Here is a 120,867-nt window from a genome sequence, read left to right as displayed (position 1 = left end):
TCAGGTTTACATCTCAACCTTTGGCTCTCCAATCATATCCCAAGACTTACTGTCTAAAGCTTTTACTCCAGTAAAGGTGAAATGGATGAAGAGCAACCTGATTCTCTTCTCTGTTATTTTGCTTTACCTGAAATATCCAAAATACTTTTGGAGGTTTTTTGCTTAAGTTCTATATGAATTATTCTCATCTTTTCACTACAAGGTCCTACTGAAAGACTTATGATGCATACTAAACTTTGTCAAGATGCTGTATAAAAACATTTTAAGTGTCTCTTAAAGAGTCAAACTGTTCTTATTTAGAGCAAGAGTTAAGAAAAGTAATAGTAAATATGTATTTTTTTCCTCTTCTTTTAAGTCAGGCTCCTCCAAAGCCCCGATGACCTTATGGCACTTGATCAGCAAAACTGCAGCCTGTGTCCAAAGCATGTGGGAATACTATGCTACAAAGGACACAAATAACCACACGATAAAACACGTTTCAGCAGTTCTTGACTGTTCAAAACAAACAACCCCTTAAAGTACTAAAAATCTTTTGATTTCATTTTGCACGGGGTGGATTTGTCTTGCGGGACTCTACTCTTTGGGAGATGCTTTTGAAGTTCACGCACAGTCCACACCGTTTGTTCGGGACAAACGGGCGAACGTTGCCACCGACTTATCAGCCCTGGCCCTTCCTCCAGCGGCCGGTGCCGCCACACAGGCCACAGCTGCCGGCAGGGCCGGCCTGGGCCGCGACGCTCCCCGGGGCTGCCGGGCGCAGGAGTCGGTGTTTCTGAGAGGAAGACCGGGCACCTCGGCCGCCGCCGAGCGCGCTTACACGGTGACGGGCGAGGAAGAGCCGCCGACGGGGCAGGGCAAGCAGCCGGCACCTCACGCTGAGGAGCGCCCGCAGCGCTCACCACAACGCCGGGGAGCGGCGACCCAGCGGCAGCTCCAGCCGCGGGGCCCACAGGAAGGCCCCTGGGGAGGGCAGGCCCAAACCGGCTGCCTCAGCCCGGCGGCGGAGGGGCCTACCCGCCGCTAGCGACGCCGCTCCCCCGGCCCCTTCCCCACGCAGGGGAGCCGCTAGCGGGGGCCCGTAACCCACGGCCGAGCCCCCGGATGGCGGGCGGACCCGCCGCACAGCACCCGCCCCGCTGCCTCCCCTCCCGCCCGCAGGCAACTCCTCTCCAGTGACGCCGGGGGACGGGCCCCTCGGCGCCACCGGGCCGCCCGCGAGGCAGGGACTCGGCAAGGGGGGGGCCCCGCACGGCCGCCGGCGGGCGGAAGCTGCCCGCAGCCGCCGCGAGGGCCGGCCGCCTCCCCGCCCCCGAGATGGCGGAGGCCGCGGCAAGCTGCGCGGGCCCCGCGCCCTATCGGGAGCAGGGGGAGGGCGAGGCTCCTCCCCGGTCCCGCCGCTTCGCGCCAGACCCCGCCGGCCTTTACCTCCCGCCGCTCGGCCCGCTCGCTTCTGCCGGCGGCGGACGCAGGGACTGGGGGCTGCTCGGCGGCGGCCGGGGAGAGGCTCCGGCGGAGCGTGCGCCGCGGGGACACAGTGCCGCTCTCCGTCCGGCCGGGGAAGAACAGCCCGGGAGGAGGCTCCGCGCCGCGCCGCCCCCCTCCCCCTGCCCGCCTGGGCCGGCAGCGCCGCCCCGGCCGGCTCCCGCCTCGCCCGGCTCCCGCCCCGGAGCGCCTCGCCCGGCCGCACCCGCCGTCGCGTCGCGCGGGGCCGCCTCACAGGCCGGGCTCGTGGTGGGCGGGGGCAGCGGCCGCTCCCGGCCTCGGGGCCCCGGGCGGCTGGGGCGGGCGGGCAGCGCCTGCCGGCGGGGCCCTGCGTCGGGTGTCCTCCGGGGGCTCGGCAGCACCTGCCCCCCTGCGAAGGGGTCATTTCAGAAGGAAAAGGAAAAGAAACTTGGGACCGGGGCGGGGGGGGGGGGGGGGGGTGTGCCGCCTCCTGCCAGCTAAGGGCCGATCCGGCCCGGCTGAGCGCAGCTCTCCTTCCCCGGAGGCGGCCTTCGCCACCTTTTTCAGGGGTTACTGATAAAACTTGACTGCTGATACGGCTTCACGTGTTCACCTTTGAAAAGGCCTACCGGTGCTCTACCGGTATGGGAAAACCGGTGTGAACAGACCGACCTTGCCTGTAGAGGGCATATTGCTGGCCACGGCACGTAGGTGAGTTCAGCAAACAACTGGAGATTACAGAAGTCGGGAAGGGTATGGTTAAATATACTAGCCATGTAGTGACAGGTTTCGAATTTGTAACAAAAAGGGTGAATGTTTTAACTTGTGGTGCCGCTGCCCTGTTCTACAAAGCAATTTCTAACGTCGCAGCGGAAGAGAAAGCTCCTACAGTCCAGAATGATGCAGTGGATCTGCGGGCTGATGCAAGAGGAGAAATGGTTTGTAAGCAGCAGACAAGAGATAAGGAGTTTTTAAGGAAGCCGAGGAGAGTCTGGTGGGATCTGGCATCAGTGATTGCAGTGGAGGTTATGAGCTGCAACAGAACAGAGGAGCAACTGATCAGGACTGGGCTTCATTATCTGCAACAAGCAACAGACATTTGATGGAGATGGGACAATGGAAGATTATGGAAAGATGAAAGGGAAGAGAGATGTGCTTCTGACAGACTGAGATGATGGTAAGCAGCTCTTAAATCAGAACTGCTGTGGAGTCACCATGAAGGGAACTAGGCATCTGAACAAGAGTTTTGCATTTATCAACACAAGAAAAGGGGCAAGGCTCTTAAAATAAAAAAAACCCCACGACACTCAAGATGAGGAGGTTCTACTGGGAAACTTTTCTGCAGTTTTATAGAAGTTCGTTGATCTGAGAAATTTCACGGTCAAGAAACAGGCATTAAAATATAATTGGAAAATTACTGATGTTTACCCATTACTGAGTTCTAAGACTAGGACTTCATTACATAGCCATAGGCAGCCTTGTCAGCTCTGTCTCCCTGCCTGCCCGAGCAAGATAATAGGCAGGGTCTCCACTTCTTACTGCTTGTTCATCTGATGGCCAGAGGGAGATGGGTGCCTTCCCGCGCCCCATTGTCCTGAGATACCTCCCCGCCATCGGTATTCAACCGCCTCCCATCAGGGCACAATGCCTCAGGAGGACGTTGGCTGGAGGTGCCCCACTGTGATCTTCCTCGGGAACAAAAGCAACGAGGGCCCTGTGAAAGGAAAGAAGCATTTCCCCCCGAGGGGAGTAAGGTTTTCTCCCAGCCCAAAGGTCCTTCACATTGTGATTCATCCCATTCAAGGACGAGGTGGCACCCCCGAGCCTCTTTTGTCCTTCCTTTTCCTTCAAAGAGGGAAACGAGGAGCGTCCTTTACCTGACTACTAAAGCGCTGCTTATTTAGCACTTGATCTTGCATCCTTCACAAGAAAGACCAAGAAGTCACGGACAGCTTTGTGTCTCAGTCACTCGTACTCCCACTGCTGCTCCCTTCTGCGGCCTGGAGACTTTCCCTCTGCCACCAGGACTGACCCGTTTGCATGACAGATGTAACTTTCCTTTTAATGCCAATAAAGAATACGCAAGTGCAAAAATAATAGCTAGTTTTAAGGTGAACAGATTATGCATGGGTAGCTCACTATAGTTGTCTTGTAAGAACTGCAGAAGGGTGCTCAGAATAATTTCTCTAGAGCTTGTGGAGATCACAGTCCCGAAGTGCTGCCTATTTGGTAGCTCAGCAACTGAAAAGCAAATAGTTTTTATATGTAGGATTGTATGTATTTTGCAATAAAAGCAACGTTAGAAATTTTGAAATTAGTATTCAAAGCATTTAATGGTTTAGGAATTACATTGGTTTAGACATTGCTAATTTGCCTGTCACTTTGCGATTTCAGTCCTTATCTTGTAGTTATATGGTGTGCAATATTTAAATAAATAAGGAGAAACGTTTACATTTCTAATACCATACATGAAGCATATACAGTCATCCACAGGACATGCTGCTAAGTTTCAAAAAAGCTGTCTCTTGCCATGACTCACAAAAGGAAAATTCAATACACTGACGTTGTACATGTCCCAAAATCTGAAGGAAAAGCCGCCATCAGAATTTGTGTATGCATGTGGTATCAAGTGATGGTTTCATGCATGTACCAAAACTGTTTCCTTACTTCATGTGTTCAGTGTCTGGACAAGTATCAGAAACAAAATCGTTTTTCTTTAAGGGTGTGATGCTGGTAATGTGTTAATCATACGTTTGGAAAAATAGGTCATGTAAATTCCACTCTAATGACTGTGTCTTTATATTTTTAAGGTTGCCAAAAAAGAGGAAGAGACAGGTTTTCAGTACGCTCGAGCCTGATAGCCTCCACTGAACTGCATTGCTAGTGGGGTGTTGCTGCTGGCACTTCATGCATGAAACTATGTTGTTCTTTGCCAGTGGTACATATTACAGTATTTGACACCATGAAAATGCCAGACTAATTTGGGTACTGGCAGATTTCTCGCTACCCCAGTTAACATTTTAAATAGGAGGGATTTTGGTATCTAGATAATTATAATCACTGTAACAGAGGTTCTTTTAAGTCTGTCTGTCCTTTTTCTTGAGTTTTCACACAACTTTTTCAAACATAACACAATAATCACCTATTATCTGCCATTGTTTTGGGGTTTTTTTTCATTCCTTTGTCTCTCCTTATGTCTACAGTTTGTTTGTTTTTACTTGGAGTAGCTTGAACATACAGCATGTAATCTGTGCTGTTTGGCTCAAGTGTTTAGTCTGGTCTTTACTGAATGCTTTAACAACAGATTTTCCATTTCAGTTTCTACAATGCTGCCTTCTCAAACTAAAAATGCTTCACTATGTTCTTGCTTGTGTTGTAACTCACATTAAAATAGTATTATTACCAGAGATGGGCCATAAAAATAAGGAAAAGTAAGTCCCTTTTAATGTTTCTGATTATATACAGCCTAAGTCTACTCAGCAAATTGCGATTTCCTTTCTTCTATGCTCAAATTGTCTTTGAGGGTCTATAGTTAAAAAAAATTAGATTAGATTTTGATTTGCAAGAACAATTTGCAGCTAAACTTTTGGTTTGAAGAACATTCTGCTGTGGCAAGAAAGACATCTTTGTCAGTTTTAAAGACTTATTTTTACTTACAGTAACATGTTGCATATACAATAATAAATACTGTAGGAAAATGCCTGAGAAATTAGGGTGCATTAAAAATTCACGCCTGCCTGCAGTAAATCTGAAATAAGTTACCTTTCCAGGAACTTAAGGTATAGTTTTTATCATTATTCAGAATTTTACTTTGGACCATTAATATATACAATCAAAACTCCAAATTATCGTGGGGTTTTCCATCCTTCAGAATGGAGAGATGAAGAGAGCCCTCATCTAGTTCCTGCAGAAAACATCTTCATAAAAGTTGATTCAGTCCCTCCATGCTATAACCCTTCCTCTTCCTAAGGAGCCTTTCACATTCTGTTGACAGCTTTAGGTTTCATTTACCATTGGGGGAAATAAAAAGTGTTAGCTCCCCCCCCACCTTTTTTTCCCCCCCTCCTAATGGATTTACTTTTATGCTGATTTAAGATGTTTAACTTGGCTTCTTGCAATGTCTGTGTCTCCAGTTAATATTATTTCATCCATGATCTTGGAGTTTGTTTTCCTACAAAAGATAAGTCTTCCCTCAGCCAGAATTTAATTTCCAACGTAGAAATTTAATTCTTTAATTAAAAAAAAAAGGGGGGGGGGAAGGATAGAAGCTTTATAAAAACAAATGTTTTCAGAATAAGTCCCATAACTGTCTCTCCTCCTCCATCCCTCTCCAGATTTAAGTCAAATGCATAGTGAACTGTGGTGTTTTATCTCCATAAAGGAACTCCACATCTGGCTTCTATACTTGAAGTATATTGATCCATGTAGCTATTGATTCTGTAATTAACTGTAGAAATTGTCAGGTTGGTATCATTGCAGTAATGTTAGTTAATTCACATATACATTTTTTCATTCCAGATAGTACACTTCTACTACACCTTTATTAAAATAATGCCTTCTATATTAAAATGCCTTGTTTCCCTTTACAGGGTTATCTTTCAGCATTATTTTAAATGGGGAAAAAATAGTATTTAGAAGCAGCAAAAATCTAGATCATGGGGCAATTTTTGCCTCACTGAAGACAATAGCAAAAATTCTGCTGATTTCAATAGGATCACGTTTTTTAGGTGAGCAGGTCACACTAATTCCAGCGTTACTACTAATGAATTGACAAGTTACTTAACAAATCGGTACTTTGATTCACCTACACATCAGTAAACTATCAAAGGAGTTTATAAGGTTACTGCTGAAATGCTTGTTTAAAGGCATTCTAAAGCAGTGTATTACTAGTCTCCATTTAAAGTACTTGTACTTCAATGATATACTCCAGATATAAGCAAATTTTATTTCTGTTTTGCAGTATTATACCTGATATACTAAACATTGCCAGAATAGATGAAATACAAAGATGCTTGGGTTTTTGGAAAGGAGGTGCAGAGAAATGATGACAGCAAAAGCTGTAATCCAAGAAGTAAAGAGTTATACTTCATTGTATCTTCTCTGCAGGCAAAGAATAAGGTCATGCTTATACAGCTGACAGAAGCCTCACTGCTACAAGGACCTTCTGAATTTGGAATAAGCTCACACTTCAGTTTTGATTTGTGGTGAATATGATTCCTGTATTGGATGTTCTCTGCTATGCTGTTTTTATCACTCTAGTATGTCAAATTTCACAGGTATCAAAAATCCATCCTGATCTGTTTAAACTGCAGAAAGGAAAAACAAACGATGCTTAATATGCCTCCTTGGCACATGATAAACAGTAATAAGCTGACTTGCATTGTAACCATCATGTTCTTACCTGTTGAATATCACTGCCTTTATTTTTAAGAACTGCATTGAACCTATCCCATAGCAAATTTAATGAGATCTAAGAGGGTCAGTGTATTTAAGACATGGTCTAAGAACAAGGCTAGGGGTAAAACTGCGTATCTGTATTATTTTTTAAAAATCAGATTTAATTTATATCACTGCAGTAATTAGACCAATCTTAAGAGGAAAAAAAATTAATAATGTTTGACACTTCTGTAACTTTTACCATCCCCAAAATGTCTTGTTAAAAAAAAAAAAAAGCAACCATGGGGGATCCACTTTATACATCAGTTATCTGAGACCACCTCTCAAACAAAACGCAACAGCTGTTTAACTACACCATACAATACCAGAGAGTAGGTGAACAGACATCAATATACTATCCAGTTGAAACTGTAGGAACCCTGTAAGCAGGGTGCTTTTATCTAAACTAGAATTTGACCAGGATGTAAAAGTTTACTTACTGGTTTTTACAAAACAATTGTTGTATGGTGATCAAGAAAGAGGATGTTTCCAAGGAACAGTATCATTAATGGCCTCCATTCATTGGTAGAGCCAGAGCTGTAAGAATAGAACTGCCCCAGGACAGAAAATCTCCAGGTTTCCAATCTGCAAGGTAACTGCCTTCAGGCAGTTCTTAAGAAGACAGCCACAGCTGCAGAACAAACTGCACTGATTCTGAACTGGCCTAAATTTTCTAGGTTAAGACAGAACTAACATAATTCATGAATTTGCAGTGAGACTTCACCGTTTTATTTTCCTGGGCAGCTGAGCTTCTCCTGGGATATCTTATCCGGAGTCAAGTCCCTAACATAAGTGATAGCTATAGAATCCAAATAATCCTATGTTGGACTTTGTCTTCACTAAGGACAAAATGGGGCAGAGGCAGAAAGAGAAAGAAGTTTGTTTCTTTTAGTTGGAACAATATCATATGTATTAGAGTGTTAAAATAATCTTATGTTGCTACCTGTTTACCTTCACCACAATAGCATGCAAAAAAATACAAACTACCTTGCTCATATTAGGATTTTATCACATCAAGGTATTCCATATGACTTAAAGTAACTGTTTTCCTTAGACCAAAACAGATGCATTTCCTCAAATACATTAATTTCCAAGTTTACTTAACGTGACCAAGTCATGCTGAGATGCAGAATTAAACACTTGAAAACAAACCATTTATTGAAAATGTCAATTTGACATTTTAAAGAGAAGCAAAAAAAGCTATCAGTTATTGTTTTCTTTTGACTATGTAATATTATTTCAAGTACAATTTTGGCTTCTTTTAGTTTATATATTTTCATATTTTATGGGTTTTGTGATGTTAAAGGTTATCAGTCCATTTCACCTTACTACAATACTGAAAAAAAAAATTATTAAAACTTTTCAGTGATTCTAAATAAAAGCCAGTATTTTCATTCTACTGGAAGTTTGGGGATGCCTGTTGTTCGCTCCAGTTCAGATATTTTTAAATGTTAAAACATTGGACCTTGCTGCAGAATGGAATTTCTAAGTAGATCTAATGTTAAGTATAAGCCTGAATTCCAGGCAAGTTTAAATCATCTATTAATGTCACTCGAATGAACAAATGCTTTTACCTGTCAAGACAGAGTCTACTCCATTGTCTGTACAGTTCATTTACCAGAAGTTAATTGCTTGCCAATCATAAGTGATTTTTGAATCCGCTTACCTCACACTGACTGACCTTAAATTCATAGAAGATGAAAAAAATATAAAAATCTATTTTATTTCTTTCTTGAAAGAGTTTCATAGAGGCCTTATTTCGAAGTACAGATCCTATCCAGACCTGTATATTTTACAAAATTTTCTGATCCTGCAATTCAATGGCTTCAAAATTCTACAATATATAAGTATCTTGCAGGTATCCTGCTTAGTGTCAATTTTCCTCACTCACCATGTTACACAAAAACTAGCTAGCTACAGCAACCCTTGCACTTGACGTCTGTCGCAAACGTCTGCAAGTTACTCCAACTGCTTATAAAAATAAATTAGAGAACTTGTTATGGTCTAAACCCACTAGCACTCATTTATGAATTACATTTCACTAACTAGTTTCTAAACTTGAATAACTTGTATGCTGCATGTCTTATGCTGAAACAAGAAGCCAAGGAGATGGGAGAAGGGACCAGGGAGTGATGTGCATTTAAAAACAGCTGTATAGACAGACTACTTTTTTTTTTTAAAAAAAAGGAAATTCTTTGTTCAGTATGTGATTCTTTGTCACTGTTACATGATAGAACCTAATTATTTAAATAGGAAATTGACTCCGTGGCTATTTGGTCCCTGCTGAATGGGGAACGGGGCCTTCTTTTTGCTTTCCTGCAAATTCTGACCTCTTTTTTTTTTTTGGTCTCTTTAAAATCCACCTATCACTTCTACTTTTTAACATTTCACACCCTCCATCACTGGAAATGGGGCCACATTCTTTCCCAGTGAATAAGATCAGCAACAAAGGAAACTCAAATTTAGAAAGACGCAGGCAGCTAAGGACCACTTCAGGGTTTCAGAGACATAAAGACAGTCACTCCTTGTAACGGGACAGTCTACATTTTCCGATTTATTTGAGGACTAGGTAGAAATTAGTTAGCTCGAACCTGCCAAATTCATGCCAATTGCAAGTCCAGAGAACGAGGGAGTCAGATCTTAAGACAAGTTCCACTCCACCCTGCCCTAGCTCATGATACTCAGATTGGTATCTGTAACCAAGTTTAACTCACACACACAATTCAGGATGGAGGAGAGGTGCTGTAATTTGGATCTGGCCCCATCTGTAATAGACAACTTATTAAAAAAAACAACAGTTGATACAACCAGCATGAAAATGTTTAAGCTTTCTTCAAATAGATGATCAAACATTAAACTCTTTCAATTACTTTACTCCTCTGTTTACATACCCCAAAACCTAGAAGAAAGAACACACTAACTTAAAAGAACATTGAAACGTGAATAGTTAATATTTTCTATGTAGTTCTTCAGTTTCTGAGCTATGATTTCTTCTTCTGTGCAGTGGTGAGGGTTAGGAAAGAACAATGCATACCTCAAAACCAAGTAAGAATTTTATCTTCACATCAGTGTTTGTTACGAACTTGCCTATTTTCCACATACAAAAAATAAACTATATATACACTACACAGTACTGAAGAGTAGAAAGGGAAAAGGTTAAATGCTCAGCAGAAGAATTGCCAATTTTCCCCTCATCCATACACATGTTGGTAATTATTTTCCTCAGCAGCATTATGCAATTTGTGACTTTGATGACTCTTAAAGGCAAATGTTTCAGGATTCTCCTAATTGTTGCTGGTTATACATCTACTTTTCAAATTCAGGAGTGAGCAAAGGCATATACAAGTAAATCTCTATCTGGATTATATTTAAACCTATTATTGGGATTGAAATAATAGAAAACAAACAACTTTCATAATTTAAGCTTCTTTCATTTACCTGTCAACACTCTACACTGTCAGGTTCACTTTGTGGATGGCAAGTTGTGTCACTCCCAAGTACTACTTGCAGCCACTGTCACATATGTCACATATATGTTTTTCCCTGGGCTCAGCAAGAAGACATTTACTAACCATGGCAGCATCAAAACAGCAGGCAAGACATACGCACGAAGAAACAAAAGCTCCCAATATATTTTGATGTAGCTCTCCAGTTGACCTGGAAATCCCCTTCATATGTAACGGGGCAAAAGAAATCCTCAACAATCTCCTTTTTGAGTTTTAATAGTATGCTCTGTTTTTTAGAAATCTTTTTGCAAGTTTCTTCAGCTAGTTTTAGAACAGATTATTTTTGTAGCTTCCAGGTATGCAAAGCCAAAATCAAAAGGAGCCTTTATATTAAGTAAATATGAACTGTAGGTATAGCTAGTTTTAAGATACATAACAGAACATTTAATCATATTGTTCTCAGAATTTGGCTTCTCCAGCTCAGCTTGAATTTGGCAAAATTGTACCTACTGATCACAAATAATGATATTTAAAATATTCTTGCAATTCACTCAGGGCTGTTTATTTCACCTTCTATTGCTGCATTTTCTGTTTGCCTATGTGAAACTCCCTAATGCTCAGGCAGCTGCAGATTCTCTACCACGTGTTCATCTTTGCTCCTTACCATTTCTCCTGTTCATTCATACCTTTTATTGTGTTCCCATTTCTCATATCCAGCAACGGGCCAATTCTTGTAGAAAAGAACAGAGGCAAACACCAAAATATGAGTTTGGCAAGACAGACTAAATATTACTGCAGATTTGCTTAAATTCAGGAAACTATAAAGCCCTTGGGTTTTTTTATTCATAGATTCTGTCAGCATTTGTGTACTTGCTTTAGCGTTTTTATTTGCTGTATGAAGCTGCTTCCTTAGGGGGTTTAAGGACCTATTGCTAGATAAAGTTTTTCTCCCCTAGAAGGAACATTTTTCTGTTCTCTCTTACTATATTCAGAATCTGGTAGACTTGTCAACATCTTTTTTAATTTAAATCTTTTTTAGTATGAAGGTATGTGAGAGAACATATTGTTACAGTTTTTGAAGCAAGGATACAAGCCTAACAGAGTACATCCAGGCAGTGTCAAGCTAAATGATACTGAAAATGGATGAAAAAACTGGTTCGCTCAGGTTTTCTTCTCCATGTGCTGGATTAGAGGTGGCTGCTGAGCAGATCTTGAAGGAAGTTTAAGAAATACTGATTAAATATGGATCAGTAGCACTCCATAAGCAAAAACTGAGTACATCTAAAGTAGTGATTTAAATGTTCACATGCTGGCTAGAAGTCTTTGTCTGCGTATTTAATGGTCTCAGATAAAGGAATTTTATAATTTTAGCATGTGGTTCCCTGAAAACATAAATTATTAGGTATAAATATGCAGTGTCTGGAAGATAAAAATAACAGTACAGAGATCTACTTAAGAAAGCAAGTGTTTATGTGCTTGATACAGGGTAGTTATAGTATATTACAACAGAGTACACGAGCTGCCTTGCCAAATTCAGACAGGATATAAATAGTGGTATTAGATGTTGGTGAAATTGTAAGTGGATACGTATCGGTCTACTTCACAAGCAGCAATCCCTCTGCTGGCGTTTAATATCATCACCTTCAGCAATCACTCTACCATCATGGACTTCTTTATATTCCATCATGGAGAATTTTTGGTTAAAAATCTGACTATTGTGAACACAGCTGTTGTATTACTAAGCGTCCATGTTTGTCAAGACTATGCTTTTCTAATTTCTGTATTTGCTCCTGCCTTGTCTAGCCTACTTCTGGCTTTGTCTATTCAATACCTGATATTCTTTCCTCTCTTCACACACCAATGAATTGTCCACTTTGTTAAATACCCATTTAAGTACTGGCCCAAATAACCTCAGTTGCTTTCTCTGCTGCCACATATGCTGAATTTAGGAAAATCTTCTTCCACTGATACTCAGTATTCCCTGCTGCTTGATCACTATGTTGTCAGGGTGCTCCTCTGTTGTGCTGGCTGATGACCTGGGTGGATGCAAACATCTAGTGCATTTACTGAACTAGATTCGTAAGGATGAAGTGACTGGAGCTGCACAATCCAAAGAAGTAATTTTGGTTTGCAAATTCAACTGCGAATTGTTCTTTGCAAGGGTTTGAAATGCTAAGTTTCATATTCAAGTTCCCAAATGACATAGTGGTGTAACGTTTTAATGATTATCCCCTCAAGGCGTTCACAAAACACATTGATTGAATTGATTAGTTGCTTTCCTAGCAGCATAAACCTATATGATCAGTATTTCCTGACTTTGTTCAAAGGCAAATTGTAATGATTCTATTGCTCACAGAGTCATACCCAAACACTTTGATGCTTCCTCAAGTTTGATAAATGCAACCCCTTTTTAAGCCTTTGAATAGTACACCACATACCTATCCATCATCGTGAAATGACCCGATCATTACAGCACAGCTCCGAGATTGCACATCCATTCATCAAGCATCTTTCTTTAAGCATAATGGTAAATTCCAAGTTCACATTCATTTGTAAAGTTTCATATCATTCTTTTCTTTACTGCAAGCAGCAGACATTATAACTGTGAAAGAATTAGGAACAGCAGCCTCACAAATACAATCGATACTTTTCACGAAGGAGCCTCTTAATCAGAATTTGTTAGTACCACACATGTTCTCTCATTTTTTAATAGATCATAGGACAGTTCTCATCTAATGGGGCAGAGGTAGAGACTCTGGTCATACTGTCTTCCCTCCAGTAGGCAGCTGCTGTGGGCTAAATATATTACCAAACTTTCCCAGTTTCCTCAGTAGTATTTCCTCTAAGCAGTCCCATGCACTCAGAAATTCCCCAAATCTGCCTTGCTATTTGAAAAAATACCAAGCAAACATAAAGAGCCATATACTACAACTGCAAGTAACTGCAGATTTCCTTGCAGCCAGGCTGGGGGGGTGTGTGTGTGTGTGTGTGTGTAATCTGGGAAGGACTCTAAAGAATGGAAAAGTTGAATTTGAAATGGACTCCTTTTAAGTCACCTTCGGCTGATGACATTAACGCTCTTTGTAACAACCGCTTCTGCTGTGCAGCAAGTATTAGAGAGCCAAAGGCTAATGAAAAATACAGGCTATTTTTGAGTGTGCCATAAATAAATAACTTAATTAATAAAAATGGAATGTAAGTTAACATCATGCTTAATGGTCTAGCTACAGAGACTGTTAATAAATTAAGTTACCTGGGATCAAATTTATCCAATCAGAACCTGTCCAAGGGAAACGGGAAAAATTTGAAGAATAGTTGATCCATCCATGGTTTCCCTTATAAAAGCCTGAAAAAAAAACCATTTCACCTCAAAAAGTAGAAAGATTTGACTGGTGAAATGCTTAATTTTTTGCTGTAGCAACTTATGAACGTGACTTCTGAGAAATTACTGATAGTGACAGAAAGAAAATTGAAGCTTTTGAGATGTGGACTCTTGCATATCTCCTGAACAGAAAAGATGATAAATGCTCATATTAAATATATTATTGGAGAAAAGTAGACTTGGTTGTCAGAAATGGATAGGTATAAATGTATGTGCTTTGGACACATCAGGAGTAGAGATGGAAATAACCTTGAGAATGTAATTATAGAGTGAATGGTGACAAGTCATCATAATAGAGAGCAACTAGTAAGGAGGTGGATAGATGACACACAGTAGGCTGCTGTGACTTCAGTTTCTGAATGCTCAAAACTAGCAACGGATCAAAGAGGCTTCTAAAAATTCTCCTATGAAATCACCAATATGCAGGTGCCAATAAATTGATTTGACTTCGCTAGCAAGCAGAGGAAACAAGTGCAATTGTTCTGTCAATACAGTATTTTGTAAATTACAAGAGTATTCGCAAGTACACACTTTTTCACAATGGCTTAAATATATTGACAATGACAATCCTTGTCATTTCTGAACATGCCTGGTACCACAAAAGTCTGGTGGCAAGTATAACTGCCCTATCTCCAAGTATGACTCAGAGTAAGGACATTTTCAGACAGCACAGGAGAAAGCCCTCCTTACCAAAACCAGAACAAAATAACACTTAGACAGATTATGGCTAGGGATCAGTTTCAAAGGAGTATATCATCCATACAGTATTTGGTCCTTCCCTTTATTCAGAACTGGTGGTACTCCATGAAAAGTCAGCGAGCCGTGGGACTCCTCTTTTCCAAGGAAGCCCTTTGTCTCCAGCTGATTGTCTTCATGAAATAATACACGTAAGTCTTCCTCCACCCTGTTATGGATTTTGCTTTGTCAGTGTAGATCATGGGAGATACACGTAAGTCCCTGTTTCCAGGACAAAACAAGCTTCCTGGTCTATTCTTAGATGAGAGTAATTTCACTGCAAATACCCTCTGGAATGGGACACCTTTCGGAGCTCTTTCATTATGGCAATGCGCATTGTAAAGAAACCCACCTTTCACTCCGGTGAGAGTAACCACTGTTCTCAATTTACAGCAGATGTAAAAAACACCAATTCTTTTATAAAAATAGGTAGTTAAAACAATTAGGTGCTGTTATCAAATACATGTTGCACTGCAAAGTTTAATTAGAAACCTCAGGGATACCTCTGAAGATCCAGTGCAGCAAACTTAGAGGCTATGATTTTAACTGGAGGAGCTATGTGCAACCGCATGTGTGAGAACACCAACAAAAGGACGAAGAAGACAGACGACAGGAAACAAGGACTAATACCAAAGTCAAAAAGCTAAGAGAGAAAACTTCTGTGCAAAACTGAGGACAAAAAAACTATTTTCCAGGGTTTGATTTTTACTGAGTTCCTCTGAACTGGTGTATTGCAGGAAAAAATGTGTATCATTGGAAAAATAAATATGCCCCACATTCATGATTAGGAAGCAACCTGCAACCTGCCAGAAAGCAACCTGCTAGATATAAAAAAACTGGCTAAATGCTAGAGTCAAAAACAAATAATTAAGCTTTTTTTTCCTCCTCCCCTTTTGACCTATTTGACTGTGATATAAAAAATTTAATAGTTAAGGACCACACTCCACCACCTGGTTCTGCAAAGCAGGAGCTTTCAAGAGCATAGCTATTATTAGGAAGACAAGTGCTTTAGTGCTTTCCTAACCTACCAGATAGGATTTCTTACTTGTTTGCCCAGTTGACTGACAGATATGACTTATTCTGCAGTTCATGACACACTGTTGTGTCTTGATACAACCAGTTCTTGATCATTATTGATATCCATGCTTACTGTACTAACAAAGACCTGAGGACAACCATTAAGCTGTTCCTGGAAACATGTGTGCATAGCTTAATTTAATCAACATGAATTAAGGGATTTTCTGTGCATAAAGTAATCACTCCGTACTCTCTTCGGTTTCACCTGAAAGCCATTTTGTTCTGAAAATCTTGTGCTACATTATTTCCCCTACCAGTAAAAACACCACATTCTTCTTTTCTTGATACTTTCCTCTAACCTCTCCTGGCAGGATACAGAGAAAGATGCACCCCACAAGACTGCCCCACAAGAGTGTTCAGTACCCTTTATTTCAGTCTGCTTATAAATTACACTTGCGGCATAGTCTAAAATATATTAATAAACAAACAAATGGATTGGAGTAAATACATTCTAATAAAAATAATGGGAGTAAAAGTAAATAAATTCCAACACAAATTTGTCCAGGTAGGGACTCAATAAAATCTGGGTAAATACTAAAGGACTGGGTCTTACTGTTAGACAGAGCCATCCATTAAAACCCAAGGGATCATGTGAACCTGGCTACAGCTGTACAAGAAGCAGAGTCCAAGTCAGATCTCAGCTGCTTGCTGAAATTAGAAGGGTGAAGGTCAAACAAGCAAAGGCAACAAACCAGACACTAGCAGCTGTAATCATATCTGCGAGCAGATTTCAGTACTATTCAGATTAAGAGTATCACAGGTCAGATTATCTGAAGCTTTTATGTTTGCACATTCTGAAAATGCCATGCATATATTCAAGCTAATTGGCAGTTAAGTGTTCATTCATACCTCCCTTAATTGGGTGCGATATCAGAACCACACGCTTTGTTTTAGCCCTTTAGAATTTCAAATGGTGCAGAAGTACAAATCCCATTGCTTCTCTTCTGAGAAAAGGTGGACCATTGCCTAATCAACCCATGATTATAGAATTGCACCTACTCCTCTCTCAACCACTTTGCTGATCATGATTTGCCTAAGGCACATTCAAAACACTATATATCCGACTAACAGCATCTACATTAATGGCTATCCTAAGAGGGCTCTGACAGTTTTACACTAGAATGCTGGCAAAATAGTCCCCCTGTGGACCTAGGGTATGTCAGCAAGGTTGTGTGAACCTACAGTCAGACAGTAAATTATACCAGGAATGAAAGTCTACCAGTAGAAACCGTACAATGGTTAAGGACTCCGACAACATTGATGCTGACAGGTGGTCAAAATTTTCATACTGCTGACTAATCATTACTTGTGAAAGCAGAAATCTAGTGTGAACCTCTCCTAGATACTCAGCTTTCCACTGACGTATTTCAGGACTTTTTCTATGTTACATTACAGATATGAAATCCTGAGAATTAAAAATCTTCAAACATTATGCCACAGTAATCGTTGACTTCTGAAGTCTGCAAGAAGATAGAGAGATCTTGGTCCACAACCAAGAGTACTCCAGTGTAGGGCTTCACAACCAACTTGCTCAAGATGAAATAGAATTTCAATTAAATGAGCAAACTTTGCCTGGCACTTTCAAGTGAAATCTTTGAACTGCCACATCTAACTACACGTTAGTTACCGTGTACATATGCCTTAGAATGCAAGAGTTTACCTTATTCTTCAGTGGAAAGTAAAAGTGACTACAAGTGCATACTAGAGGCTCTGCACTGTGTTTGTCCTTAACTTCGACTAAAAACAAGTTGTGGGAGTATAGCCCTCTATCTTTTCATTCCTATTCCTACTTCACGACCTGTTGTGTAAAAATTTCAAGGTAAAGATGGTGTCACTTTGTGAAAAACTCGTAACCACAAGATTACAAGAAAACATTATGACATTACAGGCCACATCAATGATATACATAAAAGACCGCTTTTCAATAACAAGAAAATAATACTTCAAAATAAACATTAAAAACCAGAAAGTTTAGAGATTTAGGTAAAATTTCTAGAATATGACACCCGTAATACTTCAATACCCAAGGAGAAGCCTGCCTAATATCTTCCTAGCTTTATGCTTGGGTCATAAAAAAACCTCAGCGAAGTTCACTTCAAATTTATTTCTTGCATCATTTTTACTAAGTTACATTCTCTCTTTTCCTGTTTAAATTGAAGACAGCTCTTACAGGTTTTTGATACATATTTTCTTTTTTTCAGTTACAGAATAATCTTCTAGGATTTGTTTCTGATTTATTGTGTTAATACAAGTGTATTAAAAATAAGGAATCTACACCAAATTAATTGCTTATATTAGTAATTTGATTTAGGAAGCAAAGTACCTAATGTAACAAATGTAAGGATAAAAAAAACAAATTTGTTAACAGTATAATAGTTCTGACAGTACCTACTAGTTTATTGACAACAAATAAGAGTTGATAGCTAGCCTAAGTACTTCAGCTCTAAGGCAAATCTAAATGGCCTCTGAAGTTTGGTTTAGGAAAAAGATTAAATGCTTGGTGTTGGCTTTATTTGTTTATTAAATCAGTACAACCTTGTTAAAACTGAATTGTGTATCCCACTCTTACGGTCACCTGTCCATTGCGAATGCCCCAATCCATTGATCCTGAAGCCTAGAGAGAATCATTTTATCTAAGCCTGGACTCGCAGCCAGATTTAAACGCCTTGTCTGGCGGCACCCATCTAGATTTCCAAATCAGTGTCTGAGATCTCTAGGACAACACTGCAGGGAGACAAGGAATACAGGTGTAGGTGAGAAATTTCCTACCCACATGCTATTACACCAGAAGTACTTGAGAGCATCTCAGTCTTTGTACGTTTTCCTCCCACACCTTGTAAATCTGAAATTTGGCATACTTCACCATAATCTTACTTACCCCTTTCCCATCGCCTCACCCTCCTGCATCTTCCCTGTGTGACTGGCAGGCCGTGCCAGCCCCTCTGCTGTGCCCAGCAAAGCCCCTGTCACACACACGCAGTCCCTGTGGAGAAACCTGTCCCTCCACACAGACTGGTCCCAGCCGCCCACCTTTAATTTGCTCGATAGAAAATGCATTAGAGATTTTCAAAACCGAGAAGAATCATACTTCTAGACAGTTCGAGTAACCAAGAAAAGTCAGTTGAAGACCCTAAATTAGTCTTGATCAGTTAAAAGTCAACTTTCAGTTGTCACGCACCTTCTCTGAGCAGGGCGGGCATCTGGAAAACACTTTTCTACTTCAGACATGCAGGGCACATAATGCAGATTCAAAACAGACAGATATATCCCACTTTGCTACTTACTTTCCAGACATACCCCATCTCTTGGAAATATGAAAGAATATTAAATTACAGACATTTTGCATGGAAGGATTTCCTGAGTTGGCTGGCGAGGGCTCCTTTGGTCTGCATATTCAAGTTTCTCCTGAAGCTTTATAACTAAATTAACGTTTGAGAAACTCATCTCTCAATAACGAAGAAAGAAAAAAAATGGACCTTGATGCGTGGATGCTGCTCTTCGCCCCCACCTGTCTGAAGAAGGGCTATTTACTCCTACCTGCCACCGCACTCTCCGTGCCACCACACACACCGCTTCCCCCCATTTTCTTATTTATCACGCCGACCAGGCCTCACCAGCGGCACCAGCTGCCTGAGGGACCGGCCAGACGAGACCGCGCAGCCATGAGCAGCCCGGATCCGTGAGGAAGCACAAACATGTCTCTCCCTCTCCCGCACACGGCGCTGCCGCCCTGCAGCCGGGAACTCGCCGGCCCCCGCCCCGGCAATCCCGGCAGCCGGCCCCACGCTGCCCAGGCCTCGCCCTCGGAGCCGCCCGTTGCCCCCCGCCGCCCAGGAGAAGTGCCCCGTAAGGTCGGGGCCCGGCCTGAGGGCGGCCCTGAGGCGGCGGCCCGCCTGGCCCGGCCGCTCCAGGGGTTTTGGCGCCAAGCGGCAGGCAGCGCTGCGGCGGCCGCGCCCGGTACTGGCCGCCGCCGCCACCGCCCTGCGCGGGGCTCGGCGGCGTACGAGACTTACTGGCCGGCCTCGCCCCTGCCCCGGGGCTGGGGGATCCTGGCTGGGCGGCGCTGCGGGCCCGGGCCCGGCCCCAGGCCCGAGGGCGGGCGGGCGGGCAGGGGGAGGGGGGCGGCGCGGAGCCTCCTCCCGGGCTGTTCTTCCCCGGCCGGACGGAGAGCGGCACTGTGTCCCCGCGGCGCACGCTCCGCCGGAGCCTCCCCCTCTCCCCAGCCGCCGCCGCCGCTGCCGCCACCGAGCAGCCTCCCCCTCCCCCCACCCTTCCCCGAGCAGGAGCCGCCGCCGCACCGCGGAGCAGGGAGGCGGCGGGAGCAGCCAGGGCAGCGGCCGGCGGGGGTGGCGGCGGAGCGGCGAGGACCACCCGGCACGGAGGCTACTCAATGCTGCACCTTCCGGAGCTGCATGAGGTAAAGGCGGCTCCGGGTCCCGCTTCCCCCCGTCCCCGCTCCCCTCCTCCCCGTCGCCCGTGGCCGGCGGGGGTGTGTGCGCGGGGGTGGGGGGGCTCTTTGTGGGCCCGGCCGGGTGCGGGGCGGTGGGGCGAGGAGGGGCGGCGGGGCGAGGGGCTGAGGGGACCTGAAGTTGCGGGAACAAATGGAAAGTGGAGAGTGGCCAGGCCCCCTCCCCGGGGGGGCTCCCGCCGCCGCAGGGGGGGCGGGCGGGGGGCTCGTTGCCGGGCGGGGGGGCCGGCGGGGGTGTTTTGTTTGTGCTCGCCGCCGCCTCTCTCCCTCCCTCCCCCTCTCCTGTTGGTTTCTCTGCCTCCTGATAGTTTTGAGGCCTAACTGTTTAGGCCTCGTCTCCCGGCTCCGGGGCCGGTGTGCCGGCTCCGAAGCCCCCCCCGGGGCCGGGAATTGCACCCCCCGGCCCCTCCCGCGGGCCGTAACGAGCGCTCGGCCCCGGGGCATCCTTCGATCGAGCCCGAAATTTCATTGTAAAATCGTCGGCTCCGAACTAACAGTGTTGGGCTGGAGCAGCCCCGCAATGAAAGGAGGCGCCGGAGAGGAATGGAGGGCCCAGAGTTGTGGGGGGCGGCGGCGGGCCGGGCCTCGCTCCAGCGTCGCCCGGGGCGGGGGGATGCGGCGGGGGCAGCGGCGGGGGGCGCAGCCGGCGAGGTGATAACCGGGGCCTTCTGCGAATTGAGGGTGAGAAATGGAAAAAGAGGGTTAGAAAGTCGTTTCCATTCTGCTGAACTTTTGTTTTCTGACCGATAGAGGCCGGTAGAGGACTGTGGAGAAGGAAAGTTTATAACCAGCAGCACCAGGATGGACTTCCCTGCTACCCAACCAAAACCTGCTGCCGATGGTAAAATCATCTACTATCCTCCTGGAGTGAAGGAGATTACGGACAAAATTACCAACGATGAGGTGGTTAAACGGTTAAAGGTGAGCAATCTTGACCACCATCCCCTTCCCTGCAATTTTTGCTTCTTAAGGTAAACATTTCATCACGGGAAAGGAGAACTGCCAGAGAACTGTTTCCTTGTCATAGTTGAAACGTCTCCTTTTTGCCTGCAGGCCTTTATGGGAATACCACTTCCTTGCTTTTCCTTAAAAGAGGCGGAGTTATTTTTGTAATTCGTGACTGTACTCTTGTAAGTTCTCTCAAAGCCAGAGGTGATACATTAAGCTGCTAATTTGTATGTGAAATACATCCACAGTTTTGGAGAGAGGTCTGAAGTGGAATCATAAGTAACAATTGCAGGATATGTTACCGAAGATTTTTGTTGGTAAGCTAGAAGGTTTTTGTGGGTTCCAGCACTTTCAGCAAGCATAAATGCGCAGGGGAAACAAGTAGATCTAGTTAAGGGTATTCTTGACTGGAAAGATAGCGCTGTTCACAAACAGCAAAGATGAATTTCTGGAGTTTGTAGATGGAATTTTGAAATTGTTTCATATGTAAAACCTGCCTCAGATTTTGCAATTTCATATAATGCATATTGTTTCTTTCCTATTGAGTATAACTGGTGCTTGGCAAAGTTGCTAAATTTTCATAAGCAAAAGGGACTGTTAGAAAAGCATCTTCTCTGCTTTCTTGACAGCATCCTGGGTGACTGTGAGGCTTATCTCTGTTTTTTATTTTTTTAATCCCTTTTTCCCCTGGAAACATGAAATACTACTGTGATACAGTAGTATTATTTCTTAACTCTGTGCTGAAAATAGAGAATAAAGTTGAGTATTTGTCAAATATTGGCACAGCTCATTTGTTAACGCCATGGTCTTTGGACCAGAAAGTTGTCGTAACCTGGGGTTTGGTCCTGTGCCCAGGGTGGAGTTGTAGTAATAATTTTTTAGAGATTGGGAATATTCTCTTATCTGATCTGTTTCCCATCACAACAGTGACCCCACAAAGATTGAAAAACAGAAATCATGGTCTCGGCTAGTCAATACATCAAAAAATGTCTTACCTATAAATGTGAAGAGAATGTAGGCTTTGTGCTTTGCTTTCAAAGCAGCAAGGCACATATCAGTCGTTTCTTTGAAAACAAGCCTTATCCAATTACAGTTTTGAAAATTATTGAATGGACAAGTCCAGCCTAGTATTTTCAAAACTCCAGTGGAATATTGCCGGTTACAGGAGAAGATCCTAGAGGAAGATTTTTCTTATCTTATTGGTACTGCTTAATCTGAGTTTGAGGAAAATTTTTGTTCAGATATGGGCTTTACTGAAGCATCAGGAAAATTGGAAGTACTGCACAGTTTAGAACTAAACCAAAAAGTATTTTTTACCTTATGTTTTTGTACAGACATGTATAGAATCTTTATTTATGAAATCCAAATCTTTACAACAACTTGATTTATAAAAAAAATTCACTTTGGCATGTGGAATATTACGATGATGCAGTGCTTGGGATGGAAATGCTTGAAAAAGTTTTGTTCAATTAAAAGATAACTTTCTACAACTTTGAATATGATTTAATGTTAAAAGCCAGCTTTAGCAGAATGTACAAATTCAGGCATTAATCAGTCCTTGAAACTGTAGGGTTTTTGCCGCCTTCTTGGCCATGGATGAGCTAAAGATGCTCTGTGTCTCTTACAGAAGATGCGAGTGTAACTTGTTGTTTTGGCCACCAGGCTTTGGGTCAGCTTCTGCAAATTTTTGTTCTTTCAGCTTATTGAAGTCATGGTCAACTTCATTGGTTACAAATTTGTGTCCTTATTAGCAACTCTTGTGATATCACATCTGTATTTTTGTGTCCAGACCTCTTCTCGTAATGAAGGCTTTTCTTATTGGAACTTGAGACGTTCTGGGCACCTGTCCCATAGTGCCTGAGCAGCAGCTTTTGTGCCAAGGACTTTTAAAAAGAATGTTTTTCTATCCTTTCCTTCCTTCTGCTTGGGGTTGTGGGTAATAAAATGTAGGCCAGATTCGTTTACAGTGTTTTGATAGATCTGTATGATAACATTAGTGCTGTCCTGAAAATGGAAGTATTGAAAATTCTGAGAGATGTAGAAAGGAAAAGCCTCTGCATTGCATATGTATGATGAATAAAACACCAGTTCAGGTGCTTAATGGAGTCAAAGGTGGTTTCTGGTGGGTTAGATTACGTTGATGGGTTGGTGCCTTCTTGGAATGGGACAGTATGTGATGTATAATTCCAGTTATTGAAGAAGTGTTTTTAACTGTGGTGTGCTGTGGCTGGGGACAAGTGTCCATTTAACAAAACTAGGCAGCTAGCATGTAGCGCAGAGAGTTAAGGCTTCCTGTACTTTGACTACAGAATGATTTTTTTTTTTTTTTTTTTTTGGCTAATGTTCCTCTTTACAGTGCAACTGTTCAAGTTACATAGTGATTGGTTTCAGGGCTGTAAGTCAAATGCTTGTCAATTTTATATGGCTTGTGGCGAGAGGTGATAACTTTTATCTGTTGAAGCGATAGAAGTAGGAAACAGTGAACAATTCTAAGGCACCCAAGTAGTCCTTCTTCAGTTCCAAAATCGAGCCAGCTACTAAATACAAGTTGAGAACAGTTGTACTAGCAATATTATATTTCTTCCCGTAAGATAGTTGAAGGTTGAAAGAAGTCTTAGAAACTCAGCATCTGCTTTACTGCAAAGCTTCTCTATGACTACGTAAATTTTTTTCAAAATTAACTGTATTTTACTGCCTTGTCGAACTCCAGACTTGTATGTTGTTGTCAGTAAACTATTAAATCTCAGATACAACTGTCTGTGGTCACAAGAGAATATTTTGATGTCATTTATATATTTATATATAACCTTGTCATCATTATAAATAAGATTAATAGCAGTGTACTTAATTGTCAGATATACTAAAAATAACCCCATCAATCCAAAATGCATAGAGTTTCTCAGAGACTGACTTAAACAGCCTTTCTAGGCAAAGCCAGAACTGCCACTGAAAGAAGTGGGGATCTGCTGCTTGTCCCAACCTCTGCTCTGTACCCTCTCTACAAGCATTTTGTTTTGCAGTATGCCAAAATGGATGGGTGAACAGATATGGGTTAAAACTTCGGAGGGGGAAAAAAAAAGCAAACCTGTGTTAATTTTAGCTTGGATCATTTCCTTGCCTGATTTATCATGAGAGCTCACAAATGCTTGTGCTGGTATAGGGGAAAAAGCAACTTTTTTCTGTGGCAGTCCTGCCTTAAGAGTGTTGAAGGAACTTCAGAATCGATTTGAACGTGAAAGTTTGCAAATGTTATCTTTTGAGATGGAGATGGGGACTTTTGCATTGTTTCTGCAAAACTGTCTCACTTGCTAGATTTTTTAAGTTTGGTAAAAGTGCAGTACCAGTCTGTAGAAAAAAGGGAGACATTTATAGTGCAGTGTTTTATTTTACCTATAGATATCAGTGTAAGCAACGCTAATTCATAAAATCTGTAAAAAGCACATTTAATCAGACACTAAAGATACAAAAGTACAAAAAAAAAAAAAAGGAAGTTTCTGAAACCTTCCAAAGGAAAAGGAGTGATGAATTACTTTCAGCGTAGAGATTTTTAACAAAGGTTTAAGGCAGTGTAAAAACGTGTCTTTGTGAAATTAAGAGTTTTATAGGTTAGAATTTATTGAGGGTGATATAGTTCTTCTTTATCATAGCTGGGGTTAGTATTCTATTTTCTGGGTTTTTTTCTTTTTTTGGGGGGGAGTGTTTTTCCTTTTGTTTTTTCAATTAGTCTGGTAGTCTTGTTGCTTTTCCCATGGTGACAGTCTGGCAAGACATTTTCTGTGAAAGTTTCTTTTGATTTGCACACACTCACACACACATACTCCCTTCCACCCTCTCCCCAATTCTCCCCCAGCCACCCCACCCCAAGGCCTAGCTTGTGATTGTTTGGAGAAGTTAGCACTCCTAGTGTGCCTTGAAGTCTTTCTTATGTTGTCCCATGGCATTTCTTAGTTATCTGATATGTATTTGTGCCCGAGTGAAACAAACACTCCCTCTCCTTCTTCCCATTGTCTTTCTGCGTGTTCCTCTGATTATTAGATGTTGGCCTCTTTGTGGTTGGGCCTGTTGTGTCTTTATCTGGGGAAGATTATCCTCATATCACTACAAATAGTTAATGCTAATAATTTATCGTATTATGCACTGGTGTTTTTTAGGCATCTGTTACCTAATGTTAAAACTGAGAAAGGTTACATTTTTGCTACTTAAATGTTTTTGAATAGGCTGGAGGTATGTGAGAGGAAAAAAAAAAATTGCTCTTTACTCACCCTGATATTTCTGTGTAAGTTAATGGCCACTCTCTGAGATTGTGTAGTTAGACAGACCTTTGATCTGACCTGGATATACTTAGGTAGTTATTTTGAAAGAAACTAAAAAATATAAGTTAGAGTATCATCTGGGAGAAGAAAATCTATTTTATATTATGTCATACACTAGAATTTGGTATGCTTGAGGGGAAAAGGTATACATATTAAGTATGTTGGATTGTATTAGTTAATAAATACTATTCACTGTCAAGACTTAGATGACATGGGTATTTTCATGGCTTAGACCTCCGACTTGCATGTGCTTACATGCTTACATTTGAGAATTATAAGTAGTTTTGTGGAGGTCATATAGCCAGGTTACACAAATGATCCGCAGTTAATTATTCTAACAATTTTAAAACTTCCATTAATTGTATTTAACTTCAGACTGCAGTTTGCAATGTTCTTGAGCTATTGCTGGCCACATAAGCCTAAAGCCAAATTTCTAATTTGATTTTGCTCGTAGTTTAATCTTTTTAATTAGTTTGACTCTTAAAACAATCAAGTTTTTCATTAACTAGGGCAGGCCACTAGTCAGAGAAGAAGTGTTGTTCTGATTTTTTTTTTCCAATGGAATATTAGTGTTTGCTTTGTAAATGTCCCAATTTAATCAATCCTTAGAGAAATAGACCATGTAGGCTCACCCAGTTCACCCAGATGTTACTTAATTTCAAATTGATTGATGATGAGACTCTTGGTTTTCTATCTGATAATTTTCTTTTGTTACAAGTGCATCAGTAATTAATGGCAAATTCACATGTACAATATTATTCTAATAGTTTCCTGGCAACAAGAAGATAAATATATTGTGAAAGAAAAGCAGCCCAAATTTGAAAGGTGGAAAAATAGAGGTTGCTGAATTAGGAATGATAACTTCTGATGATTGACCACCAAAATGGACAGACTAGTTGAGAACTCCTTATGCCCTCATTTATTATATTATAAACCTCAAAAAATTATTAATTTTACTCTTGTGCGAATGCTTTTTTGTGAGATGAGGACATGATGTTAATCACAGTTTAAAAGATGGGGTACTGAAGAGCTACTGAGAGGAAAAAAAACAAACCCAAACACAAGAAAGACAAGTTGACTTCATATGCCTGACTTGGCCTTTTGTAAAATGTGAGTTCTGAAGTGACTGTGCATTCTGTTGCACTTCACATGTTCACACCACAAGTTCCTTTGATTACAGTTACATTTCTGAGAGCCTAGCACTTGTGTAAACCAGGCCTCATAGTCTCTGCTTAAGAACCCAGAAAATGATGAATGTTTTCTGTGAAAACATTGTCATAGGCTGTTTAACAGGCATCGTATATAAACTTTGTAATAGGTGGAAAGCTAGCATGCAAGTCTTCAGGCTTAACTGTTTTAAAACATGGCACAGAATATTCCTTTCTTGCAATATCTTCCTTTGGTTACAGTCTTCCAGCTTCAGTAAATAAGAATGGTGGCCTTTGGGCAATACGCTCCTCTACCAAACAACCTTGATTAACTCCAGAGCAAGTCCTTTCTGTGGACTGAATGAAGTAATGGCTTCAAGTTTGGGGTTTTTTGAGGTTTTTTTTTTTTTATTTTTTTTTTTAAGGAAAAAAAAAGGAAGTTATGTAATCACTTACGAATACCGTATTAACATTAGGATTGAGGAGACGGACTAGAGGTTTGTGAAGTATAGGATTGTTTACCTTGGAAGAGAGATGAATAAGAGTTGTTGTGATAAAAGCATACAAAATAACAACTGACAGATAGTAAATTAGGAATTTCTGGTTTTGCCCCCCTTCTATGAAGAAACAGCATTCATTGAAATTGAAACTTGAAGAGTTGTTGAAGCTTAATTATTTCTTAAGGTTACACTGGAAGGTTGCGGCAGAGCTGAGCTGAACTGATGTTGTATTCAGTATAAGTGCCATGCTTTAATCATATAAATCACTTACTTTAGGTGGGTGTACCTGTCAGTATGTATTTTTATGGTATAATGCGGGAGACTTCTTGTCTATTCAAATATTTTAAATGAAGTTTGGATACAAAATCCTTCGACATACCACTGCATTCTTATGACGAGTTTGTATGCATACAAGTTTGCAAAACAGCAGGAGCCTTAGCTATGCTCAAAGACTCATCTTACAACAGTGCTATGAAGTGAAAGAAAAATTATCCCTTGGTTTGCAGACTAATATGGAGATGACTGATAGGAAAGGAAATCAAACATCATCTGAGGTTACTTTTCTTCCTTGTCTACTTGAATCAATTCATATTATTTTGTCTGCTTAATGCCTGCGTGCATCTTTTGCTACCAAAAAGAGAAACAGGCAATTATCAGATAATTTGTTCACATTACATGTTATAGCCATTTTGGTAGTTAAAGAAACTAAACTTTTGTCTATTCCCCAATCTATGTTTAACATTCTTTGTACGTGAAATTTTTCCAGACTGTAATATCTTCTTAATCACCTTTGCTACCTAGAAATCTAAAACACATGCTTATTATTGGTGTCACTCAAAGCAATGTGTGTTTGCTGGCTCTGCAGCTGCAGTAAACTAATGAACTGTATTCCCACTGCTGTGCTGACATCAGAATTTGGCTGTTGCAAAGATGTCTTAAGCACGGAAGTACTGTTAAAGGTAAACAAAGATAAAATTGGCACAAAGTATGTTCCTGCTTAGAAAGGAAGGTTGAAAACTTTGTGGTACCTAGATAGCATGGGATATCCTAAACATATGTTTTATTTACGTGAGGCACAAGATACATACTTACCTGATAGAGGTGTCAGAGGTTGCAGTGTTAGGATCAGTTTTGCAGCCACAGTGGGGGAAAAATCCATTCAAATTTACTGTGAAGACTGGTTAGCCTTTTTAATGTCTTAGTTATTCTTGAGTTCCTATTTCTTTCTGGTTGCTCAGTAATACTACCTAATCTTAATGGTACTCTATTGTCTTCCATGAATAGAGACTGTCGCCTTTTGCTGAAACACTACTTGGTGTAGTTATTGGCAATTTTAGGCCTTATATTATGTTTTTAGTGTTGTATTTTAATACCTTATGGTAGAAATGATGACATTTATCTCCAGGAGAGTTATCAAAATTTTCCAAACTGTGGAAGCAGAGAAAAAGTTTTGTACTGGCAAAATACATTCATAAGCATTAGAGAGACATATATCTTTTCTATTTACAAATAATTTTTTGAACTGATACAGACATTGAAGGTGAAAGAGAAATAACATTTTAAAAAAGTTTGGAGAAATCAAATATTTCTGGAGTCTTCCCCCACCCCCTTCTTTCCTGGCTACAGCACCTGAAAAATGCACATGCTTAAAAAAAAAAAAAAGTAGTTATGTTACTGTTTAGTAGTATTACCATTTGCTTGCAGTCATTGAAGAACTCCCTTTCCTCTGCAATTGTAATCTCTGTCTTTCTTATGACTTTCTATGGAAATAACTTGATTGACCGTCAGGGAATAGCTTTAGATCTGCAGTTTACAATTATTTTTTTTTAATATTGAGTAACCACTTGCTGGCAGTTGGGCAAAGGTTTCAGAGATGCAAGATTTGTCTAATTGGTGCTAAGCAGAATAGAGACATCCGAATTCTGTTTATATAAAGGAAAATGGACCAGCACTGATAAACGTTTCAAAAGGCAGCAGCCCGTGTGCTAGCTGGAATAAATTCAACTCATTCCCACACGGGTGTTTCAGATGTTGTAGGGGATGTGCTGCCCCCTCCCCAGGCACGGCATCCAGGGGGGTGGGCAGGTAGTGCAGGAGGGTGAGAGTGAGAGATGCAGAAGGGAGTGAGTTGGCAGCCCTCTCGGAGGAGAGTGGTGGGGAACAGATCTGTTGGAAACCAGCCATCATCAATTTTGCTGCTTATGATGAAAACTCATTCCATATAACAGCAGTAAAGGGAGATAAACAGCTAAAATAAAGCACAAAAAAATTTTAATACTGTCTTAACCCACAGACTGGTAGAGGGCTGTGCATGGTATTTGAAAATATTACTACTTTTTAAAATTAAAGCGGTGGTTTTTAACAAGTAAAAATGATACCTACATTCCTTGACCATCTTGGTGAAAACTGCTTATGCAATATGCTATTACAGAAAGGGTAAAGCAAAAATGCGGAAAAAAAAAAACCCACAACAAGAACAAGCAATTCAAAAGTAACTAAAAATATCAAAAGACAACTACTAAGTTCTTTAGTGAATGTTTTCTATAGTGTTTTTCTTACATAATTTGTTTTTTCTGTTTCTTTTGGCTGCTTAGAATCATGATGGTGGTGCAAATGCTGAAGCAAAATGTGTGCGGTGAGAGTAGAATTGAACTTAGAAAGTGCTTAATATGAAAAAAATTTGCAGTTTGAGCCTTATGATGATGCCATAGTGTGGATGTGAAAAGAAGTTTGTTAAAAAAAGTTGTTCCTTGAAAAAAATAAACTGATTGACTTTACTTGTGTTACCAATTTAATGGAAGGAAAATGCTGTTGGATATTTCTCCCTAAAATTTTTACTCTACTTTCAGGTAGAGTAGTCAAAGTAGGGTAAATCCTGTTATTTTAATATCATTTTGTGTTCTGTGTTCTTCTTCTGTTACTATTTGAAAGTATATGCATTTACTTAATTATCCAAAATGTAGTAATGGTTCTCCATAATAAACTCATTATTGAAATTTAATCAACCATAGTAATAATTTAGTAGGGAATTATTTGAAATTAATTTTTGAGGAATATAAAAATGGTTCTTTTCTTGTGATTTAAAAGAGTAAAACCTGATACTCGATCATTTAACTCTCACTGACTGCGGTGCCTTTCTGTGGGCTTTAGTCCCGATGTCTTAGTCAGTTAGAAAGGATACAATTTTTCTTTAAAAACTTTGTTTACATGAAGCAGTGAAGAGGAATCATTCAGAAATTATGCCCCTTTGTTAGTGCAATGGCACAACGTATTGTAGGATAAGTGAAGGGAAGTTTAATTCTTAAGTGGTTGCAGTAATAACAATGAAAGTAAGTAAACCCAATACTTACTTTTGATGGTAGAAACAGAATTCAGCATTCTGGGAGGAGGTGGAAAAGGCTACCCTATATGTTTGTTTTTGACAGGTGGTTCTTTCTCAGCACTGAATTGCTGCAGAGTTAACATTCATTCACTTACAAAGCAAAACAAAGAAATGCAAGGGAACTTCAAAGCTTTTTGCTGAAAATACATGTTTATTTAAATACCTTATTTGGTCATCCTTTGTAAATGTAGTTGGCATGTGCCACTATTTCTGAAAAATTTCTAACCCATCTCTTCTCTAAAGCTTCCACTTCTGCTATCACGAGCAAAATTCCAGTGGTAAGAAAAGAAGTACTATTTTTGCTTTTGTGAAGTCAGTAAATGAAGGTCTAGGAGTTGTATTTGTGAGCTGTTAGTGACCTTTTTTTCTTAAAAATTGTATGTAGAATATGAAAGTAGGCATAACTCTGCAGCTTAACGGAAATTGGGAAATCTGGAAATAAGATTTCAGCTTTGTTCCAGGTGAAACTGGTAGTCTAGACTGCTGTAAAATCATGAGAATTTTGCTTTAGGAAATGGAAGGGTTCATCAGGTACTAAAACTATATCTTTGTAGAATATATATGCATTGGTACAACTGGAAGTAGGTCAGTAGAAAACCTATTAAGTTGTTAAAAAAATCTCTTTGAACTGGGAGTGAAAACCAAGTTAAAGACTGTGTTTCTAAACCCACTGGGGGTGGCGTGTAATGTTTTCCAAAGTTACGCTCTTTCAATGCTAGCCTTTGTTTCCCTTTAAAGATTAAAACACCTTCAATCAGATTACAAAGTAAACAGGCTGCCATTTAATTTTGTTTAATTTTGACATCTTTGCCTATTGTTCTTAGTTTAGGTTCTTGTGCAGATTAGAGCATTCCGGTTTGAGCTGGATTTGTTATGTAGATTAAAACATACTCATCCTGGAGTTGCAGCTCTGTGTGCCCCTCCATTTCTGATGCTAAAATTGGTTTCTGATACCCATATACATCTGTGAGGATGGAGTTCTCCACTACATTTTATCTAGAAGTGAAGCTGGTTTGAGAGATGTCTTCAGGGACTCTCTTACACTGGCTCTGCCTCTTGAGAAATCATACGGTGGAGCTGTGCCCTAATTCACACCATCTTGAGACTCTTCAGAGTCACTCCGACTTCAGTCTGTATGTGGGCTGTGATGAGTTTAAGTTTCTGTATACTATCTGATTTAACACCTGTCCACAGTTTGGTTAAAAGCCTGGCATCATGCAACATCCCCATAAAATTAATCTTAAAACTAGCCGATCACCTCAAAATTTTATAAATGTGGAAAATATTAATTGCATTTTTAAAGATTTTGTTGAGGGTTTTCCCACTGCTTTTCATCATCTTCATCAGTCTTCTGCTCGAAAACAAAGCTATGGGCAAAAATAATTTCATCAGGAAGGTGAAAAGGTGGAGGGGTAAGTAATGACAGGTTAGTTATGCAGAGTATTGCAAATCAGCTTAGTAATCTGAGCTGACCTGCATAGCAGGTATTTTAACATAGTCAAAAGCAAGTTAGTTTATCTAAAAATAAGAAAATGCAAGTCCTTGTTATAGAGTGACAGAATTGTGTTTTGGAAGCTTGTCATCCTGACAGCGTTGTACCTGACTACTTTGAGTACTCTTAAGGTCATGCTGCTACTGAAGGAGATAGTTACGCATCTTCACTGCTGTTGCCATTGCTATTCAGGGAGAATAACGATTCAAAGTTGTTTGCCTTATTTGAGTCAGCAGCAGTCTCAAAGTCATAGAAACAAATCAAGTTTGAGAAGAGTAAGAAGAGAAAAGTAAAAAATAGAGGCATAGAGTGGCTGTAGGCAAGGAGGAGGAAAGTAGTATAGTTGGAAAGGACGGAGCTGCTGCACCAGTAGCTGGATGGAGGATTGCCCTGAATCAAACCCTGGTGTGCTTCGTTCTACTGGAATGCGTGGAGGCACAAACACCAAAGCCAGAGCTTTGAGCCAGTGAAGTACTCCTGCTTGCTTGTGGGCCATCCTTTTCCACATGCCAACACAGGTGTGTCTGTGGCCTGCAGGATACTGGATTGTGGAAGTAATCTTGCTCAAAAAAACTTAGGTTTTTTAAAGGTTAGTTTTATTTGGATCAATGTGACTTATGCAGTTACCTACTACCCCCTCCTTGTGCTGGCAGAAGCTGTATGACAATCTTGGGGTGGCAGAACTGTTACTTGCAGTGACAGCTTAGTTTGGAACACTGTGTTCATTGCGTTTGACCTTATTAAATCAACTTAAAGATTCATTAAACTGCACCGTAAGATTGGGCTGAAGCAGTCCCACCCTTCCCTGTGTGTTTTTACAGCCAGGTAGTGAGCTGGTTCAAGAAGCATATCTATCTGAAAAGTAACCTGGCCAGAAAAAGGGATTTTTCAGTGGTGTCACTCATCAGTCACATGTGTGCTGGAGTAATGGAGGGACAGGTCTGACAGATTTGGGTTGACTCACATTGCTGTAAAACTGAACACTAAGAAATTCTACAAACATTTCCCGCCTATCCCCCCGCCCCGATTCGGTGCAGCAGTATCAGTATACGAAATGAAGTGTGCCCCTTGTTTCGTAGAGCTGCAAATGTAAGTGCGGCGAATGATGCACTCTCCTTCCACATCTGAAAAAGAAACTAAGATACAAAGGAGAATGGTCTCTGGTTAGAAACAATTGAAATCAGTGCTGCGTTTATACGCAAATGTGTGGATTGTGCTGGTGCCAGTAATTTTGAACTAATGTGAATGTTGTGGAATCCACGATGAATTTTCAATTGTTTTAGCTGTCTGGCTGCTGTAACAGATCATGCCATTCATCGTAATACATGATTGCTTTCAAAATAAATTGATTTTATATTGGAATTCAGAATTGGTGCGGTAATACTTAGTGAGAGATACTTACATAGACCTCTTCCTTCTCTACAAATGTTTGGTTTCCTCTTTTTTTCCCCTTATTGTCTTTCCCATTTGTACAAAAGAATTTGAGGTTTCAGTGTTTTCCAGGCCTCCCTAAGCCCAATGGCTCACGGTTCTATACCAGTATTATGATTATGAGATGTGGTCTTTGATGTTTAGATAGGTCTTTTCCTGTTCTGTAGTCCAAACTACTGAGTCTCGTGCTGTGACTTGAACTAGAGTAGGCAGTGCAGGCCAGTGCTTGCAAACGGATTTGTCTTCGTGCCAGCGTTCATTCTTTTTTTTTTTTTCCCCTCGTGATGCCTGCTGTAGTTGATTGTTCTTTAAACAAAGACTTGCGCTAACTTACAGGATGTATCTCTGTCTGTAGGGGACTATGTGTGTGCATACGTACACATATAGAGAAATGAATCTTTTATTTCCAGATAATCACATATTCAAAAAAAATTGTACTACCCAGCAGATAGGCACCATAAATAGCTTTCTCCCCCCACCAAGCATGAACTGATAAATTGCAAGTAGTAGAATCTTTTTTTGTGTCTTCCCAAAGCCAGCATTATTAACACTCCACAGGGCTCATACCAGGGACAGACCGCAAGTTTACTGTTGCACATGAAGCTCTTCCAGAATTATTCATAGAAAGTGAAACCCCTTCTTCTTTAAGTGTTACTCATTTAACTCATTCCTTACACTTCAGGGCCTGACAGTTGTGCAGAATATATTGCTAAGGGCTCCTTGATAGGCCAAAAATCTGGCTGTTGTTGAAAAATGTTTGAACATAATTTTGTTTACTCTTTGAAGAGACAGTGTTTACAAGGGACATGCACTTCTGTGGTGGTGTACGCATTGAAATTCTGAAGTTGCCAAACTTCAGCCAACCTTAGAACTGAAATTTCCCCGTTTGTATATGGAAACTTCTGTGAAAATAGCTGCATGGGAATGTTGCCAGAAACTTGGATGAAGTTGTATGGATAATTTTGATTATACAAAGCCTCATTTTGAAATAATTTTATTTAATCTCATGTTATTGAGTGGGTTTGTGGCTTGTTGTTTTTAGTTGTTTCATTTTGTATTATTATTAAAGCAAATCTTTATTTGTAATCTTCAATTCAGAAAGTTTCAAAATAATGCTTAAGAAATGAATGTGTGGATATGCTTTGCATATATTCACCAGTCAGTAGTATACTGAGATTCCTGGGGTTCAGTCTTATTGTTTGTAAATAAATTCTGGAGACCTTAAGAGAGTCTTGATTCAAAATCTCTAATTACCTTTCAAGTCTTTGGTGGTATATGAAAAAAGTTGTGAGTAACTGATACCATTCATGACCAATGGATCAAATGTTCAGAGGCTTGACCAACACAAAGAAACTTGGGTACACTGATTCTCAATAATAATCATGTTGCAAAGGGAAGCTAGATGGAGGATAATAGCAATTTTACTTTAAACTGACTTTGCATTGTCTTAAATCAGACCAGAATGCATGCAAAACTGTCATATTGAAAATGGGGGGGAAGATGTTTTGGTTTTCCTGGGCTTCTCTGAGATTGCTGACTCGGTGATACTACTTTCTCACTCAAGAGAAGTGACAAGCATACAGGCTACAAAATGCCTAAGTTGGAAGAGTATATTCAGTGATGGAAAACTACTTTTCTACCACTTAGCCTCTCAATACCTGACTCTCATAAGAATCAACTGTCTTCTGAAGTCCTCCTTTTGACATCGGAAAGCAGCTCCTAAGCAAATTCAAACCAAATGTTGCAGGCACAGTGTCAAACATATACAGGTGGCCACTACCTGATTTGTATGTTACCCCGTGATTTTACCGCTATCAAAATAACCCTGTGTGTGACCAGTCAGAGCTCTGGCAAAAGACAGATCCTTAAAGTTAAAGCTGAGCAAGGCAGTGGTTTCAAGCGGGTAGAAAGAAGCATCTTTCTCTGTCCTTCAGTTTCCTTTTCTGGATGTTTCCCTTTAGTACTTACTTCTTTTTGGCCCTTAATACAGGGCTGTATTTACCACTAGTGAGGAAACTGCTGTTAGAAGCATCTGGGAGTAACACTTTCTGGCTCTCTACCTGGCTAGGAATTTCAGCCCTATACAGATTATGATTATTTACTTTACTCTTAACATCTGGAATAGAATTCTGTGATTAATTTCATCATGAATGTATCAGTATTTTGGGACTATCTAATACAAACACTGAAGCATTTTCCTCAATATAAGTTACCTGCGCAGCAACTTCTTGTCTCTTCCTACACTAATTTCCTTTAAAATTCATAGTCAAATATTAGGTCTCAGCCCTTTTCTTTAAGGGGTTAAATGGCTTCAGCTTAATGCCTGAATTTTAGGCCCTAAAGATTATAGTTGACAGCTTTTGTTTCCCGATCATAAATCTTAGCCAACAGCATTTTTAGGATATTCAGTAGCTGCAGAAGTTCATTGAAGGGTCTTGCAGGCCTCCACAATCTGTAGGCCAAAGTGCACTTCTGAAGTCTTCCTTTCTTTCTATGAAGATGTGTTGCGGTACATTTTGATTTCAAATTAAAAAAAAACAAAACAAAACAAAACAAAAAAAAAAACAAAACAAAACAAAACAAAAAAAAAACAAAAAAAAAAAAACCAAAACCAACACCAACAACACAAATTCATCCAGAATAAAATATTGCAGTTACTTTTTTTTTTAGGATGGAAAGGTGAGAAAACAAACATCACAAGATACATTCCACAATTTTTTTTATAAACCTTTTTAAGTATGCTACTGACCTGCGTGCTATGATTATGAGGGTGATTAAAAAAACAAACAAACAAAAAACAAACCAAACAAAACAAACCCAGAACACACACACAAAAAAAACAGAAAAACAACCTACAGAACATGAATGAAACTGAGTTTCATCCTGTTTTGGCTTTTGAAGAGTAAAAGCAATGGCACTTCATCTATTTTAAGTCTTGTATATGCAAGCTTGAGGCATTTATATGGGGTTCACGACATGAAGGCAATAACTATACTGTCTAGAATGTTTTTAGATAAGAGAAGTTAAATTTTGTGCTTATGTATGCTTAAGAAAGAGCAAGTGGTTTATTTTGACAATGACCTGGTCAACTAGTTGTCATTCTCCTGCAGAGTTTTTATGTGAGAGAGATTTGTTGTGTCCTTTTACAGGTTTATAATGTTTCCCCTCCTTTTTTCAATTTTCCCAATTACTGTTTTTTATAGTATTTTTTTATGTTTTAGCTGCTTTTTAAATATCCAGCACACGTATGTGGACTACTGTTCTGTGGTCACTGCAGATGAGCAAGTGAAGTTGAGTCTCTGTTCAATTTTTGAGTCGGAGAAACAAAAACAAAAATAATTTTTTAAACAACGGTGTTATTTTTGCTTGTGGCTTCAGGCCACTTCATCTGTTACTCTTGATGAAGTGTGTGCTTTCTTATGTGTTTTGGGCAATCATAATTTTTTAGTTGAGGCTTGCTGTCTTCTCTGCAAGCTTCTCGGATTTCTCTTTGGCACTGTCTCTTTGTCACACATACACACATTTCTGAAATGACCAAATCCTCTGCCAGTGGGTACCAAATTTATGTTCATGCTTGAGGTACAGGTTAGTATCGTTTCAGGTGTCTGATCTTATAATGGGAATCAGCCGTATCTTCCAGCTATTTCAAGTGAAGCCAAAGTTACTGCTGCAGTATATGCACTGTCTTCAGACAGTGGTACTGTTGTATTGGTAGAATTCATTGAATAAGTTTAAATAACTGTACTATGAGACTCTTAGAAATTGTAAAATTTAGTTGCTAACAAAATATTTCTAATAAAGTATTAAACTAGGTGTTAAAGTAGTTTTAGGGGCATAACCTCAAGAAGTAGATTGACTTTCATGTTGTTTTGTACTTTTGGGGTTGAAATTTCTCAAATTTTGTCATGGAGAGGATAAGTGATTTTCTGGATGAACATGACAAAGCGTTTTGCAAATACAGAGCTACAATGCCTCAAGTGTTTTTTTTAGGTATGTCAGACCTTTACAAATTTTCTGTCATTCCTTTTTTAGGCATTCTTTATGAGAATGTTTCTGGCAGCTATTAAAATGATATTTAGTACTTGCAGGTTGCTGATTTCAGCAACGTAGTTTAGTGAAATGTTACTTTCATCTAAATTCAGCATGGTTAATTCTGAGACTGAACTTTAATAGTGTATTTAAATATATAAATTAAATCTATATAGTATATTTTTAAATAAAAATTGTTTAAAATTACTTTTCAGCCTTTAACTTTGAGAAGTCTTCCTGAATTGAGTTCTGGCTTGTATAGTTATATGATTTTTTTTTTTCCCCAGAAAATCCCATAATTTTTCTTAGATAATGAAATTGTTATACTAATTGGAGAGTTTCAAAATAAAGCCAAAGTGAATGTAGAGGTTAAAATGGGAAAACACCGCACAACACAGGTGATTTGAGTAGACCTACCAAAAATGGTCAACACAGGTGATTTGAGTAGACTCACCAAAAATGGTCTGGGGAATCCGTGTAGTGGTGGGTACCTGATGTCTGTAACGGGAATGGTCATACCATGAAGTCTTCATCAGAAGTCTTTTTCTAGCAAAGAAAGGAAATTGCAGTGCTCTCTATGATTTTTGGGACATCAGTGACCTTTACATATTTCACTAAGAAAGTTTTAGTACAAGAAGACTCCTTATTGGAACTTCTAAAAAAAAGTCAGACATGTTTTGAAAACAGTAAAAAAAAAAAAAAAAAAAAAAGCCTTGCGTTAACACCTTATATCTGATACATTGCCTGCTTCTTATCTTAGCAAAATCAGTAGCTATAAAACTGTGTGATTACATATGAGGAATGTTGAGGGACAGGTATGGCAGTTATGGGCATATTCTAGCTATCCACAAGGCAAGAATTTGATGGAACTGATAGGCAAAATAGTTGTAGAACTCTTGTGGAGGAAATGGGAGTTACTTAAAGTTCTCAAAATATTAGAGAAGAATTCCCAGACAAGATTTTATTAGCTTTTTATTTAAAATAACTGCAGAAAATTAACAAAGCCACTACAGCTCTGGGAGGTGACATATCATCATCTAAAATAGTATTGCTAATCCAGAAAGGTATAGTAGAGCTCTGTAAAAGCAATAATTTGATTTTCTTTCTTTAATTAGGCAAAAAAAAAAGTCTTGGTTTTGGAAATAGAATACATATTTTGAATAGGAGGTAGTTTTCAGTCAGCTCAATGTAGCTATATGGCTTGAAAATATTATCAAAATGTTTAGCAAAGTTAGAACCAAGTGAAAACATAGTCCTGTGACTGGGTATAAACATCAAGATACCACAAATAAAAACAGATATGAGATAGACATGAATGGGAAAAACTCTGGGTTTTTTCTATCTTCTTTTCTTTTCCTCAGTCTCCTGCCTTTGCCTTTTTCTTTTTCATTTTTACCTTTCCCTTGGACATACAAATGCACCTCACTCCCATACCCAAAATGGAAAAGTCTACATTCTTGTGTGAAATACTGTATCATAAAATGAACAATAAAAACATTTAAAAAAAAACACCAACATTTTTAATACGTTCATGTAAAGTCCTCCAAAATACTTTCTGTAAATAATATATTCAATTTGAAATATTTCCACACTTTTAATATTGGCAATTATGATGGTAATATTACAAGTTGAATTTATTGAAGACTTTTCATATTCTTTGGTAACTACATTATAATAAAATACATAGGCTTGTCATATTAATTTTCCAGGCTTATTTCTCAGAAACTGAATATCCTAACTATAATCATTAGGTCTTTGATCTCATCCTTTTGCTGAGCACTGGGGATTTGACTTATATCAGCAATATTGGTGCTTTTTATTTTTCCTTTAGTCTCCCACCCCATTTTAAAGAAAATTCTAAAAATGGAAAATTTCTTCAAAATATTTTTTTTATTCTTTTAACATGTATCAGAAATCAGTCTTTATTACTACGGATACTTGTCGTTATTCAGAGTAAAATAATTTAAACTTATTAAATGAATTATAGCAATACAATACTTTCCATGCACTAATTATACATAGTTTTCTTCCTCCTTATTAAAGAATTAAATAAGACTTATAGCTAGGAAGCCACTCCAGATATGTTTCAGATACAGTTTTTCACACACCAGTTTTTTCCTGTGCTTTAAGAACTTCCAGAAACTTTGTTTTTACTGGGGCTACTTAAAAATAAAATGAAACCACCAGCCACACACAGAGTAAGCAAATTTCTGCATTTTGCCTTCAGTCCATTCTAGGGTGCCCTATTTGAGCTTGGTAGCTGCCTAAAGAGAAAACTTTGTGTGTGTGTGTTAATATAGATAATAGCAGTCAACAGGTAGCAAAATTTTCTGGTAAAATAGTGAGTGCTTCATTGGAGAAAGCTAATTTATCTGAATAGAAATTCTTTCCAGAAGTGTATCTGGTTTGGTAGGTGCAGTAACTGGTACACCACCAGCTACTGGCTGAAGTTTGCTGCAGTGAGCTGAACAGGAGTGTCCATGTCAGCCAGTGCCTTCTGGGTAGCAGGTTCTGGTTTGATGTGCTGTTGATTAGGGGCTTTTTCTTGTTGTTGCTGGTTAGTAGTATTAGTTTTCATTGTGAAATACCAAAACTTTTTATAGTTTTACAGTTCTGATTTTTGTCCAGCCTTTCACATGGGAATGGAAACCTACATCTTCTGCATTCTAGATGATTGTTAATATGACAGTCCTGTATCCAGGCTCCAGTAGGTGACAGGCACATAGACAAAATTCTGCAGTGCAGTTTCATCACTAGGTACAGGTTCGAACTAGAGTTTCACATGATTTGCCTCCTAATGTTCAGTCCTAAGGCTCAGTGGAATCTGGCTTAGTCTCTTACTGTTGCAGACTGTGCATTCAGAGCTGAAGATCAAGGTACACGTATTTTGCATAATTTTCTGCTTCAGTAGGTATAGCAAGTTTTCAACTCACCACAATTTACAAGATTGCTGAAATAGAGTGTATTTTCTTAGGAAAAAAAACCCAACTTTTTTTTTGGTCTCGTTTATTGGTTGTGTTTGAACACAAGCAGGAAAGAGAGCATGATGTGCTTTATACACACCTCCCACACCCACACACACACCCCCCGGATGACTGAGTCAGGAAGACTGTATGATGTACCACGGGATGCACCTGCACCGTGATGTAGAAATAGACATGGATATAGTCTTTAAAACATCAGTTTTGCTGAAAGCATAGCCCTCTAGTTGTGTTTTAATGTGAAGCTCTAACACATGATTTTGTTGTGAGAACTGAGCTTAAATATTCACTTCAAAATGAATCCTTACAGTCAATTCACAGTAGAAATGAAAATGCCATTGTTGTTCTTGTCCAGCACCACCTTCTCTTTGGAAGAGGAAATGAATTACCACACAGCACTGAGCTGGCTATAAAGAATCCTCTCTCTCACATCTGGAGGCTATTATCAAAGTACTTGGGAAACTTCATATGGAAATAGAAACTCCGTCACCATGGGGAATACACTTTTAAGAATTCTTTGGTTTTGCCCCAGCCGTATATAACACTTGCTAGTATACCTAGGGGAAAAGGACTATATAATGAAATGCTTCTAACTGATGATGTCTTGAATTATCATTAGAGTGTTTAAAGAATAGGCTCTTTTTAGTCCCTCTGCAAATACTCTTATGTATCTATATATGTGGAAGCAAAGTTTCTGAGAACTTAGAAGACTTTCAGTGTTTCAATTTATGAACCTTTTTTAGAGTACTTAAACAATTGTTAGACTTTGGCAGGAAAATTGGAAAGAATCCCGTTACAAATCTTTCCAGTAATAAAGACTAGATACTGCTGAGGACTGAATTGCTTTAAAAAAAAAATAAAATAAAAATTGGTGCTGTGGCACCACGCTCAAATTATGGATTTTTAAGAGGTGGTGAGTAGCATGAATATGAAGAGATAGCACACATATTTATCAGTACGTTATCTCTTACTTCTCATTATTTGAGAAGAAATATACATACATTGTTAAAACATGTGATTTGATCCACGGTGTTATAGCTTGTGTTGTAGAAAATCGTGTGATAGAGTTTAAAAGTAGGATAACAAAATACTTAAAGGATTTCCATATGGTGAGGCCAAACTAACAGTATTTCTCAATGTTTCTTACATTAAAATTACTTTAAAAGGTCTCAGGTTGAGTAGCCAAGTATTGTCATGCATCAAAAGCTGACTGTAAACAAAAAGTAGATTTAAAGAAATAATTTTTGTTCATGACAAACCATGCAGTGACCTAAGGTTAGATGGTACTCTGCATGCTTGAAAACCTTTTAGCTGTTTGGGAAACAGGAAACATGATGAGGTGAGTTGGTTTGGTTGATCACAACCAAGGAGGATTTCACAGAATTCCTATTAAGTCAAATTATTTAAGTGAGTGGGGTGGATCCAGTGGAAGATTTTAGGCTTAATGTCAATAAAAGCAAGGTGAGGAATAGTGAGAGAAAGCAAAACTATTTTCTGACTTTATGAAGTTGTAAAGGACTAAGTCAGGAAGACTGATACATCAGTCTAGGCCGCTCAGTGAAATCTTTCGCTGAACAGCTTCTGTCCAAAAATCTAATAGAACTTCACGCTGGGTAAGGAGCCAAATGGTAAACACTATGGATATTATGCTTCCCCTATATAAATTAGGCATGTGTGCTTGTTTGAATACTGTGTGAATGAGCTCTGTGCAATACTGCAGTTCTAGTGAACCTTTGCCTCCAAAGATATGAGATGAGGATGTGATACCAAGAACCTGGAAGGCAAAGTAAAAGTGATGCTGTAGAAAGGTAAATGGGGAACCTCTGCCATCTCAGGTCATGATACAAAATCAGGAAATACATAATGAAATTAAAATGAATAAATTAATTGATACATTGGATAGAAGTTTTGGAAATTACTGTAATAATATGTTTCTGAGACCTTGAATTTAACATTATCAGTGATCACATCTTATGTTTATGCCAGTTTCTAATGAATAGAGGTAAAGCTACATTTTCTGGGGGACTAGTAGGATTTGGATATAGCTGCCAATTTCGGGCTTCATGGGCTTGCGGCTACTAAGGTTAAGAATTTGTGTCATTATTAGGTTGGTTGTTAAGAGTTTATGTACCAGAAGGCTAAATTCTTCTTCTCTCCCTGGTCTTGGCCATTGAATTCTGTCTACCTTGCCTTCTACTGGCTCTGGAGCATACCAGATGTGTCCATGATCTAACTATGCCTGTCGGAAAACGATGCGGGACTTTTTCTGAGGAGGTTTTCAGCCAGATTACTAAGTTAAATTGACTCATGGAGTTATTCAACAAGTGTTGTGGCCAGTGCAAAATACGCAGTGGCACTACATGGCCAGGAGCAGGACAGGGTGAGTAATGGGAAAGGGACAAGGACATGGTGGCAACAAGTGGTTAAACTGGATCTCCATGTCATGTGGAACCAAAACCATATCTACTGGGAGAGAGGTTTGAATTCTGTACTGCTGTGACTCCTGGTTGGCAAACAGGTCTGAATTTCTGTCTGTGCTTCATCTTTCTTTGGTATTTGCTTACCCTGTCAGTGTGTACGGAACTGTAAGAAAGATAGTACTCCAGCCAGTCAGTTACAAGGGAAGTTCTGCTAAATTAACACTGATTATAATGTACTTTCTCCTTAATGACAAATTTTAATGTCTTCAAAACAAACAAAAGCACAGTCTGTTTTGATGGGGGTGGGGGTTTTTAACAGCTTAAAATAGTCCCCATTTCAAAGAAGAGGAGAGGTGAGAAAGATCTCATATTGTTACAACAGTGAATATAGATGAACTTACAGGATGTTCTTACATGAAGCATAGTGGTACCTGCTTAAAGAAAAAAAAAAAAAATAGACTTGGCTTTGAAGTATCATTTGGCTTGGAGGAAAAAGCACTTCACTATTACATGTTGTAGTGAAGGAACTGGGGTTGTATAAAAATGATTTTGAATCTTCCAAATCTTACTACAATAAAAATTGAAAGTCATTGATACTCTCTAAAATACTCAGTTCTGAATAAGGTGTTGTATTTTGTCAAAATTTGAGTGATAAGGTCAGGCATGTAGTATTTTCTTTGCGCATCACGAATCTGATTTTCCCCATGGACTTGTTCATGTCCAGAGAGTACAAGATTTATCACATGCAGTGGTAACAGGATTCTGTGGTAACAGTTATCTTCTTCTCAGCAGGAAGGACACTGTTTTACTTCCTTTTGTGCTGTTGTAATCTTGGGAAGCATACTTTTTTGCAACTGTTCCTTGCAGCAGTCCATGCAAGTTATTGTAATAAAGGTGTCAACGTTACATGACCAATTTTGCAGGGCAAAATATTCCACCACTATTTAAGTAGCATGTTCTAATTTGTGCTGTGAAAGACATTTTATATTAAGGCATCTGATTTGTCTCATTTTATTTGCCTTTTTTCCCCGTCTGTTGCATTTACGTTACTTGTGGGATCTTCTAGATTTATAGCAGAACTGCAATTCTGCTGTGTGTTAATTATGGAGATACAATATGTGGGTAATTGTACAACCTCTCTCCCAAATTGGTAACAATACTTGTCCTGTTTTGATTATGATGCTGTATGTGTGTGATGTTTATATCCATTATGTAGTTACTAAAAAACGCGTAGATAATGTGTATCAAGAAAGCTACTTCAAATAATTCATGAACTGCTCAGTATACTGTTTTTATTGTAAGTAGTAGTTAGTCTCTCTGCTTTTTCATATGTCAGATTAATTTAACATCTGGGGTCCTGGAAAATATTCTCAGAGTTGCTCTATGTAAGTAACATAGAATATGTTGTTTTACCAATGTGAAGATAGTGGTAAATTACAAGTCTAAGACTTCTTTGCTCATGATCTGGCAGTTGGCCAAACCTCCAAAGAAAAGTCCAGTGTAGGTTAGGCCCTGGGGGAAGGATAGTCAGTTAAACTGTTTGCCTAGTCACAGGGATATTACTGTACAGGCTACCATTGCCGTTCCTGCATAAGCTTTACATCTGTTATGATCCATCTGCAGTCATATCTAGAAAACCTGGTCACTGACTTCACTTGGTGAGCAGGGAATAAAGAAGGAAGCAAATAGTCTTTGCCCCAAAGAACGTACAATATGCTTTGTATAATCTTTTGTTCAACTTCTTGGTTTTTTCTGAGTTATTCTGAGCCAGTTAAATGTCCTGTCAGAGAGTATAGATTAGAGATAGAATTTGTAGTGAAAATCAGGCAATCAAATTTGTTCTTCAGGAGTTACTAACAGTACCAGGAAGGGAGTGCTACTTTTTTGTTTTACTAATGACAGCAGCAAAACTTCACAAAAATCCATCGGCTCCTTTCCAATTCATTGTTTCTATGATTCACATACACCCCTTGCTTAATTTGTGCATCTACTGCTGTCCAGCTATGACTCTGACAAATGTGGACCCTGAAAAGGAATTGTTTGCCATGAAGCAAAACGCTATGAGAGGAGGGTGCTCTCTCTCGCGTATACTTCTGTAGTCAGAAAGCAGCCCCACTTCTCAGGCTGGAGATGCTGCTGTCCCATTTCTGCCTGCTTCTACTTGCAGTCTTTTCCAGTGCATAAATGGCACTTCTGTATTTAAGGCATATTAAAAGAGAGACCTTCAGCTGTTGTTTTGGTAGATAAAGCAAACCACAATCTCGTAATGTCCCCTTACAAGAAAAGGCTTTTGAGACTCCTTTGGTAGCCACCTTCTGTACCTTTCCCATTTTGAATTATTTTTTTTTTAAGCAGTGAGGGTAGTCAGACCTAAGTGATGTGTTTCAAATCAGCATTTAGTATTTTTAGCATTTCATGAGTTGTATTGTTGTTTTTCCTTTCCTTGACTGGAAATACTTCTTCTGTCATATCCTGCAGTTGCATTTTCATTGTTTTCATGCACATAGCCTGTTGTTGGCTCATAATCTCTTTACAATTGCTTAATAAATGCCCATCTTTCTCTTCTCCTGTTGTTTCTAGCTGATAAGCTCTTAATAGCACAAGTCCTTGGTTTTAAGCACTAAGCATATGACCATTGAGCAATTACTAATTTTTTGTGTTTCTGTTCTTCTCATATAATATCCTGTCCCCTGCTGCCAGTCCCTAACTGTTGTCATTACGCTCCATTCTTACTTCTTGTACCACAGCTGTTTATGGGAATAGCAAATAGAGTCAATTATAATACCATCTCCAACAATAAATTCATTCAGGTGCAAAAGGTCCTCTCAGTTTAACACTTTAGGGACGGGCTAAGGAGCCAATGTTGAGCTAAGCTTCATCTCTTCCAACATCCTCAATTTCCGTGTGGCTCAGTGTGATGCTGTTTTTGACACTCAGAAAAATTGCCTGTCTTGTTCTTCCTTGTCTGAAGAGTTGACTATCTTATCAAAGGAAGTTTATCGGGTTAGCAAAGTAATTCCCTTTTTATGTGTTACCCTGTTTGTGTTAAATTCTGTGTTTATTTAGCCTTTCCAAATTAGGTTTGTATTACAAAATACTGTTCATGTTAGTCTGTTGGATATGTTAGCAGGATCTTCTTTCTTGATTATTAGGTTGACAGTTGCTAATTTCTGGCCAGTCGGTATCCTTCTTGTTTGGGTGTTCGTTTGGGTGGGTTTTGTTTTGTTTGGGGGTTTTTTTGTTGTTGTTGTCAGGGTTTTTTGGTTTTGTTCTTTAAGAAAAGCAAACAAAATCTGTGTTGCTAAGTTTTGTGATTTCATTTGTCAGGTATTTAAAGATTCTAAAATTACAGTCATCTGGTCCTCCTGATTTGAATGTTTTGAGATTTATTTTTTTCTTTATTCCTATCCACACAGTAATGTCCATTTTTCCATGTTTGTTTGGTGCTTCCAACTGATAGATAGGACTATATCTGAGGGAGACCAAGACTCCTCATCTTAAATCTGCACCGTTTAGAACTATATTTTTCCAGATACATATGTCTGTGGATTTTGCTATGTTTCACAATTAGGATTTAGTCAAAGGACATAATTTATTGTTAGTAGCTAATGGCAAGGGTCACCCATAATACTGCTTAAACCATGTGAGTAAAAAAAGTAAAAGCACTCTGATGGCAGAGTTGAAAATTGCATCACTTGAGTGTACTTTGATTTCAGCCTTCTCTTGACTCTTTCCCTGAGCTGTCCAACCTCTGGAAGAGTCAGCTGGGCTCACATCAATTTGGGGAAGTTTTATGTACAAAGATCTTTTTGTATTTAATCTTAATACTGAAGTTCACTTCTCATGTTATTCCTGTAACAGTAAATGGTATCAAATTCTCTCAGTTGTTAAATTTCTTCTTTCAGTGATTGCAAGGTGAATTTTAAAATACTGAATATCTTTCCCTGGTCTTTTTTCAAGCCAGGAGTGGTTAAATGTTACTTCTTTGGAATGCTATGAATAAGCTGTTGTAAGAACAGTAAAACAAATGCAACCTGCACACATCTTCCCAATGCTATGACTAGCTTGGAGGTGTGTGTTTGTCTTGCCAGCTGCAGCAAGGGTTTCCTACATCTGCCTGCTTCTTCCTCTCTGCAAGCACTGTTTTGAGTCTTTTCTCTATCTACACCGATTACCCTGTCCTCTCTTTTTGTTTATATAGCTCTCCTCCCTATAATACTGGAATCATCAGTGCATTTCAGCAATAGCTGAGCTTCCTGATCCAACAAACCATGCCCCTACATCTGTGTGGTCAATAAACACAAACCAGGATCTGAACAGCAAAAGTTCGTATTCCAATCTGACACATAGGTCTTGCACAAGAGCCCCGTGCAGCTGAGTCACGTAAGGGCAAGCTACTATGCTGATTTACTGTCTTTGAAAAGAGGCGGTATGTAAACTGCATATGAGGTGTGGGCAGACTGTGAACAACACTTCGGCAACCTCTGGTGTATGTTTCAATGCAATTGAAAGGCTGATAGTCTCAGAAGAAGCTGCAGGTAGGGTTCATCTCACCTCATTTCAGGCATATAGTCACACTGAGCTGCTTTCATGGTCAGTGCAGAGAATTAGGCACTTCCAGGGCAAAACTGAGCTGACGTCTGTAGACGTCATCATAGACATCTATGCTTGAATTCAGTCATGGTCTGTGCATTTCTCTTCAATGGGTGAAAGGGTAGCCCAGAGTGACTGGCTTGCACAGTGCGTGTTTTTATGCAATTGGATAGACACCTCCCTGAAATATTGAAAATTTAAAAATTTAAACATGTTCATAATGTGCTAAGAGTGACTTAGCAGTCTTAATTTAACTGTTGTTCTCGCTAGGTTGAATAAAGGTGTTTGCATTTCTGTACCATCTCCAATGTTACAATCAGAGCATTTCACTTAGATGTTTGCAGAGCCTGGGAGGGTAAAATCTTGGTCTGATAATTAGAATTTCAAGTTACTAGGGTAAGAATGGCAATAATGAAAATTTCTAGAATAGTTTTAACACTTCTATTTTTGCAGGGTAACTAAAGCACCAGTATGTGATAACTTAATGGAGATGCATTAAATCAAAAGCAATGCAGAATGAATTTAATCGTAAATGTGAATAGCTGTATTTTGTTTACATTTGCTAGCAATTAGTGTTTAAATTGAGTGTGTCATTGTTTGGAAAAGAATGAATGATGTTACATTAATATGTTTAAATAATACTGTTCTGTCTCTTGCTTTTTGCACAGAGGACAGTAACAGTTTTCTGTGGGAGAAGCTACTAAGTCTGTAGGGTTTTATATAACTGAATATTAGTGCTCTAGCTAGGGTTGTTTCGACTGTACAGCAAGACTTCAGTTAGACAATAGTACTGTAATTTGAAAAAGTAGTGAGTTGCTGTTACGGTTTAATCACTTTTTCCTGTAATAAAAACTGGTTTAGCATGATAATAATTAATACCTAACTTTGAAATAACTACTTCATTCTGCTAGAGAAATATTTATGTAATGGTTGAATCAAAACTTTGGGAAATTGAGACTCCTTTTAGACCTAAAATGAAAACCTTAATGCAAAGAGGAATTGGAGTGGCGTTTTGTTTGTTTAGGGCTTTTTTTGCAATAAGAAGAAGGGTAGTTAGGATGGATCAGATGACATCTTGAATGTAATTTGCTTTAATAGAGTACCTATAATATGAATAACTTTAGTAAGGAACATTTCCTTAACATAACATGCAGATTCTTGGGAAAAATAATTGTACTAAAATCTGTCTGGCAGTAGCAATTCATGTCTCCTCCCTGCAATTGTATTTTTTCTTCCCTCTGGTTCAATGAAATATTAATGGCTGGACGGCCGAGCCCAGAGAGTTGGGGTGAATGGAGTTAAATCCAGTCGATGGCTGGTCACAAGCGGAGTCCCCCAGGGCTCAGTTTTGGGGCCCATCTTGTTTAATATATTTATCGACGATCTGGATGAGGGGATTGAGTGCTCCCTCAGTAAGTTTGCAGACAACACCAAGTTGGGCGGGAGTGTTGATCTGCTCGAGGGTAGGAAGGCTCTGCAGAGGGATCTGGACAGGCTGGATCGATGGGCCCAGGCCAATTGTATGAGTTGTAATAAGGCCAAGTGCCGGGTCCTGCACTTGGGTCACAACAAGCCCATGCAACGCTACAGGCTTGGGGACGAGTGGCTGGAAAGCTGCCTGGCAGAAACAGGACAAGAGGACATGGCTTCAGGTTGCACCAGGGGAGGTTTAGGCTGGATATTAGGAAAAATTCTTTACCGATAGAGTGGTCAAGCATTGGAACAGGCTGCCCAGGGAGGTGGTGGAGTCACCATCACTGAAGGTGTTCAAAAAACGTGTGGACGTGGCACTTCGGGACATGGTTTAGTGGTCATGGTGGTGTTGGGTTGATGGTTGGACTTGATGATCTTACAGGTCTTTTCCAACCTTAATGATTCTGTGATTCTGTAATCACAGCCTTGAATTTTTTGGGGCTTGCTTGCTTTGTCATGTTTCCTCATTGTTGCATTTATGTATATCACTACTTCCATGAGTGGTTTCCAGTTTGGATGTAAAAATAATTTAAAACTTTAAATTATTTGGACCTTTAGTCTTTTGAATACGTAGAGTTTACTTCAGGTTTTCAGTTTCATTAGCAGATTCTTTTAATGGATCAATTTCTAGCTGTCATGGATAATAGCAGTATTGCAGTGGTATGGCTAAATATTTTAACTATGAAAATCTTTCTGAGCCAATTAAGAGCTGTTCTTCACAAGATGTTATAACTTCTTCATAAGATACCAATATTTATTAGGCATCGTGTAACTTGCATACTGCTTTTTTTTTTTTAATTCCTCTGAGAGTGCTCATTTGTAACAGGAAATGTAATGGAGTTATAGGAAATGTACAAAGAGTGGGAACTATGACCACAGTACAATTTAAGAAAGATTTTTGGGAAGGGCTGGATAAGTATGCTTAACTTTACATGTTAAAATTTCTATTGATTCTGTGTATCCAAAGTAATACCAATCCCAGGTGATTAGAAGTAATTTTTCTTTGTCAGACCTTAACACAGAAAAGAACTTCTAGCATGTTGTCATTTTGTTTCTTTGTGTTATGGATGTATTTGTGAACTATAGTCCTAGACCAAGGCTTTGCATTAGATGCTGTATAAACATGGGGGAAGGAAGGGAAGGTAGTTCTGTCTCAAAGGAGACAAGACAACGGGAGGCTGTGGAGAGAAAGACAGGAGTATCCCAGGAAATCATGGAACAGTTGTTGGATCAGTGTGTTGTACTCCAGGATATGCGGTTCTTTTACGACTAAGTGATTTCATCAAATGTGCAGTATCTTGTACTTCTACTTCTTGATTGCTTTCTTGATTGTTGCTCAATAACTAATTTTTCAGTTGTGCTAGAGGGCAAGAGTACCAGTCCTGTAATGGGTGAAATTTTGAGCAAGTTCTTGGCTTTCCAGTGAGTATGAAGAGCCAAGTATATATTATATTTAATGTCTGGCCATTTTTTTCTTTTTTTCTATTTTAACAATCTCATATGTAGATTAGCAGGCATTTGGAAATAATTCTGTTGTGTAATACCTTAATCAGTACCCATAGTTGCTTGGCTATAGAGACTACTCACAGGCTGTAGAATTTTAGATGTAGTTAATTGCAAATATTCAAGAAAGGTGTAGAATTATTTTGTTGAACTATGATGACAAAGTCCAACAAATTTTACATCATGCTTTTAACAGCGGTATAGCCCTGTGTAGTTTGTTATATATATTACTTTCATTATTTGCATTGTACTGTATCTGTTGTGTACCCCATAAATACTATTCATTGTTTGTATTGCTTTGGTATCTGGGATCCTAAAGACCGAGATAGTATTCTGTTCATTTTTTGTGCATGCCGTAAACAGAACGTCATGCACTGAAGACTTTGTTATGAAAAAAAAGGACAACACACAAATACAAGCAGGTATGGGACTATAAAGAAACAACGGAGGAAACATAGATCAGTATGTTAAATAGCAGTTGCAGCTTGCCAGTGGCCCAGTTACTGCCCAAGTGTTGTTTTGTAATAGAAAAGAAATATCAAGTAGTGCTTTGCAGGGAAATAGAAAAAGGTTTTATGGCTATCTGCTGGCAGTTTCTTCTGAATACAAGAGTAACACAGGAAAATCTGTAAGGCTGGTGTGTTTTCAAACAGGCAAGACAGTGCCAAAGACTAGTTTCATTACTTTAATCCCAGAATAGCCTAACATTTTGTTACTGAATGGGAAAGTTGTGTGAGGTTTCACAGCACCATGCTGCCTTACCTTGTCTGTTTTTGACATATCAGAGAAGGGATATATGCAAGACTTATGCATATTATCATATGAATATGAGAATCCAAAGACAGATCTGAATCTAGGAGGGTATTCTGGTTATGAAGCTTATGATACACATAGGGAGAAAGGAGATCGGGCTTATGAGAAAGATCAAAAGATCGCTTATACAGGTTATCTGTAAAATTAGTAAAAAGACTGGAAGGAACTTTAGTGGGACGATTTTATATGGTACAGATCCAGGGTAGGATCCACAGATCTTTTAGTCCTTTCTACCCTGTTCTTAAAGCCTTCAGTAATAATTATATGAATCCCATGCTGCAAGTCAAGGCCATTATTCCTTGTCCTGCCACCAGCAGAGAGAGTGTGGTGTGGTTTTTTTGGTTTTGCTTCATGTTGGGTTTTGGTTTGGTGGTGGGGGTTTTTGTTTGTTTGTTTGGGGTTTTTTTTGGGGGGGTTGTTTGGTTTTTTTAACCTTCCTTATTGAAAGAATCTGGTAGGCTTTGAAGACTATGTTATTAATTTTTTAAATTCCAGTATCTAGGAAGGACAGGTTATGTGTGACACTGTAACAGACAGACCTGTGCTGTCAGTAGAAGGATGGTTTTGTCCTTTCAGCTAATGCTTCAAAATATAGCTTAAGAATATTTTAGGGATACAGGCCAATGCAGGTAGAATTTGGGTTTTTATGGGCTGTGGCTATAAAGTTCTCTTTTATTCTGTTTTTTTTCCTCTGTTTCTTTTTTGATTTTTGGTTTTGCTGTAAGTTGTTCCACGAAGGAATGTACTTGTGTATTTATAGAAATTGAGGAGGAGTTTTAAGTAACATACTGTAGGAAATGTTGCTGTCAAACATTTATTTTAATTGATAAGGTCTACTGAGTTTAAAACTGGGTTCCAAAACTCAGGGAGGAGGTAAAGCTGAAAGACAGTGTTTTCATGTTGGAAGCGGGGGCATGCTTAATAACAGAGGAACAACCTTAGTATTGTTTGAATGACATGGTAACAAAAGAATTGTGGTAAGAGTAAGAGATGCGTTTATTAGCTGTGTAAGCTCAATCTCCTCTTGTGTTTTACTGTTAATATTCTAGAGGCGAATTTGACATGTCAAGATTTATCATTCTGTGTTTTCTCTTATATCTCTTTAATATGTGTACTGCGTATACTGTGTGTGTAATGGGTATACTAAATCCTACTGGTATGCAATATGGCTGTCCTTCACAATTTTAACTCGATTGAGCTCAAGTGACATGGAGGAATAGGACACAAAGACCGATTTGACTAAGGTCGTACTAAGAATCTGGCATATCTCCCGGTTCTGTGCTGACATCCTAGAAGTCATCCTTATCCTTTAACAAACCCTATTCCAAAAGTTAAACCTGCAACTTTTAATTTCTTCAAACTAAATTTTCACTTTCAGTTTTGCAAAATTATTATGTTGAGATGTTTCAATTAACTGGGGTTTTATAACAATTAAAAATAAACAATTTTGGTGGTATTTCATAGGAATTAGCAGTTCTTAGCTGTGCTAGAAGAAACAAGGAAACCACATAGTTGATTTTTTTTCATTATATAGACAAGGCTATAGATGCAGTTTTGAGTACACAGAAGGACTACATCTGCAGCGTTAGACATTTTACATGAGGGATCGCATTCTTATCTGATACCTAGTTAGTTTAAACTAGATAAAAGGATTGTGCGTATGTAAAGTAGTTCTTGAGCTGTGTGCCTTGATACAGTCAGAGCATAAGATTGGCCTCTTAGGCTCCTCTCAAGTCATGGCATAGCTCTTAAAGCAGCTGCATTATGCTGTAGCCTATACATTAGACCAGATGGCTTGCAGCCCCTCGTACTTTCCATACTGAGGCAAGTCCTCACTTTGAGGTGGTCTGGGACTACTTTGATGAAGTGGTGCTGCCATCTCCAACCTCATCGGTGTGCAGCAGTTTCTGTGCTGCACCACAGGTTAAGATTGGCAAAATAAGCAGAGCTTGCAAAGCATTTTTCAGTGTCTTAATTTAAAATACCAAGTTCAGTAAGCCTTTAAGTATGAGATTAACACTTCTCTTCTTCTGATGTTTGTCCTAACAAAAAAATTGTACTGTGATTATGCAGTGGAACACATATTGATAGCATTGCATCCTTTTAGAGAGTATTGTTTAGTAATTAGGAATAAAACCAGAAAGCTCTCGAATGGGGTTTTTTTCTGTGTTTTTCAGATGGTGGTAAAAACCTTCATGGATATGGACCAGGACTCAGAGGATGAGAAGCAGCAGTATCTCCCATTAGCCTTGCACCTTGCATCTGAATTCTTCCTCAGGAATCCCAATAAAGATGTGCGCCTCCTTGTAGCATGTTGCTTGGCTGATATCTTTCGTATCTATGCTCCTGAAGCTCCATATACGTCCCATGACAAACTTAAGGTAAAAATGCTTTATTAAAAAAACCCGCTTTCTTCCTACCTCATTCTCTTCCTGAGGAAAAAAAATCCCACACCGCCACCCACCCCAAAAAACCCACAAAACCCAAACAACCACAACAACAAAAAATTAAAAAAAATTTTTTTATTCTCATTTATACTGATGTTCAGTTTTATTAAAGAAATGTTGCTTTAGTCCTTTGAGTCAGTGTAGTACTTTAAGGGCCAGAGATGTGTAAAGGAACTCTAGATAACTAGTATCTTGTCGGTGATAGCTTTCTGTCAGTGCCTAAAAAAGACAATTTAATGTTACCATATCATGAGTTTGTAAATGGGGGTAGATGTCACTATTAAATGGTTGTATTCTTATTTTCTGCTGAATCAAGCTTGTAAACACTTTATCATTTTTTGACAGGACATATTCTTGTTTATTACAAGACAATTAAAAGGCTTGGAGGACACGAAGAGCCCTCAATTTAACAGATACTTTTACTTATTAGAGGTAATATAATAATTGTAACTTTCCCTAGATGGTATTTGCTCTGTGAGCCTAAGAAATGTAATCAGTCTTTCTCCAGATGTGCCAGTAGGCCTGGGAAATTTCTTTTATTCTGTAAATTACACCAGACTCATTACAGTTTAATGAATTGCTGCTTTTAGCAGTTATAATTCTGTTTGCATTTAATAAGTTCATGCAGCCTATAGTTGAGGACATGTTAAAACAATTGGTATTTATTAACATTTAGCCTTTGTCTTACAATTCTATACATTGTTTTTCATATCATACACCCTTAAGGTTCTATTACTTCGTCAAGAGGGAATTTCAAATGCTGATTAAAGTGCAAATCTGCTTATACTGATGATGGGAGAAGGAATATAAGATTTTGGTTTAAAAACATCAGAAAAACCTACTCTTGACCAGAAGTGTGGCGTTTTATCAGTGTGCATTTAGAAACAGTGTCTTGTTTGCAAACCTTTTATTGATGTTTAAAACTGTTGTTTCATAGCACGAAGAAAAAAGTCCAGAAACATGGACTTAATATATCAACAATTTCTGTCAATCTGCTTTTATTCATAAGAAATAAGATTATTCTATATAGTTATTTTCTGGATGTATATTGCAAAGCCCCTTTATGTTCAGAGCTCTTTAAATGCAAAGCAAATATCCAGTCTCTTTCCCCAAAGGGTTTACAATCTATTGTATAATATTTTTCCTTAAATATAATCATGTTAATTACATTTTTTCTATTTATGTCACTGAATATGAAATTGTAATATCCTGAATATCCTATTTTTGTTTTAGAATTTAGCTTGGGTTAAATCTTACAACATCTGCTTTGAGTTGGAAGATTGCAATGAAATTTTTATTCAGCTTTTTAGGACTCTTTTTTCAGTTATCAAGTAAGTTGAATTGCTTCAATTGTATTAAACTGTCAAAATACCTGTTTCGGGGGTAAACTGAATCCTTGCATAGTCTATAAATAAATACATCTGAATAGAACAAGTCTTTATTCCTCCAAACGAGGAGATACAGGGAAAGCAACTGAGTGCGAATTACTGACAATATGTCTAAAGTAGACGTGTTTTAAAATTTCTTGTCCATGTTACAACAGTATACTTCATTCTGACTCATTTATCTATATTTGTATTTCCATGGTTGTTATTTTCTTCTTCTTTGTTTTGTTTCACTTCTTAAAGCAAAGCTACGGTGTTCTAGGTTTTTGAAGCATTCTATAGAGAGGAAAGGCACATAAAAGTTTTGAGTTCTGAGATGTGGAGAGTGTAATGGAGGGCAAGCTGGACAGCATTAGACATTGTTTCTTAACAGTACTGTTAATATTTGTCAGGGTCTGTAAATTTAGTATTGATAATATTCTTTATCATCTTAGTAATAGCCACAACCAGAAGGTACAAATGCATATGCTGGATTTGATGAGTTCTATCATCATGGAAGGCGATGGAGTAACTCAGGAGCTGCTGGACTCCATTTTGATTAACCTCATTCCTGCACACAAGGTCTGCAAAGTGAAAATATTATAGTGGTATAACATTTTAACAATAATTTTTGTTGCTTTTTGCTTGTTGTTTATCTCTCCACACACTTTAGCCATCACAACTGCTTTCCCCCCACCGAGCCTTGGTAACAGTGTATTGAAAATTTCCTTTGGGAATTATTTGGTGCTGTTCATTAGCTGTGTCTAGATTATTCAGTATCAAGAGGTTCTGCCTACTTGCCACCTCAGGAACTCTGTACTGAAACAGAAATAAAGTATTTTCAAGCAAATGTAGTATGTGATAGGAAAACATTTGTATCTTAAGGGTTGTGGGTTGTTGGTTGTTTTGGGTTTGTTGGGGTTTTTTAATTGAAAAGATGTGAAGTATTTTTTTTTATTTTAAAAAAAGGCAAGAGGAAAAAAAAAAAAGACTTCCCCAAGACTTCTGTGGTGACTTGCTGCTTGCCTCAGGTTGGCAGTCAGACTCCCCTCCACCTCCCTAGTTGTTGTTTTTGGGTTATTGGTTTGGTTTTTTTTTCCTTCCCTCCCCAGGGGCTTTTCCCCTTAAACTTTTTGTTTAATAAAACCTAATTATTACCTGAAGTGTAGTACTACTTTTTTTTTTTTTTAAGTTAGTTAGTTGCTTTTAGTGCTCCATATTCTTTTATGAGTTCCATAATCTCTCTGCCCTTTGCAGAGTTCAGCATCCCTTTACCTCACTTATAAGTGACCCCTGCCTCTTCCTAGAGGAGTCTTATGTGAACCCCTCCTAGCAGATTGCTGTTGTCATGCAGGTGTTGTCTTAGCCCATCTGCAGAGCTCCTTCAACAGGTTTTTCAGAGACTCCCCCTGTACAGTCAGCTTCATGAACTGTCATTGATGCTGTCCTTCTCGTTTCATTGTGTGACTTACTGTCTGGTCACTGGGTCTGCAGTTGAGCTTTTCAAGTAACTTTACCGTAATGGCTAAATAAAGTTGAAAGGAGAATAAACACAACTCCCTTAGCTGTGAAATCAGGGAAAGTGAGATGCAGGCTGGTGTTGCCTTGCATTGACCAAGAAAATTCCCTTGCTAAAATACTCGTGTTTCTTACTGAAAATTGTATGGAGAACAGTAAGTTTCAATTATGAGCTACAGTAAACGAATTGTATTCTGGTTACCACGTATGTGTTTCTGTTTGTTCATTTATTAATTTCAAATAATGACAAAATTAAGGCAGCTCCATCCATGACTACATAATTAAAATTAGATTAGCACATAAAAGCAGGGATTATTCCTTTGGTTACCTAAAGAGGGGAGAATTCATGGAAATGTATAGCACAGGAGTGACTAAGTCATGGCCATTGCCATTTACCTGTGAAATGGGTGTATAAAAGTATCTATCGCCTGAGGTCAGTTTGCATTCCTTCTGTCTTGACCATGAGATGGGAATATCATTCTGTCAACTCATTTTTATTGACAGCAATGAGATGATGTCTTACTAAAACTGCTAACAGGAAGGGAGGCCTCTTATTCATAACAATAGAAAGAGTCCTTTTGAAAATACGCTGCTCTTTGTAAGTTGTTACTAATGAATTATAGGCAGTAGAGATCAGGAGCAGAAATACAGGAGTGGAGATGTGTATATCAGGTGCTGGGTGATGGTGGGCATTGCTCTGAGGATGTAAAGACCTGGTAAATCTTGTACAACTGAACAGCGTTGTGACTACTTGGTGTAGGCAAAGTAAAAGTGAATATGATCCTTTAGTATTGTTAGCTTAATCATATTATTTTGCCTAATGAAGAAGATTCTCAAACAGGCTCTGATAAAGAGGGAGATAAACTTGGTGTAAATATTGGATGGTACTGCATGTTTAGTATCTCTTAGAGGACTCATGGCTAGTCCTTACTGGCTCTTGGCTGTCATGACTGAGCAAACAATATGCTGTAGTCAGCACTCAGTATCATACTTTGGTCAGTATTTTGATCTGTTTTAACTTGTTTGTTTCGTGTAACAACAGAACTTAAACCAATGCTGTACCATGGTAGTTTAAAAAAAAAAAAACAAAACCAAAGTTCTTTTGTCTGATCTGCCTAGCAGAGTTTGACTGCGGTAGTTACGTTCTCCTTTTATGAACAGATCTCCAGGAAATTCTGTGATTGTATTGTTTGTCCTTAGATATGTAAATCAGAAGCACCATAGCTTGAAAAGCACAGTTTATTTTTTTGTAGAGAACATATAATAACAATACTTTTATGTCCGTGTAAAGCAACTGAATACTAGTAATTCTCTGCTATGACATAATAAAAGTATCAGTGTGGCTAGACTGTTACACTTAATGGAAATTTGTCTTTGTAAAGGAGCTGAAATAGGTGTTTTGGATAATGTATTCTATTCCTTTTGGGGGTTTGTTTTTTTTTTTTTTTTTAAATTTTGTTTTGTTTTTAACTCACTCACATTGTGTAAGACAATACTGCAGGGGAAAAAAGATAAATATACCAGTACCTAGGCATGAAGTAAAGTCTACTTCAGCATCTAAATTATATTAATTTATATCTCCATTATCAGTGAAGTGGCTTTACTGTACATTGTTCTCTCTGTGCGTGCTAATGTGGCTCTCCTCTAGTAAAGCCAGGTTTTCAATAGCAGTATGGTATGTCACATTTTGCTCAGACCACCTGTGGCATCAAACTGTAGTTCTTTTTATTAACTTTAAAACCAGTGCTATTTAGTGAATATTTTTCTTCACACTCTTACTATCAAGGTTATTCCTTAAAAACATATATTTCATGTATTTAAAATCAGTATTTTCTTCTGCATCCTCTACAGCATGGCCAATCCAAACCTTCAAGGTTGTTTTTTTTTTCTCCTAACAGATTGATTATTTGTTTATTTATTAATAGTTGTTTGGGGGTTTTATATATATATATATTTCTTTTCTAGGCTGTTTTGGTGTTTGGTTCTTTGGGGGGGCGGTGTTTGGGTTGTTGTCGGTTTGATTTTTTTTTTGTTTGTTTTGTGGTTTCGGGTTGTGGGGCTTTTTTTAGCTCTGATGAGCCTGTCTAGGTGTAAAAGAACCAACACAACTTCATTGCAAGAAATCTTTGAAGCTGTGTTGAAGATCCAAATAAAATGTAATTTTTGTATGAGATTAGCAGTCCTTTAGTTTAATACAGACATACCTGCCAACAAGATTTTAATCATGGTCTGGTTTGGAGAGAAACTGTTTTGAATTTGAGAAGAGTTTATACATATCTGTCTGTCTTCTATAATGAGACATCAGTTTAGTGCTGTGGTGACTGAGGAGATACTTGTTTGAGCCTTTGACCATTTGTTTCGCGTTATTATCAGTTGACGAACTGTCTTTCGGTTTGTCATCTCATCAGCTAAAAGAACATGAGGGAATCATTCTTAATGTAGACTTGCCAAATACTGTCTTTCCAAGAATCAGTCATCCTTAGGCTTTACCTGTATTGTGTCTGCAGTAATTTGTAATTTTCAGGGCAATCAGCTAATCCACCTTTTCTTTCTTTCTTTTTTTATTTTTTCCCTCCAAGCTGCATTAATCCCTAGATGAGATGATATACTGCATATTGGATTTTGTGGAGATTTGGACAGTCACATTTTTCAGATGTACAGTTACATTCCTTATCTTGCTCAAGAGTAATAAAAACAATGTTCAGATTCGTTATGTTGCAATCAAACATTTACTTGGAAAGTTTGCAGCTAACTCGGCCCAAGTGTAGGTGCTTTATGTAGGCTATCTCAGAGTATACAGTACAGTCCATGGAGAAGTCAGTGCACAGTTTTACCCCCTAGACAAGGCTGAGCTTTGCTCCAGGGTGTACCTTTAACAAGTATGTGAGGGGGAAACAAAACTGCATCTAAATAGCAAGTTAAACTAGTTCATTTTTCAGTGGCAAAATTTGGTGCACGTTAATTAATTATGGAGATGCGGTAATGTTTCTTCAAAATTTTTACTGTGATTGCATGTTAAACCTTTTTATAGGTATGAATGCAATACTAAAGGTAGCAACTGGAGTGATAAAGTCTTAGAAGAATGTGCAGGAAGTGATGGCTTTAGGTTAGATTTCTTTTAAGTGTGGGAAAAACTAGTTTTAAGATTTTTCTAAGTTTGTAGTTGTGGAATTTACATAACTGAACTTACATACCTTTGAAAACAAATAGATTGGTGATAAAACCTACCTTTCTGAAGTCATGGTCTTTTCAGGTTGGGAGAGAAAAGTAATCTGAAATAGTTTGTCTCTTTAAAATTTTATTACTACTTTTCTTTATTTCAGAACCTTAATAAACAAGCATTTGATCTTGCAAAAGTCCTGTTGAAAAGGACCGTCCAGACCATTGAACCGTGTATTGCCAACGTATGTAAATTAATTAATCCATGTTACCTACAAGTAACAAGTATTCTTGTTACTGTCTTGATTTATTGGAGGTTTGTTTGTTTAAAAATATTGTTTATAAAAGTCACATTTCATAATGTAGCTACAAGAATACCATTTTCCAAATAGGATATTATTAGTTTGGTTGTTAAAGTGTGTGAGGTGTTTCAAATAAGTGAAGAGGAAATGAATTTTTACCCATCTCAGTCTAAAGTTAAGCCTAAATCTAGGCTGTGAAAATAGGTGACCACCAAAACATCCTGTTGCAACAAAAGAAATTGTTAGTACTTCGTATGTCCATCAAGCAGACAGCCTCATTTCATACCAAGCTTTAGGATGAAGCATTTCAAGCTACCAGCTATTTACTAGATTTTTTTTTCTCCATCCTAAACTTGGTTTAGTCATAACGACTAAAAGAATTTATTTTTTACAAGGCTTCCTTCTGCTATAATTCCTTTTGTTGAATGTCAATGTTGTGTGTTCTACCTATTAAAATAGCTACTACAGTCTTGTGAGGCATGTAGTCTGGTCCATTCTGTTGCCTTTCCTTGGTGCTGAAGCCAATAGAATTCTTAAAAGTCAGAGTAGTTTAGAAAGGGAATTAGGCAAATTCATGAAAGATTAATCACTAAGTGTTTAAAAGCTCAAGGAGTCTCACTAACAAGTACCACTTTCCAATTTCCCTGTTTCTTTAAGCTTTTGTAATTAGTCATAGCTGGAAAGAGGATAGTGCATGGAGTGCCCTTTGAGTTGATTTAATATTATTCTTCTTACTTTCTTATTCAAGTGTGTAATAGCTTTGTAGCATTTGTACTGCTCGAATAATATTAATATTAACTCACAGCATCTAATAGGAAGTATGTCAAGCATATTAAAATTTAACAAATCCAAAAGAAATCATTCATGTTTTAGGCTACTTTGTTTTTTTCTGTTAGATTGCTAACAACCTTGATACATTGCCATCAAATATCGTAAGATATATCATAAAGTCATCTGACATTCTTTAAAATGGATTAAAAGTAGAGAATCTTCTTTTTCAACATTTGGTGATCTTCAATTTAGATTGGTTTTAAATGATAAGAAAATTAAAAATAAGATAGTAATTTTTTTCTCAACTTCTACTGGATGAATATGCATTTTAAATTAACAATTCTTTTATTACCTGGGGAGATGGTTATTGACATTTTAAATTATCAAATTACCGTGAATTAATCATTCCTGATGGAAGTAATAGAACTGAATTATGAAGGATGTTTGTTTGCAGTTTGCTTGAGCCAAAACTGTAAGGGTGAAATGCTTTGATGTAATGAAAAAATGTGCATTGAGTACCTTCCTTTAGAATTAGAGTATTAATGATACTACATTTTTTTTTTTTTTTTAAATAGTGTTTGCATTAATGAAGGAAAATCTGCTAAATAATACTGTTTGTATTCTAGTTTTTTAACCAGGTTCTGGTACTGGGAAAGTCTTCAGTAAGTGACTTATCAGAACATGTGTTTGACTTGATACAAGAGCTTTTTGCCATAGATCCTCACTTACTGCTGTCTGTCATGCCACAGCTTGAATTCAAGCTGAAGGTAGGTTACAATGTAGCTTTGGACAAGTAATAAAATTTGTGTGGTTATTAAGAGTGCAGAGCTCTAGACTTAATCAGTGTTCTACTAGGGGGATAAAAATTTTGTATTTATCACTTTATTTTAAAGATAAATGTAATATTAAAGGAGGGACACTGGAAGGTTGTCTACAATTGTGTGCTTTCTGTGCTTGCAAACGTGTATTATGCACACAAAATGTGTAATCGTTATAATGATAAATTCATAATGATCTAATGCGAAAGTTGTATGTACTTAATCTTTAGATTTCACCTGAAATTTATAAGGTAATTAGGCTGTGGTTGGCTTATCTCATGAAATGGAAGTATGTCGGCTTTTTCTTTTACGAAATAATGTTTTAATAACTGAGGAAGTATTTCCAAATCGTTTCTCAGATTTGTCATCATCTGCTAATAAGTAGGCTGACTTCTTTTGAATCCTTGGAAATAGTTAATTTATCCTGATTTGGGAGTTTGGATTTTTTTAATTAAAAAATCTGTTTGTCTTTCATAAGATTGTAAGAGGACAAGAGAAATAATTTTATGTGTGTGCATGTACATATAGGGTATGGTGGCACCAAACAAGAGTAACCAAGCAATAGGTATTTGGTAAAATCACATATATCTTTTATTAGTGAACATCTGTTTATAGCATCTTGATTGGTGTCTTTTCCACACACATAAAATAGTCTTAAAGTATGTTTTAAAATAAAAATAAGATCAGTCATTGTTGAAATTGTTAGGGGTATATGTTATTCAAACTACTGTGTGGGGGTTTTTATTCCTGAAAGAGAAGGAATTTTCAAAGCACAGCCATCTCTTCAGTGGCTGTAATATCTTAATAGGTATTTGTAATTTTTACTCATATTCATCTAATAATCTAATTAGGGAGACTGAGGATTATCAGAAATTATTTCAAACTCACTTTTTAATCTAACTTATAAAAGCAGAAGGAAAAGGAAGCCAGGTATTATTATTATTAAGATATTATGGATAATGATTTACAGTTCCTTTTTCATGTTTTGATTTTTAGAGTAATGATGGAGAAGAACGTTTGGCTGTTGTTCGACTTCTGGCTAAACTCTTTGGCTCCAAAGATTCTGATCTGGCCACACAAAATCGTCCTCTTTGGCAGTGTTTTCTCGGGCGGTAAGAGAAATGGGGATAGAATTCTGAATTTCTATACTTCTTGTTCTGAATTTTCTGATAGTATTGCATTTTTTCATTGTGTTTTTAGAGGATATAACTGTTTGTATTTGAACAAGTTATTTTGTTAAATCTTCAAAGCAGAGATTTGCGTACAGTTACATTGTAGAATGAAGAAGTCTGAAGGACTGCTGGTATATTGCTGTCAGCTACGGGAATATAGGTTAGATAGATAGCACATTACATACGTAGCAGAAATTAAACAATAGATGTGCCAGCATTGTCTGAAATTTCATGCTGTTCATCTATATCTGTAACTATATCTGTTTTATTTGGCATTTACCTTTTTGAGTGAAGAGTTATTTATATTTTTATCATTTCATATACATATATACACACACACGATTGATAATGTATGGAGAATTATGTTCAAAAGTCAATGGACAGAATCCATTGGGTCAACATTTCATCCACATACAGCGTATTCATCCTTTAATTTTAGTCCTGACTTAATTTCACAAGAAATAACAGAAAAATTTATATGAGGTACGTTATGGAGGTAAATTCAAAACATTTCTATTGTATTATTTTGCCATATAAAAGTACTCTAATAGTTAACAGAACATGCTGTCAACACATGTTGCTACATAGAGAATAATCTTGATTCACAATGCTAATTAAAAATTAACATTCATCATCTTCTGTCCCTCTAGGTTCAATGATATCCATGTCCCTGTGAGATTAGAGAGTGTGAAATTCGCCAGTCATTGTTTAATGAACCATCCAGACTTAGCAAAAGACCTCACTGGTGAGATGCTCATACAGGGGTTTAGAATAATTTAAGAAATGAGCAAGGAAGAATGTAATTATTTCTGTACATAGCAGTATAGTTCTAAAATATATCAAGTCCAATGCTTGATGCTGGATGGAAGAGCTAACTACTGAGTAATTGCTTTCTGCTGAAGACAAGCGCTAGTTATTAGAAAGAGAGGAGTGCGTGACATTGAGTGGACTTTGTCAGAGTGAGTCTTTAAGAAGCTACCCATTGCAGAATTACTTTTAAAGTAATTTCAGATTCTAATGAAACTTTTGCCAAGTCAAAGCAAATATTGGTGCAACATCTTGATTCATTTCCAAAAACAGTCAGTGTGTTCCCCAGTACTCTCTTTCACTGAGTTTAGAAAATGCCATTGTGCTGATCTAAACTATGAAGCTTCTTCCTTCACTTCAGCATCATTTTAACTATGAGCAGCATTTCAGACTTAACTGAAAATATTGTTCTTCTTTGATGCAAGCTAACCTACAGCAATTGTCAGTATTTTTCATTTATTATTTACATTCTTAGCTCTTTGGGAATGAGAGTCTCTGCTCTTTTTATTTCTTCTCACTCCCCCACCCCACTTTATTTTCAATATAGTCTAATCAGCTTTATTTCACTTCATTGCTTCTTGCAAATGAGGTTATTGTAAAAGCTATTCACTTTTATATTCTTCTGATATTTACAGTTATATAATTGTTTTATATTTAACATAGAAAATGCTGGAACAGATATTTCCTGTAGGCAGTCATATGTTTAGTAGATGATATGGTTGTGATGTGTGACTGACATCTTACTGTTTTAACATTATTAATAAATCGGAATACATCATATGTACATAAAAAAGCCAAGCTTTTCATTGTTTCTGATCGTAACAGAGTATTTGAAGGTTAGATCACATGACCCAGAAGAGGCCATTCGACATGATGTTATTGTTACAATTATTACTGCGGGCAAGAGAGATCTTTCTTTGGTCAACGACCAGCTGCTTGGCTTTGTAAGGGAAAGAACGCTCGACAAACGGGTAAGTGTTAATATTTTATTTTCAGGAATATCTGCTTCTAATATAATTTGGTATAAGTAAAAGTAAAAAACCAAAGCCACAGAAGCAGAGAATCACAGAATCATTAAGGTTGGAAAAGACCTGTAAAATCAAGTCCAACCATCAACCCAACACCACCATGGCCACTAAACCATGTCCTGAAATGCCATGTCTACACGTTTTTTGAACACCTCCAGTGATGGTCACAAATCTTAGATTTGACTATTAACTAGGATGATGTGGGGAAAAAATAATTTTCTTACTAGAACGTCTTAATGTAGAGTCCATATTATGGAGGCACCAATCAAATGTTCTCAAGCAAACAAGATCATTGACTTGTGAGGAACACAATCATAGTGTAAGAACATAAGAATTGCCACGTATGTTTAGGCCAAAGGTCCCTGTATATTCTCATAGTGGTCAGTTTTGCCTTCCAGCAATTTGTGATTTAAGGATTTCTTAAATCTGCTTGATCGTGTTCATCATAGCTTTCAATGGAACTTTATTCCATTAATTTATCAAGTCCTTTCTTGAACTTATTTGTACTTTACAAGCATCCATGGCATCTGTATCAGTAAATTCAAGTTTAATGCATGAGTGGAAAAAGTAACTTCACTTGTTTGTTTTAAACTTGTCTAATAATTTCACTTGGGTGTCTTGTAGTTCTTGCATTATGTAAAATAATAAATATTCTTTGACCCACTTACGATTAATAACTATGTATACCATATCCTTTGCTCTCCAAGCTAAAAAATGGCCTGATTAACTTCCACAGAAATGGATTATTGCATACTTCTGATCATTCTTGTCTGGTTGTTCTGTATCCTGTTGGAACCAAGGTGACCAGACTCAGCCATGGCATTCAAGGTGTGCACCGTGTTGTGTACATACTTTTATGATAATTTTTTTTTTTCTTACTCTTTAACATTCTGTTTGTCTTTTACACTATTTCTGAGCACTGAGCTGACAATTTTGGAAAACATCCATGTTGAGTTCAGTATCTTTCCTGAATAATTTTAGATGATACATTGCCTAATACTATACGTGCAGAGTTAATGCAGGTGGGAAAACCTGAACTTAATCTGATTTTTCTTTCATTTCATATTGTAACGATTCAGTAGCATGACATTTTTCTGCAGTTCTTCATTATAATGTTAGATCTGACTACCTCAGTAAATTTTATACACACTGTTCAGTTCATTTTCTAATAATTTTTCATGTTAAGTGTCACAGATTCCCTTCTGACTCTATCAGTAGGTTCCCATTGTTCACTTCATTGTGAAAACCAGTCATTTATCTCCACCCATTTTCTCCTATGTTTTAGTTAATAATTAAGTCACAACAGGATTTTTATTTTAAGATCCTCTGGTTTGAGACTTTGTTGGAAGTTTTTTGGGATCCTGATGCATTTTACTGATACACTTGTGGATCTGCTAAAATTTTTTTTTTTTTAGACAAATCTTCCCATTACCTACAGTGTAATGACTCATTCCCGTAACTTCATTTTTCAGCAGTGTCTCCTCTTTGTTGTTGTTACTGTTTTGTTTCAACCTGTTTGCCCATTCAAAATCAGATATTCTGGTGAATGGCACTCTGTTCTTCTTGGGACCCTTTGGTTTCTTTCACATTTGCTGTGTTCAATCTGTTCATTGGCAGATTACAATAACAGAATGGTTAGTATTTGGTGTATCATTTCTAAATTCCTGTGGAAGTTATGGATGGGGTACCACCTGGTCTTAATGATTTTGTTACTGCTCATTTTATTAATTTGTTTTAAAATGTCTTCTAATGACACCTTCAGAAACCTCTTCAGACCTCTCTCCTGGAATAAATCTTGTTTGTCTTTCAGCCCTACAAAAGGGTCTGGAAGGCTTCCTGCTTCTGGAGGCTTTGAAGATGTTTAATTAGTATGCTTTTAATAATTTGGTTCCGAAAATTTTGCCATGCTTCATCAAGGCTTTACCTTCAAATCGCCAGAGCTTATACTCTTTCCTGTTTACACTCTTTCGGATGTGGCTCCATGCTCTTTGGAGGATAATGTTTTAATAGCAGACTTCACTGTGCTGTGTAGCCGTGTTGATTTTTTTGTGGTTGTTCCTTTTTGATAGGGGGCATCCTTTCTATAACCTATGTCATTCTAGCTAGTTAATTTAATTCTTTTAATTTTTTTTTTTTTTTTACATTCCCCTTTTTAAATGAGAATGTTAACTGCAATGGATTTGGAGAAAAGGATGCCATCTTTGCACAAAGAGAAATACTGCTTTTGAGTATGTTTGCTGTTATAAAGCAGCTCTCCAGTTAGTTGTACCTGCAGCTTGGCCTTGCACATTTCTCAGGCGTGATTAAGACCACCTTCCTTCTTTTTCAGCCAATAAACAAACGTGTCCAAAAAGTAGTTTATGAGAGCTAAAAACTTTTAGTGTAACCGCCACTTCCCACTAGGACTTCCACCTAGTCAGAATGGGATGATTGTTACTGTGTCTTCTGTATAGTGTCTCTGTTCTCCTTTAGCATGTCACCATCAGTAAGAGGCAGTCAGTTGTACAGCTGTAATACTCATTTCTGTGGACCTAGGGATTTTCAGTTCATATAGCCTTAAACCCAGTGTGGTACTTCTTAATGTTCCTAATATGTTTGACTCGGTGATTTCACACCAGTCATGCGTTTGATGATATATTATATTTCAAGGTTAGGTGCATTTTCAGGCACTCATCAGTGAATAATAACGTCACCTCTAGATGATGTTTCTCTTCTAAAAATCTCTGGAGAACACTTTAATGAAAATACATTCTGAGGAGAAATGAAAATTGAGGATTGACTAGAAATGACTACAACAAATAGTTAGCACTTGAAGTAGACCTTAACAATATAGCATGTCTTTGTAAATATAATTAGTATTATAAAGTGAATATCAAGGACTTGTAAACTTTCAGCATTTTTTTTAAGGATTTTTCTGCATTTTGGGAGAGGGGCATTGATACATCCATGTAACTGTCTATATTTTTTATGTAGGATTTTTTCTGTTTCAGATGTAGTGCATTATACCTATTTTAATTATTCGTTTGCTTTAAAGAACTGTATTATCTTCTGCTGACTGCATTTACCCCTTGTAACCAGGTTTCTGTTGGACAGATCTACTGCAAATTCCTAAGTGATCATTCATCAATTTCAATTCTTCTAATTCTTTTTGGGCCTGCAATCATCTATCAAATGAGTATAGATATTACAATAGAAAGAAACTTGTCCAACAGGCTGAAGTAAAATGCTGATTGTTTAAACACGCTAATCTGTCATTTCAGTTCTGCCTTTTTTTCTTTATAAAACAATGTGGAATCTAGAAAAATTTAAAGCATGCTAACTGTTATGCCATTTATGAGATCTGTTTTTTCTCCTGACCATATTCTAATTGGCACACTATTAGTAAAGACAGCCTAATGACTTTTTTAGGGCAAAAGGTTTTGGCTAAAAGACATTACTTCATTTTTTAAAAAAATGTCCTTAGCTAACTCGATCTGTATGGGCATTTGCACGATGAGTACAGCTATTAAAAAACAATAGCGACAAAAAAAACCCCAAACACCCCCCGTAGTTTTTAAATCCATTTTTATTGGTCCAGTTGGAAAAGCAACTCTGAGAACAGATACTTCCCAAAAACTGGAATCCAGTCTTTCATCAGAATTGTTCTGAGGAATTTTCCATTGGAGCACTGTCTCTGAGGTCTGTCCGGTGTCTTCGGTTTTCAGAATAATTAGTTTCAGGAAACATATTTTTTTATTATTATTATTTTTTAAAGGTTCTAAAAACGGTTCAGATACTTTTCCTTTATAATGGAGTAACCTTAAGAACCTGAAAAGTTAGAGGAGAGTTTTGACAGCTGACTTCCGTTCCCATTTCTCCCAACAGCCTTTGTGGTCTAGAGACTTAGTCCCTGCATGAGAACAGACTTCTAACATCATCAGCTTGAAGTCAGAAGCTATAGAATGAGGAGCCATAGGAACAGACTCCCATTTTGTATTTCTCTTTACGCATTTTTCTGCATGTGTTAGTTTTAACTCCTTCTCTTCTGTGTGTACTAAAAACCATTGTCACTTGTTCCAGATGAAGGAGAAAGATTTTTAAGATTTTAATATTCTTAACTCTGTGGAAAAAATAGGTTAGCTATTCCAACAGGTAAGGGATTGTCTTGAACTTTCAATAACAGTTTGTTTAACTCAGCCCAGCAGTCTTCAGCAAAGGAGTTTCATTATGCTGGTTAACCAAGGAAGCTAAGACTGTCAAAATTCTTTTGTTAATTAAATCAATGTAGTAATTCCGTTAGCTGTGTTTACTCATCTGCTCCCTTTGAAACTGATTAATACATTCCCCTTTATTTTCATTTGCCTTCGTCTTTTACCCTACTGTATGCTGTCTCAGCTTTAATTCTCAGTAGCATCTTAGTCTTTTTTTTTTTTTCTTCTACCTGTGTCTCCTGTTCAGTGACTTGCTTCCATGGCATCTCAAAGCATTCTGTAAGGGATTCTGTCCAGTGCCTCCCATCTTCTGCCTGAAACTGCCTTTCTGCATGCCTGACTTTCTACTCTCTATAGCAATTTCAATGATCAGAAATCTATTGACAGTCCAAATTTCCTTTCCTTACAACCCCTTATTAAGTACTCTGCTTTCATTTTAAGCTTAAATTTTCTAGAATCATTTCTTGCAATCCTTCCCCGTTGTCTTCTGGCAATAGTTTTGCTGTCCTTCCTGTCTCATATAGGAGATCTGATGAAGCTATCACTTGCTTTGGAAGGGTATATCTGAATGCAGAAAAATATTAATACTTTTCTGAAAATGTTTCTCTTTCAGACTCTTATTTTCTTTAAAATGTGTTTTAGATCACAATGGGTGTGAACAAATTCCTGCAGATAAGTTAAACGATAAAGTCTATTTATATCTAAAATTTTTCTCTTTTGTGAAAACAAAGTATTTTACTACATACTGTCAAACTCATTACTATCTTGACCTGTTACTTGTGGTTTTAATATTTAAGAAATATGTAACAAAATACAATTTTATTTTTTCCATCATCTTCTTGATATAACTTGCTCCAATAGCTAGTGATGTCAAAGGCTGTTGTGCTGGCATAAGCCATATTGTCTTCAAGATTTTTCTTTTTTTTGCCTTTCAGGAAAAGGAAGTCACTCAGTAAAACTATTAAGAAATTGAATGTGCAATATCTCACTTGGTGTTATTAAAACAAGCCCTCAGTTTAACAAGACTGAAGGAGTTATGCACAGTGTGAATAATAGTATCTATATTTATGCTTGATGGGGTGAAATGATTTGAGCATTGTTAGTCCTTGGAGTTCAAGGCCAAAATTAATATCTAGTGTGTTCCGGAAGAAATTCTGTCTTTCAGTCTGAATTTCATGTATTTCTTTTAAATGCTGAGGGAAGACAAGTTCCTTCCTAGGCTTTCTGTGTACATCATTCAGTGGAAGACACTATTCTCCCTAAATTAATCCTCAGTCTGTTCTGGTGTGATTCCTTCCACAAGTCAGCAAAGGAGAGCTTACAGATCTTGTCTATTAAAATGTTCAATAATGGGGTATTTCCTGTTTACATGAGGGGATAAAGTAGTGACCACGAAACAAAATGCAAGGACGCAGGAACTCCATCTGTGGATGTTGCAGTCTGGCGTTTTCCTGGGTCCCTGGAGCCATTCCATCTGTGGATGTTGCAGTCTGGCTTTTTGCTGGGTCCCTGGAGTCATACAGCGATTACTTTGAGGCTTCAGCAAAAAGGGCCTGTCCCACTGTCCTGGAAAGTGGCCTAAGAGTTCAAGCCCTAGCAAGTTTAGCTAGGCCTAAGCTCTGGATCTCCCATTTCTAGACAAGCGTGCTGTAAGACAGTGTAAGGCTGTGGGGTGAAAGAAGGCTGCCACCTCTGATTGGTGCCTGTCTCTGAATAGACAAGTCTTCCAAATCCTGGCTCAAGAAGGCACTTACTCAGGCATACATGTTAAGCTGTACTTAACTTTTTTATACTGACTTGCTCCCAGATTTTCTTTGCTCAGCACAGAGGAGTACTGGATTCCTCTGTACAGATAATACTTAATCTACGTAGTACAGGGAAGAAGTTCTCATGCAGGCTTTACAGATTCTCATTTAGAGGCTCTAAACAGCATTTTTCAGCTTTTGAAGTGTCTAAATGTGGGAGGTCAGAATGTGGCCATTTCATCTTTCACACTTCTACATCTTTACTGTATTTTGTATATGTTTGATATTTATTTACCAAAACCACTTCCCCACTTCCTTTTCATTTCTTCCCCCTCAAGTGGCGAGTAAGAAAAGAAGCTATGATGGGTCTTGCCCAGCTATACAAGAAGTATTGTCTTCATGCCGAGGCTGGAAAAGATGCTGCAGAGAAAGTGAGCTGGATAAAGGATAAACTTTTGCACATATATTATCAAAATAGCATTGATGACAAGTGAGTCAACCTAAGCCTTCCTAATTTTTATTGTATAGTGATAAGAGATACTCTGAAAATATGTGCATATCCTGAGAAAGCTGTTATATCACATTCTGTATTTCTGGTTTTAAGTATGATATATTTAATTAATAACCATTAAGACATGTACTAAGATACTCAGGATGGTTGCATTATCTGTTCATGTGTTCATTCTATTTACTGATGGAACTAGATCTGTAATGATGGTAGATTGCCATTAACTAACTACTACGTAGAAAAAAATTGTCAAATTTTGCATTTACTGTACCCAGTTCTTGTTTGCCTTACTCCTTTCCAGGGGCTAGCATGATAAAATCCATGATCTGTGAGCATTGTGCATGTATGCACCACAGTGCATGCACAGACATCTCCTTTTGGTACGGTATGTAGAAATGGACCTTTTAGGTAGAAAAAAAGCTGAAGAAATATCAGGGGGGCTTCCACTGTTGTCTAGTCTTCCGTGTTTTGTCGCTCAGTCCCTTTAATTTTTGAGATACCATTTTGGCTTAGAGAAAAGTATTTTGGCCAGGGTTTTGGAAGATAGTTTTCAACTCTCACTATTAATTATTTGTCTTTCACAAGGAAAGCCAAACTATGAGATCACACAAAGATAGAATTTCAGCCTAGATTTTTAATACAGCAGACTCGGAAATCAGCCATTTCATTAAAGTGTTTCTTCGCATCTTGCTTATACAGTCTGCTATACCTCAGTACGTTTTGTGATCTTAGTGACTAGTCTGAATGGGCTAATAGCCTCCTTCAGTTGCCAGTTATGATAGTGAATTCTTACTGCTGCAGTGGTGAAGGCTCTCATTTTGTTCATCTGGCTGATAATAAGTGGGCCAGAGTTACATATTTGATTAGTTGCTTCTGTTTTTTTTTTAAAAAAAAGAAGAAGATATGGTTATGAGACTGTACACATAGAAATTACACTGAAAGTTTGCTGAGGTAGAAGTATCAAATAGTAAAAGATTAGGAAATCTCCACATAGTTTATACAAAGCTAATTCTGCATATCTATATGCGTCAGATGTGCTTTAATTTGCATTGAGAGATTTGTTCATGTTTTTTAGCATGTTCATGTGTCACTGTCATTGCACAGGTTTGATAGTGAGCAGGGAATGAATCCAAGTTCCATAGTAAATGGGGCAGATGTTTTCAATATCCCTGCTCATGGAAAATGCAGCACACTGTCAGGGAAACAAGGCAAGGAATTTTAACGAAAGACTGTGTCATCAAAGCTGAGTTTCTTTCTCTGACGTGTTTTCTTCTGAAAGTCTGATTAAGCCTTTGAAACTGGTCTTTGTATGAATAGGCATGGATTGTATGGTATTTGTTTTCTGGGTATCCACACTGAAAGATTGGTGGCTTGATTTTTCAGTGTTCCTCTAGTTCAGTTTGCTACCCTGAATTTTAATCCAAATTCTACTAGTTTTCAAGGCTGACAATGAAGTTCTTGCTCAGTCACACCACTGGGTTGGTTTCCCCATCTCAGGGTGGAGGAATAAATGCATTTCAATGTTAGCATTGTCAGAAATAGAAAGTTAGTACTTTTACACGTGAAGAGCTGTAGAAATGCTATGCTTTTTAAGACAGAGTCCATCCAGTCCTTTAAACACACAAGTATAGGTTAAAATTGGCCAACTCTGGCCTGTTTTCCTTCCATATTGAGGGTGGAGGATAAAAAGTAACAGTGAACAGCTGTCTGAGCCTTGGAGTATTTTCCATTGTGTGCATGGGATAACACTAGTTCTTTCAAAAGGTAATAGTGCAGTATCACACAGTATTCAGGCGTGAAATCGAATAGAACAAATTTTCTCCATACATCCTTAACTCAGTCACTTGATAATGTTTTTGATATTACTTGACTATTGATGTGCATGTCTACTCAAGACTGAGAACTTCAAACCATAAGAACTGCTTATCACCTGTGTGCTCTGAGCTGCTTTTGTTGTACAGCAAATGCATAGGGAATGGAGTAAAATAACCACATCTTAAACACTGCCCTGTTACCCTCTCTTGATATGCTAGCCCATGACTTTCTTCACAGGAGAAAAGTGTGTCCCAGAGGAGTTCCCTGTTTGTAAATCTTTACCCTAACCGCCATGGACCAGGGAAGGCATGATACAGTCTCACCATTTGTACTGACAGCTTTTCTGGAACATGTGTCTGTAGAGACACGGTCTAGAGCAATGTTCATAAATTAGTAAGATAACTCTGGTGCCTCCGATCTCCTAGTATGTTAAACAGAGATGAGTATCCTGAGATCCGAAGATCCTGTTCCCCAAGTAATGTAGTTCTTGGAGTCATCAGCAGTGAAATGTTCGTTTACAGTGAGAAAGCCAAGTTTTCTTCAATATTAATGGGGTGCCTTGAGATAGTTGTATCCATATTCATGATAATCCTTTTATTTCCTCTGTCTTGCCACCATGTATCTTGGAATTTTCTTTAAGCAGAAACATGCTGTGTTTGACCTCCGTTGCCTTCTATGCTCTTTGCACAAGGCACTCCCAGAGTGCTTACTAGGAATCATAGTGAAAAAGTTTGTAAATTCAAGCACACAAAATACTTGTCCATAAACAGCAAACTGTATAGCTGAACATTGTGCACAGCTCTCTTTGCCATGGATTAAATTAATGTCTGAATGTTCTTTCATTTGCGGGGGCTATAATTAGATGACCTGTACAGTCATATTTTGTAGTTCAAGTTTTGTATTTTATGTAAAATTTTATGTATTATTGGTTTTTTAAGAAGACATAATTGGCGAATGTTTTTGCGTTTGGTGTGCTCTCGTTTAGTTTCCTTTTTGCTCCTTTTTTTGTGTATGTTTTGGCGTTCCTTTGTCTCCGCCTTTTTAATGCTGATTTTTAGCTTCTATATTAAAATAATGAGTAGTTTCAAATGTTTTGCTTTTTTGAAATACCACGGTTTTATCTTAACCTTTCCCTCAAGGATACTTCAAATTTTTACTTTTTCTCCCCCTTGAGTTATATTCTTGTATTATTTCTCCTTTATTTGAGCTTTTTACTGTCTGTATCCTTTTCTCTCATGTATGAGAGTGAACAAAGGGAGATTCTCAGAGCCTAAAGAAAAAGGAGAATTTGGATGGTTACAAATAAAGCAATTCCTCCCTCTTAGAGGTGAAAATGAAAGAACATGGAAAAGCTCTCAAGAAGCAGTTCTTGCTAATCTTTCTATCAACAGTGGAAGGGATCTTTACAGATGAGAAAAAGACCATTACTTTTTTTTCTTCTCTGTTGAAAAATTAGTTTCAGTGACTTCTGATATTTCTTGTTCTTTCAGCTTGTCTGAAAGCTATCAACACTTTTGGAAATGTACAGTTTTTATCTCTTCTTTTTCTGCAGATTACTGGTAGAGAAAATCTTTGCTCAATATCTCGTTCCACACAATTTGGAAACGGAAGAGCGAATGAAGTGCTTGTATTATTTGTATGCTAGCTTGGATCCAAATGCTGTCAAGTGAGTACAGTTTGTATTCAGCAAATACTTGCTTTCTCAGGCTTTTCCAACATCTATATAATCTTACTTGTATTATCAGGATTTAAATAAAAATATAAGTAATTGATGCTTAGCATTATTTGCAAGTAGTATTTCAAAACATTTCCCTTTTATACGCAAACTCTACATGTTCTTTAGACAAAAAGATACCTTGATATTTGAGAAGAGTGGTTTTAGCCATTTGTTTTCATTCAGTGAAAAGAATGCAGAGTTAAAAATGCGCAAAGAATAGTTTCTAGATTTGCTCTGTATTAGGGTCCATGATGAAGATAACTATAACCCAATTCCGGTTGATAGTGGTCTGGTTTTTGTGTTGAAAATGTTATTTTCAAGATAATCTGGGCAGTTGCAAGGCATACTGTGGCTATCCTGCATATGTGAAATCATTCCAAGTAGAATAACAAGAGAGATGATGTTCTGTAAAAAGAGAAAATCAGTTCCACCTTGTTTGGAATGGTTACTTTTAATACTTGGTATGTTTTGATTGTACCTAGCAGATGTTGCACTTGTAAGATAAATAAATAAATAAACAAACAATCTTGTTTACTAATACATCCAGCATGTTCTTGTCGTGAACAAATTGGTAAGCTTTTCTTTTCTGGTTTTGTACTTTTGCAGAGCACTGAATGAGATGTGGAAGTGCCAGAACATGCTAAGGAGTCACGTACGAGAATTACTAGACTTGCATAAGCAGCCCACTGTACGGTTTTGAAAATATTAATACTTTATCCAATGGACCTGTTAGACTAATATACTGGGGTTTTTTAATACTGTATTATTTGTTCAGTGTGACTTTATTTTGTTGATTTCCATGTATAGACAATGTTCCATTCTCATTGAGTAAAGTTATTTTCAGTAATGCTTAAAGGTATATGGGCTCCTTCTGTTTACCATTATTTTATATTACTGGTCAATAACTTTCGAAAAAGTGGGGTTTTTGTTTGCTTTTAACATACTTCTTCTTTTGTTTCTCATTTTATAACATATTTTGAGAGTGGAATATGTTGTAACATAAAGCAATGATTTGTTTGTCTGAAAACAAAAGTTTTAAAGTATTTATACTGGAATTTTACTTATAAGCATATCTTCAAACTAGCAGAAACTTTAAGTAGAAGGACATTGCTTTGGGGTTTTGGTGTGGGGGTGCGCTTGAGGGAATTGTTTGTTTGGGAGTGTTTTTGAGGTCTTTTTCCAACAATTGATTTTGATCTGTTATATAACTTAGTGAATTTTTGCAGTTCTTTGATATTGCAAGAAGAGTTTTCCTCTTTTCCTCTGTGTAGTAGCTGATGGTGATACTGTTATACTATTCTAGTGTTTACTCTTTAAAAAAAAAAACCCATAAAACATAAGATTCCACAGTAGAATGAAGAACTGACAGATCAGCTTAAAGGTATATTTTATAAAGGAGATACCACTGATTTGTTTGTTTGTTTTTGCTGTTGTCCTCAGTCAGAAGCAAACAGTGCTGCCATGTTTGGAAAGCTGATGACCATAGCAAGTAAGTGTTAATGAGTTCTATAAACTGTTCTTACAGCATTCCTGGAAATTGTATTGCTGTGAATCTTGGCATACTGAAGTTGAAAATTTATCTTACATTAAATTGTGTTTAATCATACAGAAAACCTTCCAGATCCTGGAAAAGCACAAGATTTTGTGAAGAAATTCAATCAGGTTCTGGGTGACGATGAGAAACTTCGGTCCCAGCTTGAACTGTTAATTAGCCCTACATGTTCTTGTAAACAGGCAGATGTCTGTGTGGTAAGGAAATGGAAAAGCAAACTTCTATGCCTCTAAATATTTGTGCTTAAAACAGTTACTTGGAGTTAATGGTCTTTTGCTACCTTAACATGATTTTTATATATTTCCAGTTTTCATAAAATACCTTTTTGGTTAACCTGTAGAGATTATGGAAAATGTAATTTATGATCATCATCTTGCTTCCTAAGAAAACATTCCTTCCTGGAATTATGAGCATCAAGCACAAAGACTAAAAGACTAGTTTAAATTTTTTTAAAATATTTTATTGCAAGTGTCTCTTTTATGGTAAGGTTCCTAAACTGTCTGCTGACATTGATGAAACTTGTTCTGAGTACCAGCAAGCCAAATATTATACCATCTGCATATTATTCATTTATTTTTCTTCCTAGAACATTATTTTGAGATCAGTCTTTCTCTCTCTCTCTCTCTCATCTATTTAACCTCTTTGATGAAAACACAACCTTAATATTAAACTGGACTTTTCCAGAGATTTATAGACTGTGCCAACAATCACAGATTTTTTATTTTTTTTTCATTATGGTCCCAAAATAAAGTAAGCAATTTCATTGAGAGAAATCACAATAGAGAGCATCAACAAACAAACATAGGCTTCTTGGGTTTTGTCTAATGGCTCTGAAATTGTCCAGGGAATGGAACAGAGTATGTCTCCTCCTAAACTAGTAGATTTTGCACTTTGGGAATGCAGTGATGGAATTTCAAGAGGAAGGTTTCTTCGCGCTTCCTGAAGATATTTTAGCATAACAGTAAGAATAATTTCCTAGTTTGTAGGGTCTGCAGCATCCAGCCCTTTAGGAGAAGAAAGGTCAAGAAGTCATTTCTTTGAGAGATTTTTAGACTTCTGATCAGAACAAAGAATATCTTCTTATACACCTTCTGCTGGGTTTGCAGCTGAGTTTAATGTTCTTGGCATTTGGGGCATTCAGAGGGGAAAAGCAGATTTTTGGATCCAAAGCATTCATAGACAATTACATAGGGTCTGAACATCTGTTGCAGCCAAGGTAGTGTAGTGCTTCTGCACATCTGCAATAGCATAGCTTTTAGTGCAATTTTTTCATCATTGCTTATGAAATCTAATATGTACAACAGGGTTACCTACAGATTTATGGATTACTTTTGACAACATAGATATCTAAATTCTGTCTACATTACACTTAGCTCTTCCTTGATACTGTTTTGGATCAGGCCTGCAATTCCTTAAGAAACTCTGAAGAACTCTCACTAGAAACCTAAATGCATCTTACATTTAAATAGTTTGGTAAAATATGTCTGCTTTCAATATAACGTGATAAAGGAAGATTTGGAGATAATAATAGCCCCCCCAAAAAAATACGTTTCACTGATTAGCTAGACAATCTCTGTGGTTAAAAGAAGTGGCTATCTTTAGCTTATTCAACACGCTTAAGAAGTAGGTAAAATGAGTATAATTTATGTTTGTATCTAACATTCTTGTAGAGAGAGATAGCCCGGAAACTTGCAAATCCTAAGCAGCCAACAAATCCTTTTCTGGAAATGGTCAAATTTCTTTTGGAAAGAATTGCCCCTGTACATATTGACTCAGAAGCCATTAGGTAAGTTTGAAAGATCATACTAACTCATGAACGATTATAAAAATTATTTAAATGACAAAAAACAGGGGTGGTTTGGGGATTTAGATTAGTCTGTACTAGCAGTAAATATGCTTTAAAAAAAAAAAATTCTAAGGTACATGTCTTCATTTCCAGCAGCCTAGAGAATGAAATTTGATTTTTTTTTTTTTCTTTCTTCTGCTTCTTTGCAGTGCTGTCTGCAAATGATTTTAAAAAGTACTGTAGTTGTTCCCATTGAAACTGCTCTTTGTGGGGCTTAAGGTGAAAATGATGATAATAATTTTCACATAGTTGACTGCAACACAATCTTCCATATAGCAGTTGAATTAATTAGCTTTTGTGGGATTGTGTAAGAGAGTGTTTGGATTTCTTTTGAGACTTGTCTGGCAACCTAATTACATTCTGAAACTCATGCAACTATGTGTTGTATCTGAATGCTGCCAACACAGTGGGGGTTTTTTTGGGTTTGGGTTTTTTTTTTTCCCCTAAAGAATTAATTTTGCAGAAAGCTAAGTCAGAAGGAAAAGGAATAAAAGAATAGCTTGATGAAAAAAAACAAAAAAACCCCAAAAAACTAAAAAACAAAAACCAAGCACCACAACACCTCCCCCACAATGGATTATTGCCTTCCCTTTATTTACTGTCAAAACCAAGTAATCTTTCTGATATCTCCAGCCTTTATCATTGCACATTGTCACATTCATTTACTTTTTTCTTTTTGTATCTCTTATCTCAGTGCACTAGTAAAACTAATGAATAAATCCATAGAGGGGACAGCTGATGATGAAGAGGAGGGTGTAAGTCCTGATACTGCTATTCGTGCAGGACTTGAACTTCTCAAGGTAATCTACATTAATGCAGCTATAGCTTGTAATGGAAGGAACAAAAGTGGTGTGACTAACAAATTAATGTTAGCATGGTTTTAATAGTTATTATTTTAGGTAATTACTTTTTTAATGTATGAAAGTGTTTGGTTATTAGTACTCACTTGAGAAAAGAATAATGAGAGAGATGTTTTTTTGGAAGAAGTATGTTTTGAAAAGGGTGCCAAGAGTTGAAATACGCACATTAAAGCAGAAATTGGTTTCTGCTTAGGGAAGTCACGTAGAAGAAGGTCCAGAGGTAAAGTGACAGGAAGAGAAATGGGGAAAATAGGAGAGGCACGTTCTTAGGGGCCTGTATGATACTAGAAGGAAAGCAAGCAATAAACTCAAGAGCCAAGTTGTGTAGAGAAGAAAAAGGGGATAGGGGAACTTGTGTTCTTAGTGGTGATGAGAAATGGCTGGGGGAGAGAAGGATTTGAAATATCTGGAAAACATCTGTGATGGATTTGGCAGTTCACTAATGAGACTTCAATATGTTACAAAGAGCAGTAGAAAATATAGGAGGGAATGGAGGGGAAGGCTAAATAATGAAACTTTTCAGAAGTGTGAATGAACGAGGTGAGGAGACATATCACACCAAATTTGGTAATGGCAACCATGGTAGAAGTAGTTATACAGAAGTATACAAGGAAGTAATGTCTGTTTGCTAATGTAGCTCAGAAAAGAAATCTGCCAAGGTTAAAGATGTTGTTGCTGTGACATGGATATCTTTGAGAATGTTATTTCACACATTGATACTCATGGTAGGCAACTCTGATCAAAGAAACCAAGATAAGATAAATCCAAAGAATACACAAAATACATGCAACTTTTCATTGTTCTCCCTACCTTATGTTATCTGAACTTTACTATACTTAATATAGTTTTGCTTTGGGATAATCTTTTGTTCTCTCTTGTCCTGCCTTGAATCTCTGCATGCTTAGTTTCTTATTTGACGTTTCTCCTATTTAACAGAATGTGTTATATTTCATTAGCTTTAGATTAAAAGGACAGTAATCTATGTTTTGTTTGTAGATATCTTAACTTTCTTGATTTCTTTTCTGCTCAGGGACTGTAGATTCTCATGAAATTAAAATTTCAATTCAGTTAAATTAAGTTGAAGTTAAGTTGAAAAAAGGCGTTCTTAAGCAGATTGGACTATAAATGAATACTCTTGAATAAGTGTTCATTTTAATAGATATGTTTACATATTCAAATAATGTAGTATCTTATAAAATATTTGGAGGAGGGGAGGACCTGAAGAACAAAGCATAGATGAATTTATTTGAAAATGCATATGTCACCTTCTCCAAAATGCAGTTATTGAATGTAATAACCTCATATGAGCATGTAATAGCTATTTATGTTGATGGTAATGCTCATAAACAGCCATAATTTTGTTTTTCTGATGATTCATTTACCACGAATAAATATACCTTTGTTTTAATGTGTATCTACAGGTTCTGTCCTTTACACATCCTACCTCGTTCCACTCTGCAGAGACCTATGAGTCTCTGCTGCAGTGCCTCAGGATGGAAGATGATAAGGTAGCTGAGGCAGCCATACAGATTTTCAGAAACACAGGTCACAAAATAGAAACAGACCTGCCACAGATAAGATCGTGAGTGTATTTCTTTATGTGCTGCTTTTCGTACCTGGAATTCTGCCTCTTGATAGTTTATTCAATATGTCGCCCCTAAAATTACTTTATAGTCTTGTAAATAGGAACAGGTTCTCTTCCATAGTTTTGTATTCCTTCACTACCTTTCTGTCTCTGTCTCTTCATTTTTAAATTCAGCGTTCTCGCAATTTTTGTGTATTTATTGAAGGTGTTAGATACTTCTTAAAAATCTTCTTATAATAGACACATTAAAAATGGCGTGTAGCATGTTTCCCAGGTTACAAAATAAGCAACAGCAAAAATACGGCAAAGATGTAATTCCTTGGCATCGTTTCTACTCATATCTGTCCTTCACACAATTTTTCTATCTTTGTAAGGGACAAAAATATAATCTCTGATGGTTAACAGCTCTGTTTGTTATGAAACAAGTTGGGAAACAAGATCCAAAGCAGGCATGAATTTCTGACAAAGAATAATTGGCTGTCTATAAGTCATCATTATGCAATTCATGCTTTAACTGCTGATTAAAGCTGCATAATTTACTAGGTATTCACAAACTATTTAAAACCTTGTGGGTAACATCTAAAACCTTAAAACTAGCCTGTTAGTAATTAACTAATCCAGATTATAAAGCACAGGTTTCAAGTTCTCATATATTGAAATAGCATCTCGGGTATTACCGTGCTACAATGCATACCAATGTACACCTTTAAATTCTCAGTGAATTGAAGATGTAACGTCAGCGATTCTTATAGATTTGAATCAGATTTTGGGCAAAAGAAAAATGTTAAAAGTTTGCATATGAGACGCCTTTTAAGACATTTTTAGGGGTGAAGAGAAGGAAAAGTCCCCATTGTCAGTATAGTTCCCAGTATAGTCTCAATTGTCTATACTTCCGTACTGGAGTTTAGTCAAGACTGCATTGCTGGGGTATATCATCTTCTGTCAAAGGAGCTGGTATTGCTGACATTTCTTTTGGCTTCATGCCTTAGCCAGGTAGTGCTGAAGTATAGTCTGGGCAGTCTCAAACAACTTAAAAATATAACTGTCAAAATGGAGGTCTAGCCCTTGGCATGGTTTGCAAGCAAGTCAGGTTACAATTCTGAAAGCCAAAATCAGGTCAGTGTTTACACTGACACAAAGAAAAAGAAGTCTGAGGGCAAGTTGATGTTCCAGATTTCATATATTCAGAAATCTTTATCATAAATGAAAGATCTTCTATAATCAGCAAGATAGTTTGTTTCAAGTGACCTGGTTTTTTTTTAAACTGCTTGTGTGAACAGACTGCATGCTGTCCTTTGAAGCAGTGTTCACCAGCAGTAGCCAAAGCTCTTCCTTGTATGGGAAATGAATAGGTTTGTGCACCAGTTCATGGGCAACAACTGCCACGTCACTCTAGAGTCTGATGGAAGCATTGGCCATGCTCAAAGAGAGCCTATGGACCGCATGTAAACTTGTAGATGTGAACATGTAAAGGTACTTGTAAACGTGAGGTTTCACCTTTTGCAGATTTATGTCAGCTGGGGTGTGATGAGGGTATGGTTTGTAACTGATGTACCAACCCTTCACAGAGGCCCTTCAACATGCATGTACTTACACTATGAAAACTGTAGGTTAGGCATTGAAGCTTATTTTAACTGTAGGTTTTACAGAATTCTTTGCTATTTTGATTCTTACTTAATCCAACTTGTGGAATCTTAGCAGGTTTGAGAAGAGACATTCTCTCCTACTTCAGGATACTGTTAACATTTTTCTAGGGGTCTTCTGTTTGGTTTTGGGTTTTCTGTGGTTTTGAGGAAAATGTTTGAGACTTCATTCTTTCAACCCTGCAAGCTCTTCTTCCACCTCTTGTTGCTGATTTTGATGATGTAGAATATGTCAGTGAAGTCTGAGTGCTAAATAATCCATGTTCTGAATGCTGTGTTGTTACTGAGAATTTCAGGAAGGGGGATTTTTTTTTTTTTAGATGTTTGCATGTCAGACGCTTTCTACGCAATTTTGGTTTTGCGTGTCAGTTGCTGGGTGAGTTGCATGGTAAACCTCACGAGTTAGTGTCTCAGGCGATGACCTCTCGGGCCCGGGACAGGCCTGCCTTCCAGCACTCTCTCAGGAGTGGAACCAAACAGCCTGAGCAACCTTGACCTGGTCTCTGGAGTGGCTTCTGCCCTGCTCTTCCCTTTGGTGGCCTCTGATCAGCAGGTGGATTTCAGGGGACTCAAATGCAAAAGCTCAGAACAAAGCAGTTGTTCACTTGAGTATACATCACAATTAAAGACCAAAGTTAAAGTAGTAAAGGCCTATAAGCACACTAATGTTTAATGGTTATGTCATAAATTTTCATCAGTTCTGCCACTTCCAAGGTTGGATAACAAGCCCAGGAGTTTACTCTAGCTGAACCTGTCAGGTTCCCCCCACCTTATATTTGGCTTCCTAAACAGCCTTATTTTGATCATTATTTTCTTTCATGTTTGATTTCCACCCCGCTGTGGGCTTTTTTCTGCTTAACTGTGTACAGTCAGATGTTCAACAAGTATTACTAAATACAATTCCAATTCCATCCTGCTCTTCACTTTATGATCTTTCCTGAATAGACTTCAAAGGAATGCTTGATTTATAAGACTGTGAGGATAGATTTGTATAGGTGAAGGGCTTTATTTTTTGTAGATTGCAAATTGCATTTTGTTTAATGTTCACAGAACACTAATTCCGATTTTGCATCAGAAAGCAAAAAGAGGCACTCCTCATCAGGCAAAGCAAGCTGTTCACTGTATACATGCCATATTTTCAAATAAAGAAGTGCAACTTGCACAGATCTTTGAGGTATGTCTTGCTTTTTTGTTTTTAAGATTTGTTTCTGTTCTTCTTAATTTATACTAGTAATTACCATTAATTTAATTCATACTGTTTATTAACAGATAACAGTTTATGAGGTCAGGAAGCCTACAGGTGCATAGTAGTCGAGATAAGTCATTAATTTTACAATAGCAATTTATTAATTTTTGTTTCTTACAGCCACAATTTTGTAATATTCTGATGTCTGATAGATAAGGTACTCCTTTTTGTCTACACAGAAAAAGTTAGGGGGAAATAAACTAAATATGCTGGAACGATCCAAACTAAATCCCATGAGGACACATTTACGGATACTATATGAGAGATAACATCATCTACTTTCAAATGGTATTAAATTACCATGCTTTAAGGTCTTTGCACATACAGCACTTTCTCACTGAGGAAGTTGGTGCAGAATAACTACTTGACTATAAGCTCAGACATTAGCTTACTGCTCATTTACTGGTTGCTTAGACAAGTTGTAAAGCAAAAGGTCACCTTATACAGAGCAGAGAGGTTATTACTTTTCAGTGTAATCTCTTAAATAACAACATTATTAATCTGCACTTGTAAAATATCTTAAGTTGTTAATCTTGGCTGTCTTTGAACTTATGCATAATTCAGAAGTGTGAAAAGCTTTGAATTAAGCTTACAGAGTTTGATCTGTGCTTGGACTTCTGTCAGAGTGCATGTTCCCTCGCTAATACCAGAATACCATGTGAGGGTGCTGGGCGATACAGCAGCATAGAATTATCCTGGTGACTGTTACCTGGAAGGGAAATACTGATCGCTTGATAGAAACATCCCTGGTGGTTTCCAAGGTTTTTTTACCTGCTATTGCATGCTGTTATTTTCTGCCACTTGCAGTTACAATTCTGGTTTTCACAACTCCTGAATACAACTGAGTCAGAGTTTTTCCCATATCTCCCAGATTTGAATGTGTTTCACCATTAAAACAGGAAGAGAATATAAAATTCATTTTGGCCTTATCTCATGTGAGATTTTTGGTTTCTCTGTTATTTAGGAAATCACATTCTTTCTGCATTTTGATTTGCTAACTTTATTAATTCTTACGGGAAAACTGTGAAACTCAGCAATCCAGAAGTAAAATAAATTATTTCTACGCATGCTAGCTTACTTATCTGTAGTTGAATTTTGAATTATGGTTTTTTTCTTCCTCAGCCTCTTAGTAGAAGTTTGAATGCTGACGTACCAGAACAACTTATAACTCCATTAGTCTCATTGGGCCATATTTCTATGTTGGCTCCAGACCAGTTTGCTTCTCCAATGAAATCCGTTGTTGCAAATTTCATTGTGAAGGATCTCCTAATGAATGATAGGGTAAGATTTTCTTTTTTTGGAAAGTCCTTACTATTCTGTTTGCCTGTTATTAACTCTGTACAGAATAGAGCTGCTTCTTGTTGTTGTTGTTGAATGGGTCAATAAAGGAACATTCTGTAAATGGCTAGTACAGTGATACTGCATCACAAAAGATCTTTGTGTGGAAAAAAAAGCTTAGTCCATGACTTTTTTTCCATTTTTACCTCTACATTTTCTGTATGGGTTAAACCAGTTCTTAAACTTACATGAATGTCTGTAGTCAACAGGTGAGAAAAATGGAAAATTGTGGTCTCCAGATGAAGAAGTTTCTCCAGAAGTACTAGCAAAGGTGAATGATCTGCTCTCAGTAATAATGTGTATATTTGAGATTAAAAATGTACTTTTTTCCAAGTTGTACAATGGAGAGTGTTAGAATAAATCCTTTTGAGTACTTTTGTATTAGTCTCCTTAGAATAGGCAGTGTTCTAGAGTTTTTGTGGATTATACACACAGTTATTGAAGTGGTAGAAACTGTGCATTTTTGACTTTGACTTTACTGACTGTAAACAGATTTGAAATAAATTGAGACCTTGATGTATTTTATTCATTCCTCTTTATAGGCTATTTACTGTGAATCTAATTATGGCCATTTCTAGAAATATTTATCTAGTTGCTCTTATCTCTAATCATATAGCAAGTATCCTGCATCCTCTAGATGCACTTGTGAGAAGACACTGAACCATAGTTGAAATGTCCTGATGTCACAAAGACTGCTACTTCCTTCTTCACTCTGTAAATATTTACTGCTTCATTCTGTTCCTTTAAAAAATATATCAGCTCTAATAAATAGGAGTCTATGGAAATTTCAATTTGACAGCTGTAGGTTTTAGTGCCTTATCAAATTTAGGAAGTAAGTGCATTGTTTATTTGTTCATGTTTGATAGGTGCAAGCAATTAAACTTCTGGTACGCTGGCTGTTGGGCATGAAAAACAACCAGTCGAAATCTGCAAATTCCACACTTCGGTTATTATCAGCTATGCTTGTCAGTGAAGGAGACTTGACAGAACAGAAGCGAATCAGGTCAGATTTTGTTCCTTTCGGGCTTCCATCAGTTTTGTTGTAGAATTTCAAAGAATATTAATTCTTTTGGAGCTTTTTTAGAATTTTAAGGTGAGCACAATGTTGGCTAAAATGGGATGAGAGAAAACGGACCTGATTGGAGTTTTAATTTTAGGAGTGGAATAGCTTGATTCTCCCTCTTTCTTGTAATTTACTAATAATCTAACTCAGAACCCTGTAGATACCTTGATAATAAAAGACATTCTAGAGAGTAAAAGACCTGCAGGAGTATCTTTGAAAACAATCGAGTGATCAGATTTAACACACTTAGGAGTTGGGTGATCTTGGGTGGAACTTCTTTGTTCCAACACTGAGGTAACTTTGCACCTCATCTTCATTCTGAGGGTGAAGGAAGGAAAGAGAAAATCTGTGGCAAAAGTGTTGCTTTCATTTAGACAGTGATATGAAAACAAGAAACTTGACTCTTCTTATGTCACTATTTTACTAGAATTCAGTTTTTTGTGGGGAGAGCAGAGCCCCCTATTTTCACAAATTTGGTTGTGTTAATTTAGCTTGATCTGAAGCTATAGAACTGTGATCTGATCTGACAGAGAAAAACCTTAATTGCTTATTGATCTTTTAAAAAGAAGAAATTGTGACATGCAAGTAATTTAAGAATAGTTGTGGAGAGTTGTGTGTTTGTTTTCTTTTTTCTCTCATGTTTGTATAGTAAATCGGATATGTCTCGACTGCGATTAGCTGCTGGTAGTGCAATAATGAAGCTTGCACAGGAACCCTGTTACCATGAAATAATTACCCCAGAACAGTTTCAGCTCTGTGCACTTGTCATTAATGTAAGTAACTGCATTTGAAGTGAGTCTTTAATTAATTGACTTCAGAGTCCTTACATCTGAGCTTTTGTTGCTGCTACATTGAGTATTTTCTATTCCTCACTGCAGCTTTCAAAAGTTCTTGAAATCTCAAATATTTGTTGTGCTGCACCTGTTGGTATTTTTAAAATGTATCTTCATAATTCCACCTTGAATGCTCTTTTTTTTTTTTTTAAAGACCAAGATTTTTATTGTTGCACTCTTATGTTTTATGTTGCTGTAGGATGAGTGCTACCAAGTGAGGCAGATATTTGCCCAGAAACTGCATAAGGCACTTGTGAAATTACTGCTCCCTTTGGAATATATGGCAATCTTTGCTTTGTGTGCCAAAGACCCTGTGAAAGAGAGAAGAGCACATGCCAGACAGTGCTTGCTCAAAAACATCAGTATACGAAGAGAATATATTAAGCAGAATCCTATGGCTAACGGTTAGTATTTCAGTAAAATTGTTAAGAATACAACAGTCAAATACTAAACTGGAAGGAGTAATCATTAAAACTTAAGCCAACTGCTTTTGTAAAGAAACACTGGATAAGTTTAATTTGCTTCTTCGTCTTTATATTAGACACATTCAAATCTAAATTTACTTAGTTTAGCATTAGCATAAACCATGAAATACTTCTCTGTACATTGGTGAGAATTATACATGTAAAATACAATGCTGTTATTGTGGTAGTTGTTTTGCTTAAAAATTAAAATTTTGTTTTCTGATATTTTAGGCTTTATGACCTTCTTCCTGAAGTAAGACCAAATAGTTTTGTAGTAGTAAAACTCCTTCATTTATTTTTAATGATTGATTAAAATTAAAATTTGCAGGAAGAAAATGCAAGTTGAAATTTTACATTCCATATTTGAAAATTAATACCTTGAAAAAGTGTTTCTTGTGATGCACGTGCGTGTGTAATACAAAGGTTGTTTGTGATATTTTGTTACTGTAGAAAAATTGCTATCCTTGCTGCCTGAATATGTGGTACCATATATGATTCACTTACTGGCACATGATCCAGATTTCACAAAACCTCAGGATGTTGATCAGCTTCGTGATGTCAAAGAGTAAGTGTCAAATGATTCTAGAACTGTTATGCTGAGAATTTTTCTGTGCTTGGAAAAAACTGATCAGGAAGAAGAACTCTTGTTTTATTTTGCAAAACAGTAATCTTGGAAATGTGTAACGCTTTAACCAAGGGAAGAAGGCATCAACAACTGGTTTGCAGTATATTCTGAAAGCCCAAATGGTAGCCTGTAGGTCACACCATAGTACAGCAAGTTTGTGAGTTGTCTAGGCTTCTTTTAAAGTGAAGTAATGATCTTAGACTCATGTATTTGTGCCTAGGAATATCTGTAGAATTTCCCAACACACTTAAGAGATGCCAAGTAATGTCAGTTCAAATATTTTGGAACTTATAAAATACAGAGCTTCTCCAAGACTTGAAAACATAATGCCACTGATGCTGGGTCAAGAGTCCTGTTTCACTGGAAACTTTTTTTGATTTTTTTTTTCCCCTATGCAAACCTACTAGAATTCAAGCTAAGTTTGCAGCTGACTTACAATTTGCACTGTTTGTCTGCAGTGCAGGCTTAATGCTTCTTAATGTATTCAGCACAGATTATTGTAAATAAGCCTGTCAATAGAAGCCTGTTCTGTACTGTTTCCAGTTTGAGACCTTCTTGTATGCCTCAAATAATCTTTTATACCTTAAGCATAAATTTGGTATTCCTTTTGTTTCTTGTAATGAATTTTTAAAGACAGTTAAATTTTAACACTTTTTAAAAATCTCTTCCCCCCACCCCCTCCCCCACACCCAGCTTTGGTTTTACTGTTTTGGTTTTTTCCTTGTATTTATTTTTGGTGGAACAATGAGCTATGTTGTCTTGGTATTTCAAAGGCATGTATAATTGCATACTACAATATACATCATCAGAAAAGCAGTAAATTCTTGGCACAAATAGACCAGTTTACATCTTAATTCTTTTTGCACCTTCACCTGTGAGAGTCCAAGTCTGATTCTTTCTTTAAATGAAAAACTTAATTTGTTCTGATTTCTGAGTTACTTGACTCGTACCTAGTCAGAACCTGAAGTCAGTGAAGATTTCTTACCTACTGATCAAGTCTACATTTTGTCCCAGGACTCCCTGTTCCTGGCAACATCTGAAAGCACTCTCCAGCATGTACTTTATCCAAAATGCATGGAACAAGTTCTGATTCGCAGTTGTTGAGTTAATACTTTCTCTGAGGAGTGCTTTCTAGTGCACAGAGCTTTTTTGGACACCTCTTGTATAGCTCTCCTTTGTTGTCAAATTTCCTCCCTAATGTTTGTCACAGGCTGGCTGAACTAGCCGGAGAGGACTGCTCCAAACAAAGAAATACTCTGTACAGGAGTTTTGGCAGGAATACTTCTCTGAAGAGTCTCCTGAGAGAAATGCAAAACATTTTTCTCATATAATGTAATACAGTGTTTCTTTCAAGAGTCCTGAGAGTCATAGCGTTCACTTTAAAGTGTTAACATAGATGCTTGCAAACTTGGAAAAGCAGACTGGCAGTGCGTTTTGTAGTTGTCTCCCTAGTTCGTTTTGGTTTTACGTGGCCTAAATACAGTCATGTAAAGTAAATACGTGCTTAGCAAGTTCCTTAACCATAATCTGTGATATGAAGTTTTTTAAGCTTGTCCTACAGAGGTATGTTTGGGTTTGGGTTTCTTTTCTATCTTGAGACAGTGTCTTTTTCTTCCGAATTCATATTCCAAAAATACTGAAATGGATACAGAGAATGAACTTACTTTATGTGACTGTGTTCTTCTAGGTGCATATTTTTCTATGTGAAATCCCACTGTTGCTCTGGAGGTCTTGTTCAGGGTTGATAATGATTTATTTAATTTGTTGACTTAGTGAGGAAATCAAGCTAGTGAAGTTGACATGTGTTAACTGGAATTACCAGAGTAAAATTTGTCCTCAATTGTAATCTTTGGATGACACAGGTTTTTGGAGAAGCTGGGTCAGTGCAGTATTTTATCAGTCCTGTATTCATTCCATTTAAGTTCTTGAGAATAGTGAACAGATGGATGTAAAGGTATCAAACAAATTTATTTACTTAACAGCATTTGTAGCTCTTGGATGTAAGTCAGAATATAGATGTCTTATTTTATTTGAACACCAGATAACTTATTTAAGTGTTTTAATGGAGCACAACCCTCTTCTGCTTGGAGTTTTTGAGAGAAAAGTTCTTTCATCTCTTGCGTTACAATCTTTAATTTATATCGGTTAAGAAGATGGGGGCTTTGGTGGACAGAGAATTCTAATGTTCAGTCATACTGTCTGTCTAGGTAGAAGGAGCTTCAGAATTAAATTAGCTACTGGCAAAGTCTGCATTTCTCGTACCCACCCATATGTCGTTCCCAACTAAGTATTATTTTGCCATATTATCCTTGTTGTTGACCCTCTACCTGCATGCAGCTCTGAAGCTTGATAGCAAATGGTAGCATGGACAGACCAGTTGTGCTAATGGTATCCTGGCTTGTATCAGAAACAGTGTGGCCAGCAGGAGCAGGGAAGTGATTGTACCCTTGTACTGGGAACTGGTGAGGCCGCGCTTTGAATTCTGTGTTCAGTTTTGGGCCCCTCACTACAAGAAAGACATTGAAGTGGTGGAGCGTGCCCAGAGAAGGGCAGTGAAGCTGGTGAGGGGTCTGGAGCACAAATCTTATGAGGGAGCGGCTGAGGGAACCGGAGTTGGTTAGCCTGGAGACGACGAGGCTGAGGAGACCTTATTGCTCTCTACAACTACCTGAAAGAAGGTTGTAGAGAGGTGGGTGCTGGTCTCTTGTCCTAAGTGACAAGTGATAGGACAAGAGGAAATGGCCTCAAGTTGCATCAGGGGAAGCTTAGATTGGGTATTAGGAAAAACTTCTTCACTGAAAGGGTTGTCAGACATTGGAACAGGCTGCCCAGGGAGGTGGTTGAGTCACCATCCCTGGAGGTGTTTAAAAGATGTGGATGAGGCGCTTAGCAACATGGTTTAGTGGTGGACTTGGCAGTTGATGGTTGGGCCTGATGACCTTAAAGGTCTTTTCCAACCTAAACGATTCTATGATTCTATATCATAATTGAAAATTTCTTAAAATAAACTTTTAGTCAAAATATAATGGGTTCTGCCTATAAATAAACTAGATTTAAAGAAAGAAAACTGGGAAAGCTAATTCCGTTATGTCTATCTGTAAGGATTTCTTTTCCTCCCATATGGAGCATTAGCAAGAATCTGACCTGCTCAGTTTTGGATCTCCTCTCCCATTTGAATTCCAGTATTAAACCATGTAGTGTGGGTAACTGTCTAGCAGCAGTATGATTTGTTTAAGCCTGCTTTGAGTGTGGTCATGGTACATTGTTGATACGAACATCACATAGCCCAAGGTAGTGATTACAGAATTTCATGTAAATGACGGTAGCACCAGAATTCTTGCTTCTATTCATGTTTGGAAGATAAAAAGTTGATTAGTTGGGCAGTGTTTACAGATATAATAGAAGCACGCTAATTTGGCAGATTTATTCTGAAGAGTATGATTAAGATTCTGTGTTAAAGGTATAGACTCTATTTACACCTTTGGATTATGCTATCTGTTTTTGATATCTTTAAATTGATTGTGTTTTCTTAACAAAAAGCTGGTACAGCTGACAAAAATTTTTAAGACATTGCTATATGTGGGAGCTGCAGTATAAAAGCTGGAATGTAATTGCTTGTGCTTTTATGGCTTTTTAGGTGCCTGTGGTTCATGCTTGAAGTTTTAATGACAAAGAATGAGAACAATAGCCATGCCTTCATGAAAAAGATGGCAGAAAACATCAAGCTTACCCGAGATGCTCAGTCTCCTGATGAGCCAAAGGCCAATGAAGTAAGAAATGCAATTCATATAAGCGTTGGGTGAGGGTTTCACAAGCAGTTGATGAACAGGATCTGCAGGAAATCTGAAAGCACTAGCTGAGACATTTTCATGGTCTTTTAGAGAGAGTGTTAATAGCGAGCATTGTCTGTATGTTGCCAATCTCATTCTTTCAGAACCTTGCTGACCTTATCCAGCACACAATACCTAATGAAGTTAAATAAACAAAATTTGTTAAATACTGCTGTTACTGCCTGCCTGCCTTATTTTAACTCCTGCTGCCTAGTTTCCTGACATAAGTATCTTCTGCTGTTGGGGGAGGAAATACTGTATTATATGGCTATTGTTAAACCTGTTAGTTTCTAGCAGAGATGAGAAACCATTTGATGATTTGATTGAGCAAGAGCTTCTATTGTACTGCATAGGCATGTGAAGTATTACTAGTTTTTACTAAATAGTATCATGAAAAATGGGGACTTTTGTATGTGATTGAAGAACCAATAGTATGCTTAGTGATGTAATTACAAAATATGTCCTTAATGGTGGTTATTTTAACACATAGATTAAACTTTTTAAAGAACTCTGTTCTCTGTACATTGTAAAAACAGTAAGTAATTCCTAAAGCATACTTTTCTTTTTCTTCTTCAGAAACTTTATACAGTATGCGATGTAGCACTGTGTGTAATCAACAGCAAAAGTGCTTTGTGCAATGCAGATTCACCGAAGGACCCTGTATTGCCCACTAAATTTTTTACACAACCTGAAAAGGTAAATTTGTTAATTTGATTTCCAAAGTAGTAAGGGGAAATACTTTGATTTTTATAACTGAGAGCTGGTTATCTCTATAACATAATATCATGAGTGGGAAAATGCATATATTTTATCCTCAGCAATTAAATTTTTTAACATTGGCTGTATGCCTTGCTATCTGTGTCTTACGAACATGTTCCAGAAATGTTTGTACCCAGCTGAGAACTAATTAGAATAAATATCGATATGTTAGCATGTATTGTTATATCGTTTCATTAAAGGGTTTTACAAGTGCATCTGAATATATGAGATGTGTGTTCTGACTTTATATCTGAATTAGAATGCAAAGCAGACTAAAAAGAAAAAGAACATTTTTTTACGTTATCCATGGTACCTTTATATCTGTCAGTAGCTGTTTGGCTCTTTTGCTTGCTGTACAAGTTGGTGCTTTTATTGCCTAGTAATAGTCTTGGTGAGTACAGCTCTACTGTCAGCAATAGCACTACTGTTCTTTAAGAGGCATACGTCTAAAAAGTATAAGTGGAACCAAAGTAATTCTCTGGACCAGACCTGATGTTTTGGTTGTACTGAAGAATACATTTCACATTTTTCAGTGTCTTAGACTGTTAATTAACAGCCTTTCCAGAGTCTTTAAGCAAAATGTAGTTTGCCTATTTAATTGTGAAATGGCAGATGTCACAGTGACAAGGAGCTGGTGTCTGTGATAGCTACCTGCATTCAGATTTAGTGTTTTGGTCTGTGTAAACTGTACTCAAGAGTGACAAAGGTAGCAACTTTCAACTTGTTTAGAGAAAACAACACCTTTTTTCCTCTCTTGGACTTCCCATTAAAAAGATGCAAGTAAAAAAATAGGGAGCGCAGTTTTGTTTCACTTCAAATGATTCATGTGATTCAAGAAAAAACAATGTTAATCCTAACTTCAAGTATGGCATGCTGTCATTCAGTAATGCTCGCTACAGATCTCCTCCAAAATACTAATTTGACCTATCTTTATTAGATTGATTCATTTGTCAGCAAGTAGCATGGTAGGAAATATCTGTAGCACTTGATAGTAGCATCTAATTTGAGAAGTCAGTTATGTATGTATAAAAAACCACAGCAAGATCGAGAGATCAAACACAAATTGATTTTTATTTTATTTTTTATACAGGATTTCTGCAATGACAGGAATTACATTTCAGAAGAGACAAGAGTTCTTCTTTTGACAGGAAAGGTACTGTATTTTGGCAAGTTACAATTCTTTGAATGTTACTTGTGACTCTTTTTAAATGACCAGGACTGTTGTATTTTTAAAATTGTATTAAGAGTTTGTGTACAATAATTTGTGATTCTTTTATTTTATGGCATAATTAACGCCTTTAACATACCACCTGGTGAGTACACAACACCAAGATTGTTACCTGTGCACTGAGGCACAGGTTCTTGATTAAAATACAGTTTTTCACATAACTACAGGTTTTTCCATTATTCAAATAAGCGTGGCATAAAGTTGTTATGGGAGATACTGAGTTGCGACAGCACTAGCATTGGAGGGCTTAAATTTTCAATCTTAATATTTTTAATATGGCTGTTAATGCTGTTAAATTCAACTGCAAATGTCTACACCCTTTTGAACGCCTCATTTTATTTCAGACATAATTTGGCTGATACCCTCACAGGGGAGAGAAAATACCAAGTCTTTCGGGGCAGGGGGGAGGGCAGGGCAGGGGAAGTGCACAACAAAAAAATCCACCGTAAAACAACAGAACCTATTTTTTATACCTTTTACCATCAGCTGTCCTTTCTTGGGATTCTGAAACTGTCTTTCCTAGGTTCTGGTTAAATTACGTTGGAATGATTTTTAGTCTAAATCAAAAAATTAGCAGGTTTCTTTTTCTTGAGCTTAGTGAAAAAATGCTGGCTGACCCATAAAATATAAAAATCCTGAGAACAGTATAAATGATGGTTCAATATAAATTTCATGTGCTTTTACTAATTTTCATGTTCTGTGTTCCATGAACTGTTACTGCATTAGTTTCTAAAGTCTTCAGTTAGAGCAGAACTTTATGCTAATTGTTCATTGTAAGAGTAGAGACAAATGATCACTCTGTAAATAGCCATATCATTTAAAATTGCTTCTTCTCACACTGATTTTTCATTTATACAAAAATTTTGCACTGTCAGCAGTTCATGTGGTTGAGGTTTGCTCAGTTGGCAGAATCCTTCCTCTCCTTGCTTCATGTTCAACCTGTGACACCAGCCTGGATGCTACTCAGTGAGCTGGGTTGGAGTTATGTTAGGAAGGGAGGGAGGATAGAGCTCAGAGGGTTGTGATTAGTGGCAGAGTCTAGTTGGAGGTCGGTAACAGGTGGTATTCCCCAGGGGTCAGGACTGGGTCCAGTCCTGTTCAGTGTATTCATCAATGACCTGGTAGAAGGGATAGAGTGTGCCCCCAGCAAGTTTGCTGGTAACACAGCAATGGGAGGAGTGGCGGACACACCGGAAGGCTGCACTGCCATTGAGCATGACCTGGACAGGCTGGGGAGTTGGGCAGAGAGAAACCTTATGAAATTCCACAAACGCATGTGTAGGGTACTGCACCTGGGGCAGAATAACCCCATGCATCAGTGCAGGTTAGGGGCTGACCTGCTGGAGAGCAGCTCTGTGGAAAGGAACCCAGGAGTCCTGGTGGACAACAGGATGACCATGAGCCAGCAATGTGCCCTTGTGGCCAAGAAGGCCAATGGCATCCTGGGGTGCATCAAGAAGAGTGTGGCTAGCAGGTCGAGGGAGGTTATCCTCCCCGTCTACTCTGCCCTGGTGAGGCCACATCTGGTGTACTGTGTCCAGTTCTGGGCTCCCCGGTTCAAGAAGGACAGGGAACTGGTGGAGAGGGTAGAGCAAAGGGCTACAAAGATGATTAGGGGACTGGAATGTCTTTCTTATGAGGAAAGGCTGAGGGACTAGGGTCTTTTTAGTCCCGAGAAGAGAAGACTGAGGGGGGATCTTATCAATGCTTATAAATACTTAAGGGGTGGGTGCCAGAAGGATGGAGCCAGTCTTTTTTCAGTGGTCCCCAGTGACAGGATGAGAGGTAACGGGCACAAACTTGGTCATAGGAAGTTGTCATCTAAACATGAGGAGGACCTTCTTTACTTTGAGGGGGGCAGAGCACTGGAACAAGCTGCCCAGAGAGGTTGTGGAGTCTCCTTCTCTGGAGATATTCAACACTCGCCTGGACGCATTCCTGTGCACCCTGCTCTAGGTGAACCTGCTCTGGTGGGGGATTGGACTAGATGATCTCCAGAGGTCCCTTCCAACCCCTATCATTCTGTGATTCTGTGAGGCAGACAGAAGACCACCTTCTTTAGCACCAGTACCAGACTGGTGCTTTGAATATCCTCAGCAGCAGCTATCCGTCTACTGATGTAATTGTTTCACCTTTGACAACATTCAAATACAATCAATGAAGCATTTGAAGCAAGTTTAGTTGGCTATGTAAACTTAACTACATTTCTCTTTTGATAAGGCATTCAGCAATGTAGACTAAAGCTATGTCTTCATTTAAAAAAATCTTACCCTATAAGACAGGCTTCTCTCCTGCATTCTGTTAAAACAGAGTTAGATTTGGCAGGGAGGGATGCCCCAAACCATGCTAGTATTATTTAGGTAATTTTCAATGTTCTGGGAAAACAAATACTTATTCCATGCTCTAACAGAATACACAAACAGGTGGTGCTTTTTCTGCCTACTTCCCTTTCAGAAAACACAGATGTGTAAGGATACCCCCCACTGACTCAGACCAACAGTCCTTTTTGGCCTGGTATTGTTTTTCCAGAGGGACCAATACAACATGACTGGGGAGAGCGTGCAAGTCTAGCCACTTTCTGCAGTACATTCCTCTTCTTACTCCCCCAGCATTCATAATTTTTATAATGGAATGCTAGACTCTGCATCTGTGCCTGTTGGTTTTGATATCTGCTTATGGACTTGTTCCCAAATGTATCTACTCTGGTTTTGAACCTCCTGATGCTGTGCCCTCACAACCTTTTATGGCAGTAGGTGCCAGAAATTTGCAACCTGCTGGTTGTGCAGAAGCACTTTCTTTTTTCTCTCAAACATTTTTCTCCTGTTAGTTGTGCTGAATGCTTCCTACTTTTTATAAAATAGTCAGTAAATTGAGAAAATAAAATATTATAAGAATAATATGTTTAAGTAAATGTTGTACAATATTAGTACTAGGATGTTGCAGCTACTGAACATGTGCTCATTAACAGGCCATTTCTACAGAAATCGTTGCTTTTTCTGCTAGCCAAATGTTTTTCAGCATCTGTGGTGTCTCTCTCCTGCCTGCTCCCTCATAACTTCCACACATGGGAATTACTTTTTCTTGTGGGAATGTTGTAATAAATTAACTTGGTCTCTGAGGAAATGTAAAATTACATGAAGAATGTGACATGCCAGTTATGAAAGTTTCCTTGACTCCTTTCCAGAGACAAAATAAAAAACTTCCTGCTGCCTACCCAGCCTGACCAAATTGGTTAACAGACGCCAGCTATAGCAAGATCTAAAATACCATCTCTGTATCGGAGAACCCCAGAATAGATAGACTAGCTTTCTGTATAGTAAGAGTGTACACATTTCCTACTGTTGTAGTGAACCTAATTCTGCATTACATTTTGGAAAGCCTTTCCCAGAGGTGCTTTGCTTTGCAAATATAGGATGTTAGAATCATAAAATATCTCAAGTTGGAAGGTACTCATAAGGGTCATGAAGTCCAACTCCCTGCTTCTCACAGGACTACCTAAAACTAAGCCATATGACTAAGAGCGTCGTCCAGACGCTCCTTAAACTTTGACAGGCTTGGTACCATGACCACTTCCCTGGGGAGCCTGTTCTGGTGAATGACCACCCTCTCAGTGAAGAACTTTTTCCTAATGTACAGTCTGAACTTCCCCTGTTGCAGCTTTGTAACGTTTCCTTATATCCTGTTGCTGGTCACCAGAGAGAGGACATCAGCACTCCCCCTCTACTGCCCCCCTTGAGGAAGTTGTAGACTGCGATGAGGTCCACCCTCAGCCTTCTCTTCTCTGAGCTGAACAAACCAAGTGACCTCAGCTGCTCCTCCTAAGTCTTGCCCTCAAGGCCTTTTACCATCTTGGTCGCCCTCCTCTGGACACACTCTAATAGTTTGATGTCCTTCTTACATTAAGGCACCCAAAACTGCACACAGTACTCAAGGTGGGGCCACACCAGTGCAGTGTAGAGTGGGACAGTCACTCCCTTTGACCGGCTAGCTATGCTGTGCTTGATGCACCCCAGGACACAGTTTGCCCTTTTGGCTGCCAGGGCACACTGTTGACTCATATATCTCTTTCCGCGGGGCTGCTCTCCAGCCTCTTGTCCCCCAGTTTGTATGTATAACCAGTATTACCCCATCCCAGGTGGAGAATCAGGCACTTGCTCTTGCTAAATTTCATATAGTTGGTGATTGCCCAGCTCTCTAGTCTATACAGATCTCTCTGTAAGGCCTCTCTACCCTCAAGGGAGTCTGCAGCTCCTCCTAGTTTAGTATCGTCAGCAAACTTCCTTAATGTACATTCGAGTCCTGCATCTAGATCATTTATAAAAACATTAAAGAGCACTGGCCCTAAAATTGAGCCTTGGGAAACCCCACTGGTGACTGGCCGCCAGCCTGATGTAACCCCATTTACTATAACCCTTCGAGCCTGACCGGTCAGCCAGTTGCTCAGCCAATATGTTATGGACTTGTCTAGCTGTGTGCTGGACAGTTTGTCCAGAAGGATACTGTGAGAGACTGCATCAAAAGCTTTGCTAAAATCTAAAACCACCACATCTACTGGCCTCCCTTGGTCAACTAGATGAGTGACCTTGTTATAAAAGGAAACTAAATTGGTTAAGCATGACTTTCCCTTTGTGAACTCGTGCTGGCTATGACCAATGACTGCGTTGTCTCTCAAGTGTTTTTCAGTAACTCCCAGAACAACCTTCTCCATAATTTTACCAGGCACTGAAGTGACACTGACAGGCTTGTAATTACCAGGGTCTTCCTTCTTACCCTTCTTGAAAATTGGGGCAACATTTGACAGCTTGCAGTCGACTAGGATCTCTCCAGACTCCCAAGACCATTGAAAAATAATGGAGAGATGTCCCGCAATGGCATCAGCCAGCTCTTTCAGTACCCTGGGATTAATCCCATTGGGCCTCACAGATTTATGCGCATCCAGCTGGAGCAGCAAGTCTCGAACAAGTTCAGGGTCAGCTGGGAGTTTATCATCCCCCAGACATGGTCTTCCAACACAGGGCTCTGGGGGTCCCAGGGCCCATCATCGGTGTTGAAGACAGAGGCGAAGGCGGCGTTAAATGCCTCTGCTTTGTCTACATCCCTATTTGTGAGGTGACCGACCTTGTTAAGCAGCGGCCCAATGTTATCTCTGATCCTCCTTTTCCTATTAACATATTTTAAAAAGCCCTTTTTGTTGTCTTTCACAGTGCTGGTTAGCTTGAATTCTAATCAAGCTTTGGCCACCAAATTTTCTCCCTACAGTGGCGAACAGCGTCTCTGTAGTCCTCCTATGTTGCCTGTCCTTGCTTCCAAAGCCCATACACTTTCCTTTTCCGCCAGAGTTCTAGCAGAACTCGGCCAGGCTAGCCGCCTGCCCCACTTGCTTGACTTCCAACACTTTGCAATTGCCTGCTCCTGCACTCTTAAGAGATGGCTCTTAAAAAGGGAGCAGCATTCATGGACCCCAACACCTTCAAAAGCAGATTCCCAAGGGACCTTACTAACTAGCTCCTTCAACAGCCCGAAGTCTGCTCTACCCATATCCAGGGTCAAAGTTTTGCTGGCAGTTTTTCTTCTATCGCCAACGATTTGAAACTCAACTATTTCCTGGTCACTGTGACCAAGACAGCCACCAATCACCACTTCACCCACAAGTCCCTCTCTGTTTATAAACAACAAATCTAGGAGGGCACCTTTCACAGCCGGCTCCCTTAGTACCTGCACCAAGAAGTTATCTTCAACGTGCTTCAGAAATTCCTGGAACTGTTTGTCTTCACTGTATGATATTCCCAGTTAATGTCTGGGAAGTTAGAATCGCCATTAAGGACAAGGGCAGTTGATCTAGAGATATCCCTTAATTTCTTGTAGAATAATTCATCGGTGGTGTCGTCCCGGCTGGGTGGTCAATAGACTCCCACAACAGCATCCGCTTTATTTGCTTTCCCCTTCATCCTTACCCAGAGGCTCTCAACCCTGTTGAGACTGAAAGGATGTTGCCACATCCTTTCAGTCCTCTAAAATTACCTAACATTCTGGCTTTTTTTGAGACTTCTCCAGCTGCTATTCCTTCAAAGCATGAGAGCGCAAGGCAATTGATTAACTGCTGTTAAATTATAAGAAATAAAAGTAGGATAGACAGTGGCTTTTAAGTAAAGATGAGGTCTGTAGCTCTAAACTGATGGCATCGTGATTGAGATTGTTAATCCAGAAAAAGTATTTTAAAATACTCAAGAAAATATTTTAAAAATTAAATATGTATCTGAAGTTCCCATTTTTTAAGATTGAAACATTTTCTTCTAGCCAAAACCAACTGGTGTATTAGGTACAGTGAACAAACCGTTATCTGCAACTGGAAGGAGACCGTATATTAGAACTACAGGATCAGAGACTGGAAGCAATATCAGTGTAAACTCTGAGCTGAGCTCTTCTGCGGGAAACAGATCAAGGTACAGGAGTTTGAAATTTCTTTCATCAACTCTTTACTTCAAGTTCTCCAGTGTGCTTGCATGTTTTAGGACAGGAGATGATTTGGTGTGTGTGCCTATGTGTTTGAAGAATGTCTTTATTTTGTCCATTTTTAAAAGATATAGTAGTTCTCTATAGGTAAAATCTCCATCTTTTGCTTTTTGTTTTCGGGATTTTTTTAGTAGACAGTACAGTGTTTAGGTATGGCCTGCCTGTAATTATATATAATACAACAGAAGAGACACTATACTGTCTGAAATTTTGGTGGTTAATATTCATAGTATTTTTACATCAGAAAATATATTAATTGAAGCCATAATTAATACTAAACAGATTTTTGCAACTTGCACATTTTTGATGTATAAATTAGGATTAATCCTGATTGGTAACAAGAAACATTTTTAATGTAGATTAAATATTGTGACCTATTTAAGACGAAGAACAATTAAAAAGAGCTTGCTGAAGAGGACCAGGATCTCGATGGAAAGATGCAACATATGATTGTAATATTCGGTCTTTTTTCTAGTGAGTGTTATTTTTGTGTGGATCCAGAGTTTTTAAATTTGTCATAAATCTGGAGAAACAGTTTAGACTTTCAAATTTTAAAATTGTTTCATTTGTTTTGGACTTGACTAACTGGCTAAGATAAAGGGTTAAAGAAAGTAGAGAAAGTCAACTCTAGCTGCTACATTTCATAAGGCCAAAGGAAAGAATAACTCAGTTCAGAATTTGATCTATAAGACTGTATGATATATGCTGAATAATCTTGATTTTTTTTTTTAACTGTTTTGTTTTTAAAACTATTGTATGTTTGTGTAAATTAACTTGAAGTTTGAGCATTGCTGGTCTTTGTTTTTCTTCACTACTTTGCCAGTATTGGCTTTTTCTATCTGGAAAAAAAACACAGCCTTGCTTAGAGCATTGGTCTTAAGTTTGCAAAAAGAATTATATGGCATTGTGTCTGTGATAAGGGATTTGGCTCACTGACTAGCCAATCCCTTTCAGACCTTTCCCAGTTCTGGGAAAGAAAATGTGTGGACTCAGGCAAATTCAACTATTTTTCAACTAATTTAGCCTGTCTGCTTTTTTTTTTATTATTATTATTTTTTTAATAATTGCAAACATTTTTCTTCTTCTGTATATTTTGGTTTTATTTTGTTTTCAATTATGCTACCAGGGAACAAAGTTCAGATATATCAGAAACTGGGGTCAGTGAAAATGATGAAAATCCCGTGAGGATTATTTCAGTCACACCAGCAAAGACAGAACCTGTGAAAAACAAGGTATGTCTGGGGATTTTATGGACTATATCTCTATAATAAGCTTGGCATTGGGTGGTTATTCAGTACACATCACTGCAGGTGGTGTCTGAGGAACTGGTAATGTCTGATTTCATTTCATGTAGTTATGTTACTTTCCTAGCACGATTAAAAGACACCTTATTTTCAAAACTACTGTTTGTTTTATCCAGAGTAATTAATAGAGCTCATGTGCTCAAAAGTAGCACAGGCAAATCGGAAGGCACTTCCTTCTTTCTTCTAAAATTCCAAAAGATTCCCACCTTTATTCTGTGTTTTCCAGTATAAATAACAGTAAGGCTGTGATTCAGAGTGAAGGTTGACACTTGTAGCTTTAACGGAAGATACTACCAGGAAAATTTCAAGTGGTCCTCTAGCATGAAATAAACATTTAACTCTTGGATTGTGTCACAACTAAAATATTATTTAAACTGAAGATTTTTAATGCTTTTCCCCCCTTCCATTAGAGAGAGAACAACAAAGGGTAATGGCTTTAAACTGAAAGAGGACGGGTTTAGATTAGATATTATGAAGAAATTCTTCACCATGAGGGTGGTGAGGCACTGGAACAGGTTGCCCAGAGAAGTTGTGGATGCCCCAGCCCTGGAAGTGTTCAAGGCCAGGTTGGACAGGGCTTTGAGCAACCTGGTCTAGTGGAAGTTGTTCCTGTCTATGGCAGGGGGGTTGGAACTACATGATCTTTAAGGTCCCTTCCAACCCAAACCATTCTATGATTTTTTTTTTTAACTTATAAAACATACAGTTGCATGAAGTTTAACAAAGGTAAGTGTGAAGTCCTGCACCTGGGATAGATTAAACTCAAGCAGCAGTACAACACGCTGGGACCTGCCTTGGTAGGGTGTAGGTTGGCTGAGAAGGACCTGGGGGACCATCTCAGTGGACAGCCAGTGGAGCATGGGTTGGCAGCGTGCCTTGGCAGTAGTGAGGGCAAGCTGGGTCCTGGGCTGCATCAGCAAGAGTATAGCCAGCAGATTGATGGATGTGATTATTCCGCCCTATTTGGCATTGATTAGGCCTCACCTGGAATACTGTGTCCAGAATACCGTGTCCTCCCCAGTTCAACAGATACTGAAAAACTGGAGAGAGCTTTGCAGAGGGTCACCAAGATGATAAAGGCTTGGAGAAGTTGTCATATGAAGAAAGGTTGAAAGTGTTGGGCATGTTCAGCCTAGAGGAGAGAAGCCTTGGGGGGGATCTAATCAGTCTTTCGATATCTAAAAGGTATTTACGGAGAAAATGGAAGTACTCTCTTCTCAAGGCTGCATGGTGACAGGACAAAAGGCTACAGGCAGAAGTTCCTTCAGGGAAAATTCCATCTGGATGCAAGCAAAAAAAAAAATTTAAAAATCTACATTGTGAGGAAGATTAAACACTGGAATAGGTTGCCCAGAAAAGCGGTGGAATGTTACTGTTCATGGCTTGGCTTGTCAAGAAGGGCCCTGGCTAAAATCCTGAGGTCCTGCTTTCAACAGAAGGTTTGAACAGATGATTTCCAGAGGTCACTTCCAACCTAGATGATTCTGTGATTCTAAAATAAAAATAGATTTTTGTAATAATGTAGGAATACATAAATGGTTCATGCTGTACACATTTTAAGAAGTTAAATATCTACTCAGTCTTTTTTATTAGATGAAATCAGAGTAATAAGCAGATGTTTTGGATTTGTATCATCCCATATAAAAGTTAGGTTTTTCTTAATCTTTTAAAATAACATCCACATGATATTCACACCTGTGAGCTAATGAAGAAGAAAAAAATCTTTCCCAAATTTCAAAGTGTGGTTCCTTTTTTTCTTCTTTTTCCCAAAAATAGGGTTCTTCTGAAAAGTTAGAGAAGTTAGGTAAAGCATTTATTTCATAAATCTTCAAAAATGCTTTCTAGGTTCTTGAAACCTGACTTCAGTTGACATTTTCAAGGAGTGGTTATCTGTAAAGTTCTTATGAATGGAAGTTGTAAATGTCTGCTATGAAGCTGCTAGAACAGTAATAAAGATTACAGAGACTGCCTGACTTATTTAAGCATTTAAGAAATAATGGTAGCCTATTTAACAAAAGTCCTTGGTTCAGACACAGTACTTATAATAGTGAGTGGCCTTAATTGGTTTGAAATTGCTAAGTCATCCCAGCCATTCTTCATTAGTACTCTTTTCTCTACTCTTCCACCTAACTTTAGGAAGCCAGTGTTCAAATGAAGGTCCAGCATCCAGTTGCTTCCTCTTTGCTTCCATATGAATACTTTTCTGTGTAGAGACCTACATTGCCACCACCCTTTCTGTTTCACATGTACAGACACTGCTTCATGAAATTTTTTCACTTCCATTACCTTGTTCAGTGTAATGAAAAGAACGTGCGTGTAGGCCATACCTCTTCAGACATGAAGAATTAACAAAGACAGCAAGTTTCATTTGTGGCTAGATCTTACTCCCTTTTATTCCCTGCAAGCCTTGTTTTTTTCCTTTTACTGGTATTCATGGTTTTAGTGATCTGCACTTTTACTGAAGGTTGGTCTCAAAATTTGCATATATTGAAGTAAATATCATTTACTGTACCAAAATCATTGCTCTTGCTCCTCAGTTCTCTCCTGTCAGTTGGCAAAGAGGCAGTAAAAGGAGCTTGTCCAGAAGAACCATTATGGGAGGAGCTGAGATTATTAGTCTTACTGTAATCTCACTTTCAAGCAACTAAAAGATACATTGGGTGCAGACATTAACATTACACATACTGTAGAAAATATTTTTGCAAGGTTAATGTCCGAAATCCCATTTAGTAAAACTTTTTACTAGGTCTAAGCCCATGTGATGTGTTTTTATAAGAACACTGACTTTCTGGTTTATAAACTCATGTTTCTGTCAGAGGGAGGTAACAATTTGAGTTTGCCTTTGGGAATCTTTTTTTTTTCTTCACATTCATGACTTTCATTTTCTAGGAGATTAATTCTGATCAGGCTACACAAGGAAACAGCACTGAACGTGGGAAAAAAAGAACAGCAACAGCATCTGGAACTGAGAATATTCATCAGAAAACAGAAGAGAAAAATGTAGATGAAACAGGACCATCACTCGCAGCAAAAACCAGGAGAGGGCGTCCACCCAAACCTGAACCTCAGGGTACCACTGCAAAAAATGAGGAAACAAACAAACCACCTGTCAGGGGAAGGAAAAGGGCAGCAGTCAGTCAAGAAAGTCCAGGGAGTTTGGAGGCAGGTAATGCCAAAGCACCAAAACAGCAAGACACAGCAAAAAAGCCAGCAGCAGCACAGAGACAAATTGATCTACAAAGGTAATAAATAAATAAATAAATAATCCATGCCTGGGTGGGTTGGACCTTTCCTGTCTCAAGATAGACTCTGAAATTGCAGTTATAACAGATCTAGCATATGTTAAAGGGCACAACTAAATCGCAATGATTTATAAACATCATGGTCCAACATACATTGTGTTGTGTTCTGTTCTGTTTTTCAAATTTAAGCACCAGGGCAGCTAGAATTGGGAGAACTGAATTTATTTGGTCAGAACAGGATAATCTAACCTGTTTTCACATAATTGTATTTTTTGTCTGTTGCGTCCTGGTTCTCCTTACTAGCATTGCTATGTAAAAGAACTAAGAGTTGAGGGTATTTCAAGTGCATTCAGTAATGCCAGGTACAGAGGAATTCAGGTGCTCTGCTCTGGTTCAGTTCATTGATAACAAAGGCTTTAAAACTGACCGTCTTTAATGAACGTAACAAGTTGTAATTCTAACTGTAATTCTTTTTTGATATTTTGGGTCTGTGCTTATTTACTGTTAATATTAACACATTTTTAATATATATATTTAAGTAAATCAAAAGCAGAATTTGGAACTGTAAACTACCAAACAGCTTTTGGATGGTAATTTATTTTTCTATACTCCAGTGTTTAAATGTGGTGATTTGATTTCCAATATAAACAAACCACAAATGCACATAAACACTGAGAAATCCATTTAGCTGAATTTGATACAATAATAATTTTAATGCAAAAGTGTCCAAAGTTGTAGAGCTATAAGATAAGGTCAGCAAACCAGTGTATTGGAAGAAATCACAATTTAATCTGAAGGAAGAAAGAATCATTGGAATGGTTTCTTTCTAGAGATTTTGTACATTGAAGATCTTGCAGAGAACCTTGATCAAAAAGAATTATCTTTTCCTCTTACAGCAAGGTTCATATACTAGCAAATTGTTCAGTCTTTCATATTTGTGTACTGCCTTGCAACGCTTGTTTTATACATCAAATTGCTTTAAGTCTTCATAACAAATTGCACTATCCATAGCCTTAAATAAGCCACCTGTATCAGATAGCTTCTTTGAAATATGTACCTCAGTGTTTCTTGGAAAAAATACCAAAACATTGTTAACGTTTTTCAGAAGCCAGGTGCTTGGAAGTGACGGAGATTCACTGTTGGAGATAGACTCAAGTCCAGAATATTCCCAAAATGCAATGGATCTTTTTAAGGCCTGTGGGAGCAGCCAGGAAGATACTGAGGATACAGAGATAGCAGAGGGAGGCTTCCTTAAGGTGTAGCAGGCGTCTTATATAGGACAGTTCTGTGTTTTTATTGTAGCTTATATAATAGGGAATCAAAGAAATTTTTCTGTCTTCTAGAAAAATGTATGTAAAAATAGCTGTGTCTGATAGGTTTTTTTGCTTTTAGGTAGACATGTACATGTTACTGTAAATAATTGAAAAAAATTTGAAGTAGTGCTTGTTCTTAAGTAAGACAGGCTATTTTTATAAACCTGGGTAATTAAAAACAGTTAATTAGAACGAGTTACCATTCTTATTCTCTGATTCCAGTGAAAGCTATGGATAAATGTCTTTCTGTTTATGGTGAAAAAACGACTCAGTTGTGGAATTATTATTCTTCAACTTGTGTATTTCCAAGTTTATCAGGAAGTTGTGTGATACAGTAAGGAAATTCAGTTATATTCAATTAATTATGTAATCATTGAGAAGATACAAGATGGAGTTGGAAGAATCATAGTATAAAGAGTGTAAAAGTTAAAATGGAAACAATATAGGTAGGAATTTGATTCAGAATCAATTCTTATTTCAGTGTCCTTACAATTAACTTTTATTTCCTTTTCTACCCCCAAAAGGTAAAAAGAAAACTCGCTCGAAAAGGGAGGAAATGAAGGCCAAATAAAGGCACGCTCCAAGCTTCTGCAAAAACTAGGATTCAGAAATTTTCCTGTACAGGAACTGAAATTACTTCAAAATACACAGCTTTCAGCTCTGAAACCAGAAGGAAAACTATGCTTCCCTTTCACATGAAATTAATCCTTCTCAATGGAAATGTAAAGCAGAAACTCTTGAGAAAGAGGCTAAAAGCATCTGTACTTATTTCCCCAGAGACTTTTTTTATGAAAAGTCAATAATTAAGCAAATTGCTTAACACTTGGTTCCAGTTCCTGCATTCTGGAGTTTAAAAGTGTATTTACACCATTAATTTTCATGCTGCATTTTTTTTTTTAAAGAAAGTCAGAGGAGGTCCTTACACTGACATTGAAAATTCATGATCCTAGAGCCAGGTATTCCCATGTTTCACAGAAAAAGTAGAAGTCTACTGAATGGATTTTAAACAAGACTAGAGGAAAAAAAAAAAAAATAACAAAAAAATTTTTTTGCTTTACTTTTGGAGACTGTTTTATGTATAATTCTTTCTGCCTGCCTACTTTTCTGCAAAAATAAGATGTACAGATTTCAGTTCCCTGCTATGAAAAGTCATGTGGTGGCAATTTTATAAATGTTGCTTTCTGATTTTTATCAGAGTGGGAAAGTAATCACTTAAAATTATTATTAATTCGCAAGTAGACATTTCATTTTTTAATTTTCCCTCCGTTTTAGTTTAATATAATTTGCAATAAATGTACATATTGATGTTTGTTTTATAAAAACATATATCACTTTTAAGTGTTTTTACTCCTGCGGTTCTGTTGGAATATTCTAAATTTTAAAGGAGTAAAGACAGTCCAGCATTTGATTTTATAATGTTTGTCACCAGATTTTTATTATTGATGTAAAGAAAAAAAAAATCAATTTTTAAAAATAGTTGGACTTCGGCAGCTTTGTAAGGAAAGTTGGAAATGTTTAGGATTGCTCTCAATTTTAAGCATTGTGCTGATTGGAAGTAAGTCTGTTTTGCATTTTGTCTTCCTGTCCAGGCTCATTTTTTAATGTTTATTTTAGAAGATTGTTGCATCAATATTATGTTTCCTGGCATTGTTCAGCATAGATACAGTGTACACTTTTATGTACACACGATCATATTTAAGTTTGTTGCATAAAATAAACGCTTCTAGGTGTCATGTGGCAGTCTTTTTTTCAATTTTTTTTATTTTCTTTCACAGAAAACTACTTGCTATATCTGTGCATGGTCTTGGATGTTCATAGAAATATCGCATTGAGCAAAGAATTTGTAATGCACACAGTTACATAGTTAAAAAGATAGTTTTTTAGGTGGTTACACCTACTTTAGGTAAAGTTGTGTGGGAAGAAGGGGGTTAGTCTGCAGAGTGACAGCGAACAGTTCATTTAGTTTCCCTGTGCCTCAGTTCTCCATTTCTCTTCTGGAAATTGTTTTGAAATCCTTTGATGCATTGTAGAAGAGGTGGATACAGTTGACATTAAGGATTACTTGCTCTCCTAAAAAGGATAGGGCACAGTTGTGTGCTGTTGAACAATGACTAAGTCTGTCTTATCGAGTGTTCAGCTGGTGTTACAGTTATTTTTCCTCTGTAACAGAGAAAATTAGACTTTCTTCACAAAGCAGTATGTGCAATAATTTTTCTAAAGCAATCTGCCATGCTTTGACTTGAAGGATTTGAAATGCTTTTGACAGAGGGAGACTGGGAGATTCTAAAAGCATTTAATTGCACATCCATCAGGGGTTTGATTTCTGAAACTGAAATAATTTCACAAGATGGATTTACTGATGATGATGCAGTTTCTGTTTAGTGCTCTGGTCAAATACTTCCCTCATGCAAAAGTTACAGTATTTTGGTTTAAACCAATTTTAAAATGTTTTTGATAGAAGTTTTTAGGTGCTACCTATAAAAGAAACTCTCTTTTAGAAATGAGCTCTGGTAGCTAGTGGTGTGCCTCTAACAATGATTTGAAATCTGGACTTGACAAATCTTGCAAATATTGAGAATTGTTTCCGAAATTGTTTGGTTTTTGTGAAATGGATAATTGTTGGGTGTTTTTTGTTTTTTTTCTTTGGTTTTGGGTTTGGGGGGATTTTTTTTGGCCAGTTTTTAATCAGTTGAAATGTCGAGTTACTCAAGGAATCATCATAGAATAATTTAGGTTACAAGGGAGGTTCAGTGCCATGTTCAGATCAGTTTTCAGTTGTCTTTTTACAAGCAGAGAGTTATGTAGAGTTTCTTTCTTCTGTTGTCTTTAAGGGGACACTTGAGTTACTTCTGTATGTTGATTATCAGTATAGTCAAAGAAAATTGGTACATTCATGCAGCAAATTATGCTGGGCATAATTGGCTGAGCAAAAATGCAGCATCCAAACTATAGGAAAGGTCTACTGGTGGCCCACTGGTTTCTTTTGAGAACTTGCCCCAGAAAAGGCTAAATACAGCATTTCTCTGCCTGGCCCCTGCTACTCCCTCACCAAAGTCCTGAGAGCACCCATGGCACAGTTCAGAGGTGCTGCAGCGATGGACATCTTTCTGCAAGAACAGTGTCCCCTAAGGCCAGGGGTCATTACAGCAGTCTTGCTTGTGACAGCAAGTAGTTGGAAACGTCAGCCTTTATAACAAATACAGGGAAGTACAGGCATAATTTTTATACATACATAATTTATGCATTGCTAGTACTTCTTCTGATGCTTTAAAAAATAAAATCTATTAAGGAGTAATCTGTATAAAACTATGGAATTGAAGGCAAACCATTCCAAAGAAGGAGGTGGGGGTTTTGTACTTGGCCATATATGAGGTTTTAAATATTTTACATAAGAATGGGGATTCTCTCATTGTAATAAGAAAACTGATGCTCAGAGGTTTTCACCTGTTAATGTGCAATAAAGAATAAAAGGAAGCCAGATAAAACCCAGTCTTCACGGCTTTTATCCAGTGTAGGATTTAAAGGTGCTGAGGTTTCACGTTCAGGTCTTCGATGTCTTTAACTTCCCATCTTCACAAAAGTGTGGCTTTGTTTCTTAGCAGACATACATTTATTTCTGTTTCTTTGTGTCCTCTGATGCCTGGACTGCACGACTTTCATAACACTAAGACAGGAAGGCTGTTCTGAGAACATACTTTGTAACGTACTAAATTAAACCTCTACCATTCAACAAAATTAAATCTGAATAGTTGTTTTAGACAAAATAATGTTTTCCAGAGCAATCTTAAACAAGAAAAATAATATACATTACAAATCTTTTCTGCACATGCTGACCAGCCTTTAAGTTTTAGAACTGACAAATAACAAATCCTTACCTAAAATGTTCTTCCAGCCAATAGATACTTAGCACGCATTGTTGGACGAAGTTCAACATTGGATGGACTCTTGAGTTTCAGCTTAATGCTGGGGCTGTCATAGTGGAACTGTCTCCTCTAATGATCTAATAATATTTGGGACCACTAAACATTTGCAATACACAGGAAATTTGCTTCTTTAAGAAATCATCCATGTGGATCCTAGTTCACTTGCATGTGTGCCTGTGCCCCATGATTGTATTTATCAGCAGTAATAGGTTTGTGCATGGAAATCAAGTCCCAAATCGGTGCTCAAAGAAATAGCCCAAACTAAAGAAGCTGGACTATGAAGTCTACTTGCCAGCCAGGCTGCAAGTGTCCATAGCTGATAACCAAGCATTAGTCACAGAGCAGCTGGTTTCAGCCCAAGGAGTTGTATCCTGGTGCAGAAACAGGTTTGCATAGGGAGTAACAAAGTGTTAAACAGCAATTTACGAAGTCCTTCTGTACAGCAGCACTTCTTATGTCCCTTGAAGCCTTCCCCTGCTCTAAATTTCTGACAAGGAGGGCATCATCCTGCCAATGAGTACCCCAGGTACTCAGTCAGAGGGAAGCTCAAATCATAAGATGAAATACTCCTAAACTTCAAAGAGCAATAGCAGCTTCCATTCCTTAAAGAGTTTTTAAGCCTGACGTTCCCTGGAACCATTTGCCTTGGTTCCTGGAAGGCAGCAAATAAGACTGGACTTCCTCGGGAGAAGAACTTGGAAGTCATGGTGCAGGCAGAGGTGGTGGCTGACAGCCTCTCCTTTCCCTGCTGCACAGGCTGGGTCAGGAGAGTGGATCCAAAATTTCTTATTCCTGTAGTTTTACCACATGAGAGACCAAAGGGGGCAAGCGACCCAGCTTCTCCCTTCAGTCTCACACTCTGTGATCTTCTGCTTCTAACAAGGTGGCCAGTCCCACAGCTCCATCAGAGATTCCTTAGCACCAAGTCACTATGGTGACCCACAGGATGACTGCTTTCCCAAATCTGACTCACTAAAAATGCTTTGAATTTCAGAGTAGGAACATCTCTCACTCTTGTGCAATTCCCAGCCTTATTGTCTGCAGTCTGAAAGGAAATGAGCAAGTTTTGGGCATTTGCAGGAGCTTGTAAAGAAATGAGTGGGACCACAGCAAGAGGTCGGTTCAGGCTTGTTCCACTTCAGATAACCTCCCCCTCACCCAGGCTACAAAAGCCGAAGAAGCAGCCATGCTTGCTCCAGTAATTGGTAGGAGCAGCGTTGCACCTGAACTCAGCTGGCACCACACATCCCTAAAGGCGATGTGAGTGCTTTCCTCAAAGCCTTGGTGTCACTCACAGGTGCTTGACACAAACTGCACTTGAAGAGTTAGTAGAATTACTGCCTGCAGCAGGCAGCATACAGTGATCATACCACCGCCCTGGGAGAAGTCCTCCTGCAAGCCTGATGGAAAGACCTTTCTGACCCACAACAGAGCATCTTCTCTCTGCCCAGCAAAAGTCATGACAAACTTTTATCAGGGAACTGTCTGTGCAACAGCTGGGTGTTGCGAGCCAACAGGAGGAAGACTCGGGACTCATTTTGACCCCTTCAGCTTTGGCAAGAAGCCATTCAACTTGGAACCTGGTGGATTTATCAGCGCAGCTAGACCCATGGTCACCAGAGCTGAGACATCCATGGGCAACGCAGATGGGCAGCGCAGTTGGGTCCTCTGTTACTTGATGAGGAGGGACAGCCATCAGGAGGACATGCATACCTGCTCTTCAGTGGGAGCCCAGAGGTTATCCAAGCTAATTTGTAACTCACTGAAGTCGTGCTGGCAGCGGTGTAGTGTCAGCTGAGGCAAGAAGCATGACCAACCAACCTTGCATGCACTGAGCGTCCTCCTCCCACAAGACTATTATTTCAACAGCTGCAAGAGCTCAGATGTGTGTTCATAACGCTGCAAGGCAGGCGTGCTCCAGAACAAGAAATACACGTTTTGCTCCTTAAGTTCAGGCATTTTAATTCTCTCATTGCGCTGGAAGCGGAGATTGATGTATGTTGACCTTGATGCACAAAGCTTCGGAAGCAAGAGATGGTGGGTGATTACGGCAGTCCCAGGCATGAGCTGAGTTGCTTTGCTGTTGGGTCCGATTGCTGTAAAGCAGGTGGGTTATCACTGCGTGCTCTAGAAACTTCATAGGCAATAACCTGATTTCTTACCTCGGTGTGGCATAGTTGCAGCAGCCAGCGTCTGGCTGGGCAGGGGGTGCATAGTCTGGCACCCTAACCCAAGGAAAGCTGGGACCTTCAGAATATTTTGCCCTGTGGTACAAGTCAAGACTCAAAATACCATTTGCTTTGCTATGTATTCAGCTGCCTCAGCATCATCCATCTCAGGATGAAACAGGGTGGGCTTACGCTAGTGGCAGAGGTCTCAGCCATCAGTCTCCTCCTCTCAGGAGGTTTATGTGCGCACATGCAGTGTGCCCTGCATGGACACAGCACTGCTCCCTGCAGAGAGGCTCTTCTCTGCTTCCTGCGAAATTAGGAGAGGTTGTCGCTGCCCAAGTAATTCATACTGTCACCTCTTAGCTGCTTCCATCCCTGAGTGTTCCCAGGAAAGGAGAGAGCAATCTGTAGTCTCAATAAATTATTCTGGATGGTGGTAGCAGCAATCACTGTTCATCCCTCCTCATGCCATTACACCAGGACAGGATTCAGGCTGGGGCATGGACAAGGAAGCCACTCCGCAGACCCTGGGAGTGGACATGACTGCAATGGCTCTGTACCTTTCCTTAGTGCCCTCTCCCATCCTCTTTTCTCAACCTTCCTGCCACAGTATGTTGCTTCCCAGCTGTTTGTCAAGGCTCTGTTTGCTGTATCCATCCATGCCTGCATATTGCATCTTCTGCATTACCTTCTCGCTTTCCTCTACATGAGCTTAGCTTCTAGCATAAAAGGATTTGGGGAGAAAGAGGACTCCATGCCGTGATTCATTTCTGATGCTTCTGGGGGGATGCGTTCACAGCTTATCAGGCTCTGCTTTAGTAACAAGATTTTAAACTCTGCTTTTCTCACAAGGACTCTCCATGTTCAGAGCAGATGTCCACCTACGATGCAGAGTCTGGCTCCAGTAACCTGTATGTTACCGTAATGTCACCTTGTCTGTGAGCCACACGTAGTCATCTCAGGAGCTGCCTGAGTCTCTGTCTTTAACATGCACTGAATGGCCAAATCTCCAAATGCTTTAGGGAAATTTTCTGGTTATCATCTGGACTATTACAAGCTATCACAGCAGATCCAGCATTCCCACACCTGGAAGCAGTGTGTATTTTTAACCCTTTCTGGTTTCTGCAGGTGTATGAAACACCAAACCCTCACAGACTGTACATACCAGATCATGGTGGCATTTGCCGTCCTGTTGTGTTGACCATGAGGTAGACATGGTCATCTCTCTCTGGCTTTCCAAGTTTCAAAGACATTTTCCTGGTAAGATCAGCCATCAGAGCGTATCAATGTGTATAAATACCTGAATGGGAGACCATAAACAAATGGAGCCAGGCTCTTCTCAAAGAACACACATAAAGTTGTGCTTGGTGGCACATCCCTAGAGAAATGGGTGGTTGATTTATTTATTTGAGTATTTGGCTCCAAGTCCTCTAAAATGATGATGATGATGATGATGATGATGATGATGATGATGATGATGATGATGATGATGATGATGATGATGATGATTGTTTCCATCAAGCACTACTTGAGCTTGGACTTCCATATACAAAGTTGTGTCAGTAGCTTACGTCACAGTAGGAGCTTTTCCCTCTCATTTTCTCTTCCTGCCAATCCTGTTTATTTTTACTATGACAGTGGTTTGTAACACCAAGTTCAACATGTCAGTGGCACTCAGATCCAGTAAGGACGGCATGTGGGAGTAACACAAGGGCTTTTTTGTATAGTATCTCCTGCAACCTTCAGGCACTGACCGTGCCAATGCACTGACGCAGCAGATGATGTTACCAAAATCCTTCTAAGTAGGATAATGGAGGGAGCTTTCACCTACTTAAAAAAATAATTAGAACAATATATTTATTTTATTATGGGGCAGGCTGGCAGCAACTTCATTAATGTCTGAGCGAGTGTGGAGGAAGGCGGTGGCGTAGCAGAGCTGAGATGGCCGGACTCTGCTGTGGGCTGGTAAGAGCAGCGCTGCAGAGGTGGTATAGCATGCAGGTTCCAAGCTCAGCCTACATGCAGCTGCATCTTGGTGGGCACTCACTGCCCCCCTGTCAAGGCTGCCAGGGTCTCGGGGCTTGGCTGGGCTCATAGTCCAACACTGCCTGGCACAGTGCCTGGTATGGGGCTGGCTGGGGTCACAGTCCTGGATGTGAGCTGTGGCTCACTTGGTCACCTTGCACAGAGGAAGAACCCTGTGCCGCCTTCATGAGTGACTTGGGGCAAAGAAGCACCTAACTCTAGCCGAGCACCTCTGCATTTTCAAATGCCTAAATAGGTGAGTGCTTATTCCCCAAGCCACAGAACCTCTTAGCACACGCTCAGCATCATGGCCATTTGAAGTGCTGGGTCAAGACCCTGGTCCCAAATCTCCACCTGGTGCTGGGGGCACAAGCCCGACCCCACCTGACCCACAGCAGAAATGCAAAGATGTGCCCCTTCCAGGGGACCAGGGCTGGAAAGGGCCACGGGAAAACTTTCCGGTTTCCAGTCCAAGCTTCCTCCCAACCACAGAATCACAGAATCACTAAGGTTGGAAAAGACCTGTAAGATAATCAAGTCCAACCATCAACCCAACCCCACCATGCCCATTAAACCATGTCCCACAATGCCATGTCCACATGTTGCTTGAACACCTCCAGGGATGGTGACGCCACCACTTCCCTGGGCAGCCTGTTCCAGTGTTTCACCACTCTCTCAGTGAAGAAATTTTTCATACTACCCAGTCTAAACCTCCCCTGGCACAACTTGAGGCCATTTCCTCTTGTCCTGTCACTTGTCACCTGGGAGAAGAGACCAACACCTACCTCTCCACAACCGCCTTTCAGGTAATGCCAGCCTGAGACCGTGGCCCCGGTATGTGACCCGGCCGCAGAGAAAGGCCCATCACTGTGTTCAACCGCTTGACTCATCACCCCCCCGGGTGGCTGCAGGCTGCTGCTCCCTCAGGCTTTTTGCTGCCCACGGGGTGGGGGGTGGGAGGCGATGCGGGGGGGGGGGGGGGCACCACCAATGCTGGGGCACCACCTACATCCCCACTGCCTCTCTCCAGCTCCTTACACTCTTTCTCCAAGCATGTTAAGTCTGACCAACACAACCCTTTTTCCATGTAACCATCAGGTATTAGATACTGTTTGGACAGTTTGAGGGCACCTGTGCCCCCCCCCCCCAACCTCCCAGACCTACAGAGGTAGGTGCCTCCCCATTAAATTTACCAAGACAGACTCACCATCTTGTTCCGATCTCAACAGCTCATGGCTGCTTGTTACTTGGTCACTCTTCAGCCTTGAACTCCCTTAACAGCCCTGGTAATGTGTTCTTCCTCCAAAAGACCACTTACCCTGCTGTACCCAAGCCCCTTCCCACCTACCCTCTGTCCAGGGAGCCCCACCACACTCCGAGAACATGCATCGCCCCTGCCAGGGGAGCACGGGAGGGTTCCTGCTCTTACAGCTTGTCCTTGCGCACGGTGTTTTCCCTGAGGATGTTTTTGGAAGCTGCCCAAAGCAGTTGGCCAAGATGATATCAGAATTTCATTTGACTCGGCATCATTGAGCTACTTTCTTTCCAATGCGTCATACCTTTAAGACAAAATGTGGGGGGTTTTCCCTCCAGCCCAGCCCCTCGGATCTGGACACAGCCCTTCAGCTATGCCTGGCCTCCCCAGTGCCGAGCGGAGGGGCAGAATCACCTCCCTCGACCTGCTGCCAAGACGTTGTCTAACGCAGCCCAGGACAACATTTGCTGCCTTTCCCACAAGGGCACGTTGCTGGCTCCTGTTCAACTTGGTGTCCACCAGGACCCCTCAGGTCCTTTTCCGGCAAGCTGCTTTCCAGTTGCCCCAGCATGTACTGGTGCCCCTGGCTGTTCCCCCCGCGGTGCAGGACTCTGCACTTCCCCTTGCTGAACTACTCACAGGTGAGGAGAAGGGCAAATGAACAATATGAACACTTTCCTTCTTTGTTCTTAAGAAGTTTTGGGGGTTTTTTTTCACCTCTGCATCATCTGACTCCATGAACTTTTGGTAATTACTTTGCTCGTACATCTCTGCTTCTAAATAGCTCTCTTTTCTGACAAGTATGGCCTAGAGACAGCTTACTCCTGGCATTTTTCATGTGGTGCAGACCATTTAAGGCCTTGAATGTGGAAGATGTTATAATGAAGAATGTGCATGCCAAGCAAAAGAGGGAGAACATCCCTCCCCCGTGCCCCCATCCCAGCGGGGCATTTGCCTCTAGGAAGTTCACACATAGGCTTCGTTTCTCAGAGTTAACCCCTTTAACAGTAAAAGCCCTAAACGCGAGGGGTTTTCGTGCCATTTGAACTGACAGCTTCGGACCGCCTAAACCACTTTCAACACAGATAAACCACCTCACATCCAACACAGCTTCTCACAGCGATGTGAAGACATGTTGGCCACCACTTCCAGGAACACCTGGGCCTTGCTCCATGTCTGGTGTTTGTTCTTCAGCCTTGCATTTAGGGAAATTTAAACCTGTGGCAACAACGTGATTTCCAGCTCTATTGCTTTGTTACCAAACAGGGTTTTCTGCCAGGCTATTCCTGACTGCAGTGTGAAATGGGACCAGCCCATTCTAGGTCTGCTTTTCAAACCAAAATTCACCTTGGAGCATACCTGCCTCTTCGTTTTTGGGCTGTGATCAGCGAGGTGTTCCTGCTTCAGGAAAGCCACCCTCATACCCAACTCTCCAGCTGGGTAGTGGGTAGATGTTTAAAATGAGGACAGCAGTCTTTGCCCTGAAACAAGCAAGGACTGCTCCCACAACCCAGTAACACGGCTCAGCTGCAGGGAACTTCCCAAACCTCTCCAGCAGGATCAGCAGGAGCCTTGACTACTCGCCACCTACCATGTTCTTAAACTGCTAGCTGTGATTAAGAGTTGTTTTGGGAAAGATGGAGGAAAGGAAGAGACCGGGGCAGGGAAAGCAAGGCGCTCACTGTGCATGGTCCCTTTTCCCACATGCTGTAAGAGCAGGGGGGCATTAGCCCATGCCCTGCACCACACCTGTAAGCCAAGGCAGCTGTATGCCAAGGACTCTGTACGCAAGGTTGCTAAAGGGTCTGGTGGCTCAGATAACACCACCACAAAACAGCTTCTCTCCCACCCTCCCCCCAGCAACACCAGACTCATTTTTTCCTCACCATCCCAGATGATTACCCTCTATTTTACACCAGGCTGTCACAAACCCACCTAAAGACTACGTATTTCAACACAAAGCAGCCACTAAGTGAAGCAATGTAATTTATTTGACATTATACCAGACACGGATGGCTCCAGATCCAGACCCAGACTTGACCTTAAAACAATTTAAAATCCTGGATTTGCTGTATTGGCAGTATCAGAGTTACCTGCCTGAGAGCTAAACGTGTCAGTATTACAGCTATCAAAACAGAAAATTAAGTACAGGAGTCGTCGAGCTAGTCAGCACTATTAGACCATTTCAGCTGTGAACTTGTTTCCAGTTTTAGGGTGCTGGAAGAAATTACAAGGCTTTAGGACAACTTTGCAAGTATTTCAGTATAAAGCAGCTCTCAGTTACTTATGTCATCATAATCTCTAACCACAAGAGCAAGGGGAATATGGACTGGATTTTTAAAATTTTTCTAAATTAATGAGCCGGCTAAGAGAAGAAGCCCTCACCTGCAGCAGAGGGGCTGGGGAGTGCTCCCTCTCCCCTCCTAATGAATGAGGTACCACAATAGAACATGGCTCATGGTGACAGTAAATTTAAACAAAAAACCCAACCCCTTACACCGCTGTTTTAACACCATAAAACTGCGCAGCACTATCACACCTGGTAGAGCCTGCCCAGAAACCTGCAAAACCCACCCCACCCACAGACAAACACACCTGAAGATGTGACATAGATCTGAAACAGAGCATTGCAACCAGCTTCGCAGCTCAGTTCCCTGCTCACAGCTTCAGCTGGGCAGACACTGTCTTTCAAACTGCTTTACTCCAACAACTGTTGACCGAGTCATGCCAAGAAAGTGAGGACTGGTATACACCGGTGGCAAACAAATCCACAATCATCCTCTCTACCAGACTCTTTCTAGAGCTGAGAAACAGGGCAGTGTTATTACCCAAGAGGCTGTCACCTCCCCATGTAAGAACCGACTGTAGCTTATACAAAACCCAAAGAAAACTTTTTCCTCTGTGAGTTAACAACTTTGCTTCTTCAGACACAGCCTTTGAACAGAGACACGAGGTGTTGCATATGTACATATATTTCTTAGGCTATCACATGAGGCAGTCCTAGTTGAAGTAACACACACTTTCATTATACAGCTTGTATTTACACAATTTTCTTATTCAAAAATTTTTAATGTGCATCATGAAATCGATCATCCCTTTCTCTCTTGTTACTGACATGGAGGCAGTATACCCTGTAATCTCAGAACAATTTGAATTACCAGAAACAAAATGAAAACTGTTTTCAGGGAAACATGCATTTATTGTTAAGCATTCCCAGTGAAAAATCAACATCTTTTAAAATGTGTGTTTATTAAAAAATCATTTGTGTACAAAAGTGTTTGTGTAGCTTTTATTTTCAAGACAAAAAACACTGATGCTGCATTCCAGCCCACCCGCTCCTCCTGTACAGGAAGTCTGATGCTCAGGAACCAACCTCCTGCAATATTTTTTATTGGCAAATTTTTTTTTTTTAATTAGAAAAGTCAGAATTTAGGATGGAAAAGGTAAGTGAAAAGCAGGGTTCCTCAACAGTTGACATCAGCATTCATATGATGGTAGCCTCCTTCAGACACCACAAGAGAGCACCAGCAGTTGTCGCAAATCGTAAAACGGACAAGTACAGCATTTTCACAGTACATTTCCTCGTCTGTTGAGTCAGTTATTTTAACTTACATCATCGATGAATGGCTCAGCACCATAAGCGATCAGCTAGCTATTTTGATGCCTACAAAGCAGGTAACAGCAGAGAAGGAACATCACAGTGCAAATTATTTGCAAGAGTTTGTCCAGCGAGAACAAATCTGAAGTCAAGTTGCTACCTACAGAGCACTGCAGCTGGAGTAACCAAGCAAGAAGCAAAATGCGTTGACAGTCGGTCTTGTGAGTCTAATGATGAATCAACTGATGACACCAACACCACAAACGGGAAGAGCAAGCCACATAGTTTTCTGATCTATTCCAAACTCATCAGTAAATCAAGAAAGAAGTGACTGCCCCTTTGCCTAGCCATAGGAGAAAGCTGTGCCTGGAAAATGAGGATGGTAAAAGTGAAAACGTCTATATGGTCTTCCCAGAAAAAGCTTTAGGCACTCAATGAGCATCTTTACTTTCTTGCTTTAGTTCTGCGATGCAACATGCGGTATGATGAAATGCACTTTCACTATCTGTTGTTGAGCCAATTGCTCATCATAACCATACAAAACCAAACACCTGATCACAAGTAAGTGGCCACACTCATCAAGATGCTTCTCATCAACTCTATCAGCAAAACATAGCAGGAGAGGACACCTCATCTTCTCCTAGCATCTGCTCATCAGCAGACGTTAAGTAAAACTAACTTTCACTGCTAAGTTAATTAACATTTCCCCCTTTGGGCAAGCCTCCAAGTCTAAGCTAGCTTTTGTTGGTAGTTAGGAAGGAAACAAGGGACATGCACACAGTTAGGTTTCCCCTTGCGCTGAAAACGGAACACTTTATACGACCAATGCAGTAAACAAGGACTCTTGCTTGAAACTGTGTTTTGATTCCCGCCCTTCTCCCTTCCCCAATTAAATAAGCAATCCACATGCTCTGAAGTGCCTAGTCTGATTCACAGCTGTTAAGCTTAAATTTGCATAGTTTAAATGTTTCTGTTACCCACACCAAATAATGCCGATTTAGCTCTACAAGGTAAGCTTCTTTCTGGCTATTTAATTCCTCCTTTCAGACAAGAACAAAAAAAAATCCTATATTCCTTATGTCAGTGTTCCAATACTAATTTACTTGGAAAACACTTAAATATATTGATAATTAAAAAAACCCCCAAGACATATTCCTACACCATTAGTACCTAATTGCTCGGATAAATACTACCTAACCAATTATAGTCAAGGCCCCATGTACTCTGTGGCAAGTTTTTTAAAAAAAAAAAATTTGTAATATGCAGAATGAATAGCACTAAGTGCCGCATCTTTCCAGAAGGATATGTTCCTAAGTTTTTGTCTCCAAAATGTACCAGTTTGTCATACTGAGAACAGAGCTTGTTCGCAGAAGCAACGGGAAGAAGCTGTGAGCTTGGCAAGTGGGGATGAGATACAGTCAGGGCTTTTGGGACTCACAGGAAAATGGAGGCTTTTGGCAACAGGAAAGGGCATTTCTCTACCTTTAAGAAAGCGGTACTTTACTCTTTGAGGAACTGGACGAGATAGGAGTTTCTTGTTCCTCACCAACAAAACAAACAAGGGATAAACCACTCTGCTGGATGCATGCCAAAATGTTCAGCAGTGAAATCCAATTGATGCTCTGGCAATGAGTAAGCATCATTACCAATACCTTGTTTAGAAAAACGGGGTCATTTAGACTTCAAAATTACTGTTTCAAGCCGTCTTCTTACATGATAGAGAAAGACAATGCAGGATTTATTTGTACTTGAAAGCAACTGTACCCATGTTTTATGTTCTTGTTGTAAGAAAGTGGTAAATGTGCAGCCTGAGTCTGCAGCTGGAGTGGACTACATGGCAACTCCACGTCTGTGAATGCACAGGGCCCTGAATATAGCAATGTTCAGTCATACAGAAAACAGAACTACCATTTTGTATGTACAAACTCACAATGATACACTGAACACTAACAGCAAAATTCCTAGGGCTCAGCCCCAGCTGCAGTTAAACTAACCTCGTACAACATTATCCCTATATTCCACTCCGATAATTACCAAGAATACAAAAACATTCCTTATAAAGGACTCCCATGTCAAAATTCAGAGGGACTTCAGACCACAGATGTCTCCTTAATGCTGGGTCATGTTTCCTTCCCAGCTCACTTCTTGAGAAGCTTCCCTCCTGCAGCACCTGAGCTAGCATCAAGGTATCTTTGCTACCAAGCACATGGATGGAGGGCAAAACCCGGTATCCAACATCTACACATAAGGGGAAAGGGGAAGACGAATGTTTTGCAG

The 120,867-nt window shown here is 38.8% G+C and overlaps 1 protein-coding gene across 2 annotated transcripts; it reads left to right on the top strand.

The window, feature by feature from the left end:
- Nucleotides 1–19,909: 19,909 nt before the first annotated feature.
- PDS5A (PDS5 cohesin associated factor A) lies at nt 19,910–107,331 on the top strand. Of its 2 annotated transcripts, XM_059818194.1 has the most exons (34): nt 19,910–19,936; nt 20,738–20,908; nt 53,191–53,394; nt 53,806–53,892; nt 54,694–54,791; nt 55,280–55,406; nt 59,666–59,746; nt 61,201–61,341; nt 62,389–62,504; nt 63,215–63,309; nt 64,197–64,342; nt 70,673–70,824; nt 74,210–74,323; nt 74,981–75,062; nt 75,815–75,863; nt 75,984–76,123; nt 77,597–77,712; nt 78,467–78,572; nt 80,054–80,214; nt 82,911–83,034; nt 84,229–84,387; nt 84,647–84,715; nt 85,311–85,447; nt 86,157–86,280; nt 86,540–86,744; nt 87,255–87,369; nt 91,067–91,199; nt 91,836–91,955; nt 93,109–93,171; nt 99,544–99,689; nt 100,886–100,991; nt 103,953–104,305; nt 105,411–105,561; nt 106,143–107,331. In XM_059818194.1, exons 1-34 carry the CDS (start codon nt 19,910–19,912, stop codon nt 106,176–106,178), a joined length of 4,254 nt encoding a protein of 1,417 aa, XP_059674177.1. In that variant the 3' UTR covers nt 106,179–107,331. The 2 variants fall into 2 exon arrangements, with proteins under 2 accessions (XP_059674177.1, XP_059674178.1); XM_059818195.1 differs by lacking the exons at nt 19,910–19,936; nt 105,411–105,561; nt 106,143–107,331 and having other exon boundaries at nt 20,789–20,908; nt 100,895–100,991; nt 103,953–104,309.
- Nucleotides 107,332–120,867: the final 13,536 nt, after the last annotated feature.

Source organism: Gavia stellata, chromosome 5 (genome assembly GCF_030936135.1).
Source record: "Gavia stellata isolate bGavSte3 chromosome 5, bGavSte3.hap2, whole genome shotgun sequence".
Lineage (NCBI taxonomy): Eukaryota > Metazoa > Chordata > Aves > Gaviiformes > Gaviidae > Gavia > Gavia stellata.
Note: the sequence above shows the minus strand (reverse complement) of the source record. Positions and strands in the feature narration are given on the sequence as shown.

Bases quoted from the DNA above. Each gene is read 5' to 3' on its own strand.
- PDS5A (XM_059818194.1), top strand. From the start codon at position 19,910: ATGCTGCACCTTCCGGAGCTGCATGAG. The intron at 76,124-77,596 runs GTAAGGAAATGG...ACATTCTTGTAG, and splicing joins AACAGGCAGATGTCTGTGTG to AGAGAGATAGCCCGGAAACT. The intron at 99,690-100,885 runs GTACAGGAGTTT...TTATGCTACCAG, and splicing joins TCTGCGGGAAACAGATCAAG to GGAACAAAGTTCAGATATAT.